Source organism: Calliopsis andreniformis, chromosome 2 (genome assembly GCF_051401765.1).
Source record: "Calliopsis andreniformis isolate RMS-2024a chromosome 2, iyCalAndr_principal, whole genome shotgun sequence".
Taxonomy (NCBI): Eukaryota; Metazoa; Arthropoda; class Insecta; order Hymenoptera; family Andrenidae; genus Calliopsis; species Calliopsis andreniformis.
Genome location: NC_135063.1, coordinates 28214 through 170127, shown reverse-complemented (window position 1 = coordinate 170127; position 141914 = coordinate 28214). Strand labels below are relative to the sequence as shown.

The following is a 141914-nucleotide window of genomic DNA, read 5'->3' as shown; positions in this document are numbered from 1 at the left end:
ACGAACTGGGGTGAATCTGTCCTTGTTCTTCCTATTATCCCTCTCTTACGAAGTGCTTTACTGTAGAGGGGGTACTGAAACAACGACGCTACGAGCAGCCCTGACGCCATTAGCTGTTTTCGTGTAGCATCGTGTAGACTGTAGCATCGCCCCAGTTCATCCCCAGCCTGTTGCCACCTTTCTGGACCACCCCCCCCCCCCCCCCCCTCCCCCCCCCTTCATAGTACGCACTCCAGTTAGGTATGTAGGTCAATGGTTGCAAGCATAGAGTAAATAACACTAGAAAGCAAATAACACAGCACAACACAGCACGAAGCGCAAGCAGCACCCAATACACAAAAAAAAACTTACGGTTATCTTCTGAGGCAGCTATTCACTTTTGAGCACGACAAACCCGAAACGAACTCGATTAGAGACGATCAGAGAATGACCGCTGAATGTAATAATTCTGCTGAGGAGAAATGTATCTTTTGTTGCTTTCGCAGCTCTTTATACCCCCGCCAGTCGGAGTTCGTGCATGCGTAATGTTTTATTTGTAATGCGTATTTATTCTAATCGTGAATGAAAACGTACGACATACGTTATACTTATATTACACTATAATTGAAACTTATAGTATATGACATAAAATAAAGTATAAAAATATCAATTTAGTATTTAACCTAATAGAATATGCTGTAATAAATAATAGAACAAATTGAACTGTTGCGAATGTCAATGAAAATTGAACGCTAAACCGCTCTGTTCGTGTTAGTAATGCGGGATATTCAAAATAGAAACATATATATATATTTAATTTGTTAAGATCTGTTGCGTGGTTATTTAGTAACTTGTTCTATTAATTTAAAACTGAATGAAACTTATTAGATCGGAAGAGAGAATGTGTTATTTAATTATACGTCTTGTCTGTTTGAGTTACAATTCTGGAATGGATTGATCTTCTTTTCAATCATTGCTAACAACTAATATTCCTTTTGTTTTTCTACTGGGCGAAATTTAAACCCAAATGTACAATCATTTAAAATACAACATTATGATTTACATTCATAGCTTATAATAATCGATTCATTTAAATCTCCCTCTAAACTATCTTCGTGATGGCGCAGCTTGAGACTTCTACCTAAGTTCACATAATTTAGAGATATAAGAACGCGACAGGTCTAATAACACAAGAATTTTCTAAAGAAATGTTTCCTGTCACTCGAAAACTAGCTTTCTCTTATTTTGCCACCCACATCGAGTGTTCTAAAACGTTATGTATTAACGTACAAATACTACGTTAAAGCTATATTTACATAATATAACGACAAAATACATCTTAACAATACTATTTCCTATTAAGGGAACTTTGAATTTCGCTCTACATTGAACTTCGATATTTCGATGTCTATAGCTACCTTCAGTCTATAAAATACAATTCATACGAACGAGAATCGTAACTGATCATAACAGTGTAGGTTCTTTCCTACGCGACGCGATTCAGGAACTTAGAGAAAATGACTTCACATGTGGTTTGCAGTGGAGTTTTCTTTATTGCGTTTGCACGTTACGCTCACTCGCACTAGACTAACGTCCGGTCAGCATGCCACAAGTACTTCGGGGCAAAATCCCCTAGCGCAATACCGGCCTTCATCACATTGGTTGGCACTGGCGCCACTGCGCCATCTGTGGGTGTAACTAGGAAGTTACCTTATGCTCCCTACAACAGCATTCGCAGATATTTCCACAGGTTTTGTACGTTATAGAGGACGGACGTGAATTTGTTTCTCGGAAGTAAAAGTGTAAAAGTAAAAGTTAAAATAAAAAAAAGGGAGATGTGGTGGAAGAAGGAGGAGGAAGAAGCATAAGGGAGACAGTGGATTGATTAGAACAGACTGTTTTAATTGGAAAAGGAAAAAGAAAGGATCTGGAGGGACGAATCCCCCTTCGAGGGGCGGAGGATTGGTAGCATGGAAAAAAAGATAATGGCGGTACATACAACGTAAAGGAAATAGAGCCAGACGTTACCGGTATGGAAATTGACTATGAAAAAATTAACATTAGGAAAATTAGTGAAAAGAATACAACGATCAAGGAATCAAGGGATAATGGGAATATAAGATGGAACAGAATGATAAAAGAGATGAATAAAGATACATGGGAAATGAGACTTAAGGATTCGAGAGAATTCGAAGCCGATATGATGAACAAAGAATCATGCGCAGAAACATTACCGGTCACAGTGAACAGAGATACGAAAAGGAAAAGCTAGGAAAAGATTAATGAGAATAACAGTAATAAAAAAATAGGGAATAAAGGGGAAACAAAGAGTGGAAAAAACACTGAAAATACGGAATATACAAGACAGATGGACCAAGGAAAAAGCGGAGACAAGGTAACAGACAATAACCTCAATAACACTGATCCGGACCAAGTGTTGAAAAACAATCATAATAATTCTGATGAATTCAATCAAAGAAATGTGAGTGGGGAATATACTACTGCGACGGTGGGTCGGCCGGCGGCGGCCCACCGTCGGTCGAGGAACACCACGGGGCATTTGATCTTTGTACACACTTTATTTACACTTGGATATATAGTCGTTTGGCCGATAGTTTCGCGTACATGTAGTTCGTTCGCGATATCGGTCTCAACTGACAGCTTGACAGCTGTCACCGTAATCGATCTCTTTCGATTCTCTCTCGATTTTCGATTTTTCTTCTTGCGAGCACCAGTTGGCCGTGGCTGTGTACCGGGTGCTCGCAACATTACTATAAACATTACTATAAACATTACTATAAACATTAGCATAAACAAAAGATCAATTAAGAAATCAAGAAAAGTGAATTTAATAACCATTTATAATTTTTTAAATAGAAATAAGACCCCTATTGAAAGTATAAAAATGATTAGTTTTTCGAAAGCCGAAGTTCTTTTAAAGAGTAGAGAAGCTGCTAACAAGATGCTTAGAAGAAATATCAGAGGTGATGACGGATTTGAGATTAGAATCCCAAAAAGGAAAAAGGAACGCCTCGGCGTAATACACGAATGGGAGGATTCTATCGAAAAACTTATGGAACAGTTAACTCCCAACCAAGGGATATTTACGCTAGAGCGGCTTAAAAAAAGGAAGCTGAAAGACGGTGTAGCGACGTGGGGAAACGGAAGAGCCATTCTCGTTAAGGTCGCTTCCCATTGCTGTAACGGGCTCGTTCGGTCATAAATTGTGCGTGCTCGGCGAATTTTGTTCGAAAAGACGTTCCCACTAGACGAGCATAGGTGCATGGTCGCTTTGGGTCTGCCGGGCTCGTTTGGTGCTTAAGCAGATCACGGTGCAGGCTCGCTGGATACTTCAGACCCTCCTGCTCGTAGAGTTGACAGTTTCAAGTGGACGGCGAACGCGCTTGCGGCCCGAACTTACAGCAATGGGAAGCGACCTTTAGGATGCAAGGTGACTCACTCCTCACCAAATTATTAATTGGTTACGGCCACGTGTGGATCAAAGTTGAGCCGTTCGTAGAAGCCGTGAAACAATGTTTTAGATGTCTGAGGTTCGGTCACATCCAAAAATACTGCAGAAGTAAAGAAAGAAGATGCTTCATCAGCACCGATGATTATCATGATAGATGCACGGAGAATCCTACATGTCTAAACTGCGAGGGCGCTCGTATGAGCGTAGGCAGAGAGTGGATCAAATATCAACTGACTTGAATCAGACACTGACACTGACTTGAATCAGAATAACTATCCCAGGCTAAATGGCAGGAAGACAAAAATAGAGTATTGGGAAAGACTTGATTACCCGCAATCAAAGGAGATACATAAATGGAAAGACGCAAGGAGAAGAAATATCGAACAAAGAGATTACATGAAATACAACAATAATAATGGGATGAGAAGAGAACAAGAGGAATCAAGGAAAGAAGTATGGAAGTGAATAGGGAAGGTGTCATAGATATGGAAGTTGATAACACTAGGAAAACAAATAGGATAAAAGTTTCGGAAAGAACAGAGGACGCTGTGATGGAGGATAATAATGCAGAATACGAGGTGGAATACTTGGATGAAAACCTCATTAAAGAGGCTGAACTACTGGAAAAGTGAACGAAAGACGGAAGAAAAGATAAACAATACGAGCATTAATTAATAAGGTATGGTTCCTCGCCAAATGAAAAGAGAGAGAACGATGAAAACAAGGTCTTTCATAAAGTTAAATGAACAATCGGCCTAATTCATAAACTTATGAATAGGAACATCTCTACCAATGACAATATTAAAATAGCGTTATGGAACGCAAGGAGCCATAGGAATAAAATAACGGAATTAAAGATGGAAATTGATGAGTACGACATTATGTGCTGTACGGAAACTTGGCTGAGCAAAAGAGACAAACTTTGTTTAAAAAATTTTAATATGATTAGAAAAGACAAAAGTAATAGTAAAAAGGGTGGAGGGTTATGTATTTTTATCAAAAAAGATATTCACTTCAAAATTATCGATCAAGTTAAATGGATTAAAGAAAAAACAGGGATATTAGCCATCAGGTTGGAATTAGAAAATAAACAGTTGGACGTGGTACTCGGTTACAAACCACCTAATGTCAGGCTATCTAGAAGGGAATGGGACATTCTTTTCAGTAATAGGAATAACAAAGGAGAGTGCATTTTTGTGGGTGATTTTAATGCTAAAAATAGGCTATGGAATTGCGATAGGACGGATAAGGAAGGAGTCGACCTAGCCGAGGTAATAGAAGGAGGCAATCCTTGAATTAAACATGAAAATACAAAGAAATATTAGAACTCGTTTTTCGACTAAAAGATATAAGTTAGACAAAATTGATTGGAAAAGGTTTCTGTGGTTGCAACTTAATGGATGTGCGAGACTTAGCGACGAACTAAAGAATGCTGATGATGTGGAAGAGAAATGTACGATCTTTAGTAAGTTCATGAAGAATTTAATAGAAGCTTCGACAACCAAAGACGGACCCAAGAAGAACGTAACATGCGACAAGGAAAGGATGCAATGACGACGAACGATGACAAGAAGAATATTAGAAGAAGAGTTCCTACAAGGCAGTATCCATGATGGGCTGAGGAATGCAACGCTGCCAAAGATAGAAGAAGAAGAACAAATATCAACTTCATAAAAAATCATAGCAAGGAAAATTGGGTCAAGATGAAAAAGGCAGAAAAGGACTTTGCAAATCTTTTGAATACAAAAAGATTCAAAGCATGGGATGGCCTGGCAGCGAGTATTGATCATAGAACCAATGGATCAACGATATGGAAATCTATTAAAATGCTGAAAAACGGTTTCAACAATAATTCCCCTACAGGTCTATTCAATTTAGACAGAATAAAGATGGAAGAAGATGTATTCATAAGACTCTTGGAACCGCCAACTACCAGTGTTGCCAATGGACACGATCTTGAGGAGGATATTAATGTATTATCAAGGAAAATTGAGGAAAGCATCCCTCAAGATTTGACATCGTGGAATCGGGAAATTAACATTGCGGAGGTTAACGAAGCGATTGGTAGCTTCAATGGTAAATCGGCACCAGGTGCGGATGGAATTTCATATGATGTCTATAAAAAATTAACAATAGAAATCAGAAGATTGCGCCGAGAAATTTTTCAGCAGGTTTGTTCGACGGGGAAGACTCCATCCTCGTGGAAGGAAACCGTGGTCATATTTCTGGACAAACCAGGAAAGAATGCGGTTAGACCCATTTCACTCACAAACGCAATGGGAAAGCTAATGGAAAAGATTATAAACAGTAGATTGAGGAAGTGGGCCGAAATATACAATGTCATGGATGAATGGCAGAATGGATTTAGAAAAAATAGATCGACCATCGATAACTTAATATTATTAACTACCACGGTTCAAAGAGAGTTCTTACGATACAGAGAAACTTTAGCCGCTTTTGTTGACGTCAAGGCTAAATATGACAATGTGAATCATTCTATCTTAATAAAAATATTGTATGGACTGGGTTGCCCGGAAAACATCACCAATTTTATCAGCAGTTGGATTCAAGACAGAAATATAAAATGCAGAACAAGCGATGGTAATTTCATAGATGGAACCCTCCGGAAGGGACTCCCTCAGGGAGCAATTCTTAGTCCATTGTTATACAATATATATACAGTATTTTTAAATAGAAGAATCGATAAAGATGAGACTAAAATGATTCAATATGCAGACGACATAGCATTATTAGCGTGCAATAATGTTAGAGAAGAGAACGCGAAAAACATTGAGGATGCTTTAGTACCCTTGTCAAATGTCTTAAAAAACATTGGCCTGAGCATGGCTAGTGACAAAACCGACTTGGTTAATTTTAGTAGAAGGTACGATCACTATTCAAGAGGTAAAATCAAGATCAATGTTAATGACAGCATCATCGAAGAGACGGACGGATGCAAATTTCTTGGAATTTATATGGACAAGCAACTTAATTTTAAAAGAGACATCGAAAATCTAAGATTAAAGGCTACAAAGAGGAATGATATGCTCAGATTCATCGGCAGAGTTAAAAAAGGAGCTAACCCCAACACCATGGTTATCCTGTATAAGGCACTAGTCAGATCCGTCTTGGAATATGGAGCACAGATATATTACACAACGCACGAAAATAATAAACAACTGGTACGAAGAGCACACAATGCAGGTATAAGAGCGGCCATGGGCTATAGAATCTCGACGCCAACGAACGTGATGAACACCGACGCCGGTGTGATGGACATGGATACGAAAATAGAAGTATTATCGTGTAGGTATGTTTTAAGAATGATGTCCAAAGACAAAAGGGAAATTATGTTAAATATTCAGTCTCTATGGGAAACGCTTACTATTTACGGAAGACCTATCAATAACGAACTGGTTAAAGTTTTTATAGAGATCAAAAACCTCAAAGAAATAATATATTTAGAGAGCTCTAATGAAATCGAGAACCTACTGTTTGACCAGGACTCGAGTGGTTTCGATTCGGATTTGTCAACCCGACTGGATAACATGATCGGTGTAGAGACGGGAAAATTAAACAGTTCGGTTAATATTAATGCAATATTGCTTATCAGAGAAATTATGATGAAAAACATGGGAAGATCTGAACGGATAATTGAAATTTACACCGACGGTTCCAAAATACCAAACAGCCAATCCAATGGGGTCGGAATTGTCGTGAAAAACAACAACACATGGGAAGCAATAGGTAGGAGCATAAGTAACAAAAGTACTATCTTCACCACAGAGGCGATTGCTATATATGAAGCGATCTCGCTGGCAAATAGAAAATTTATGAATGAAAAGATTACTATTTTTACTGACTCAGAAAGCGTTTTAAAAAATATTAAATGTTTCAATAACGATAAAATGATGGTTAAGAGAAATTACAACTGGTAGATTGTCAAAATTGTCAATTCGCTAAAAAATATGTGTAACGAAATTATATTATGTTGGATTCCAGCACATATAGGCATAGAAAGCTACGAAAGAGCTGATCGGTTAGCCAAAAGTTATACCTCTCATCCTATGGATTCATCTTGGAAGATCCCTTTCTGTGATTTGAATAGTTATCTAAGAGGCATAATGGAAAACAAATTCACAGAGAGAATGTAGGCTGAAGCTAGTTTCAAAGGAAAAAAATATTTCAACGAAGGCCAAATCAATCCGTCCAAAAGGAGTCCATGGTTCGCCAAGTTAGGGAAATTACAAAGAAGAACGATTACAATTCTCAATAGGATAAGAAATAATCATTATAATCTTACGGAATCACTACGTAGGAAAAATATGGCTGAGTCGCCGATGTGTGATTGTGGTCAGGATGTGGAGGACATTGATCACGTAGTTTAGAAGTGTCCCGAATATGACTAAAAGAGAATAGACTTAGATATCTAGGTAAAAAAGGTATTGACCCTAACACTAGTGTATACGAATTGTTACGAATTAACAGACAAGCTGCTTGCAGAATGATTGCAACTTTTATCAATAAATGTGATATTAATATGTCGGCGCGAGTGGAATCAGCACTGTTGTTGTTCCCGGTCAATGGCAGGGAACCAGGTAGCTGATACCCAAAACAAAGAAGGACAGTAACGCACCGTACACCGAAGCGAACGGGACGTAAAGAGGCATCTAGTGCGCTGGATTTACAACGATTAGTGTTTAGGATTATTTTGTGCGTTTTTCGTGTTTTCCTCCAATAGTTCTGTTTCTTTTTCTAATTCGTTATTAAACTTATTTGTTATTAATTATTAAATTTGTTGGGTCAAATTATAAAGTGTTGAGTCTGTTTTGTCTTTATAATAATGGAACCTACTCAAGGACAATGTTCCCGTGCATCAGCTCCTCGAGGTGAACTGTGAGTAGTCCCAATGCAATTTACTCCGACAAATATATAAAACTAAGGGGAATGAATGTTTAGATAACTGTAATGTTAAAAGAGGAATGTCAGAAATTAGTTGGAGTACAAAATTTGAGAAAGGAGTGTAACTATGAAGGTATATAGTCCTTTAAGAATTTAGGAATTTATATGCTCAGCCAGGTGCGTAATGCTCATGATTGCGTACTCGGTTAGGGAGTATTGCGATCGAATTGCGATAAGCTTTTACAGTGTTAAATCAAAGAGTGAGATTAGGTACATTCTATATAGGATACTTAAGGTTATTAAATGTGCAATTATTTATAGAGTCAGGAAGCGATATATATTTATATAAGATTTAACGTGTTATTTCCAAGAGGTACAAATCCTGAAAAAGTTCCTGTACGATTTCAGCCAGAACAAATGTGATTAATCAAAGATTGACCTTACAACATATGTATGGATTAGTAATAAGTATTTTTGTAATGAGATGTTATTGTTCTACTCAAAATGTAAGAGAGACGTTTCGAATGATGGTGTACAAATGGATAGTTTGAATAAGCTGAACATATAAGGGAGGGAAGTATTCGTTCATTGGGCAATATGAAAAACGAAATGTAGCGGCACTCTACCGGCAAAATATTATTACTAGAAATAGGTATAGCATAAGTCAGTAGGTTTACATTCTAGATTAAGTTTTAAGGTTTAAGGTTTAAGACACAGAGCATATATATTGTAGTTGGACAAAGAAATATATTGAGAGAACACGTGGTTACGAGTACGACGCAAAAAGTTAATATATACCTTTACATTTTATCCGCTACAAAATTGGTGCCGAAACCATATACAAAAATGGAAGAAAAGAAGGAGACACAACCGGAGACCTCGATAGAGGTGAACGCTAGCGACTTTCGCAGCGTACGGTTACCCACGCTTTGGCGTGAGGACCCAAGGTTATGGTTCGCTATGTTGGAGAAAGAATTTCAAGCCTTCGGTGTGAAATCAGATGTGGTGAAAACCGCTGCAGTACTTAGGCATCTGGATAGTAATCTGGTCAGAATAGTCGCAGATGTCGTTACGGCCCCGGAATCCGAGGATTCTTATAAAGCGATAAAGGAAGCCTTAATAAACAGGTTAGCGTCCTCGGAAGAAGCGCAACTAAGACAACTGTTTAGTGGTATAGAACTCAACGGACGAAAACCATCAGAATTACTACGCGAAATGCAATTACTCGGTGGAAAAGGCATTGGTTCAAGCGGTCTACAAACACTTTGGCTGCAACGATTGCCTTCAAGGGTTCAACAGATATTAGCGGTGATGGATGATGCACCCTTGGACAAATTGGCAGCGTTGGCAGACAAAACAATGGAAAGAGCTACGCTCTTCGAAACAGCAGCCATTACAGGAGCCACACCAGCAGAAACCCCTTTAGCGAAACAGCAGCCGTCAGTGACAGACCAAAACATCAGTTCCATCGAGGCATTGTCAAAGAAAATGGAACAATTAGAAATTTTAGTTAGGGAACTACACAGAGGACCCAGGAGCCGCAGCAGAAGACGATATTCCAGAGGTCGCAGTTCTTCAAGAGGAAGAAGCAGAGATCGTTTCTCAAGTTATAGTAGACAAAATAATGAGAATTACGACCACTGTTATTACCATAGGCGATTTAAGGAAAGGTCATTCAAATGCGTGCAACCATACACATGGACTGGACCAGACGCTAGAAATGATACGGTAAACTAAGAGGATCGTCCTTGAGCGAGGCGTCAGGAGACGATAACGGTAAGCAGAACCGCCTCATTATTACTGATAGGGAAACTCGCATACCTTTCCTCATAGATCAGGTGCAGATATATCTGTGATACCGAATAAGACTAAAAGATATACCAAAGCTACAGATTTTAAGTTATACGCTGCAAACGGAACTAGCATTAATACCTATGGTACTAGAAATATCATGATATCACTGGGTCTCAAAAGACAATTTCCGTGGCAATTCGTGGTAGCTGATGTTGGAAAAGCTATAATCGGCGCAGACTTTTTACGCCATTACAATCTATTAGTAGATTTGAACAGACGTCAGCTGATCGACCCTACCACAAGCATGTTCCGCATTGGTGCAATAATTAAAACAAAAGTTCCTACGTTATCAACGATAAATAGTACAAATAGTTATCAGGCACTCTTAAAAGAATTTGCAGATATCACAAGGCCTCAAAATCGTGGGATAAAAAAGCTGAACATATACCATCACATCGTAACAAAAGGTCCACCCATAGCGGAGAAAGCACGTCGCCTACACCCAGATAAGCTAAAGATAGCTAAAAAGGAATTCCAGTACTTATTGGAAGAAGGAATCATTGCACCCTCAACGAGCCAATGGGCAAATCCAATACACATGGTGCGCAAGAAATCAGGCGATTGGAGAATATGCGGTGATTATAGAAGACTGAACAGTGTAACCGCATCGGACAAGTACCCGTTACCCCATATACAGGACATAATCCAAAATTTTAGAGGTTGCAAAGTATTTTCCGTAATAGATTTAACTAGAGCCTATCACCAAATTCCTGTAGCCATTGAATATAGAGCCAAAACAGCCGTCATTACACCATTTGGACTCTTCGAATACACAGTAATGCCGTTCGGATTGTGTAACACAGCACAATCATTTCAAAGGGTTATGGACAACATATTAAGAAAATTGGAATTTTGTACTTGTTACATAGATGACATTATAGTAGCATCAGAAACTCAAGAAGAACACGAGAAACATCTGAAAATGTTGTTTCAGAAACTTTCAGAAAACGGACTGACTATTAACTTAAACAAATGCCAATTTGGAAAAGATTCCGTCGAATATTTAGGCTGTGCAGTAAACAGCCAGGGTATTACACCGCTGAACGAGCGAGTCAAAGTAATACTCGAGTACAAGAAACCAGGAAACATAAGAGATTGAAAAAGATTCCTTGGTATTATCAACTTTTACAGGAGATTTCTTCCTAAAGCAGGAGAAATACAAATACCACTAAATAAACTGACTCGGGGAAGTAAAAGAGACGGAAATAAACAAATTAAATGGACAGCAGCAACAGACGAAGCCTTTAAACAATGCAAACAACAGATGGCAAAAGCAGTTTTACTTCACTATCCAAAATGCAACGCGAGGCTAGCACTGAAAACGGACGCATCGGAAGTTGCAATCGGCGCTGTACTGGAATAAGAGAACGATGGTACATGGGAACCATTAGCATTTTTTTCTCGGAAGCTAGAGAAAGCACAAATCAGATACAGCACCTATGACAGAGAATTATTAGCAATATATAAAAGTTTAAAATATTTTAGACACTGGGCTGAAGGAAAAGAAATAACAATTAAAACAGACCATAAGCCCCTTATATATGCCTTCCAGCAAAAAGCAGATAAAGCTACACCAAGACAACAACGACAATTGGAATTCATCAGTCAATTTACGACCAAGATTGAACACATTCAAGGAAATGAAAACACAGTAGCTGATTCATTATCCCGAATAGAAGCAATAGGAATACCCGTGTTGGTTTCGACTGAAGAAATAGTGGAAGAACAAAAGAAAGACGAAGAGCTACAAAAGATCCTACAGGAACCTACAGAAACCAATAAGTGGAAATTATATAAAATTCTGGTTGAAGGTACAAACACACACATTTATGGAGATATATATAATAGTAAAATTAGACCATACATACCTCGAACATTGAGAAAAAAGATTTTCGAAGCAGTACACAACTTATCGCATCCTGGAGTCCGGGGAACGAAGAAAATTATCTGCAAGAGCTTTGTGTGGCCGCATATTAAAAAAGATGTCGCGGAATGGGCGCGTACCTGTATTACTTGTCAAAAAAGCAAAATTCACAGACATAATAAAAAACAGCACAAGCGTATTGAAGTTCCGCCTGGAAGATTTGAGCATCTACATATAGATATAGTGGGACCACTTACTCCATCGAAAGGATTTCGATATTGTCTAACAATCATGGACAGATGTACCCGTTGGCCCGAGGCAATTCCGATTAAGGAAATATCAGCGGACACCGTTGCAACGACGTTATACGATAGCTGGATTTCAAGATTTGGCACTCCATACACTATTACGACAGACCAAGGTACACAATTTGAGTCACAACTATTTTTATCATTAACAAAACTTTTAGGCTGCAACAGAATCCGAACGACAGCGTACCACCCGGCATCCAATGGACTAATTGAAAGATGGCATAGATCTTTAAAGACTGCTATAATCTGTCACAATTCTGAATGGACGGAGGTGCTATTAACAGTTTTGTTGGGTCTAAGAACCAGCTTCAAAGAGGATATCAAGGCGACGGCAGCTGAAATGTTGTACGGAGAACCCATTCGGTTACCCGCTGAATTCTTCACTCAAGAACTTCATCGAACAGAACCGGAATACTTCATCAGCAAATTCCGTAATTATATCCAAAGAATTCGACCATCTCCAACGGCGCATCATTCTAAAGGAAAAGTTTTTACACATAAATCATTATATACATGTACGCATGTTTTCCTGAGAGTTGATTCAACAAAGAAACCTTTGGAACCACCGTACGAGGGACCCTTTGAGGTGGTGAAAAGATTGTCTGATGACGTTTTCCAGATTAATTATAAAGGAAGACTAGTTAATGTGACTATTGAAAGACTGAAACCAGCGTTCCAAGAAAAAGTGGACAAACCAGAGACCGAACCTAGAACCTACACGAGAGAAAAGACTGTCAAATTTACGATTTAGATTTTAAAATATGTGAACTCGCAGTTTAATTTAAAAAATGTCTAAACTGCTAGGAGGGGAGTGATGTAGCGGCACTCTACCGGTGAAATATTATTACTAGAAATAGGTATAGCATAAGTCAGTAGGTTTACATTCTAGATTAAGTTTTAAGGTTTAAGGTTTAAGACACAGAGCATATATATTGTAGTTGGACAAAGAAATATATTGAGAGAACACGTGGCTACGAGTACGACGCAAAAAGTTAATATATACCTTTACATTTTATCCGCTACAGAAAAGTCATTCGAAACGCCATCTTCAGGATAACATGTAAAACAATACTGTATTTCGAGGAGAATAAACCTCTATCTATCTATCTAACAGCATTCGCAACACTGTATAATTACAGGTTCTAGCCATTTTTGGTTTCGACAGTTTCACCTCTGTAAGAATGCTCTGTGGTTTGTTGTGTGACAACGTGTGACACTAACTTTAAGGCGCGAAGTTCAAATTGAATGTAACAGAGAAGGCGTCAAAGGTGAAGTTGGAATAAGTTTATATGCTTGAAACCAGTTATAAATATTACTCGACAGAATATTTCAGAGTAAAGAATAAATCAATATCTCCTTAAAAACACTTATTTAAACATTCCAATCTCACCTTTTTCCCCCTTCTCTAAGGAATTATATCCAGCGCCAAGATGTAAAAGACTCGAAAGTAAGAAATCGATAAATGTTGACGATAGTGTTGTTGTATGACAACGTGTGACACTAACTTCAAGGCGCGAAGTTTAAATTGAATGTAATAGAGAAGGCGTCAAAGGTGAAGTTGGAATAAGTTTATATGCTTGAAACCAGTTATAAACATTACTCTACAGAATATTTCAGAGTAAAGAATAAATGAATATCTCCTTAGAAACACTTATTTAAACATTCAAATTTCACCTTTTCCCCTTCTCTAAGGAATTATATCCAGCGGCAAGATGTAAAAGACTCGAAAGCTAGTGTTGGAATCGTTTAAAATAAGAGATCCAACGGAGGTCCAGATAAGGTGAGAGTGAGGGTATTTGAAAGAAGCAGATACACAATTTTAATCTTTGTCGGCCCTTAAAAGGGCTTTATAGCGACTTTTATTGAAGCTGTGTCGGGGAGCTGGGGGCTGCTCCGGTCCTCGGCGGCTCGTGTGGTCGGCGGTAGATCGGAGGGCCCTTGCTGGTGGCGGCGACGCCGGTTTACCTCCTTTTTTCAGCGACGTTGGCGTCTGAAAAAGAGAAATAGCGGCGGAACCGCGGCGATAAACGAGAGTGTAAATCAAGCTATACCGAAGATTCCCGACTCCAGGCTTGGTTCACGAGCCTATGTGGAGGGGATAGCAATACCTTGCCTGTAGCACGAAGGTAATGCAGTGGACTGTATTATCGACTCTTCTTCTGGTGCGAAGAAGGAGTCGATGAGCGAGTGGCTGGAGAGGAGGGGGGATCTCTTCTCTTCGCCTTGCACCTTATAGAAAGGCTCGTTTCGTACGAATCCCGATAACTTGGGGATTCGCGAGCGGAGGGACACGCTATAACTAGCAAATTGCTAGTCCTGGAGGCTGAGGACGGCCAGAGGCTCCGCGACTCCGTTCACCTCACCGTGTGCTTCTATTCGTCACACGGGGGTTGCTTCTAAACGGGGTGGCAGAGCGCGAGTAACGCAGAGGTGATAGGCACGCACGTTATCTCTCTCTGTTGTAACCCGTCTCTCAGGGATCCACCAGGCAGCGGCCTTTGGTGCTCCTAGACGAAGACGAAACTCAGAGAATCAGGGCAGGCCCCGATTTCAAGAGCGCAAATCTCGCTGCGTTGTCCCCTTGGACGAACTAGGTGCTCTGTCGTACGTATTCTACGTATGAATCGAGCAGAGCAGATTCCTAGTTGTAGGTGATAACGTTTCAGCTGTTGAAAGCTAGTGAGAGTTCAAGTGTCTGGCAACCAAACTATGTACTTGAAATCTTAAGACTTGCTAGGCTGAGAAACGCTTGACGAACGGTCGCACTGACTGTTGTAAGCTTGGTTGCCGTAAGACGACTGTGGCGAGAGCCGCGCGTGTCTCCGCAAAGCGGAGAACGTGCTAAATTTTACCACTACGCGGCGCTCACTAATTATCTTTTATTTCGTTCTAATGTAGTACGATTGACTCTCTCTCTCTCCTTCAGGCTTCGATGCCCCCACTCGACATCGCGCCTGGAGTTCAAAACGTTGCTTGACAATGCTCACCTTGTTTCGAACTTCAATGTACACGATAAAAACGAGTCATACGACAATAGATCGTGTTTTTCTGCCAGGACAACGGAATATCCAACCGAAGGCGACCTTTGGTCGGTCACGTATACTAACAGATCACGAATCTCGCGAACGAGCCACGTGCTCGTTATATAACCGCTTTTTAAACAGCTAGAAATCGATAAATGCTGACGATAGTTTTAACGAATTGGAGTTTATTAATTATAATATAATTATGTAATTGGTTCCTTGTTACTAAGATACCAAAAATTAACAAACATGTATTAGATTTAGGGAGAAACCATTTTGGTACGCACTCTTCGCCCCAGTCCTTTGAACGGATAAGACGTGTTTTTTCTTGGTTCAAATATAACGGTTTAGTTTGAGTTCAAAATTGTTTCATTTCTTTACGAGCAGAGTGCCTTAGCGCTCCATGGGCACGAATTCATCCCTCGTTCCAGTCAAAATCCCTGAAGGCCACGCAACAATACAGCTCAGCACAATTTAGTACATACCAGTTGGATCACACAAATAAAAAAATTACATTTCACAGGTAAGTGATAAAAATAATTTACATTTATTGCACTTACACGTACCCTAACCTAATGAATGAAAAAGGAGTTAACTGGCAGAAAACTATTATTTATCTATTTGTAATTAATAATTAATAAAACGAAAGCTTTTTTTAATGTTCCTTATTTACTGCTCTGTGATTGTTATACAATGTATTTGTAACCTAGTATTTTTTAATTATTATTTAAATATTATTGTAGACTTCCGAAGAATGAACAACGAAGGAAGGAACGGATTAGCATTCTGAAACTTAATGAAGAACGTGTAACAAATAACACATTTTGTTCGAAACATTTTTCGAAAGAAATGTTCGATTGCACATCATTAAGTTGTGTTCGACTTAGAGAATATATATATATATATATATATATATATATATATATATATATTCGCTACCACAGTCGCTCGGACGGCAAACTCGTGCTCTCATTGGCCGGTGTTTTTCATTAATAACTCGTTAAGGAAGCCTCATCTTACATTTTCGCTAAGGAAAAAGTTGTTTCAAATAACCCCGTGAATCACCCCTTTTAAGGAACTGCGACATTTTTGTTACACCCTGTATATATTTCAAAAATCAATACAATTTAAGTTTAATTTCTAACTCTATGTCTTATGGTCCTTTTTATATCTGTCCTAAAAAACAACACAAATTACTCTAATTGTAGCAATCAATAAGGATTTGTAATCATTCAAGAAGATATTTAATATAAAATTGAAACAAAATATGATACAAGGCAATAACAGCTTCTCTTCTAGCCTTGTTTAAATTTCCCGCTGTACAAGGGCAACGTAAAATGGCCGACGGCTTCCCCCCACGTCATACCGCACTCGGCCAATCGTTTAAGTGTCCCCAGTCACTGATGTAAGATGCGAAGATTTTCGACTGCAGCGCCGTCGGCGGTAGAGTGACGAAGTTTTGATAGTTTTCATTCGGTCCATACTCTCAGTGATGCTAAAGTAAATGGCCGGAGTATTAAGAATTTTGCCCACTATGCACATACCAACTCCACGATTCGTGTGTACGTGAGCCCAGCGCTTCGGATGACTTCGGACAATTTCGAGAGTTGAAACGAGATTCAAGTCGCTGGCGAGATTGCCGTTCGAGTTTCTTTCGTCTTACCCATGCAAACGGCAATCCTGGTCGCTGGCAAGCGGCACGAGCCACCGTAATGCGATTTTGGCTTCCCGGATATTTTCACTTTCCAAGATATTCTTGTAACGAAAAAAAATTTCGAAAAAATTTTTATTGCGGAAATACACGTTTTAGGACCTTCTGATCATACTGAGACTATTAAAAAAATAGATTTTTCCAAAATCTCGAATGTTTTTTAATACAATTGCGTTTAAATAGCTCAATAGATTTTAATAAAACTTTATATTTAGATTTCATATTTTCGTCTCAAAATCTGGTTAATTTTTTAACCCAATCTGTTCATGAATAATGATAGTTTCCTCTTATAATTCTATAATTTTTCGTATTATTTAGTATAAATATTCGTTATTCGTAAAAATTAAAAAGATTCCTTAAATGAATCTCATAGTGAATTAAATACTATGTAAAAAGTTAAATAAAATTTTTCCCTATATTGATATGTAATGAGGTAAATGAAAATTCACTTTTCCCATATTCAATAATTTACGCATATGATTTTTGGATTTTGAGTACCGTGGAATTTTATTAAGTTTAAAATTACTTTTACAAATTGTACAATATGTTTTTCCATTGCATTTTTGTAATCATTTATTGTGGTCGGTTTTTGTTCTGCTACTGCTATTGTGGATGTCTGCCATATCAGGACTATTTCCTAACTAAAAAAAATTATTACAATATAATCTCATATGATATGTAATACTTGTACATACTGTTAAAATAATTGCAAACGAGCGTCATCTTTTAGTTAAGTACATTTATGCATTTCACAAAATACATATCTAACTGTAATAACTTGAATAAAAAATCTCTGAGAGAGTCATCGCATGCCCATGATGCATCACACAGCATTACTAAAAATTATAAGGTAATATGTAAAATATAAGACGTACCGTAAGCCCACCCACCACGACAAGGTAGAGACGCATAGAGAGGGAAAAAACGGTGCCACATGCTTAGTCCACAATATCACAGTAGGGAGAAAGGAAAAGCTCACACAGCATCAATAGTTGGTGCACAATTTTAAAAACATTCATTTAAAGTTCCATGTACTTGGTGAGAAATCAGAAAGAATGACTAGAAGTAATATCTTGAATTCAAAAGGAGTTCATAAGGTATGAGAAGAAATGAAATGAAATAATATTCAAAAAATTAAGGAATACAAAAATATGAGAAATAATGAACATATAGAAAGAGTATTTGTACATACATAAGATTCTGAGAAGAGTTTACGAATTTTATCTGAATAATATATTAAAGACATATTATTGAAGAAATTTTTAAGATATCTAAAGTCAAACAAAATTAAACATTATAAAGATGAAAAACTTGTCCCTAAGTGATTAAGCATACGACACCTTTGAAAAGAGACGAAAGAAGATGGGGAAATATTAAATGAATAAATATCAAGCAAGAATGAAAAAAAAGATAAGGTTTAGATAGAAAGCGAAACGATTGCAAATGTAAACCGCAAACAATTTAATTCCAAAAGTATTATTAAAAATTTTTTAATAAAAGTATTATTAAAAAAAGTTTAATATTATTAAAAGAAAAGTATGATAGTTTAGAATCTGCAATTAATCAAATATACTCCTGTATATTTATTTACCATAAACAACAAAGAAGCTCAAAAGTTCCAACATCTTCTCTCCAGACCCTCGTGTAAAGATCATTGAGCTATATACCTAACTGGAGTTCGGATCCCTGTAAGAAAAAAGAGGGAGGGAGGTCAAAGCGAGAGATCCGAACTGGGGTGGATCTGTCCTTGTTCTTCCTATTATCCCACTCCTACCAATTGCTGTACTGTAGAAGGGCTACTGAAACGACGACAATATACGTGCCTGCATGGTTAGACAGGTTAGATTGCAGTTCTTGCCTCTCCTGGACGGCCGCCCCTCCACAGTACGCACTCCAGTTACGTATACAGGGTGTCTCAGAATAAGTGTAACTCCCGAAAGGGTGATTCCTGGAGTAATTCTAAGCAACTTTTTCTTTAGCGAAAATTACCTCTGAGCCTTCGTTAACGAGTTATTAATGAAAAACATCGACCGATCAAAGAGCGCTTATAGCGGACATACGGCTGTCCGATGACAGGGCACAAGCTTCGCGTTGCGTTCATTACTTGCTGTATTCGAGTCTTGTACAAGAAACTCAAGATATCTATGTTATTGCTCAACTTCTCTTAAACTAATAGATGGAAAATTATGAAAAAAATCAGGAACACGTTGGCTATCGCGACACATATTATAGAATTTTTTCAGATTTTTAAATTAATTATCCAAGTTATAAAAAATAAGAAACGAGGAAAAAGAATTTAAAAATGCCGATTTAGTAAAGTAATACCATAGTAAAACAAAAAAAAACAATGTTTTCGTAGTTCGTACGTACGGATTGAACGTTATTTTACTGTGTATCAAAACGTTGAAAACTGTACAAGAATACTTATTTCATAATAAATGAACGAAAGTTGGACGTATTAGTTGCTGTAATTAGTAAAAAGTACGGAAACATTGATTTTTATTTTTGTAATTATGACGGACCAAGGTAAAAAAGTTTAAATAAATTAAGATTAATAATATGATTCTAGTAATACGAGTAATTACTATCGGTAAAACTCACCTATTCGGAGAGGAATTCATCTGCTGCTTGAATACTTGCTCCATTGGGTCACTGTGCCGATCCCGATCACTGGGGGATGATGCCCATGTAGCGTTCATCGCAGGTACAACACCACAAGAAGACACTTTGCATTTACAACACTTCGTGGTCACTAACACTGATCACTTCACTAAACGAGCACCTGACCTTTCAATGACCGACAACCGACTATTTTGAAACGTTCTACGGTATTCCGTAAATAAAAACAAGATGTTACACAGTTCGGCGGCGAAATTACGATCCATACTGGCGATTTTTTCCGAAGTCATTTTCCTCGTACACTCGCATCCCTCCAGCGCGACTTCTGAGGGTGTAGCTTCGTTGAAATACTCGAATTTGATTTGTTAGTTGACACCAACAAGGTTGGATCAATGTCTATCGATAAAGACCGCTCTGCCCCAGGAAAGGTTCGGCTTTGTGACTGGCACTAGTGCCACGTCACAGTATACGCAAAATCAGGTATTGGAAAAATGGGGACTGTAAATTTCAGACATTCGATTCTTTCTAAAACTCACGTAGCCCTCGTAGATTAAGGGTCAGTGTTAGAAAAAATACAAATTATGGCGGCTGCTCTACCGAAAAATCCTAGGATTTTCGTCTCATGTCGCTGCACATATACCAAGCATCCTTTACAGTTTCAGTTTCGACCAGGTCTTCCCATCGTACGCGAGAGATGGGTGAGGCGTAGGGAAAGGTTGACCATTCTAGCAATCTTAAAATACACTTATCGTTGACATGTCATAGCTTAGCCTCCCATGGACTAATATTCTCCTAGTTATACACACCTGTTTTTCTATATACCCCATCACAATCGTTTTTACCTTTTTGCTGAAAAATGTTTCTTGCATAATGTTTTACATGCGCAAAGTTGACCAATTATTCGTAGCGGAAAAAGACTTCGTCTCGTGTGCACTTTTATTTAACTACTTGGTACAAGACTCTACCGAGAATCCTGATTCGAGATTATAAAATATAGATTTCCAATAAAAATGAAAGTTGATCTTCAAATCTTTGTTCACTATTCCACGTACAAAAATATGTGCTACATAATATCCATCTTCATAACAAATAATTTTTATAAAAACGTTTCTTCCGTGAAATTATTTCTTTAGAAGATATTACTTCACCGTATTTTATTAAAGCAGGCACCTTTTATATGGTAGACAAAAATAGATGAAACGTTACGAAATTACAATCTTGTTCCTTCTGTGAGAATGCATTTTGAAAATGTGTAATTAGCTAAATTTACCTTTTTAATAAAAAAAAGTATTTTTCATTAATTTTTTTGTTATAACTTGAAAGATAATGTATTTTCAGTTTAAAACTTTCGGTTTATTTTTATCCCTTCTATGTATGATATTTAACATATTAATGTAATAATTCCATTATCTGCGCCTAATAATAGTAGTCGATTAAGTGGAAGGACTGTCATTGTAGTAAGAAGTCCTTTAAAAGTTTCAGACTTTAGTTTTGATGACGAAAATGTGGCTGCTGCTTCTATGGATGAATATACTCCTACACGATTCGCTGTTGTACCTATAACGAGCTCTTGTTCATAGCTGGACATACAGTGAACTGGTTCGGTAGACCCCCTAGAAGTCCAGAACGATTCCAATAAGTTTAAATGTTCAATATAGTCTAATGTACTGTTAATTTCTCAAATTTTGAAACCAAGAAGTTGAATTTGGGTATAAATGATAAAAAAGAAGTTTCTTCTTAGAGATTTCAAGCTTTTATACCTCTCATTGTTTCGGGGTTTTCAGTTGAATATCAAATTGAAACAAAGGGGGAAATTTGGAGGGTAATTATATAGATTAGGGGAGCCATCTCCGATTTCAATGACCTTGGAATATGTTGTCAAGGTCATCATTCTGAACAACTGTTCCCTATACATATACCCGGCTTTTAGTTTTCGAGATATTCGCCAAAATATTTTCAATATTAAAAAGTGTGATCGGAATTGGTCTGGGTTAGGTTCATTAGCGGGGAGGGGTTTGGGAAGGTCTGGGTTAGGTTCAGTTATTTTATATGTATCAGTCATTACTTGAAAAAAAGCATCCAGTCGTTCGTCAAAATGATATTCTCTTGAAATGATATTCTTTACAATCATACCTAGGAATATTGCCACGAATATCTCCCCATACTCTTTCAATATTCTGGGTATGGACACCTGTTATTGGATGAACGAAATTTTTTGAATGATTCACTACAAAATGTTGATATATATTTTTGTCAATTTGTTCATATGCTTTCCAACAATCACTATGGATTATTGTTCTAGGAGCAATCTTTTTTAAAATAAGAGACAGTAATACTTCTGCTCTACGGGACGGAATTGGTACTACAAATATCTTTTTTGTGTCACGGTCTATACCACTGAAAATCCATTGTCCCGTAATAAGTCGTCCACAATTATACTTTCGACGTCCAAAATTGGCTTCATCGATTTCTACAATAACTCCATTTCCACCAATTTGAGTTTTATTATTTATTAACCATTCATACATGAGCTAAATAATTATTAATTATTAATAGAATATGCCTTGAAAACAAAAGTAGTAAAATTGTTTAAATTAATTACCTGCCGACAAAAATTGATCCAGTCAACTGCGGTATTTAGTGAAATATTATGTTCTTTTTGAAGAAACATCTGACGAGGGGCATTCATCATTAAAACGTAACAAATTATTCGACAAGCTACATCAATGTTTAGACGTGCATTCGAAAACCAAGTTCCGTGGAGTGCACTAATTTTAAAACTACACGTTAAACGTCTCGGTTTGCGCTTTCTTGTTTGTTTATAATAATGATTTGTACAATGAAAAATTAATTCTTTTGTATCTGTTAAATAATAAGCAGGTTTGGCTTCCAAAACAAAGATACTTATTTATTAAAACAGAAAAAAATATTGTACAAGAGTGCTGTTAATTCAGCAACCTTTCCGTTCCGAGTGTTCGTGCTGGACTGCTCGCACAGAGCTCGAAAATCATACACCCTGTACGAAGGGAATGAATTAGCTTTGACCGTTTTGGGAAAAACCCAGCATGGTAACGGCAACAGACTGCAGTGACTCGGGACGCAAAGACTGACCGTTTTTTATGATGGTACGTCAGGCCAGGGCTTCGCCGAACGTACTTTAAGGCTATAACTTTTAGGGTACATTCAAAATACTCTGTGTAAATTTATCCAAAATCTAACAGTATCTAGGTGTTGAATATTTTCACATCGCGGACACTTTATTGTTTTACGAAGAACATTTTTCTTGCAATACAAATATTGTATTAGGTCATCGTTAGTATCATCGTTAGTATTAGCATCGTTAATGCTAGAAATTCGAAAAATTTCATTTTGTACTAATTAATGCACGACGTTACGTTACAACGATTTGTTCGTCTTTCCTCGAGTTCTTTTGACATCATAAGAAATATCAACAATATAGATTTCAGCGAGCAAGATAAACAGAAGCTGTCGCTAAAGAATCTAACCCAGACCTATTTCGATTACTCTTTTCAATATAGAAAACTTTCTTTGCGAATATCTCGAAAACTAAAAGAGATCTCCTTGTATATGTATAGGAAAAATATACGGAAACGTGTTTGTTGTATTGGGGAGATGCTGCCACCCCTCCCCAAACCCCTCCCCGCTAATGAACCTAACCCGATCATATTTTTTAATATTCAAAACATTTTTGCAAATATCTCGAAAACTAAAAGAGACCGCCGGGTATATGTATAGGGAAAAGTTGTTCAGAATTATGACCTTGACAACATATTCCAAGGTCATTGAGATCGGAGGTGGCTCCCCTAATCTATATATTTACCACTTGGAGTGTGAAAGATTCAATTTGGAGTTCGAAATGTTGAACTTTTCTAATATCATGCTTCGTTTTCGAGAAAATTAATTTAAATTATGATCGGGTATACGCATACGAAAGTACATACTAGACAGTACATACATACATAGATACTAGTACATACATACTAGAAGGTACATACTACATTATATAGAGGGATTCCATCTTGCCTTCAGTAAACAACCGCCTGTCTACAGATAATACTATTCCTGTAACAGTAAGTGACCAACCTGTCAATCTCGAAAAGTCACGTGACTATCCTGCTTCCTGAAGGGTATGAACACAGTATTATCGCGTCACGTAAACTCACGTTACATGCTATAGCAAATCCATAATGTCAACCAAGGTTTTTCCATTATTTTAGACCTATTTTCTTATAATATGAAACAAATTTGTTATAATACATAACTTGATTTCACGTGACATGATAGTAATGTGTTGGAACCCTAATTGAATCAGCATACCTCATAACGATACGCATAAACACGATTTTTCCCGCGTATTCCTCAAATGTCTAAAACTATACTGTAGGACACTTGTACTAGGTTAAAATTCGAAGTCAATTTTCTTAAAAACGAAGCACAATATCAAAAAATTTTATTCTACTAATTTTGGCATATTTTTTTCATGGAGAATGACCTCTCCATTTATATCGCCAGTTTTGGGACACTTTGTACAGTAGTTCTGTGAAATGCATAAGCATTTATAAAATTGTAAAGTCTATTTAAGTACTATAGAATCGAAGCGTGCCAGAATACGTTTTAATGCTAGTAATGTATAATTATAAATGTATAATTAGTAATAGCGTTAAGATTCAAACTTACTTCATATGAAATTTAAGTTTTCCATCTGATACATTCCATACAGCAATAGTTTCATCTAGCGAAGAACTAACTATAGTTGTCTCGTTTATTGCTTCCAATTGTAGTATCTGAAAAAATGTTATTTCTAAAATATTAGATTCTCTTAAGTACCGCTACTTTCTATTGTATAATTTAATTAAAAAAATTAAGAAGCCTTGGAGGAAGAGCCTAAAAAATAATGGAATAGGTAAGAAATCATGGTAAACTGTAATATTGGACAGAGCTGTGACTAAAAATATGCATTCATTACTTTACGAATAAAATAATGTTTGGGAGCATTATTTATGGAGTGACGTAATGTTAAATAACGCGAAGTGCAAAAATTAAAGAAAACAGTGTTTTTTCTTAAATATGACATACTTCACATTCGTGTCCTTTCCAAGATGCAATAATAAATCCAGTACGAGTGTCTATAATCGTTAGAAATCCTGAGGCTTGACCTAGTGCTACCCAGTAGCCGCTGGGTGCAACTGCGATGCATCTGATTAAACCTGTTGGATTCGTGGACACCTAAAACAATTATTTTCACTGTTTTCAAGTTTTTCCGTCTGCAATATACATAATCTATTTTTTATTATCTACTGTTGATAAATTATTCACATGCCTTCATTTCATTCACGTATTGAAATGTTCTACAGTCGATAACCCTGAGAGTAATATCAGTTGTTCCTACGAACAGTGTCGTCGATAGAGAAGGGCTTGTTCTTAGCGTGTTCACAGGAACAGAGCGAGAGGTTTCTGGACATCCAAGAAGAGAACCCATAAAGGGATCCCAACAATGAATTATACCATCGCAAGTAGCTACGTATCTTAAAGATTCTACGAACGCAAGAGCAAGAATGGATTTTTTATGTCCGGTGTAAGTATACTGACAGGACGAAACAGTGTTTCCATCTCCCTATTAAAAGAACAGGTAATTTTAAAATTAATATTTTGTGGAGAAGGTAAAACGTTGCTCTTAAGGTATACAGCGAGACATCTTTCAAGACTCGTGAACACTTAAATATTGAAATTCTCAGAAACCGTTACACATCTAAGCGAAGTACAAGATGGAGAATTCGCGTTTGATTTAATCTGGATACCCATTTTATGTTTCCAATGAACGTAGCTCAGCTATAATAGGAAATAGTGCTAAAGAGTTATTTGTTTTATAGATCTGTTTCCATCGGGCATGATTATACTGAATACTAAGTATTTTCTTCACTTTACTGAGTATTCAAACATTTTTCAAAGTTTAGACTGCAAGTAAGATCACTACTATATTATCAGTATGCGTGTAGAAAACTGATGAAGATTGTTCTTGTTATTGCTATCTACAATAGTAAAGAAAAAAACATTTAAGAAGTGAGACGAAACAGGAAGACACTATAATTATAGAAAAAGATTGTGGAATGTCTAGAATGTGCACAATGAAAAAATTTTCAAAATAAATAAGCATTAGCAAATAGCAACTTTATATTTTCTTTCGTCAGTCACTGTATTTCTGTAAATAACAACTGTTCATAAAATGTAAAGCAAGAAGATTTTTGTACCTTTACAAAATACTTTTGTACCTTTTGAAAATCAAATTCAAAATTTCGCAGTCGAAATTTAAGATTCAAACAAGGCTAAACTGTACTTACTTGACTTCTTAAACTCCATAATTTTACTGTCTTATCTCTTCCTCCGCTAATAAAACTGTTCTCATTATCTAGTACATACAAACATCTAATACTATTAGTATGACCAGTAAACGTTTGAAGCTTTATTTGTTTTATATTAAATGCTGTATCCTTGTCCGATCTTCCTATTTCATGTTCCCAATATGCTAACCAATTCCCTCGCAATTGTCTACCAGTATAAAAACCGGGTTCAAAAATAGATGTGCTGTTTTCTAACAATACATGATCTTCAAATTCACTTTTTTGTAATTCGGAATATTTTCCGAAGATAGAACCATCCTTATGAATTATATCTGCGTTCGCAGTTATATTATGCTTACTATTGCATGGGATGTTATATTTATTTTCTGAAAAGAAAAACAATGTATGAATGAACTAACAATAGGATGCTAATAAAATTAATCGATCCATGTATATATAGTATCCCATTTGAGTTAATACAGCGAAATATCTCGTAGGTAGACAACTAATTAAAAAAAAAGAAGCGCATTAAAGATCTATTTATTCATTGACGGGCCGGGCGCAGGGCAAACTCGAAACGGACTACAATTAAAACACCAGCCAATAGGATTTTGTCATTGTTTCTGATTGTTCCATAGTGTGTGTGTAAATTTCATATTCAATATACAAGGGTTATTTTATATATAATGCATACTACTGTTCTACTCACGTGTAAATTTATTTTCACATAAAATTTCTTTATAATCCTCCTATGTAGTCCCCAGCTACTCAAGGAATATTGTTCCACGTTCTAACGCTTCAGAAGCTTTGTTATTCTATCGATGGTACTTACAAAAATTAGAAATAAATTCAAAAAATTGCGATTTTAACTCTGATTCAAACCCATATCAATCGCAACAATTCGAATCAGAAATACTTGACCTTCAAAACACGTTACTGTCCCTCAAGTACTTAATTACAATTGACATAAACTTTGCGATTGGGTCATCCGCTATACAATGTAGTCAAATTGTGCATTATTTATGAAATATCCCTCGTAGATCGAAAATACTGACAAAATTCTATCAATTCATGCTTTAAGTATGTGCCCTTCTGAGTTCGGCCTATGCCTTACTCGTCGGTGTACAAATGGATTTTAAAGAGGCATTATTAGCGTGACTGTCTTCAAGGTCGTTCCAAGTTTTTTTTTTTATTTTTTTAAATTAAAAGCTATATTTTTTATTCCGGAATTCTATTCAACGCAAAAATGTAAAGAATTTTTTTCTAAAACATCTCTTTCTACAACCTGCATTTCTTGAGATATTAATCTTGAGATATTAAAATTATTTTATTTTTAATTGGCAAATTTTTGTTTATAACTGATAATTTTGTTTATAAATTTTTAAGATTTAAGATTTAAGATTTTGTTTATAACTGATAATACCATTTTCAAAAAATAGTATCAGTTTAATCTTTTTTGAAAATCATACCAGGTGTTCCAGCATCTTCTTATTTACTTATTTATCTATGAGATATTTTGTTATGTTAACTAAATGGGTCACCCTCTACAAATTGACTATACCAGTATCTGATGAATCCAATTTCGTTTCTTGTATATACTGCCGATATAAATTATATACATGTTCATAGTTTTGAATAATTTGTTCCATTATTTCATTATCGATAGATTTGTTCAGGAGCATGTACGTCTTATAAGCAAATTCTGTTGTGAATACTGATTTCAGTTCTTCCAGTGCCTAAAAGTAAATTAAATCTTTTAAAATTATTCTCCGATCATAAATACTGATTTCAATATTCTATCACTTCCTGTTTTCGTGTACTTTATTTTTTTGATGGTCTGACACATCCATATTCTTCATAACTGACGGAGAATAGGAATCAGCAATGTCTTTATTTGAATTTGACAGAAGTTTGCGAACATCTCTATTATCCTCGTCGGAAGTCTCTTTTCTGTATAAATAACATATATTTCTGTTACACTTACATATGTAATGTATATGTCAGAGAGGTGCGGAAATCCAAAAATGTCTCTTGATATTCTCGAGAATCTTCGATATTTTATATTCAAATTTTCTAAAAAGCTTCAATTCTTGGAAATCCAGTATATTCTAAATAGTTTTGGCAATTTCGACTCTTTTCGACTTCTTTCGAGAATTCTGAGCAAATTCCTGTTCTTAACCTGACCCACGTTCCTGCACACCTCTGACATATTACACATGTCGATTATCGTACTATATCAATCCTATAAAATTACCTGCAAAGATATTCATTTGTAATGTTATCATTTTTCAAATTTCCCTCGACATTAAATGATTTATCAAACGCTAAGAACAATCGTTGAATAAGTACAGTCAAATAATTCTTCGTAACAATGTTACCCAATCGTGAACTAAATATGAATATCGTCTCTAAATATTTCTCAGCTAATACGTTGCGCGCAGTTGTACCTGCAGGAAATGTAAATTTTATAGATGATAATATTCGAACTGTTGGATATAATATTGTTTTCACAATTGGTTCCTGTAATTAAAGTTTTCATTAAACTAGATTTTGTCAATGTTTCAGAAATCTTCATATAGAATTTTTCTACAAACAACTTTGTGGAATTTTACATTCAATACATCCATTAATGTCGCATCAGTCATACAAAAAACAATATGATTTAACAAAGTCAAACAAGAAATGAGTCCACCTTCCAAATTCTGAGTTAATTTTCTTTTGCAAAGAGCTAAGAGTTCAACCATGTGTGCAAAGTATTGCAATATTATAATTTGTTCTCCGTATAAACCTACGAATAGATTTATTAATTTTAGATGAATGCAGACTTACTAATATTGGAAAAGAGATTTTCTAATCCTTCGATATTATAAAGATATTATCGCCTGCTGATTATTGCCCTCTCCTTTTCGCATGTAACAAGATGTAGTAGCATCATTAAGTATATTACAACTAATACTTATTTTCAGTTTCAGGGGTTACATCTAAATAGATGTAAATAGAATAGTTTCTAAATAGAAGTCCCCCAGAAAACTTCCAAGCTTGACAATTTGAAAAAAAAGAAAAAGAATTATCAATGAAAATAATGCCAAATGTTTTTCCACTACATACATCTCTTAACTGTATCATTCTAAATTTTATAGAAGAATATTATTAATTGAAGAAAATATTGCAGTCGACAGATGTTCTTTTTAATGTTTAAAAAAAAACCTATTTCCGAGCCGTATGTAGCATAAATGTCAATTACTGTGACCCCTTTTATTTTCGTATATCACAAGATATAGCACTATTAAAGTGAAAATATTTGCGCTTTTTTTAATCAAATTAAGCATTTTTAGTTTCCATAGCGTGAATGACGGATGACGTAAATTTTCATCTCGATATTTTTGAGTATATTAGGGAATTGGATCACACGAAAGTGGAGTATTTGGAGTTTCAAAAATCAAAAGTAATGATTCAGATAGAATAGTGGTTTAACAAGGAAATACCCTAGTGAATCCTTAAGCAGATTTATAATATCGGAGAATTAGTAAATCTGTAGATCCTAAATAAATTTACCTGCAATGGTTGCGAGACAATCCAACACTTTTACAGCATTGCGGTCACCAACCAAAATATTCTTACGCAAACCTTGCATAAGCAAGGTAGTATCGACTACTGTTAAATTTTCTTTTCCAGTATAACACAACGCAAGCATTCTCAATAGGTTTCGAGATAGGTAGCGAGCTGTCAGCACAGGACCAAGTCGATGAGACAACCACACAATGGAACCAGCACTCATTTCTGAACTCGTGCATTCGTTTAACACAGACTTTTGGTAAATATGATCTTCAGGAAGATCCTCAGGCATTGTAGTGTCATCCGCAGAAATTTTTGCCTCCACCATAGAAGAACTTTCTTGGAACATGTGATGCGAACCTGTGACTGCATCACAAGTATTATTAAATGGCAGTGCTTCGTTGCAGGTTTTATTACTTGTTAAAGTATAATCGTGAACATTGAATTCTGTCATTGATATACTTGGAGAAGTTGCGCTTGGCAAAAAAATTGTTGGTGATTGAACTGATCGTGGCGAAAGTTTGTTCCCCTCTTCGAATAAGTCATGACTCAAATTTAAATTCAAATCTTTTTGGAAATTCGTATCGACATTGGGACAAGTCCAAGAATTGTCTTGTTCGTTCATTGTAAACACTTCTGAAACGAATGAAATCAGAATAAGAACAGGCTAGAACACATTGCAAAGTGTAAGTAAATGGTTTTAATCACCTTCGGTTTCATTATTTGTTGGATAATCACAATTCGCAGGTCCAGGCGACAAGGAAATATTGAGTTCAGAATCTGCGGAAGAATCCTCATCTAAAGGTGACAAAATTCCTTCACCTTCGTTACCAATTTCATTCAAGTTACAACTTCTGAACAGAAAAAAGGAAAAGTAATCGATATATTGATTCATAGTTTTGGAAAACAAAAGGATAGAGTAGTTAGTTACTTTAGATTTCCTGTTTTGTGATTACGAGCTGAAGATCCTTGCGCATAATCTCTGTACCTACCAACAGCTTCTACGAGAGGCGCAATAAAATTATCCAGAAATTGTCTTAAACCGAGTCTAACCATAAGTTTCAGCAAAAAATTTCTGTGATATAAACGAGTAGTTCTAAACTTTACGAGTAATCCCGAAGGAAGCATGTCAGCGTGTAGCGAATTGTCCATAAAAGAGCCATTTTCATATAACTTCATAATAGAGGAAAGAAACACGTCTGCGGTTTCTTTGGAACCTAGCGTTCTGTAATAATGAGTCCCGCTGTAGAAATATTATATAAGTATAAAAGAATAAGGAAATCGAAAGAAAGAAATTAAAAGAAGTCAAAAGAATATTTAAATGAAAAAAAAGAAATTGAAAAAAAAAATCGAAAGAAATCGAAAGAACAAAATCAAAAGAAAGACTACCAAAAATTTGTACTGATCAACTTACTTAGCAATAGGATCGAACAAGTACCATACACCCAAAACAGCGCAATAAGATTCTTCCATAATTTGCTGTATATGCGGCACAATCAATTCCAAGCTGACTTCTTTCGCAATATCAGTACGAAACAATAAATATTCTATTTCCCTAGCAATCGCTTTCACCTTGCATTCACTGATTTTACACAGGAACTTAATCTTCGTTTTAAGCAAAAAGTCTAGGTCATCTTCAGCCTTCATTACAAAATCTAGTTCACGTACTAAGCAATTATAATCCTGTAACATTTCCACGATATTGTACAAATACTTGCAGTACTTCGAAAATGGGAACAAATTCCCGAAAAGTATTGGTTGCAAAAACTGATGAGCAGACGGTGGCGGTAAACCCATTTGCGTGATAGTTGGATAGCGAAAAAGCGTGTCAGTAGTCTGGAAAGTCATTAGAAAAATCTCAAAAATTACTTGACAAAGAATATAGCCGAATAAACATGATAAAAGTGAGTAAAAAGTAAAACATGTTTAAATCAATAAGTCTTAATTTGGTGTGTGTGTGTATGTGTGTGTGTGTGTGTGCGCGCGCGCGCGCATTTGTTTGTGTGTATGCGTGTGTGTGTGTGTGGGGGGGGGGCTACACTATCATGAAAAGTATTCCTCGAAAGTTCTTTCAACCGATATGTGGTGCGTTTAACTTGGTACACTTTATTATGCTTTTATTATAGTTATTGAATTATATTCTTTTCGATTAAACAATATTTGCTTAAAATGAAACTCACTTCCATATTAATTGTGCTGTGACTTTTTGGAACAATGTTAATCTGCAGCAACAAATTTACTGCATTCCTCACACACTTCGGCAAATTATTTTCCGACATTTTCAAAGCACTTAAACACGTGTCAAGCCTCTTTGAGAACGAAACTTTTTCGTTATTCAGAGTCGCTCGAAATTTACTGGACAAAAATATCTCCACTATCAAGCAGCCAAGTATCTGCTGCTCCTTAAGACGCCCACCGGCTACAATTTGCTTGTAATTTGCATATGGTTCGTGCAGCTCAATCTCTGGCTTGTAAATCTGAGAGCTCGATTTTTTTATAAATGTGTGCATAGTTTCCACTTGTGTAATAGCTGCGATGGGATTATAATCCTTCGGAAGCGTTATCGTTTGGTTTACGGGTTTCTCTTCAGCAGAGAGTAAGGAACCTCGAGAACGACTCAATAATCGACTTAAAACCAAGGATGATGGTTTGGATGAGTTCGAAATTGATAAATCTTCTTCTTCGAACCCGGAACTGTGTTCGTCATCGTCACTTCCTCTGCTTCCAAACTGATCGTTTTCTGTATCCAATGGAAACTATTTTACTATGGATTTCATGAGCTTTGTAAATACATGGTAGATTAATATAGTATTTCTCGAAGGCTTTTTTTTTACAGGCGAGTCAGAGATATTTAAAGATGTGGTAATTTTTTAAGGAAACTAATTTTGTTTTGTATTTTAACAACTTTTTAAAGTAAATTGTTTTCACTTATAAACTGGATTTACATAGGTCCGTTCCATTCTCGTTCCGTTCCGATCCGATCCGAATTGACAATATGAAGTATCATTCCCTTGCTTTTGAATGAAGCAGTTTACACTGAATCCGTTCTGTTTCATCCCTATCAGGTTCCATCGGACCTCATTAAAAGTTAAATATTGTTGGCAATGATTCTCTGTTTTTTCACTGAAGCTCACAGAAGCCCGCTTGAAACCGGTTCAATGGAACCACCTTTCTTATAACACTGCGGGGTTCTTAGGCCGAAACCTTTTGGACGATCCACTGCGAGGGTCCTAGATATTAGTTGTAAAAATAAGGACAACAGTAGGTCATTCGGTAATCAAAATCCTAATGTATATATTTTGTATTAAATCTTCATGAACGTGTCATTAACGAATTGCTGGTGCTTCTTAAATAAAAATTATACCAAAGATGATATAATTCTGACTACTTTTAGAGATGTAAGGATCTGTATTTCTTTCCAAAAACAACTGAAACGTTCGGATCCGTCCATAACCATAAGTAATCAAGCAAATCACTGGATGGAATGAAACGAAATAAAACAGAACAGATCCTCTGTAAACAGACCTATAGCGTTCTTGAGTTACCCCCATGTTTGTAGACCCAAATATTACAGGCACAATTCCTCTACTTTCACATCTAGTGTTTTTTTTCGAGAATTCCTTCTCAAGTAATGATTTGAGAAATCACAGTATCTTTTTGAAAAATTGAATGGACTGCCGATTTTTATGCAAATATGTAGAAAATATAATATATAATATATAACAAGTATACATTTTAATATTTTAAAGGATGGCAGGATACACAAGGGTAAAGAGGGTATACTAAATTGAATCACAGAATATCTTATGAGATGGTATCCGATCTCTTTTCGTTTTGCAGTAATAATGCGTTAAAGTTAGCTTTGTTTTGAAACGAAGAATAGCTCGTGCATATAGCTGAGACAAACACATTGAAAGAGTCTATTAACCTAGAGCATTCGGTTACTTGAGCAGGTTGTGTTTGTTTCAAAAGGCCTTTAACGCGTGTTAAGACCTCAGAGATACAAGTTCTTCAAAGGAACCCCTATTATAAACTGTTTTGCTTTCTCGTTTATTGGATTATTTTGAACAGCTGACTGCTGGCAATATTTTGATCTACTTTTTAGCTTCATGTCTTACATACTTTCATTTTTACAAGCATTTTCATTTTTTAAAGCTTTATAAAAATTAAATCATAAAAGACACAACAATGTGTTTTTTTCTTCTGTTTCTCTCCCCAATATATCTACAAAATTACAAAATCTTCTGATTATTAGTTTACACCATAGAATATTAAATTATACAATATTAAAACGTATACTTGCTACACACTGTATATAATTACACTTTCTGTTTACATTTTAAATTTCGGGCCAGTTTTTGCACTAGATCCCTACACTTTGTTTTGCATAAACTTCCGCGGTCTATTGATAATTTAGTACAAGATACATACTATATTTAGAAATTGAAAAGGAAGATCGCAACCGAGGTGGAATTTTGCACCAATAAGGTGAAGGTGTAATTTTCTGTGGATGCGGCTGCGTGAAAAGTTGAACGACACCTGAATGCGTTAAACTAGTATGATTATCGACAAGTTGTAAGCAAACATTCTTTGATTTAACTGCTGCTGATCCAGACAACCTAAAAATAGAAAAACTAATTAACACTCATTGCATTTTTCTGTTTTGCTAAAAAGTAACTTTAATTAAAAATCTGTCTAAAAAACTACACTCTCTCTCTTAAAAAAATTGGCAACCCGGTTGCATTACTTTCCCGACATTAAACAGTTAGCTTACAGTCAGAAGAGTGCATTTTGTTGAATATTTTCGCACTAAACGTGTTTTTGCTAGGATTGTAGTTTAACTAAAGGAGCAATAGTGTATACAAGTATGATATAATATTATCTATAGTATCTCGTATTGCAAAAAGAAAAATCCAAGACGCTACAATTATTTATTCATAGAAATTTGTGACAAACAACACACACATGTTCAGGTAACCGCACCAAAAAGCCAAATCATTTGCAATTTTAATGGTACCAATACCCCCTATACAAGAATTAGTATACCAAATTTCACGAAATTCCGATAACCCAGTTCAGAAATATACAGTTAAATATACACGGTGTTTCTGAACAGCACGGGATAAATGTAAGCGGTGTTTGTATAGACCAAAATAAGACGAAACTAGAGAATAACAATTTCGCGTTTGACGCTTCGTTTATTACTTCTAAGTGTTTAAAAATCTAGGAGAAAGCACCAGAAATTAGCCATTTCGCCAAACGCGAAATTGTTATTCTCGAGTTTCGTCTTATTTTGGTCTATAGAAACACCGCTTACATTTATTCCGTACTATTCAGAAACACTTTGTTTGCAGCACGCACGCACCACGTGCACACGCACTAAATACTTTGACCCATTACAATACTTTCTCTCTGTTATTATATTATAACAGTCGGGAAAATAAAAATATTAAACTTTAGTTCGAAGCTAACAATTTGATCAATTACGATTTTTTCTAAATAAATATTTTGGAGCGATTAAACTGTACTTGTAACCAAAAGTTAAATCGATCCAGTGGTGTAATCTTTCGGATACGTATAAGCTTTCCAAAGTCTCTCTGTGCTTTTCGATAAAATCTTCTGGTGATGTTGCCCAGGCAGGAATCTCTAAATCTGGCAAATCTTCATGGATAGACTGCAAAGAGAAAGTTTTATGTTTTTATTTAAATATTTTGTGTATAATAGACAAAAGTGATGAATATCACTATGAGGAATGAAACTAGAATTCTAGATGACAATGTTTTAAATTACTTATAACTAACAATTTTTTTCCATTAATGTATCTGAATAAAAAAGAACAAAGTGACAAAATAGGTTCAATTACTAACCTAAAGTTTATATGTTACGTTATCAAACTAAATGATTCTAGTTTGGCTTCTCACAGCAGTGTCAACAATACCTTGAAAACTGTGGGGTCTGAGAAAAACTGTGGTATACACTCATCTGGGCTCCAGTCATGTAGCCTTTGTATGGACGCAGGATATTCTCCTGGAACCCATTTAGGTCGAACATGTTTGCAAAGAACAGATTTACTGTAACGACGTGCGAGATAAACATAATATGTGATCTCCGACAGAACATCCGATACATGATGTCCCACCTACAAATATTGCCGGTTACGTAAATATTTTATTTCACAATATTTTTAGTTTATACCCAACTATAAAATCATTTTAAAATACTTCAATTTATTTCGAACCATTGGATTCGAATAAAAGTAAACTGATAATACATAAACAATGTTGCAAATTCGAATCCTTCAAATATTACAAAATATTTACAAGGAAACATTGCGAGGCATAAATCTCCGATTTTTATGAAACTTGGCAGAATTATAGAGTAACTGAAAATATTCGTCACGTATTTTTTTATCGGCTCTAATTCATGTTAAAAGGGTGCAAACTACCCTCAAAGTTGGAGGTGAAAAACAAATTTTGTTTAATATCTCGAACACTATTGCGTGTAGCGAGATCGTGTAAAATATTTTTGAATGATAGATCTACCTATTAGAAAAACCTCTCAGAAGAATACTTTACCGAGGTTCTAGGGTAAGAGCCGTGGAGTTCATCACAGTCCTCTTACCAAAAGGCATAGCTTTCCCCACTCCGTGGCCAGATCCTTTAGGAACAATATTCTTATTCTTTGGCAATACGACGTCGGGCCACTTGCCTTCTCTAAACACTCACTCTTCTCCCAAACAGTTATACGACACCCGATAACTGGGAGGCCCAACTTAGCCATTAGCCATCGGTCGCTAACAGGACTGTTTAGTCTCCTGCACCCCATTCAACTACGTGCAGGCTAAGACTCTATCATAAATTACTTAACCCTTTCACGGCGGAACGCTCAGAAATGTATTGCGCTCCAAGCAGCCGGATCCACACTGTCGCAGCTCATATTCGTCGTCCATGTATCCATGATCGAGGCAAAATTTATGGATAATTGTATTTGATTATATAAAAAAATCTCTGCACAAGAAACGTGTGCTGCTAGCGTGTCGAAAACAAACGACTTAATGGGCATTATTGGGCAGCTACTGATAAAAGCGGACGACGCCAAAAGGCGCTGTTCGCTTGGAGAGAGCATCTATAGCTGAGCGCCAAAAGGCGCTGTTCGCCGCGAAAGGGTTAAAGGCTCATCGTCGTTCGGCCATTAAAAATACGTTGACGCTAACATACCTATGTAAACAGTTTTTGAAAATACCAATTAGTTTAAAAAGTATATTAAAAAATAGTATATTTTCGTTGTTTTCACTGACTAAACGTTAATCGATCGTTCCACAAAGTATCCGAATACTATGAACTTAAACACAAAATATGAATAAAATAGAATTTTGAATTTTTACGTTATAAACAGAATAATAATATTCCTAGATAAACTACATTTTGTGCGAAATTGGACCCTGAAATGAGTGACTTTAAGAAAAAGATATATCTTCATAATGTTTTCGTCATTATATTATGATACATATTGTTTACTGTTTATTAAATGTATAAATAATAACATTGCTGATGAATACTCGCAGTCTCACATTTGTTGCAAACAGTACGAGAGGTTTAGTGTCAGTGACCTTTGCATAGATGAAAATGTAGCAAGTAAAGATGGTTTATAAATCATTTTCCATAAATAATTATTATTTACCATGTGCAAGCAATTAGAGTTTCTCTACAAAATGTGGTTTAATCGAAGAAAATAAAGTCCGATAGCCGAATTCGAATAGGTACTTATTCATAATCTGCAAGTCCTGGGTTCAAACACTATCGATAGGTTTTTATTTGTTTTTCTTTTTCAATTTTTATTTTAAATAATTATAATTTTCATATACTCTTTCATAGATTGGGATTATCTTGTAATAGAAATAATTAACCTTGTTTAAAATATGTTTCAAGCTGTCTTGATTTGTGGAGTCAGAACCGAAAAATATCCTTCCATCCGTGTAACGACACCGGATGATTCTCCCATCAAAATTCAGGACAGCTCTACACATTTTTTAAAGAAGATTAATTTTTTTTATTACAAAACAGTCCTCATCTATAAAAAGGTGTATGAACATTAGAATTACTTAACATAAAAATTGGAAAAAAAAAGAAATATTCTGCGATTCGAACTTAGAATCTACAAGTTATGAGTCAATGCTTCCCCGTACACGACTATCGAACTTTCTTATGGGCTTCTTAAATTAAACAACACTTACTGTCGAAACTCAAATTATTTGCACGTGGTAAATAATAATTATTGATGAGAAATGATTTATAAATCATCTTTATTTGCTATATTATCATCTATACGATGACCACCCACATCTAGAGACGCGGTAGCGTCTCGACGCCAAATACATGAAGTAACACCCTGTATATCTACGCATATATGTCGACTATTTCTGTTGTGTATTTTTACTCGAAAATCGGCTATTCCTACCTTACCTGAAACTTATTTCATTAATATGTCATCATACGGGCAATATTTTCTAAAAAAATCATTTTTCTTATGTATACCGCATCTGAACTTTCCAATAAGACCAATGTTGGAATCGCTTAAAATAAGAGATCCAACGGGGGTCCGGATAAGGTGAGATGGAGGGAATACAAAAGAAACGAAGACACAAGTTTTAATCTTTGTCGGCCCTTAAAAGGGCTTTTGAGCGACGTTTATTGAAACTCTATGTTTCTGGGGGCTGGGTGTTGGCTCCGGTCCTCGTCGGTTCGGGTGGTCGTCGGTGGATCGGAGGGCCCTGGCTGGTGGTGACGCCGGTGCTCCCCTTAGCGACGTTGGCGTCTGAAAAAGAGAGATAGCGGCGGAACCGCGGCGGTAAGCAAGAGTGGAAGTCTAGCTATACCAAAGATTCCCGACTCCAGGCTGCGCTCGCGAGTCTATTTGGAGGGGATAGCAATACCTTGCCTGTAACGCAAAGGTAATGCAGTGGACTGTATTATCGACTCTTCTTCTGGTGCGAAGAAGAAGTCGATGAGCGAGTGACTAGAGAGGAGGAGGGACCTCTTCTCTTCGCCTTGCACCTTTTGAAAAGGTTCGTTTCGTACGAATCCAAGTAACTTAGGGATTCGTGAGCGGAGGGACACGCTATAACCAGCGAATTGCTGGTCCTGGAGGCTGAGGACGGCCAGAGGCTCCGCGACTCCGTTCACCTTACCGTGTGCTTCTATTCGTCACACGGGGGTTGCCTCTAAACGGGGTGGCAGAGCACGAGTAACGCAGAGGTGATAGGCACGTACGTTATCTCTCTCTGTTGTAACCCGTCTCTCAGGGATCCAACAGGCAGCGGCCTTTGTTGCTCCGAGACGAAAACGAGACTTAGAGAATCAGGGCAGGCCCCGATTCCAAGAGTGCAAATCTCGTTCAATTGTCTCCTAAGACAAACCAGGTGCTCTTTCGTACGTAGTATACGTACGAATCGAGCAGGGCTTCCTAGTTTGTCGGCGACAGAGGTTCAGCTTTTGAGAGCTAGTGAGATTTCAAGTGTCTGGTAACCAAACTACTTGAAATCCGAAGGCTGTCTAGCTGAGATGCGCTTGACTACCGGTCGCACTGACTGTGTCAAGCTTGATTGTCGTAAGACGACTGGGGCGAGAGCCGCGCGTGCTCCGCGAAGCGGAAGACGTGCCAAATTTTACCACTACGCGGCGCTCACAAATTATCTTTTATTTCGTGCTAATGTAGTACGATGTACTCTCTCTCTCCTTCAGGCTCCGATGTCCCCACTCGACATCGAGCCTGGAGTTCAAAACCGTTGCTCGACAACGCTTACTTTGTTTGAACTTCAATTTTGACGATAAAAACAAGTCATACGACAGCTGATCGTGTTTTGCTGCTAGGACAACGGATGCTCCAACCGAAGGCAACCTTCGGTCGGTCACGTATACCAACAAATTACGAATCTCGCGGACGAGCCAAATGCCCGTTATATAACCGCTTTTTAAACAACCAAATTCAATAAAATCGGTCAACCTATAACAGATATCGCAGTATCATATCAGGGATCAGTCGAAAATTGTACGATTTCTCTTCTGATTCTTCTTCTTCGCCTTTTCGTTCTCCTTCAGGCAAATTTTCGTCAACATAATACGTATACTCGTTACGCGTACACATTCAACCAAAAGGAACTAACCATGTTTCGTTCGTCGACTCTCGAGATCATTCGACACGGCTCGGCGGCCGTCATTGGAAAGAGAACCTACCAAGTGTTGAATGACATTTCGGACGCACCGGCATGGAAGTTATTTGTAGCTGAAGGTTATAATAGAATGGAGAAGCATCCTCATTCGCACTAGTTTTTGAAAATTTATGCCATGCTTGTGCGAAATGTAACAAATTGCTGCCAGAATTCTCATTTAAAACATCATTTGCTTGTTTTAATTTAAGTTTGTAATTAACTAGTTGATACATTTATCGTATGTGATTCTTCATTATATTTGTTGGCTTCATTATTAATTAATTATTAAGCTGTCGCATGATGAAACGAACATATTTTCAACAAATTATACGTATATACAGGTGTATGTGCAGTTAAATTAAATAATAGTTTGCTCAGAGAAGTTGTTTGCAGTTACCCTGATGGTCCTGCGTGTCTTTTTCGGATCTGCAATTGCCTAAATTATTATTAGTAAATCGGCTAACTTTGTAAGTGACATTTACATTTACTTATCTGTAGTAGGTTATAGAACTATACAGAAATTTCAGTTTGTAATTAACTACTTGATAAATTTATTCTTCTGTGATAGTGTTTATTACAAACTTCTCGTCTTTTATTTCAGCTTTCAAATAAAGTAAAATAAATAATAGTTTGCTCAGAGAAGTTGTTTGCAGTTTTCCTGATTGGTCCTATGTGTCTTTTTCACATCTGTTTGCAATTGCCTAAATTATTATTAGTCAATCGGCTAATAAATTTATCTTCTGTGATGTAACAGAAATTTCAAATATTAATATAATAAATATTTAAAGATAAATATTTAAAATAAAAATGTATGGTTATTACAACAAATATTAATGCCTCACTTGCCATTTTTGCAATAAATTTATAATCAAGCACATTTCTGGAAAAAACGCCTATTGAATGAATTACCACGTGTCTTTCAATGCATGATTTATTTTTTTATTATTTGGACGTACTTGGATACTATTTTAGAGTAAAGTATATGTCCCAGTTAATCATAGGTTTGTTCTTTATGTTTGCACTGGCTGAACTGAAAAAAACTTCAATCTAGATGGTCCTGATGATTTTAAATACTATTGGCACAATTTATGTAAGAATAAAACCGTAGCAATGAGTAGGGATTTCGGCGGTAGAAGTTTAATGGTGTGGGCTGCGTTTAGCTATAATTCAAAAACACCAATATACAAAATTTGTACGAGAATGAACGCAGAAAAATACATGGACCTATTAGAAGACACTTTAATTTGCTTCATCGAAGAAAATCATGACGACAACGTTATTTTTCAACAATATAACGTAGCAATACACAATGCTAAGAAGACTCAGGAGTGGTTTAGGCAAAAGAATTTGCAACTAATGAACTGGCCGTCACGCTTCCCCGATCTAAACCCAATAGAGAATTTATGGGAATCCTATCACGAGCAATATATAAAAATGGGAAGAAGTATAACAACATTAAAGAGTTAGAAAACGCAGCAAGATATGAGTGGAATCATATCCATGAAACAACGTTGCAAAAATTAGTTTGTAGTATGGAAAATAGAATATTTGAAGTGATTAAATGTAACGCTGGAAGTACTAAATACTAATATTATAAACCTACTTTTTTGTTCGAATTTTTTATTAGACTGTTCTTATAAACTGTGTGATATTTTTAATTGCTGTGGACACGGCCGCGATAGTGGCTCTTTGTTAACAACTCCAGGGCCGCGCTCTGGGCCCGTAAGGCGTTGCCCTGGGTTCTAATTGCCTTTAATATGAGCCACTCCTTCTTCTGTGACCTGTATCGTACGCCGCTCCTGCTATGCTGGGGTACGTGTTCTGCAATTAGTAAAAACAAATTTATTAGTAAAATGTTTTCCTAAAAGTATGCAACTCTTTAAAATGTGTTTTATGTATTTACTGTCTCTGATAGGAGATCCTTTCTCTGGCGGTCGTCGTGACGGCGCACAGTGGGATAAACGGCTGAAGTTTGTGCCAAAATCAAAGAACTTTTGACAGGAAAGAGATAAATTGATGATTTTTTTTTAAATTGAAGCTGAATAATTGCAAGTTAAAGGAAACATAGAGAGATCACGATACGAATATTATTTATCTTCAAAAATTTGAGTTAAACATAGAGAATTTTCATAAAATTTTGGTTTTTTTAGTATCATGTCTAAACGAGTTTAGCTTGTTTCTTTTAGTAGATAGTTAGATAGTTTCTTTTTAGAAACAATACATTGTTTCTTATAGATTTTGTCACGCTGATTTCAAATCCGTTCGCAAAATTTATCTAGCACTTCACGATTTTGAGAAAAAGTGTTTTAATTGACAAAATTTGATTAAACTTAGCTTTTCGTTGAAATAGTTTAATAACATGTTAATTTAGATATGTATGTATACTATATTTGTACACTTTAAATGTAACTTAAAGGATGAAATACTCTTAAACATCGACATTGGTGAAAAAGACAAACAATTATATTTCGTCGGCGCTTGACTCCTCGCTGTTGCTGCCAACAAAAAAAACATGACAGCACATTCCCGACAAAATAATCTCAGAAATAAAATGCTGAATACATTTAATCGTGCAATATATTTAACAGATCCAAAAATATCGCTAGAATTAATAGAAAATCGTTTAAACTTATTTAAAGAACGTCCTATATCACCTGAAATTAGAAAATCGTTGATGAGAGGTAAGATAGAAAGGATACACACTTACGTTATTTTGAACACAAATATAAGCCAGATTATTCAAAAATTTATATTTATTTTAAATTATTTCACAGCCAAATATGAACCGAAAGTGCTGTTGGCAGCAACAGCGAGGAGTCAAGCGCCGACGAAATATAATTGTCTTTTTCACCAATGTCGATGTTTAAGAGTATTTAAGTTACATTAAGTTACATCCTTTAAGTTACATTTAAAGTGTACAAATATAGTATACATACATATCTAAATTAACATGTTATTAAACTATTACAACGAAAAGCTAAATGTAATCAGATTTTGTCAATTAAAACAATTATTCTTAAAATCCTGAAGTGCTAAATAAATTTTGCGAACGGATTTGAAATCAGCGTGACAAAATCTATAAGAAACGATGTATTGCATATCAAAAAATAAACTCGTTTAGACATGATACTAAAAAAACCAAAATTTTATGAAAATTCTCTATGCTTAACTCAAATTTTTGAAGGTAAATAATATTCGTATTATGATCTCTCTATTTTTCCTTTAATCTGCAATTATTCAGCTTCAATTTATCTCTTTCTTATCAAAAGTTCTTTGATTTTGACACAAACTTCAGCCGTTTATCCCACTGTGCAGAGTCGGTCGGCGCCGGCGGCGGCGGTAACTGCGGCGGTGGCGTATTAAATATGTCCTCGTCGAACGTAATATCTATATTTGGAAAAATAAATTTAATTTGTGCATAAATTTGTATAATTTAATGTTCTGATGTCTGTCTTTTTAAGGTTAATAAAAAAAACTTACCGTCTCCCAGCAGCATTTTCTCGTTATCATCGCATTTCTACAAAAATTAGCAATTAATTAAAAATTAATTAAAAAAGATCAAGTTCAAAGGGTAGGGACACTTCTTAATTCAAAAGAAATTGTGATAAGAAAAGTATTAACTTACATTATTTGTTGCTACCATCTTAGATAAAAACGGATCACAGGTGCGAAATTGACAAAGGAACGTTATCCTTTGGATATCCTTGCACTTCACATTTCAGTAAATATCGATTTATCGAAATTCTTCATTACGTTTATTGTCATATAAAGCTAATTATACGAAGGCTTTTCACACGTTTAAATTTACAGTACGTAAATTTAAAATAACGTTTGTTTGTATTTCTACGTTAGATTTAGCTGTAAGTATGCTTCGTAAAACAAAAGATACTGAAATTCTGAATAGATCACAGGATTTCTTCAAACAATTGTTAGAATGCTCATTAAAAAAAGTATAATATAAATTGAGCAACCATATCAGTAGCTGTTCTAATAAAGTGTATACTGAAAAAGTTGGTTATTCTCATGGTTGTTACATCAACCCTAAACTATGTAAGTTCAATTTCTTAGCCTTGGATATTTTGGCACCTCACTTTCCAGATTTACGAAATTTGAAAAGAATAATATACAGAATAGTGAATATTTATAAACAATTACATTACATAATTTAGATAAAGCTTTAAACGATAGTGACCTTGAAACATTTCAAGGAATAACACTGCACGAATAACACTGCTTGAACGAAGGAGAGATTATATCTCGATATTATTTAGCATTTAAAGCTTTCGCTAAGCGGTCTATGGTCACACCACGCATCCCATGCGTTTTCTGCGAGAAACTCTGTTTTGAAAGGGAGGCTCTTCAGTTTGATATTTATAAAAGAACATGTAAGGGAAATGTAATGCAAACATTGTTAAATCATGTTGGATACAAAGGTGGTGATACAAGTTTTATTTGCCGATATTGTTACGATAAAATTCGCAAGGATTTCATACCACCAAGATATATTTTAAATAACCTTGATACACGTTCAGTTCTAGAAATAGCAGTGTTGAATGAGTTCGAACGAATTCTCATTCAAAGAGCTAGACCGTTTCAAGCGATTGTAAAAATGGGTACAGTAACGCATAAAAATATGCCACATAAACATATGTTTCCAAAAATAAAGGGAAAAATACGCTAACAATCAGCTACACGATGCAGCCGAGTCTATTACTTCTCTTTGTGATTATGAAATTCTTATTAAGAATGCAGTACAACATGAAATAACAACGGTATTAAGATGTGTAACGTGTAATTATACAAGTACTACTATCAGTACAAATTGTGTGGTACACCTTGCATTGCCCAAGATATTAAAAAAAAATTATTTGAATTTCAAGACATAATAAAACATAATTTCACAAGATGGATAAATCTGACAGATCCTTGAAATAATTGTGATAGTTCAAATTCAAACATAATGAAGAAGGACAATATAACTGCTTCGAAACAAATTGTTATTGCAAAATTACTTTTGTTCGATCACAATAGTAGCGGAACAACGAAAGTGGAAAATTTCTGCATCAAAGCAATACCTACTCCTAAACTACAAATGGGAGATCACTGTTATAAACTTAAGGCAGCTAATTTCCACTACGATAAAAGTATTGCCGATGGTCATTCCACGAGTATGGTAAGGGGTAAAGGTACAACGTAGATATCCGTTGATGATTTACGAGTAGAAAAACAAGCTTGGCCATGAAATGCTAAAAATTCATATATATTTTTCTTCGAAAACTGTTAATTGTGGTTGTTATTACAGTTAAATGTTAAATACGTTCAGCACCGAAGGCTGCTTTAGCGCCATAAGCTGCTTCGCGCACCATGTATTCTACACAAGGTACTATACATATAATATAATACATATTATAAGACAGTTCATGGTTGTTGATGATCTTTGTAAAAAGAAGTGAGATTCCCACAAAAAACTTCCAGAAAGTAAGCAAATTGTGCCAAGTACATGAAAAAGTCGGGGACGAAAAGGGGTACCATAACAAAAATAGAATAACCCACAAAAAAATAGAAAATTACAATATAAAAAGATATGTGAAATCAACATGAGCTGCAAGTACATATGATAAGAATCACGAAAAAATAGAAGATAATAATTACAATATAAAAAACGATGTGAAATCAAAATGTGTTGCAAGTACATAAATGTGCTTTCCAGCAGCGTGTAAAGGCGACAATGTATAATACAATGTAAGATTCGGTGCTTTCCAACTGCGCTTAATAAGATGACATCACTACATATACACAGCTAAAATGCTGTGTTCAATAGTGCTACGCCCAAACTCTAATGACACTCATGTAAAATGACTGTTCTGCACTCTGGGGTGAAATAAAGAAACTAAATAGCGTTTAAGCTGCAAATTGAGATTGTGCAACACTGTCCCGTACAATGTAGGATCGTGTTCGATGGCTGGGAAGCACTCAATTCTTAAAGAATAAGTAGCATATTTCCATCGCAGTATGCCAAAAATGCACTCGATACATTTCATTACTCATATCGCGCACACTTTAGTAATACGAAGATAAAATGTAACATCTAGAAATTTGCCTAGATGTCCGCGGCCTGGAAGTCAAATACTTGGCGTGGCCAGGCAAGGTCAAACTAAACACTACAAACTAATAAAAGTGTACGCAATGTGTCAAAGCTCTATTTAAACTGATGAATTAGCTGTACGCCTGTGAAAGGCAAGGTATTGATGTCGATGAATGATCTTACAATTATTTAAAAAGACAACATAATAAAAATGTACTCATATTGTAACACAATTTAAATTGATACATTATCTGATATTCTGCAAGAGGGAAGGTGTCGGTGTCAATGAATGGGCTTAGAATGATTTAAAAACACAGAATAATGAAAATGTTGTAATTATTGTCTTCTATTTTTTCGTGATTCTTATCATATGTACTTGCAGCTCATGTTGATTTCACATATCTTTTTATATTGTAATTTTCTATTCTTTTGCTGGGTATTCAATTTTTTGTGGTTGAATCTATTGTACTGTTTGCAAAGAGTGCGAGACATTACGAGGATGTACTAGCAGTGTTATTATTTACATATTTAATAAAGAATAAAGAATGTATATCATAGTATAATGATGATAGCATTATAAGGATATATGTTTTTCATAAAGCCACCCGTCTCAGGGCTCAAATTGGTGAAACGATCGATCAATATTTAATCAGCGAAAATAAGAAAAATATACTACTTGTCAAAAACAAACTAGTATTTTCAAAACTTACTACAAAACTTACATAAGTGAATTCGTCGTTCAAAAATACGCAATCGCCCCATTTACACAATTTCGCTACACGCAATAGTGTTCGACATATTAAACAAAATTTGTTTTCCATTTTCAACTTTGAGGGTGGTTTTCACTCTTTTAACATGAATTAGAGCCGATAGAAAAATACGTGACGAATATTTTCATAAAGTTTCATAACTGCAAAGTTTCATAAAAATCGGAGATTTACGCTTTGTAATGTTCCCTTGTAGATATTTCATAATATTTGAAGGAGATTCGAATTTGCAACATTATTTATGTATTGTCAGTTTACTTTCCTTGTTAGTCTAATTTTAAGTAACAGAAATAAAGAATTTCAGACTGATTTCATACCTATGAAATGCAATGTTATGATCATAACTTATCTCTAAATAACATAAACCTATTTCTAATAAAGATCTCAATAAAAATTTCCAATACGTACTTCTACAGATTGCGAATCAAATGTTAAATCCAATTGTCTGTCACCTTTATTCAGGCGAAACTTGGATTTCGTTAAATCTCTCCAATTACCGCCACATCTTGACGTAAAATCTGTGACCCAAGGCATAACGTGATGACAACTTGGATCTCCATACCTTCTACCAGCCATATTATTCAATGCAGTTAAATAATCATAATTACTAATACTGTGGTGCACCCAAAGCTCGCACAGTCTCTCAATATTAGAATTTCCTTCTAGGAATGCATCAACAGCTTTCTTATGACTGCTTTGACTTTTATTTGCTATTTCTTCTTTGTAGACTTCATTCTTGTGCTTTATGTATATATTGTCGTCTAATTTCGGTATAACCTACCAACAAAGTACACAAAACTTATAAGAATATTATTAAGCTAAATGAAGGAAAAATGTAAATGTGTTATAGAAAGGGCAAGATATTAACCTGAATAGTGAAATTGTCTAAAAGTAGTATGTCACTGAGTACAATGTCACCTAAAACTAGGCCTCGATCATGTATATCTCTGTACAACTGCAATAACTGGTATATTAGAAATAATGGTTTTCCATGCGTCATGTTCAAAGCTGCAGGACTGTACATTACGCACCTTTAATAATAAGAAATAATTGCAGTAAAAGTAAGGATTAAAAACTGTTAAGGTAAAAGTTTTTCAAGTCATTACAGGAACCGAAATAATGTTATAACTTAATGAATAGAATGGTTATACTTAACCTACTAGCTATATTTGATTAATCTTCTGATTAGACTTTATGTATTTACCATTTTAACATTTTACGATTTTACGAAAAATGGTAAAATCGCAAACTTGCAAAATTGCAAAATAATAAATCATTAAAATGGTAAGGTCATAGAATTGTAAAATGATAATTGAGTAAAATGGTAAAACGGTAAAATTGTGAAGTTGCAAAGTCGCAAAGTCGCCTTAATTGTGAACAATCTGCAACATCAGTATTTAACAATTTTTGTTACTGCAAAGCCAACAATTATATCGATTCCAGAACCGTTTTGGAACCGACATACCTAGAACCGAGAAAGCAAGAGTTGTGTAACCGATATACAGGGTGTTTCCAAACCTGTGGAATATCTGTGAAACATGTTTGGAAACATTTAGTTTCAAATTTTGACTCTCCTGGTTTTTTACATCCCCTGGCGTGCGTGCGTGCGTGCGTGCAAAAACACGTTTAGTGCGAAAATATTCACCAAAATGGAATCTTCTGACAGTAAGCTAACCGCTCAATGTCTGGAAAGTAACGCAACCGGGTTGCCAATTTTTTTAGTTATAAGTTATTTTATATTGCGTACGATGATACTTTCTTTAAAGGCCTAAGGTTGTCATGTGACTTTTCAAGATTGCTCTATCAGTATCTGTTGCTGTTACAGTTAGTGTTTGTTACAGGAATAGTACTACCATTAATGAAGTATAGATCCAACATATTTTTCTGTCCTAGGCAAACAGGTCTCCAGAGCCCCGATTTTCATATCACTCTCGACGTTATCGATTCAGTCAGAAAATTTGGCTTTTTTTCGGTAATATTTCAAACGTAAACTACTTTTAATCTTGACACTGTATCTACTGCTCATGGTCAAGGTTGCCACTCACTAACGATCGCCCTAGTTGGGCGCATATTTATTTTCAGTACCGTTTCAGTTGTCGCTATAACCCGAATGATCGACAACCAAAAGCCGATTAATAGGCTATTGGTCGATAATGTTAGAAAAGTTGAAGTCAACGAATGCTCGTGTGGGTCATGTGATTTCGTTTTTCGCGTTTCCCCCTCTTAAGGGAAATTCTGCCTTAAGACAAGGTTAAGGAGGGCCATCCTGATAAGGGTATCCCCTCGACTAGAATTTTTATCGAAATACGGCATTATTGTATGAGCAGCCGTCGTGACTAGCTCATTACGAGGAATAAATACGAACGTCTCTTCTAAGTTATAACCGCTCACAGATTCATTTACTTCACTGCTCACAACGGCTAATTCTGATTTTCTTTACAATAAAGTGTTAAGATTACTTTATAAAAATAGATTATATAACTTATCTTATTAATACATTTGAATAAATAAGTAATTGCTTGCTTCTAGAAATTGTTAACACAAGAATTATGCAAACAACTCATAATTATACTTTTTATAAAAATATTAGTAAAAATGAAAAACGGTAGAAATAATAGTTGTATTTTTTGTACAAAAATAATTATATAGTATTTTCAAGCATGACAAGTATTTAAACAATTTCCTTATACATATTTAGCAGAGCTATCTTTTCATTTAATGATTGATTTTAGATTCTATCGTTTTAAATTAATGACATTGATTGCAAAAAAAATCAGGGTCATAAAAAAAGTCCCCTTCGATTAATTTCAGGAGAACTTCCGTAAAGAAGTAACAATATCATGGTCAAGAAAGTTTAGCTTCCACTGTGTGAATAGAAATCGATCGTTGAAGAGAAAAGATGGACAACTATGAACTATTCCATTCCAAAATAAGGGAACGATACTTTTTAACATTGGCACTGATCGTACCGATCCGTCATAGAAGCGTACATACATTTGTATATGCATGGATATATTATTCAGGAAGACACAATATTCTCCCGAAGAGTTTTCTCCAGGGTAGCGACTGATGTAGAAAAGATAACGAAGGGATTACGGATGCTTTGGCAATTAAGCAAAGATTACATGTTTCATAAAAACTTGAGACCGCTCTGAGGTTATAGCCATCTATAGCTTTGGCAGCGACCAGGGCATACGAGACAGGATCTATTGCAGACGCATACACAACACACTGCGCCTTGTCTAGAGAATCTTCTACCGCGAATAATATCACATAACCTAACTCTCATTCAACGATACATAACGTATTTGAATAACCCTTGCGTTATCGAGGTAAGTGATACATAATTATAATCACGTTCAATATAACCTCACATTTATATAATCACACATAATAGAACTTCATATTACCTTATGATTTTATTAATATTTAACCAGATTAGAATAGATATCAATATTGTATTAACGTTAGGATTAGAATAAGCTTTTATTGAATAAATTATTGTTAAGAGGGATATAGCCTTGGATTTCAACTCCTTAACCACACGCCACACGAACCCCTACCTTTTCGTCCGTTAGAAAGCCGCTCTTCCATGGACAGCGTAGCATCGCTTTAGGGACGTTACACTAAACTGCGGATGTTTATGCAGGATTAATATGCAAAAAGCATTTTGTATATTTTACTGTATAAAGTATAATATTAAAAATTATCTGAGGTCATTCCCTATGCAAATTATCTTTGTAAAAAGAAGTGAGATCCTATCAAAAAACTTCAAAACAGTAAAAAAATTACACCAAGTACATGAAAAAGTCGGTACTGTGTCACAAAAAGATGTGAAATCGAAATGAACTGCAAGTACATAAAGGTGCTTTCCAGCAATATGCAAAGGCGACACTATGTAACGTAATGTAAAATTCGGTGCTTTCCAACTACGCTTAAGATGACACAACTATGCACATCTGTGTTCAAGTTGGCGTGGCCAGGCAAGGTTAAGGTATCGATGAATAAGAATCATTTAGAAATTACAAACTAATGAAAGTGTACGCAATGTATTAAAACTTTAATTAAATTGATGAGTTAGTTGCACGTCTGTGAAAGGCAAGGTATTGATGTCGATAAATGGCCTTTAGAAATATTTTAAAATGCAACATAGTGAAAATCTACTCATATTGTCAGAGTTTTAAATTCACAAATTATCTGAAAACCTGCGAGAGAAGGTATGGTACTGATGATCTGAGAATACCTTGCCTGGCCACGTCAAGTTGAATACAGCATTTTAGCTGTGCATAGTTGTGTCATCTTAAGCATAGTTGGAAAGCACCAAATATTACATTACGTTACACAGTGTTGCCTTTGCACGTTGCTGGAAAGCACCTTTATGTACTTGCAGTTCATTTCGATTTCACATCTTTTTGCGACACAGTACTGACCTTTTCATGTACTTGGCGTAATTTTTTTACTTTTTTGATGTTTCTTGGTAGGATAATAAATAGTACAAAACTATAAGAGAGATCGAAAGACCAGAATATTTGTTGTTATGCCGGACAACGCCCATCCGTAACATAGTTGCGTCAATTCAAGAACGTTCTGGATAGGCATGTGTAACAACCAGTTGTGATTTCGACTATGAAGCAATCAAGTTTTGATAGACATTTTTCCTTTTACATTTAATAAATAATAAGTGAAAATTAGATCTGAGCAGTGACAGTGATATAAACCCCTAACTCATAATCCTAACCTCAAATCCTCGCGCCAGCGACACACAACGCGCATGGGCACACACAACAGGACGCTTCCCATTACACATGCGCACAAAATCAGTATATAGGCTTTGGGATATGGGTAATTGTAGCAAGCCTATTAAACTGCTGTTACCGACTTACATGGGCAGAATTAACGACACTATCTTTCGTTGGGTATCTAACGTTGGGTAAAATAATGCTATGTATTTTCGTACCGTGCTGTGCACGCGTCGAGTGCCGGAGAGAGAACTCTTCTCCTTGCTTCCCACTCTCTTGCGTACTTCGCGCATGCGCGTGGCGTCGCCTGTAGCGAGGGGCCCACAAGTTGTGGGGGATATATCCCTTGTTACTCGAGCTGAGGACCAGGGGGCGACACATTCGCCCAGAAGGGAGAGAAACCAAAGAGTGTTACGCAAATTACGTTTGAAATAAATTTTATTACAAGTTAAACAAATTCTCTCGTTGAAAATCTTTATTTCACCCACACCCGGTAGGTAAAGTGGTATTTGACACCACAAAGTACGTCGCCAGAGCGACATCTTATGGCGTTCAGTGGAACACACATTGATGACAGGATGACGACTGGATGATGACAGTACGAGCCAATCAACAAGCAACGCTCTCTATTCGCCGGCGCAAACACTACCAAACGCATGCGCCAAAACCTCGGAACCAATTGGGAGCATGTATCCTGCAGTGACTCCTGAACGCGCAGACGCAAGACCCCCCCCCAATCGAGGACAGTCATTGAGGCCAAAAGAGGGAAGCAATCTTCCCGTATAAATAAGGCAGCGCCAACACCACAGACAGACAGATAGGGATAGAAGTAGTACGCAGCGTAGTTTTCTCCGAACTCCAACCATAACATCTAAATCTATACCAAGGCAGCTTTAACCAGCTCCTTGGTTCCTTCGATCTAGGCAGTTTTAGCCAGATTCTGGATCACTCCTAACCGAGGTAGCTTTAACCAGCTCCTGGGTTCCTCCAAATCGAGACAGCTTTAACTAGCTCCTTGATTACCGGCCGAGGCAGCTTTATATAGAACCTCGCGACAATCAGTTCATAGATTAATAAGAATCTATCTCATCAAAGACTGAAGTTTGAAGAATAGAACTAAGTACCTTAGTAGTGTAAAACATTTAGGTTAATAAATCATTTCATGTTTTATTTTAAAAGAGAAATCATAGTCTATGAAACTTAATTAAAAGCAATTTGTGTGTCGTGCGTGCGTGCGTACGTGTGTGTGTGTGTGTGTGTGTGGCCTATGGCCTTTATGCGTAATACGCCGCGAGCGATGAGCGATGAGCGATTGTGAGTCGTCATTAGGCAGTCGAACGAGATCTTCCTGACGTACAAGACCTTTTTCTCCTACAAACTGAGAAGTGGGATCAACATTCAACGCATAGCCAGTTTTTCTTTTCAAAATTTTATATTGTTCGCTGTAGTAAACAGCGTATGGTTCGCACCTGCTATTGTGCAGAAATTAATGCGTGTATCCGCGACTGTGGAACCTATTTTGCTGGTCTTGTTGACGACTCGTGAATGCGGTGATTGCGACGGTGACGTAATTCGAAATTATCGACAGTTTCCGATTATCGTCTTAAGTGCAGCGCTGTTGTTATAATTGTCTTCTGATTCGTGAAACTTTGTGTTTGCTGGATTTGTGGCAGCTTTGTGTGAACGGAAGTGATATCGTATTGTCTTTATTGTGATCGCCAGAATGCATAAGGTACCACAGGATATCTTAAACGAATTCATAGTTGCAAGTCTGAAAGAAATTTGACGACTTATTGAACAGCCCACCTTTGAAACAAAAGCCGAATTGGTAATTCGGATATTATCTGTTGGAGAGGGTGTTTGGCGAGTAGCTGTTCAAAAATTGAGGAATAGTACGCCACCGAATCAATCCACCGTTACATAATACGGGTGCATTAGTGAAAGAAACAACGTCGGATTCTGGGGAAAGTTATGCAGCTACAGGTCTGCGTATGGATTCTACGGAATTAATGGCAAGAGAACTCGATATATTGCGATAGGAAAAAACTCTCAAACGAGAATTGAATCTTGTTCGACGTGAAATGACTCTGTCGCCTGGTGTTGGAAGCAGCGCAAGTGAACGCGCTACCGATTCTAACATTAACATTCGAGCTATCAGTGATCTGCTTAGTGAATTCTATGGCGATAGTAACAATTTCGACATTCGGAAAAGACAAATCATGCTTCTACACGAAACTTATCATCTAGATGAAAACTCGACGAGAATGTTAATTAGCTTGCGGTTGAAAGGCAAGGCCTTGAACTGGTTCCAGAATTGGTTCCATTACAGAATTGTTTTCCAAAATGTCACGTATTTTTGACAATCGCCCCATTAAGCTGATGCTGAGGAAAGATTTTGAGAAGCGCACTTGGCGGAATGGTGAAACGTTTTCCGAGTACTATCACAATAAAATCGTTCTTGCAAACAAAGCGTCCATCGAGAGAGATGAACTTACTGATTGCATCATTGATGGTGTTCTGGTGTGAGCGATGAAAAGTCAGAACGGTGTTACAGCTGTGGAATGCTTGGACACGTTTCAAAATATTGTGCAGCAGTTTAAAACACCAGATAAAGAAATACCTCATGTCACAACCGAAGACCGCAAACATGACGAATGTTGTCCAGACGACTTTGCCGAGCATCCCGTACACGATACCCCTATCATATCAGGTTGTAGATAATGATAATAATGTATGCAAATATTCGCTTGTAGCGATGATTGATTCAGGATCCCCAATAAGTTTAATTAAAAGCAATTTTGTTCCTGCTCATGTTTACACTCAGGGTCCTGTAGATCAGTCTTTTTACGATAGTAATGGCACTAAATTAGAGATTTTAGGAACTTTTGCGAAAACTGTTGAAAGTAATGATATTCTCTTAAAAATTAATTTCTTTGTAGTACCGGATTCAACATTAACTTGTGCTGTTTTGCTCGGAAAAGATTTCATATCCTCTGTATCGATTAAAATATCAGTAGAAGAGAAATTTAGTTTTTCAAACACGGATTTAAAACCTGATGGCAACACAGATTTTTCAAAGCAGATCTTGAATATTTCGTATATTGATCATCCTTCGTCTGCCACTGAAATGTTGAATATTAATCCACAACTCAATACTAAAACTATTCAAGATATTGAACGATTATATGCTTTCGATTACACGATTATAGGAGAATGAGTATGTTGCCAAGAAAGACATCACAAATCCCTCAAGGAAGATTGAAATGACAATTAATTTAACGCACGATCGACCGATTAGCTTGGGCTCCGAAGACTTTCGCTTGCCGACAAAGAGAAACTAAATCAAATATTGGATAGATTATTGCAAGAGAAAATCGTTAAACCGAGTGATTTGCCATATGCTTTTCCGATAGTGCTTGTGCATAAAAAGAACGGTGAACGAAGATTGCGTGTCAATTATCGCGAGTTAAATAAGATAACAGTAAGGGGAAACTTCCCGACTCCTCTAATTGATAATCATTTGGATCTACTGCGCGACAAATAGTATTTTTCGAGCCTTGATTTGCGAAACGGTTTCCATCATGTAAAGACTGCTGATGAGTCGGTAAAGTATCTTCTTTTGTGACGCCGGTGGGCCAGTTCGAGTTTCTTAGAATGCCCTTTGGGCTGACAAATGCGCCGCGAGTATTTCGGCCGTATATTAACAACATTTTTCGTAATTTAATAACAACTAATAAAATATTGGTATATATCAACGAAATAATGACTGCAACGAAAGACATTGACGAACATTTAGAAATACTCCGCGAAGTATTCAATTTGACTCGACAACACAAATTACAATTCCGATTGAAATCTCATTTTTGTATTATGAAATATACTGGTGCACAAAATTAACGGTCCACTAAAATTTTGCGAAAAATTTTAGTTGAATTTTAATTGAATACACGATACGATCTGAAAAACGGCTAGATCACTTTTCCTTACGTACGATGCTTCTTCTAAATTCTTCCTTTGGTTCTCGCAGCGCGTGAGCGACAATATTCCTAGGTATGGTCGTAGAGAATATAATTTCAACCACTGTCTGGCAGAATTTGTATTTAAAAGAACATTCGATTTTGACGAACGACTGGATGCTTTTTTCAAGCAATGGCAGATACATATAAAATAACTTAAGATATAAAGGACTAAACAAGTAGGAACGTGTCTATTATTTTGGCCTGCCGCCCCTCCCCAAATCCCTTCCCGTAAATGAACCTAACCCAGACCAACTCCGATCACACTTTTTAATACTGAAAACATTTTGGCGAATATCTCGAAAACTAAAAGAGACTGCCGAGTATATGTATAGGGAAAAGTTGTTCAGAATGATGATCTTGACAACATATTCCAAGGTCATTGAAATCGGAGGTGGATCCCCTAATCTATATAATTACCGTTCTGGATTTCATTTTTATATTCTTTTGTATTATTATATATTAGTTTCTTTTAACTTGTTGTATATGTGCTATCGCCTTTTGTCCTCCGCGGCGATCTACCATGGTGTCCTTACCGCCACCTTGGCGCAGAGACCTACGTGTATAGCACGATACAATGTTTTGTTTCGATACATCTACATATATTAATTTTTTCTTTTCTTTCTTTTATTATCCTACGTGCCTTAGTTAATATTATATTTTTGTTCTTGCTCGTATGGATGTAATAATTTGCATATCATGTGTATATAGATGCTCTCCAATTGCGTGTTCCTTTGGTATAGTGCATATCACATCCGTTTTTCTTTAAACGATTTTAAATTTTATTTTGTTTTTATATAAACGATTATATATATTTCATAAATGCATATGCTTTCTGTTCCACACTGTCATTGATGCAAATTGATTAATATTGTTAATTTTTTTAAGAAAACCAGGAATTTATTTTTTTTCCTCTTTAGTTTTCCATATATATATTGAGTTGATTATTTTACTTTTCCAAATACAATGCTAGTATAAGCTTCCACCTCTCGGAAAAATCAGTCACGCGTAGCGAAGCCCGTATGGGACTAGATGATTTCCTAACCCATTTACCATTATCCCTCTTGGATAATTAATTAATAGAAATTTCGATATACTCGTGTATTGTGGCCGAACTTCTCTTTCAAAGCCGCTCTGTTATCGCGACCACACTACCATTTCGCACTGTCTCATCATATTCAATTCATAGACATAGAAGTGGCTCGGACTAGGCGTTTAGAACGCATAGAAGTTGTGACGTTGCGCATAGCGTCGTCCCCGTTTTGTGAAATTACACGAAGTTAGTGAAAAGAAGGACCGTACGGCCCCCTTGCGGAACACATGCCGAGAGACGCCTCTTGCAGGAAAATATCGTGAATTTGGAATCGCCCCTAATTTCGGGTGTCTCCGTGCCGAGCGCGCACAACGTTTCAGGACCGTAGAGGAAACCTGAGGGACCCTGAGGCCGTCCCCGTCCCCTGGCCGTGCAGTTTCCAGATTCGGACGTCGTATCTACAGGGTGTTAATAAAAAACTATTCAATATTTATATGGTATATAGGATACACTGTACTGAGTAAAAAAGCTGTAGTAAACATAGGTCGAAAGGTCAACCGTTTCTGAAATATAAACATTTTTGTTTGCTAGTATCATGATTGACTTACTTGCTTCTATCGCATGCGACGTTTACTTTAATGTTTACAAACCGCGTTCTGAATGTTCTTATTCAAGTGCCGACAGTAGATCTCATTGAGAATCAGTCAGTTGTGAATCGGCGATTGTAGATATTACACAGTTACAAAGTATCGTGAAAATGTCAGCGTATTATTCGAATGACGAAATGGCAGATATGCATTTTATGTATGGCCGTGCTAATGGAAGTGCTTTATCTGTACGACGTCTTTACGCGGAAAAATTTCCTAATCGAAGGGTTCCCCCTCACATGCTGTTTCAAAACCTTAACCAACGTCTTTGTGAAACAGGCTCACTTACACCTTGCCATCGAAACTCTGGCAGACCTAGATCTGTATCGACACCCAATACGGAGAATCGTATTTTAAGGATTGTAGAAGAAAATCCCGGAACCAGCGTAAGAAGAATATCCGATGCCACAGGAATCGGTACTACTCTGGTCTGGAGGACGCTTCATGAGCAGTTACTCTATCCATACCATATCCAACGGGTACAAGCCCTCACTCTACCGGACTATCAGGCAAGAACAGAATTTTCACAGTGGCTACTCACAAAATGTGCTGTGAATCCGAATTTCTTATCTTGCATTTTATTTACTGATGAAGCTGCATTTACGCGAAATGGAATTACAAATTTCCATAATAATCACGTATGGACGGAAGAGAATCCTCATGCATTTATTCAAACAAATCATCAACACCGTTTCTCGTTAAATGTTTGAATGGGCATTGTGGGAGATCGCCTTATTGGCCCTGTAATACTCCCAAATCGGCTTTCAGGTGCTGCTTATTTCAACTTCTTGGTGAATACACTACCTCAGTACTTGGATGATATGCCTTTGGCAGAAAGATTATCGATGTGGTACATGCATGATGGGGCACCTCCTCATTTTGTGCGTAATGTGAGAGACCACTTAAACATGGTGTTCGGTCAAAGGTGGATTGGACGTGGTGGACCACTTGCATGGCCTCCTCGATCCCCCGATTTAAACCCTTTGGACTTCTTTTTATGGGGATATTTAAAAAGCCTAGTGTATTCCTCGCCGATAAATGATTTAGAAGAATTATGTAACCGAATCCACCATGCTTGTCAAACAATTCGACAGAAATGTGGAATTTTCGAGAGAGTTCGCGACTCTGTAAAACGAAGATGCCAAACGTGTGTAGAAATGGAAGGTGGACACGTGGAAAATCTTCTGTAAACATCGAAAATTCAGTAGTAAGTCAATTATGATAATAACAAACAAAAATGTTTATATCTCAGAAACGGTTGACCTTTCGACCTATGTTTACTAAAGCTTTTTTACTCAGTACAATGTATCCTATATACCATATAAATATTGAATGGCTTTTTTTTAACACCCTGTATAGTGGATGGTGCAGGGGCCCTCCACCCTCGATGTTAAGGGACTTGCGGCCTCCGCGGAGAATCAGATAGCCGAAAGAAAATCCGCCCACAGCGAGCTAAGGGATGGTTCCGCGGTACTGCCCTTCTACAACGGCTCAAGTGGAAGGTGAGGGTGGAGGCGAGCCCGGAAATCGTTATCCAGGCGGCAGGAGCCATAGGAAGTCCTAGGGAAGTCTCCACGATACCGAGGAAATGCGGATCGTCGCCGGAGAGGAGCGAGGCCCCGCTCCTCGCATACACATCTGAACCATAGCGAGTACGCCGAGGGGCTGTAGCGCTTGCGCGGGGGAGGGAAGTGCCGCGAATCGGGAGGGTCGCATGCGCAAGTGCCGAGCGTCGTCATTCGTTGCCGATACGACGGACGCTGCGAACTGCGAAATTAGGGTAAGCTGCACAGGTTACCTAGCCCCAATTACCGGGCACGGAGTGCCGTTAGTGCTATGCGCGATTCGGGTTTCTTCCAGGGCGTCTGTGATATCGCGGTATCGTGTATTTTGTCAAATGTATCACTTATTCCGGTGTCCCTACGACCGACACGAAGTTTGTAACGGGCGAGTCCGCGTGTGCCGATGTTATTAAGGTCGCTTCCCATTGCTTAAGTTCGGGCCGCGAGCACGTTCGCCGTCCACTTGAAATTGTCAACTCTACGAGCAGGATGGTCTGAAGTGCCCAGCGAGTCTGCCTACCGTGATCTGCTTAATCATCAAACGAGCCTGGCGGACCCAAAGCGACCATGCACCTATACTCGCCTAGTGGGAACGTCTTTTCGAACAAAACTCGCCGAGCACGCATAATTTATGACCGAACGAGCCCGCTACAGCAATGGGAAGCAACCTTTAGGACACGTGTTTGTTTCTGTTACCGACCACCTGTTTTCTTCCGTTACCGTGCCATCTGCACGGTCCAGTATTGTGTCGAATAAACACTTGAGGAAGATACTCGACGTTTCGTCTTTGTCTTGCCGTGAAGGCGTGATTCCTCTACGCGTCCGAACCATGACCTTTCCTCTTCCACCGAGCTAGTCGAGGTTTTCCGCCGTACCTGCTCTGCAAGAGTCGCGTAGCTTTGTCGGTTTCATTATAGTTGGCACGAAAGTGCCTGGCGCCCATCTGGACATCGTCCTTTTTGTCGAGCGACTTGCAGGGCGGATACGGCGAAGTTATCATAGGCTATCCTGCCTCGAGCTCACGGCAGCTCGGCGCAGGGAAATCTCTCGTCAACCATCCTATCGAAAAATGATAACCTGATAGAGTATATTTATTTACAAAAATACATCCCATAACTAACCAGTGGGGTGGTTGTGTATGTAACGGACAGAGTTACGGACTCCGCCCGTAACACTACAAAAACAAAATAATGGAACCTTACGATCTGTGTCATAGTTTACTCGTAGAACTACCGCGATAGAAGCGCGTTACCACAGCTTCGAGCTGGAGTGTCTAGCAGTTATATAGGATGTCCCACGTAACACTTTTCACAATTTTTCAAGTATTTGCGACGATCTGATAAAAAAATAATTTAGACGAAAGTTGATCAGTTTTCGATTGGCTATACATTGTAATAAACAAAAGTTCGAAATTTTTTTTTTATTATTATTATTGGGGGTACCTTCATTGTTTTAAATGACACTTTGTATTTTTGACTTACCAGTATTGTAGCCCGTATAAAGACGAATTCAATGACCCAGTATATTATGAACTTCGGATGACCTTGACGACAAAGAAATGAAAATTCCGACAAAAAATGACAATCTGCTTGAGTGGGGGATAATAACTTGTGTTTATTATTAAGACTCGAAATTATATTCAAATTAGGAACCTTGACTAAATTAACATAAACGATTTCGTGAAAGACTTCACGAAACGATTTCATGTGAAGAACTTCGCTACGACAGTATTGTAAGAGCAACCAATGCAAACTTACTACGTAGAGTGGAATTGTGCCTACAAGAACATGGACTTCAATTCGAACATTTGATGTGACTTTTTCACGAAATCGTTTGTGTTCATTTAGTCAAGGTTCCTAATTTGAATGTAATTTCGAGTAAATGCGAGACAAAGATTTCATGTTTATTTATCGGTAATCCCGTTTATGATCGTTACAGAATATGATAGCTTCCGCTTAACATTGAGCAAGCAGACAGTTAATCCACGGATTTCTAGATGGGCGATATTATTACAGAATTATGATTATAAAATTGCATACCGTCGGGGTAAGCGCATGCCCCACATCGATGCCCTGAGTAGATGCAACAGTGTGTTAGCCTTAGAAGCAAATACATTTGAACAGACTTTACTCATTCGGTAGGATAAAGATAAAGAAATTTGCAAAATTCGAGACAAATTGGAAATAGTAGAAGATAAATTTTTCGAACTGAGAAATGGACTAGTATACCGCAAATTCAAAAACAAAAAATTATTGTTCTACGTGCCGAAAGATATGGAATCCAACGTAATACGTATCTGTCACGACGACCTAGGGCATGTCGGTATTGATAAAGTTGTTGACAACATAATGAAAGTTTATTGGTTTCCAAACTTAGGAGAAAAAATACGAAATTACATTGCTAATTGTCTCAAATGTATAGAATCGTCTCCGACCTCGGGCAAGACGGAAGGATATTTACATAATATTCCAAAAGGAAAATTGCCATTCCAAACAGTACATATATATCACTATGGTCCGTTAGAAAAATCCGGAGAAGGGTATCGATATGTATTGTCTATAATGGAGTTACAAAATTTATAAAATTGTATCCCAGTAAATCCACAAAAACTGACGAAGTGACACGCCATTTGAGAGATTATTTTTGTGTATATAGTAAGCCGAAACGTTTAATAGACGATCGAGGAACGTGTTTTACGTCTCAAACACTCGAAAAATTCCTGGAGGCAGAGTCACTACGTCACATTTTAATTGCCGTTGGAACACCTCGCGCTAGTGGACAAGTGGAGCGCTTCAATCGAATTCTTACGCCAATGTTGGCGAAATTGTGTGATTAGCCCACAATAAACCATCTTGAGACGGTAAACGACGAGATTCGTATTCTTCTCGATTCATATTCCGATGATGACAGAGACCTAATGGCTATCAGAAATTCTGCGGCAACTACTATTACAAATGCGCAACGTGTGAATGAAAACGACGCCAACACCGACACCAACGTCGACTCCGACGCCGACTCCGACGCCGACTCCGACGCCGACGCCGGAGTCGGTGCAAGCTTTAGAGGAGGCATGACGACAAAAGATACGTAGATTATAGGCGATCTTATGCTAAAGCGCTAAGTACTTTATCTATTCATTTTTTGTTTAAGAACGAAGTATACTTCTTGAATAACATGTGTCTATTTTTCATATTGTAATTCCAGGACTTTAAAAAGAAAATCCGCAAGTGGAAGTATGGGAGAAGCCGCAGTCCGGGACGCGGCAGCAACCACGGTCCAGGCCGGGGGAGAAGAGACGGGAACGGGAGAGAAAATTTAATTATAAATTATTATAATTAAAAAGTAAATATATTAAATTAATGTATTTATAGCAATGTTTCCTTTTATTTTGTATATACCCAGACCTAACCCAGACCTAAGAACATATAAATATTATAAACAATTTATATTCTTTATTTTTAGTTTATTATTGCATGTAGAATCGTTCTTTCTCGATTGTATCAGCTTGTACATAAACTTGTTTTAATTTAATTTTTCATACAAAATACACAGAGAATGTCATCGTTTGATCTTTAAACTCTTCCCTCAAAATTTCATAAAAATTTTTGAAGATCTCACCGAAGAATCTCCTTCCGAGTCGAAACGTGAAAATATCTATAATATCAAAAAGGCTGCTTGTGCCTTGTTGCGCTTGCCAGTGACTTGGACCTAAGCGTTTCAAGCTTCTTTCCGAAGCCGTCCGAAGCAGTCCGAACCGCCGAGCTCACTTTCTGTTCGAACCTTACAATGTCACTCGAAATGACTTTTCATGGGACTTCTTGTGGGACATGAACGAAACACGCAGCTCGTATAGTTGCATGTGTAGTAGTGCGTCAACTTCTCGAAACTCGCGTGCCAACTCAGGGCAGCACGGGCCTCCTGATTAGGCGCTGCCTGGTGTGTTCAAGCGGAACTAAACTTGTCAGTTTTTTACTCTGTTTTATCTCTAACCTGGCAAAAAGCACTGCCAAATCGCGCTGACGCTTTACGTCCTTATATTGGAAGGTTTTGAGCTGGAAAAGGGCTCATTCGATAGAGGAAGGTTCAATCTAGCCCGCGCTGGTCATGATTTCGCTCAGAACAATCTCTAAATTAGCTAAAAATGCTTAGATTTCATGGCTGTGAATTTGTCGATTTTTGCTTTACTTTGAACACTCATATTATTGAACATCAGCAGAATCTGATTAAATAATGACCAGCGCGGGCTAGATTGAACCTTCCTCTATCGAATGAGTCCTTTTCCATCTCAAAATCTTTCAATATAAGGACGTAAAGCGTCAGCGCGTAAACCTCTGTTTTTGCCTAATTTTGTCGGTAATGTCACCGCCCTGACATATCTGATCCTAGGCCCTTAAGGGCCTATTATTTAATCAGCTTCTGCTGATGTTCAGTAATATGAGTGTTCAAAGTAAAGCAAAAATCGACAAATTCACAGTCATGAAATCTAAGCATTTTTAGCTAATTTAGGGATTATTCTGAGCGAAATCATGACCAGAGCGGGCTAGATTGAACCTTCCTCTATCGAATGAGTCCTTTTCCATCTCAAAACCTTCCAATATAAGGACGTAAAGCGTCAGCGCGATTTTGCAGTGCTTTTTGCGAGGTTAGAGATAAAACAGAGTAAAAAAGTGACAAGTTTAGTTCCGCTTGAACAGACCAGGCGGCGCCTAATCAGGAGGCCCGTGCTGCCCTGAGTTGGCACGCGAGTTTCGAGAATATGACGTACCACTACACATGCAACTATACGAGCTGCGTGTTTCGTTCATGTCCCACAAGAAGTCGCATGAAAACTCATTCCGAGTGACATTGTAAGGTTCGAACAGAAAGTGAGCTCGGCGGTTCGGACCGCTTCGGACGGCTTCGGAAAGATTCGGAAAGAAGCTTGAAACGCTTAGGTCCAAGTCACCGGCAAGCGCAACGAGGCACGCGCAATCTTTTTGATATAGATATTTTCACGTTTCGACTCGAATGGAGTTTCTTCGGTCAGATCTCCAAAAATTTTTATGAAATTTTGAGGGATGAGTTTAAAGATCAAACGATGACATTCTCTGTGTATTTTGTATGAAAAATTAAATTAAAACTAGTTTATGTACAAGCTGATACAATCGAGAAAGAGCGATTCTACATGCAATAATAAACTAAAAATAAAGAATATAAATTGTTTATAATATTTATATGTTCTTAGGTCTGGGTTAGGTCTGGGTTAGGTCTGGATATAAACAAAATAAAAGGAGTCATTGCTAAAAATACATTAATTTAATATGTTTACTTTTTAATTATAATAATTTATAATTAAATTTTCCCCTCCGTTCCCGCCTCTTCCCCCAGGCCAGGATCGCAGTTGCTGCCGCGACCCCGACTGCGGCTTGTCCCATACTTCCGCTTGCAGATTTTCTTTTTAAAGTCCCGAAATTACAATATGAAAAATAGACACATGTTATTCACAAAGATTACTTCGTTCTTGAACAAAAAATGAATAGATAAATTACTTAGCGCTTTAGCATAAGATCGCCTATGATCTACGTATCTTTTGTCGTCATGCCTCCTCTAAAGCTAGCGCCGACGCCGACGCCGACGCCGACGCCGACGCCGACGCCGACGCCGACGCCGACGCCGACGCCGGAGTCAGTGCAAGCTTTAGAGGAGGCATGACGACAAAAGATACGTAGATCATAGGCGATCTTATGCTGAAGCGCTAAGTAATTTATCTATTCATTTTTTGTTCAAGAACGAAGTAAATTTCGTGAATAACATGTGTCTATTTTTCATATTACAGTTCTGGGATTTTAAAAAGAAAGTCCGTAAATGGAAGTATGGGAGAAGCCGCGGTCGGGGTCGCAGCGGCAACCGAGATTCTGATGATTATTATAAATATATTAAATTAATGTATTTTTAGCAACGTCTCCTCTTATTTTGTATATACCCAGAGCTAACCCTGACCTAACCCAGACCAAACCGGAAGGAGAAACGAATTGGAAATAATTCGCCACATATACAAAGAGATAACTAAAATTCGTTTACTGTTATTGTTTGTAAGTAAATTAATATGAAATCATTATGAACTTGTTTTAATTGTTTTTTAAAGGCTGGTATCAAGAACGTAGAAAGTGTAAAACTTGTAAGTATATCATCTTTTACATTCAAGTTACATAAACTCGAAAAGTAATTTTTATTAAACTGATTTAGTTTTGCAGATAAACCAGAGTTTCCACTCGAAATATTTTACGAGTGACTCGTGCCGCTCAATGCCGCTTGCGAGCGGGTCATTCCACGCGAAATCGGGCACGTTCCGGAGCAAGTTCTTGTAATTTGCTCAAATTTGAATATGTTGTAGTCTTTAACGATATTTAAACGTGCCCTAAAGGATTTTTCAAAATTTTGAAAATTGTCGATTTTACAGCTGTTTGAAGTTAAGTGCTACCTTTTTTTTAAAAAATTATAGTTATTGAACTAGTAAGCGGATGGAGATGAGCTTTACGGTGCTTATAGAGAAAACATTGAAGTTTGTAAAAAAAATTATTTCATTTAAAAAAACTTGTTTTTTAATCATCTTTTTTGCAATTATTTTAAACAAATGCAGGTTTTTAAGATGATGCGCGATTTTAAAAATCTGAAAAAAAAGGAGAATATAGTTTGATCCTTCCCCTTGATGGACAAACTTTCAAAAAGATGGACATTTTAAAATTGGCCCTGTGAAAATTGCTGAAAGTTGACGCTGCGTCAAGTCGCACTGCTGTGGCGGGCGCGTCGTCGCTGGCAGCCTACTCGTGTCCAGCGGGCGAACGTGCGTTATTATTTGGAATCAAGACGACTTCACCCAACATTACTCTACATTATCTCCGAGCATTTGCAAGGTTTAATGCAATCAATAAATATTGGTATCTCAATCTTCGTCTTATGCTTGAAAACATAAATATAATCTCTTAAATTCTAGCTTTCATTTCGAAGATTTTGGTATTAATGCAGAATGGCACTTTTTTGCAACTTCACATGGCAAAAATGAATGTGAACTTGTCAATAAGTATCATTGACAAAGAGTGAGTTACCAATATTTGCCGCCTTGATCGCAAATAATAACGCACGTTCGTCCGCTGGACACGAGTAGGCTGCCAGCGACGACGTGCCCGCCACAGCAGTGCGACTTGACGCAGCGTCAACTTTCAGCAATTTTCACAGGGCCAATTTTAAAATGTCCATCTTTTTGAAAGTTTGTCCATCAAGGGGAAGGATCAAACTATATTCTCCTTTTTTTTCAGATTTTTAAAATCGCGCATCATTTTAGAAACCTGCATTTGTTTAAAATAATTGCAAAAAAGATGATTAAAAAACAAGTTTTTTTAAATGAAATAATTTTTTTTACAAACTTCAATGTTTTCTCTATAAGCACCATAAAGCTCATCTCCATCTGCTTACTAGTTCAATAGCTATAATTTTTTAAAAAAAAGGTAGCACTTAACTTCAAACAGCTGTAAAATCGACAATTTTCAGAATTTTGAAAAATCCTTTAGGGTACGTTTAAATATCGTTAAAGAGTACAACATATTCAAATTTGAGCAAATTACAAGAACTTGCTCCGAAACGTGCCCGATTTCGCGTGGAATGACCCGAGCGACTTGGACCAAACCACAATAGCGTTTTAGAAACGCGAGAGTAAGATTTGACATTTGCCTTCTCTCTCGTCTTTCCGAAGCTATCCGAAGTGATCTGAAGGGCCGAATTCACGTACATACGGCTCGTATAGTAGTGTGTATGGTGGAGGGGGAATCATAGTGTGGCTCCATCTCGCATTCATTAGGCAGCCACATGTCTGTGGATAATTTTATTTCTGTAAAGAAAACTGTAACGGCAGATACCGACCAAGAAATCTCGTAAAGTCACGTGACTACCCTAAGCCCTTAAGGGGGTACGATCAGATATGTCAGAGCGGCGACATTACCGTCAAAATTAGGCAAAAACAGGGGTTTACGGCCTGACACTTTTCGTCCTTATATGAGAACATTTTAAACTGGGAATGGGTTCATTCGAAAGAAAACAATTCAATGCAGTGCAGTCAACTCGCGATTTAACGAAATTCTACTGATATTTAGTAATACGAGTGTTGTAAAGTAGACCAAAAATCTACCATTGACAGCTATGGAAATTTAAGCATTTTTATGTAATTTAGAGAGTGTTTTGAACGAAATCGCGAGTTGACTGTGCTGCGTTGTACTTTTTTCTTTCGAATCAACCCTTTTCCAGTTCAAAATGTTCTCATATAAGGACGAAAAGTGTCAGGCCGTAAAACCATACAACAGTATTGCTTTTGGCTGGGTTATCGATAAAACAGAGCAAAAAATGTGACAAATTTAGTTGAGCATTTGCAAACCAGGCGACGCCTAATTTGTAAAGCTGCCGATGTGGAATCGGAATCTGTGATACCCAAATTAACAATGCGAGTTACTGAAAATTTCCCCTTCCACTACACACACCACCTTAGGAGTCGCGTGTACGTGAGCTCGGCGCTTCGGGCCACTTCGGCCATATTCGAAAAGTCAAAAGAGAACGCAAGTGTAAAGTGAACCTTACTCTCTCGCTCTTTAAATACTGTCCAAGTTATCCGACAAACGACACAAACCGCGCGCGATATTTTCATTTGCCCAGACATATTTACGAAAGCCCGAGAAGACAAGAATACGGATCCCGTCTTTTGCTATCATGCAAGTTCAAATCTGTGACTTTTTTATTTCATACATAATTTTTAGTAGCTTTTTAACTTTAGAATTCCTCGCTTCATAAATTACTTCATTTATAAAATACTGTAGAAAATATAATTCATATTTTAGCCACACAGATAGCCATAAAACACAGTTGCATCGTTCTCATTTTTTTACAACCAGTCTTTTATGGAATGAAATAATAATTTGTGTCATAATAATATAAAATTAAATTTATATAAAGATTGGAATTGTATATTAAAATTACTTGTAGAATAAAAAAAAGTTGCAGGTTTGAACGGGATCCGAACTCGATCAATGGTAAAGACATAGATGACAGGTATAGGATCTGTGCATCTTGACGTTCATCATTTCATTACGGTTACGAGGTGAGATTGTGAGATCCTATACATGGCTGATGTCGCAGTCAGATTATGTATAATGAAGAAATAAATGCAGTAGATCACATGTATATTCAAAACAGTCGTGTGCGTTTGGATACACCACCAGTCATGCATAGGGAATTGAAATATCTCAATACCGTCGATTAGCTGTTGCGATTTCGAGTAACACTCGGTCATGTTCGGCTCATGTCGCATATCGCATCGCTCGCTCCTAACCTAGCGCGTTACCACTTATGTATACATACAGGGTGTCCCGCGTAACACACAAAAAAAAAAAAACACAAAATTAAAAAAGTGTTTACATGTCATTTGAATGGTATAAGGGGGAAAATTTATTGGCTATAACAAATTATCTTTTACATTATTATTTTCAAAGATATGATAATCAAGTTTAGTTTTTTAAATAGAACTATATACTTTTTTTCAAATCACTTTGTAGTGCGTTTCAAGACAAATTTAACGACATAGAAACTATGTATCTTTTTTCAAATGGTTTTCGAGATATTGGATACGAAAGTTTAGTGCTTTTCAACACAGGAAAACCTGCTCGAGTAGAGAGCACCGCAGGAAATCTCGCCTACGCGTCAAGTGCCACATGCCATACATTGTTCCTTGAAACCAATACGGGAGGGTTTGCTACAGGAACAGTAGGCCCAAATTCTGGAAATGGTTTTCCTGTGAATCTGACTATCATATCTTTGAAAATAATAATTTTTAAGATAATTTCTTCTAGCCAATAGATTTTTCCCTGTATATGTGTAGATACAGTAATGTTGCCGACGAGAGCCGTTTCGTCTACACGGACGAGAGCCGCGGTCTGTCCCCACTATCTCGTATGATGTGTGCCTCCGAGAAACCAATTCTTGGAACCATTGCGTACGAGCTCGATACCCCAGAACAAGGCGACCATAAAAAACAAAGATAGCATAAGGATTTAAATAGGAAAAATTGAAGTTTTTTATTCGCTAACAGATTTTCACGCACGTAACACCAGTCAATTCCTAGTGCTCTCCCGATGAAAATGATATTAAACACGACAGGATTCCGATTATTTATAATATACATAAAACTTGATTTTTAGAAAGAAAGGTCACGCTCATTTACGTATACAGTAATGTTACAGACGAGAGCCGTGCTCGGGTCTCGTCACGGCTCTTGTTCGTGTGGACGAAACGGCCCTCGATCGTATTATTACTGTATTTAGAATCCAACGATCCTAATCCAGACCTAACTCAAAATATACATACACACATACATATATATATATATTAATATTTCTATTTAAAATTGGTTTGAATTTCATTAGTATCTACTTATATATGTAAAATAATATATACTTCTATATTATATATATATAAAAAGGATGAATAATATCTAGCGAAATAATAAATCGAAAAACGGACAAGTAAGCTCTTTCTACAAATTAAGTTATTAAGTATCTTTATTATAAATAATCGGAATCATATCGTATGTGATATCATTTTCTTCGGAAGAGCACAAGGAATCGATTGGTGTTACTTACGTGAAAATCCGTTTGCAAATAAGAAACTTCAATTTTTCCTATTCTTAATCCCTAATGCTATACTTGTCTCTTTTGTAACGTCATTGATTTCGGGCATCCAGCTTGAGCATAGACGGTCGAGCGAGACCCTTTTTTTTGCTTCTTCGGTCGTGTACCAATTATCTTGGCGACCGAGAGTAAAGGAAGCCAAATCGACTATCAGTGACGGACGAGGGCCGCGACCAGACCCAAGCGCGGCTCTCGTCCGTAACATTACTGTATATATATACGTATACGTATGTGCATGCACACATATGCGTGATCTTCATATTAATATAAAAAGGATATTTGGGAAAAGGGTCTATCTCGAGAAGGGCATCGATGTGGGCAAACAATAAATAATATGAATGTAGTGGTATTTAAAATGTGATACTTGTAAAAGTTATACACATACAAATATCATGTGTCATTTGATAAATACCACTACATTCGCACGATTCAATGGTATATTGAATCACTGAAAATATCTCAGCAATCGGAAGCATCGCGCGTGGCACGTGCCGCTTGTAGGGATTTGAACAGTTGAATATGGCGTTTCAAGAGTGAGAAAGTAAGACTCAGACTCGCACTCTCTCTACTTTCCGCAAATGTCCGAAGTCGGTCGCGAAGTGTCGAGTTCACGTACACATAGCTCGTATAGTAGTGTGTGCAGTAGAGGGGGAAATTTTCTAAGCTGCCTTCCGAATTCGAAATCATAGAAAGGCTCCACCTTGCGTTCATCAGGCAGCCACGTGTCTGTGGGTAATACTATTTCTGTAACGAAAACTGTAATAGCAGATACCGACCTGGCAATCTCGAAAAGTCACGTGACTACCGTACCCCCTTAAGGATAGATTCTACGTAAGTTCAAAAACTACTAAAAGAAACCATGTGCACTGCATTTCCGACCTACGGTATGTCTCACGGAATCTTGGACAGTTGATTAATTGGTAACCTATTAAAGATATGAAAAAAGTTTTTATATGAAATTGAATGGCAAGAGGGGGCTGATTTATTGTCCGTAACAATTTTTTTTATCATTATTGTATACAAAATTATTGTGTAGAATTTAGCCCTGCCGTTCCTACCCCAGTCTCTTCGTATTGGTTTCAAGAGGCACGGGTTAACCCGTAGCATTTTAAGTGTGGTCGAGAGTCGAGACCTCCTACTGTGCTTCCTGGTCTCACAGATTTTCTTGTACCGAAAATCAGTAAACTTTTACGCGTAATATATTAAAAACTATTTGAAAAAAGGTGTATACATTCATGTTTGCTGAGTTCGTCTTGAAACGTACTATCTATTGATCAAACAAAAAATATATAATCCCATTTAAAAAACCAAACTTAACTTTCATATCTCTGTAAACAATAATGATAAAAAAAAATTGTTACGACCAATAAATCAGCCCCCTCTTGCCATTCAATTTCATATAAAAACTTTTTTCGTATCTTTAATAGGTTACCAAATAATCGACTGTCCAAGATTTCGTAGGACATACTGTATATGTATTATATTATATGTATAGTACAAAAATAAATTTATCAACTAGTTAATTACAAATTGAAATTAAATTCTTCGTTCACGCAGGACCATTAGGGTAACCACAAACAACTTCTCAGAGCAAACTATTATTTAATTTAACTGCACATACACCTGTATATACGTGTAATTTGTTGAAAATATGTTCGTTTCATCATGCGTACAGCTTAATAATTAAGTAGTAATAGAGTCAACAAATATAATGAAGAACCACAAATAAATGTATCAACTAAACTGCGTTTCAAATAAGAGTGTAACTGTAGACGGACCAATTTGTCACCGTTCTGCGCATATCCCTACTTATATTCTGCCGTTCCTCGGGTACTGACAGAAGTCTTTCCCCACCATCGCTCCGCGACTCCTTCCATTAGTGTGTAGGTCTGTGCTGCCAGACTGAGGACGCAAATCTTGAGAATTACCCCCTCCACTACGCACACTAACGCACCGGCCGCGTATCCGTGAGCTCGGCGCTTCGGACAGTTTCGGGCAGCTTCGGGAGGTCGAGAGAGAAGGTGGATCGTGATGCGCACTCTCTCATTCTTTGAAATGTTTAAATCCCAATCGCTAGCAAGCGGCAAGCGCCACACACCTTGCGCGAGCTTTTCGATTGCCTGGATATTTTCAGTTTCCAACTTAGAAAAGTATTCTAATGAAAAAAAATTTCGAAAATTTTTTCTGCGGAAAAACTCATTTTAAGAACCCCTGATTACGTTTTAACTAATAAAAAAAAGAGCTTTTTTTTAAAAACCGCATATGTTTATTAACCCAATTGCATTCAAACGACTGAATGAATTTCAATGAAAGAGAGATATTTTTTCGGGAGTTTCTAATTTGCAAATGTCTGTCCACATATCGTCGAAGATCATTATTGCCCAGTCATCTTTTTGGGCTTGCGTTGTACCGTTATCCAAAAGGTTCAATTCTTTTTGTAGTTCATCGGTACTAGAAACTCTGAATTGTCGAGCAACAGCAGCAACATCAGCAAAAGTGGAAACTCTGTCGCTGCTGAACAAAGCATTGACTGGTTTAAAAACAGTCAACTGTTTAAGAAAAATATCGTCATGAGGAAGGCGATTCCGAATTTCATTACTTACGGTAACGTAAAACCGTAAGCAATTTTCGCGGAAGGAGCGTACCTCAACTTCCGACATTCCATTTTGAGTTGCCTCTTCCAAAAAATCTGTGCACTCGGGACCAAGATTCACCTCATTGAGTGAAACTTGGTTGCACGGTAAAGAAAAATCGACCTGTCTAATTAAATCAGTGTGCCTCAGAAGAGCCGGCCTTAAAAATTTATTTAAAAAAAATAGGAGTAGCCTGACTGAAGAGGACTGTAACTCCTGAACCATTGTTTCGCTTCTTTGGAACGAGGCATTAAAAGAATTTAGAGTATTGAGATGAATTAATTGTAACAATTCGGTTCTAATTGACAAACGACATGGTTCAACATACTTAACTGCTAGGGTGAGCCATTTATCGTTTGTCGAATCCAAGGTTTCATCCTCGTAAACTGAAAATTTAGTATGCCGTACATTGTCAATAATGCGTTCCCTTTCGCGAACACCTAAAACATTGGCAATAACTTTGCTACATTTACTGCAACTGATTTTCATGCCTTGTAACACTTTAGGCTCCTTGCCTATGTCTTGCATGAGATGAAGAAAATCAGACGCGACCGAAAGGGGAACATTATGTTCGGCGAAAAAAACGGCATATTTTATCTCCGCTATTTTTATGTTTTCATCGAGTGTCGCTGAAGAAGAGGACGCGACAAACTCCTCGGTTTGGTTTTCTGTTGGTAACGGTTCTTCTCCGGGTGTGGTAAAACCGACACCGCCAGTATTATTACTACACATTTGCTGCATATTTTTAATATGCAGCTGTGTAAACGAGTGTCTGCGTATTTCTGAAAGCCCGCAATCGAAGACTTTGTTGCAGGCTTTGCAGAAGCATTTTGACTCGTCCGTGGAAACAGTTTGCAACCAAACCTTTAAAGAGTCGTCAGCATCAAACCAATGTTGCTGGAATCTTTTTTTGTACCCTTTAGCTGGTCCAGAATCCATCGTTAAAGCAGTTGCAATTCCTCTTTAGTTGAATATTAATATATTCAATACTTCAGGACTAATGTCCTCCGGAACCACTTACGCGCACTCGCACTATTCTATTATACAGTATGTCCCACGAAATACTGGACAGTCGATTATTTCGTAACCTATTAAAGATACCAAAAAAGTTTTTATATGAAATTGAATGGCAAGAGGGGGCTGATTTATTGGCCGTAACAATTTTTTTTTATCATTATTGTGTACAGAGATATGAAAGTTAAGTTTGGTTTTTTAAATGGGATTATATATATTTTTTTTGATCAGTAGATAGTACGTTTCAAGACGAATTCAGCAAACATTAATGTATACACCGTTTTTCAAATAGTTTTTAAGATATTACGCGTAAAAGTTTACTGATTTTCGGTGGAAGAAAATCAGCGAGACCAGGAAGCACAGTAGGGAGTCTCGACTCTCGACCACACTTAAGATGCTACTGGTTAACACGTTGCGTGCGGGGGTAAAAAAATGGTCGAAAAAGGTTTGTCCGATTGTATGCTAGCGCGCGGCAGCACCGCCGGGTCAATAATTCTCCGGGGAAACGGGCTCAACTCGATAGAGCTACCCTGTCGCGCGTCGAACGTGTTAAACGTGCCTCTTGAAACTGATACGAAGAGACTGTGCTAGGAACGGCAGGCCTAAATCTTCCACCGAAAATCAGTAAACTTTTATTCGTAATATCTTAAAAACTATTTGAAAAAAGGTGTATACATTAATGTTTGCTGAATTCGTCTTGAATCGTACTATCTATTAATCAAACAAAAAATATATAATCCCATTTAAAAAACCAAACTTAACTTTCATATCTCTGTAAACAATAATGATAAAAAAAAATTGTTACGGACAATAAATCAGCCCCCTCTTGCCATTCAATTTCATATAAAAACTTTTTTGGTATCTTTAATAGGTTACGAAATAATCGACTGTCCAGTATTTCGTGGGACATACTGTATATAAAAGCTACATACGCTGTTTACGCTCGGAGATGCACGTGTCGCGGACGCGGGCTTTAAATGACTAATTGTCAATACTAACGCTCGTAGCATATATTCCCGCTCAAATCAACGTTCTTTTGTTTTAGGCGGTTGCGTGGAAATGTAACGCTGTTGACACCGCGCGCTTTAAATGCGTTTTTACAATTTATCATTATCGATATTTTTCTTCCTATTTCAAAGTTGAAATTTCAATGAAAAAATTGATTCTTTCCTACAAAATAGCATAATTTTCATAATTTTTGCAAGATTCCAAATCTTAGCTCAATGGACTATTGTTAAAATACCATTTTATAACATCGTCGTCTATATTTTATTACTGTGTGCCTTTTTAGTAGGCAAATATTGTATTGATTAGGAGTCGTCGTTTTTGGTACAGAGATTACTGCAGCCACAGAAAATAGAGGTAAAATAGGGAAAATGTTTGTGAAAAAACTTTTTTTATTTAAATAAAGGTTCCGAAAATAAGACACAATAATAACATTTTCGATTTATTTCACTCCCTCCTTAACAAATTCCCAAAAATCATCAATTTTTTGACGCCAAGAACGTAGTAACCCCTTAGCAATGAAAGTGTCAGACTATGTATAATGTGTAGTATTTTACTTTATCGTGAAGTCATAACGTAAAATTATGGGTTAATTAAAATCTGCAGTATTGGGATTGGAAGAGTGTCGCCTAGTCGTGAGTCGCCGTTCACGTTAGCGACCGACGACGGCGACGGCGACGGCGATCGGCGATTCATTTTGCCTTCCTCTGTGCCTCTGTTCGAGCTTTCGCCTCTGGCAACGTGAAACATGGAACATTGCCTGAAAGCAACGAGTAACGCGGACCGCACCCGTACAGGAGACGCGTAGCTTGTGTGCGCATCGATAGAAGCAAAGTGGGGGACGCTGGTAGGTCATAGTGAGGGAACCGTCGAGCGACCAGCGCCCACGATTTTGGCATCACTGAATGCATAGCCTACGTTGCTGCATGCGTCTGTAGGATCGATCATGTGTTTCGGAACTCGACTCATTTGTTTTCGTACACACGGGTTCTGAGATTGCGAGACACGTGGCTAACCCTATATTTATATTTAGAATACATACAAGAAACACATTAAAAAATATTACTTAATATTTAATTTAATTCAAATGGATTAATGGAATGCTTCAAATGGAGCAACCGGGTCTATCTCAGAATTCACTTATTATAAAAAATTCGCCAGGAAAGGTAACATATTTAATTATTTATATACTGCTGAACAAAATTAAGGAAACACTAAAATTTTTCGGAAAATTTTATTCAGCAGTGTATTTTGTTACCACTAATATTCGCACAAATATTTCTGACCACCGTTAAATTTTATTTGACGGTGAAAAATAATTATTAATATATATAAGCAGCTACAAAAGAATTCACCAGAAATGAAATACTGTGAAATGTTGAAAGCGATGTCAGAGGAATCTGGTATAGGCCAAGTCACTATTTCAAAGACATTATCGGAATATAAGAAAACGGGTCGTACACCTAGTCCAAATAAAAAACGACAGAAACCGTCAATGATTGACAAAATGACTAATTTAGAAAAATGTAGCGTAAGGCAAAAAGCGCACGATTTCTGGTTTCGCCGCGAAATTCCAACATTGGGAAATCTATTAACCGCCGTAAATGCAGATCCTACACTTGCCACGTTTAACAAGTCCTGTTTATATCGCACATTAAAATCATTAAACTTCCAATATACACGAAGGAAACGAAACAGCGCTCTCATTGAAAGAAACGACATTGTACTGTGGCGGTACAAATATTTACGAAGTTTAGCTCAGTATAAAACCGAAGATCGACATATTTATTATTTAGATGAAACATGGATTAACGCCGGTGATTGCCAAAATAAGGTATGGACGGATCGGTCCATTACTTCTTGTAGAGACGCGTGTGAACGTGGATTGTCGATAGGTATACCTGAACCTACCGGGAAAGGAAAGAGATTAATTATTCTCCACATAGGTTCGGTTGACGGATTTGTACCAGGTGGTCTCATGTTTTGAGTCCAAGAAAAACACAGGAGACTATCACGACGAGATGAATGGGGAAACATTCTTTGAGTGGTTTGCAAATATCCTGCCATCACTAAAAAAGGGGTCCGTGGTGGTAATGGACAATGCACCGTACCACTCGGTAAAAATTGAGTCGCGTCCCACAATGAACTGGACAAAATCCAAAATAATTGAGTGGCTCAGTTCAAAAGGAGAAGAAATACCAGCAGATGCAGGAAAAGTTGTACTCATGGAAAGGGTACAAACTATTAAACCGCAATTCAACAAATATAAAGTTGATGAATTTGCGAAACAGCACAATAAAATTGTACTGCGTTTACCGCCCTATCACTGCGAGCTCAATCCCATAGAGCTCGCATGGGCAATGACGAAAGGTTATGTAAAATCCAAAAATATGACATACAAAATTCAAGACGTAAAAAACCTTATGATGCTTGAAGGGATAAATCGACTAACCGCAGAGACGTGGAAAAATTTTATTCGCCACACAACAAGCGTAGAGACGAAATTAGCCCAAGTTGACCTCGTGTCAGACGAAATAATAGACAGTTTGATGGAAAATCACTCGGCTAGTGAAAGTGATACTGATAGTGAATTTACATGAATTTCATGTATAATTTACTATTAAATAGATACTTTTAATTGTTAAACATTTAGCATATTTGTCATTTTAAATAAGATAATGTATAAAGCATTTATAATTAAATATATGTGCTATTTATTTCGTAATTTATTTTCAGTTCTTACATCAAATTTTTGAGGAATGTTAACAAGGTTAGGCTAAATAGGTTAAACGCTCTGAGACGTTTAAATACGCGAATAGTGGCGAGGGTAGCCGCGAGGTAACAGAATAGAAAAGGACATTTCTCTCCTTTGTTTTCTTTTGTCCGCGCCGCTATCCTCGTCGCTCGGCTGCTAGCTATCTCACGATATTCGTCTATTAATTCAATTCGTCAATGCGTCGGCCAATACAAACAGTAGGTCGGCACTATGTAATTTCCGAAGGCTGTGACTGGCAGTCGGCAGAGTAGGAGAAGACGGAAAAATGGTTACCTGATGCGCGAAACAGTTACACTCTTATTTGAAACGCAGGTTAGTTAATTGCAAACTTAAATTAAAATAAGCAAATGATAATGTTTTAAATGAGAATTCTGGTTGCAATTTGTTATATTTCGAACAAGCATGGAATAAATTTTCAGAAACTAGTGCGAATGAGGATGCTTCTCCATTCTATCATAACCTTCAACTATAAATAATCTCTATGCCGGTGCGTCCGAAATGTCATTCGACACTTAGCAGTTCTCTTTTCAATGACGGCCGCCGAGCCGTGCCGAATGATCCCGAGAGTTGACGAACGAAACACGTGTTAATTCCTTTTGGCCGAATGCGTGTGTGCGTGTAACGTGTATACGTATTATTTTGACGAAAAGGTCCTAGTCAAATAAGAAGGTCAAAAGTGCCCCAAAACCAAATTCGATTTGGGATGGGCTATTCGATAGCTTATCACAAAAAACTAGTTTGTGCAAATTTTCAAACCTCTATCTCAACCTGGGGGGTAAATAGAAATTCACGTTTTTTGGAAATTACTTGTATCCTATTGAATAAAAAATTCAACAAAAAATCAGAGATATTTCAGACACCAAGACACATGTTGTAGAACTGTTTGAGATTTTTAAATCGATAAGTGAAGCCGTCAAAAATAAAAAACGGGGAAAAATGTCAAAAAACGCGGATTTTACATTGAAGCAATCTGAAAATTACAATCATATTTTTACAGTAAATACATATTGTTGTTACTAGTATTTCACATTTTTTTCAGATTTTTCGGTTTGGTGCGTCATAGTCAAAATAATCAAAAACGATATTTTCGTCATTTCTTTCGGCGTCAGAGTAACATATATGTCAAATTTTCATACATTCTTTAAAAAACAAGTGTTTTGTTCAATGTTCAAAGCTTTTACACTCAGGAAAATAACATAACAATTACAGAAAGTAAATAAACTCATCCGATGAAAACTGCCGAGTTAGTTATGTTTCGAAGTGTCGATACTACGTTTCCAACAGCGTCAATGGCGCAGCGACAAAGCGTCTACCTGCTAAAGCGCTGCATACTTTTTAAGCACGGGTCCGGGCCCCTCTTTGGGCTCATCATTTTTTATACTCATTATTATATTTTTTTTAAATTCCTAATCATCTAATAATGATCAACATTTAGTTATTATTATTTTATTATTTATTAGTACATAATCCTTGCCTTTCGGCTTAGGATGGCTTCCAGTTTACACCCATTTACATTTTTCCTGTGTACATATCTATGTGTTAATCTATTTTCTCTTTCCTCTTCTCTTTGGTATTGTTTCGCGATATCGACCAACCTGACGCGAAATTACTAAGAAACAGTAATCATATATATAGCCGATTTGAATAAACATTCAAACCTTCTCGGCGACATTGGCTCTGAATATTAACATGACTTTCTCCTCCATGTCGTAAGCTAACCTCATGTGATGCACGAATCAAAAAGATCAGAGTCGAACCCCATCAGGGGTTCCAAGCCATCTAACGTAACCATACCCTAGGTACCACCGGTCACCATGACCACATATCTCAAAGATATGACCCATCGTAGGGTTTTCTGAGCCAAACATGGCTCGTGCCTGGGGTATTTCCGGCTCACTCTGATCAAATACTCAAAAAGCACGCTCAAACATGAGAATTGGAGTCGTCAACGTTGACGACTCATGCGTGCACCACAGCTGCTGGGTTTTCGGCTAGCCTACATGGGAAATGTCCAGCGAGCTGATTTGCTGAACAATTCAGTATATTTCCATTAGATAAACCCCAAACGTTTACTAATTGGTCACTTAGGTCAAGGCCTACCTCGCTGGAATATGCTCTGCGGCTCTTGCTGACGATTTGATATGGAAGGAGAAAGGCGAAGTTATTCAAAAAGGATACTTCAGAGTATTCGTTCAATTATTATTCGGTCATCTTTACTGAATCGACATCGTTGAAGTCGCGAGACGTCCTCAGCTTCAGTTTCAGTAAATTCTGTATAATAAGCCTTTGGAGCCTTCCAAACAAAACTACAAATCCAATTGTACAACCAGTGAATTGAAATTATATACATTTGCAACTAATAATCGTGTTGGAACAATTTAACATCCTTCTAACCCTAACCGGGAAGAAGGAATTTACGCAACTTCACGGTGGTGGTAACTCGCGTTACAATTTAAAATAACGTGAAGTTTACCGTGAAATTTGTGCTAAAAAACATTGGTCCTTCGAGCCGGATTTCAGTGCAGTGCAGTGCATTAGAAACGAAGTTAGGTGCAAATTAGTGCCATAAACTAGACTGAATATTACAGTGTGGACAATAAACACTGAATCTTAGTGGGTGATAGTACACGGATCACAGCTCATCCAGTACCAGTAGAAGTCATTTACAACTTATTTCGTCGGACATTCTACTACAAGGGTGGTCTCGATCCAACGGTTACAAGGAGAACAGAGGACTTAGATACCGTTCAAACTACAACATTATCATCCACTTGACAACGACAAGGTAGGATCGTTACTTTATATTATCCTCCTTTTCTCGTCTCATTCAAATCACAATGCCGAACACTTCCGCCAGTTCAAGTCAAGCGCAAACCGCTACACGAGGGCTGAATATCGGTACCTTGCGACGAAAACGTGGTCACATCCTCGGGCAGATTTCATCACTATCGACCTTCCTCGATTACTATGAGGATTCAGATTCACGCGATACCTTTCTATTGCAAATGCATTTAAACGGCCTGAATGAGACATGGAAGAAATTCGACGATATTCAATTCAGCATCGAAGAACTAGACGAATCTGAAGAGGCACGTCGATATGAAATCCAAAATAACTATTACGCCGCAGTAGCTAGGGCAAATCGGTTGTTACATAATGAGCAGTCAACGAGTGCCACAACATCTGGTACCAATCCTTCACCGGCATCGACTACACCGGCACCAATGGCCATTAAATTACCGGAAATGCGTTTGCCGACGTTCGACGGAACAATTGAAGGATGGTCATCATTCTACGATCTCTTCTCGTCAATGATTGACCGTAACGAAGATTTAACACCTGTACAAAAATTACAATACTTGCGATCAACCTTAACCGGCAAGGCCGCGGCTTGCATTCAGGCTTTGAGTACTACCGATGCGAATTACAGTGACGCTATCGAATTGTTACGTGAAAAATTCGATTGTCCGCGCCGTATTATTTTAGGACACTGCGACGCATTACGAGATATTCCAAAACTCACCAAGGATACACCGGAAGCATTAGGCGACTTAGTAGACACGGTGAATCAACACCTTCGCGCGTTGATAAACTTGGGTGAAAATATAGCCTCGTGGAACAGCCTTCTGCTGTCGATTATTATATCAAAAATAAATGCAAACACCGTGTGGCATTGGGAATTAACTCTGAAGGATAAGAAGAAGATACCAGCTTATACGGAGTTATTAGAATTTTTAGAAAAGCGAGCAAATTGTGCTCTCACATCGAGCACAAGAACACCTCCCTCATTCGAACGAGTAGAAGCTGGATCTTCAGGAAAGTCTCGAATTCACAAACACCGACCATCGCGAGGCCACGCGTTTTTATCAGCACGATCACATCACCCGTATGATAATCGTAGAGCAAAAGAGAGGCCACATATAGCAAAATCAAATAAACAATGTCATATTTGTAAGGGCGATCATTATATTTGGGCCTGCGAACGATTTCATGGGTTATCGGTCCAAGAGAGGATCACAGCGTTAAAAAGAGCATCACTATGTCAGAATTGTTTAAGGGATGGTCACAGTTTAATCAATTGTACAAGCAGTACCTGCCGCATCTGCCATAAGAAGCACCATACCCTACTCCATCAAGCAAATACAAATGAAGAACCAACACCTCGAAGATCCACAGATTCTTTTCATCCTAGTGAAACACCACGACAAGCAGATTGACTAGCACTGGAATCGTCAGCACGACGAGGAATTCATAAGGCATTTATTGTCGATTCACGTACGCAAGATATCCTAGTGACCGCTCAAATTTACGTTCTAAACAAATATCGCCAACCTGTTCCTTGTAGGACACTCATTGATACCTGTGCCTCAACGAATTTCATGACTGAAGCTCTTGCCAAACGACTTGGCATTTCTTTAGGAAGTTGTTCAATCCCGATAGGAGTCCTGAACACCATGACGACTATGTCCAAACACACAATAACAACAATAATACAATCAAAAACCAGCAATTATAACCGGACATTGACGTTTCTGACAATACCAGCCATATCCTCATTGATTCCGGACCAACCCATTGACCGCACGCAGATAAAAATTCCGAAAAACTTACAATTGGCAGATCCAACATTCCACATACCAGCACCGATTGACTTATTATTAGGATCAGGAGTGGCACTGTCCTTATTAAGCGTCGGACAATTAAATCTATCACCTCCCTGCGGTCCAGACTTGTTTTTGCAAAAAACGAGATTGGGGTGGATTATCGGGGGGAGTGCCCCAGTTTCCAAACCTACGCGAGACATTGCTTGTCATACGGTCACTACTATACAGGACGATTTGGCGCGATTTTGGGAGTTAGAAGACGGACCCCAGATTCAACGTCTTTCAGAAGCCGAACGGAGATGTGAGGAGCATTTCCAACGGAACGTACGAAGGAATGCCGACGGCAGATACGTAGTGGCACTTCCATTCAACGACAAATTGTCTCAACTTGGAGAATCAAAATCAAGGGCCTTAAAACGTTTCACGTCATTGGAACGGAAGCTTCAGAACGATCAAAATCAGTGCCGGGAGTATCAATCGGTGTTAAATGAATATTTGGACTTAGGACACATGTCGAAGCTGCAAGATATCGATGAGATAGGTGACGGGTACTATTTACCTCATCATGGAGTCACGAAGGTTACTAGTGACACCACGAAATTGCGGGTTGTATTTGATGGTTCCGCAGCAACAACAACAGGCATCTCACTCAACGACACTCTACACATCGGACCCAAAATTCAACAAGATTTACTACATATTCTGCTTAGATTTCGAGGTCATCGTTATGCATTGATCGGCGACATTGAGAAAATGTACCGTCAATTTATTGTCCGTCCGGAAGATCGGAAATACCAAAGGATCATTTGGCGCGACTCTAATGGAAATTTAAAAACTTATGAATTAAATACAGTCACCTTCGGATTATCCGCAGCACCATATTTGGCTATTCGCTGTCTCTCACAATTGGCCCAGGATGAAGGACATCGATTTCCCAACGCGGCTCAGATTCTGAAACGAGACTTTTACGTGGACGATCTAATTACAGGAGCATCAACCACTGGAGAAGCGTTAGCCTTGCGCGACCAGATGATCCAACTATTGAAGTCAGCGGGATTACACATACGACAGTGGGCATCAAATCATAAACCACTCTTACATGGATTACCCGAAGAACACATTAACAAGACGCTTCACCTGGGGGAGTCGTCTACTATAAAGACTTTGGGAGTTTTTTGGGAATCCACCGATGACGAAATCCGATATTCCGTGAAGGATATCAAATCAACAAGGCCCATCACCAAGCGATCCATTAGTTCAGTCATTGCTAGAATTTACGACCCATTAGGTCTCCTCGGACCGGTTATTATCCTAGCTAAGATTCTGCTACAGAAGATCTGGGCTATGAAGATCGACTGGGATGAGTCGTTGCCAATGACCATACATACTGAATGGTTGCAATATTGTACTCAGTTGCCGCTCCTAAACAATGTCACATTCAACAGAAAGACAATCATCAACGATCCTGTACATATCGAGCTACACGGTTTCTGCGATGCCAGCGAACGAGCATACGGAGCTTGTATCTACATCCGATCAAGAGATGCAAACGATCGCTACCAGGTGGAACTCTTATTGGCAAAATCCAAAGTAACTCCACTGAAGACTCAGTCAATTCCGCGACTGGAATTATGCGGAGCATTAATACTCTCTTCATTGGTCACTACAGCACAGAAAGCTTTACCGTTCAACATAAACCGTACCGTGTATTGGACTGACTCCGCAATAGTGCTACATTGGTTGCAGACATCCCCACATCTGTTGAAAACCTTTGTAGCTAACAGAGTATCCGAGATACAAAATAAAACCAACATCACTAATTGGCGACACGTTCCAACTGCAGACAACCCAGCAGACCTTATCTCCAGAGGTCAATCACCTGAAGAGTTCTTGCGACCATCGATATGGCACCATGGACCAAAATGGTTAAATAACGATGAAACACATTGGCCATCCGGAAATATGCCGTGTTTAGCCAGTCTTCCCGAACAGAAAACCATCATATGTTTAACAACAACCATTCCCGATATTGGAATTATTGAACGATTCTCCTCATGGGGGAAATTAATTAGAATCGTCGCACGCTGCTTTCGATGGAAACGAAAGAATACGGCAACAGAAGAGCTCACAGCATCGGAGTTGAAATATGCTCATGATGTTATGATCAAGCTAATACAGCGAGTTCACTTTCCCGAAGAAGTGAAGAATCTATCAACAGGAAACGGCCATACCTTAAAAGGCAGAATACAACGTCTAAATCCATTTATAGATCGCGATGGGCTTCTGCGAGTCGGAGGCCGGTTAAAAAATTCATTAATGCCATTCAATCAACGGCATCCAATCATTCTTCCAAAAACGCGAGCCACCGCACTCATTATCGAAAATGAGCACCGTGCGCAACTACATGCAGGTACTCAGGCAACCCTGTATGCTATCAGACGACGGTATTGGCCTATTGATGGCAGAAATCAGGTGTGGAAGGTTATCAAGAATTGCATCCGCTGCTGCCGGGCTCAACCGCCACCCGTGGATTATATTATGGGTGACCTACCGGTAGCTAGAGTCACAGAATCTCGGCCATTCACACACGTGGGAGTCGACTACTGCGGGCCATTCTACATTAAGGAGCGAAAACACCGAAACCGCAGTCGGGTCAAGGTATATGTGGCAGTTTTCGTTTGTCTTGCTGTAAAGGCCGTACATTTGGAGCTTGTCAGCGATTTATCCACCGAGGCATTTATTGCCGCTCTTAAACGATTCATCGCGAGAAGAGGGTTTTGTGCAAACCTGTATTCGGACAATGGTTCAAACTTCATTGGGGCAAATAATGAATTGCGTGAACTGCGTTCATTGCTACAATCAGACGATCATCAAAGAAAATTAACTACGTTCCTCGCTGATCATTGCATCAATTGGAATTTCATTCCTCCATTGACACCTCATTTTGGAGGACTTTGGGAAGCAGCAGTAAAGTCGTTTAAATATCATTTAAAACGTGTAGCAGGCGCGGAACTTTTCACATTCGAAAATTTCAATACCTTGATAATTGAAATTGAAGCCATTTTAAATTCTCGACCGCTTACCCCAATGTCCTCTGATCCGAATGACCTTCTGGTCCTCACTCCCGGTCATTTCTTAATCGGTGATTCATTAACAAGTCTGCGTGAGCATAATTTCAGAGACGTTCCAGCAAATCGTTTATCCAGCTGGCAACACATCCAGAAGGTGAAGCAGCACTTCTGGACTAGATGGCATCGAGAGTACCTGAATGAATTGACCACTCGCAGCAAATGGACCAAAGGAACTCATCCGATAAAGAAAGGCACAATCGTCCTGCTCAGGGAAGACAACGTTCCATCTCTACACTGGCCCCTTGGCAGAGTCATCGAGGTCTATCCAGGTGCTGATGGCATCGTTAGAGCTGTCACAGTTAAAACCGCCACCAGTACACTGGATCGAAGCGTAAAACGACTGGTACCAATGCCCAATCATGCAGACCAGGCTGAGCAGAACGATTAACGATATAAATTACAAACATATAACCGTACACATATTCAGACATCTATATTTACAGAATAAATAGTTGATCGGTGCCCTCTCAACGGGGGGAGGATGTTTCGCGATATCGACCAACCTGACGCGAAATTACTAAGAAACAGTAATCATATATATAGCCGATTTGAATAAACATTCAAACCTTCTCGGCGACATTGGCTCTGAATATTAACATGACTTTCTCCTCCATGTCGTAAGCTAACCTCATGTGATGCACGAATCAAAAAGATCAGAGTCGAACCCCATCAGGGGTTCCAAGCCATCTAACGTAACCATACCCTAGGTACCACCGGTCACCATGACCACATATCTCAAAGATATGACCCATCGTAGGGTTTTCTGAGCCAAACATGGCTCGTGCCTGGGGTATTTCCGGCTCACTCTGATCAAATACTCAAAAAGCACGCTCAAACATGAGAATTGGAGTCGTCAACGTTGACGACTCATGCGTGCACCACAGCTGCTGGGTTTTCGGCTAGCCTACATGGGAAATGTCCAGCGAGCTGATTTGCTGAACAATTCAGTATATTTCCATTAGATAAACCCCAAACGTTTACTAATTGGTCACTTAGGTCAAGGCCTACCTCGCTGGAATATGCTCTGCGGCTCTTGCTGACGATTTGATATGGAAGGAGAAAGGCGAAGTTATTCAAAAAGGATACTTCAGAGTATTCGTTCAATTATTATTCGGTCATCTTTACTGAATCGACATCGTTGAAGTCGCGAGACGTCCTCAGCTTCAGTTTCAGTAAATTCTGTATAATAAGCCTTTGGAGCCTTCCAAACAAAACTACAAATCCAATTGTACAACCAGTGAATTGAAATTATATACATTTGCAACTAATAATCGTGTTGGAACAATTTAACATCCTTCTAACCCTAACCGGGAAGAAGGAATTTACGCAACTTCACGGTGGTGGTAACTCGCGTTACAATTTAAAATAACGTGAAGTTTACCGTGAAATTTGTGCTAAAAAACAGGTATATGCTTAACTTATATTCTAACTTTACCTTAACTTATCCTTATTTCCTATCCCTTTCTTTGTACTTCCAAACTATTGCCTATATATATATATATATATATATATAACTCTGGACTATAAATATAATTCTAAACTAAAATAAATCTCTGTATAAATCTAAACTATAAGTCTCAACCTCGAACATTTCTTTTGTACCTCTTCAACCAAGACGGATTGGACAGAGGAAGGCATAATATATTATCATGGAAAATGTGAAGGATGGATAAGTACAAAAGAAGATATTGAGGGGACATGGGGGGAAATAGCGGGAAAGGTGAAAAGCTCGATAAAGAAAATAAAGAGGAAAATAATACGGTGGAAATTGGGAAAGAAGGATTGGCATAGTAGGGTATGGGGAGAGAGGAAGAGGGGGCTGAGGAAAACAACGAGAGCATGGAAGAAAGGAAAAATCAACAGGGAGGAGTACATAGGAAAGAGGAAGGAATTTAGAGCATGGTGTGAGGAAGAAAAGAGAAGGCATGCACTAGAGGAAGAAGAGAAAATAAAGAATATTAGAACGGAGGCAGAGGCATAGAAGTACATAAATAGATAGAGGAAGACAAGAGAAAATATAGATGAAACCATAGAAGTAGTCAGGTGGAAGAAGCATTTTATGGAGTTATTAGGAGGGAAGGAAGACAGAGTTACCCTGAATCTGGAGGGGGAAGAAGGGGAAGACACACAAGAGGAGGAAGAAAGCTATGGAAGCTAAAGAAGGCGAAAGCGCCAGGGGAGGACGGGATTGAGAACGAAGCGTGGAGATACATGCCAAAGGAGATAGGGGAAGAAGTTTGGAAGGTATTCAACAAGATATGGAGAGAGGGAGGGATAGTGGAGGAGTGGAAGAGAGGGATAATCAGCCCTATTTATAAGAAGGGAGAAAAAAGCGAAGTTAAAAATTACAGGGGGGTGACCTTAATGAGCACAGCATACAAAATTTATGCAAGCCTACTTAACGAAAAATTAAGAAATGAAGTGGAAGAGGGGTTATACGAAGGGCAATTTGGATTTAGAAAAGGAAGAGGAACAACAGATGCCGTATATACCTTGAACTGCGTAGTAAACAAGGAGTTGGGGAAAAAGGAGGGAAGATATTCGCGTTCTTTGCGGATTTAAAAGCTGCATTCGACAAGGTGGACAGAAAAGAGTTAAATAGAATGTTGAAGGATACCGGAACAAGAAAGCATTTAAGAAAGAGAATAATGGAGATATATGAAGAGACGAAGTGTGGGGTGAGAGTAGGACAAAGAAGGACGGAAGAGTTCTGGACTGAGAAAGGGGTGAGACAAGGGTGTCCGATGAGTCCCACATTATTCAATGTGTATTTGGCAGACCTGGAACAAGAAATGAGGAAAGAACAGGAGGGAGGAGTAGTGATAGGGAGGGAAAAATTGTGGACAGTTACATATGCGGACGACATCGTACTGTTAGCAACAGAAGTGGGATTGAGAGGCATGTTAAGAAGATTCAAGAAGTATGCAGAAAGGAAAGGACTAACATTAAGTAGTGAAAAATCGAAGATAATGGTGTTCGAGAGGGGAAAGGGAAGGAAAAGAGGGAGGGAATGGAAATGGGGGAACAAGAGTATAGAAGAGGTAAAAGAGATGAGATATTTAGGTTATATGATGCAGAAGAACGGGGGAACAGAGAGACATTTAGTGGAGAGGATGAAGAGAGCAACAATAGCGATGAAAATGACATGGAGTATAGGAGAAAGAATTTTCAAAGACGATTACAGAAGGAGAATGAAAATGTTTGACGCGCTAGTTGGTAGCGTTGCACTATATGGAGCAGAGATATGGGGCTGGCAGAACGAGGCAAGAGTGGATAAAGTCAAAAGAAAATACATAAAGTGGATACTAAACCTAGACAGAGGGACACCAAACTACATCGTAGTGGAAGAGAGCACAAGCATAGAGCTAAGACTGGAAGCTATTAGGAGAGCAATATGTTACGAAGAGAAGGCAAGGCAAACAGAAAAGAAATTGATAACAGAATGCATAAGAAGTCTGGACAGGGGAAGACCGAAGGAGGAAGAGAGGAGATGGGAGAAGATGAGAAGAGAAAGGCTAGAAGGAGTGGGAATGGGAAAAGAGAACCGAAATAGAGCGAGAGAAGAAGGTTCAGAAGTAGGACAAATGGCTCTGGAAAGGATATGGTGGAAGGAAAAGGAGGAGAGAGAAGAGAAAATAAAGGAATCAAAGTACAATAGCTACTACGAGTACATAAGGACGGCCGAGTTACCACAGTATTTGAAAGGGAAAAGGAAAAAGAAGGATAGGAACATAATAGCAAGATTCAGATGTGGAAACGAACTAAGAGGAAATCAACACTGGAGAGAAGAAGAGGAGAGGATGTGCAGGATATGTAAGAAGGAAGAAGAAGATGACACATATACTGTGACACATATACTGAAAGAATGCGAGGTGACAAAGAGCAACATAGAAATAGAAGAATTTCTAAGCGAGAGTGGGGCAGGTTTAGAAGTAATGAAAAGAATAGTAGAGGGAAGGGAGGAAAGGAAGAGGGAAGAAGAGAAGGAGTAGGAAGGAAGGAGGAGGAAAACCAAAGATTAGGAATGGGAAGAAGGTGGGAAAACGAAACGAGTACTAAGAAGGCAAAACAGAGAGAGATAGAGATTGGGTAGTTGAGGGAAGGTTGAAGGGGTACAAAAGAAATGTTCGAGGTTGAGACTTATAGTTTAGATTTATACAGAGATTTATTTTAGTTTAGAATTATATTTGTAGTCCAGAGTTATATATATATATATATATATATATATAGGCAATAGTTTGGAAGTACAAAGAAAGGGATAGGAAATAAGGATAAGTTAAGGTAAAGTTAGAATATAAGTTAAGCATATACCAAAGAGAAGAGGAAAGAGAAAATAGATTAACAGATAGATATGTACACAGGAAAAATGTAAATGGGTGTAAACTGGAAGCCATCCTAAGCCGAAAGGCAAGGATTATGTACTAATAAATAATAAAATAATAATAACTAAATGTTGATCATTATTAGATGATTAGGAATTTTAAAAAAATATAATAATAAGTATAAAAAATGATGAGCCCAAAGAGGGGCCCGGACCCGTGCTTAAAAAGTATGCAGCGCTTTAGCAGGTAGACGCTTTGTCGCTGCGCCATTGACGCTGTTGGAAACGTAGTATCGACACTTCGAAACATAACTAGCTCGGCAGTTTTCATCGGATGAGTTTATTTACTTTCTGTAATTGTTATGTTATTTTCCTGAGTGTAAAAGCTTTGAACATTGAACAAAACACTTGTTTTTTAAAGAATGTATGAAAATTTGACATATATGTTACTCTGACGCCGAAAGAAATGACGAAAATATCGTTTTTGATTATTTTGACTATGACGCACCAAACCGAAAAATCTGAAAAAAATGTGAAATACTAGTAACAACAATATGTATTTACTGTAAAAATATGATTGTAATTTTCAGATTGCTACAATGTAAAATCCGCGTTTTTTGACATTTTTCCCCGTTTTTTATTTTTGACGGCTTCACTTATCGATTTAAAAATCTCAAACAGTTCTACAACATGTGTCTTGGTGTCTGAAATATCTCTGATTTTTTGTTGAATTTTTTATTCAATAGGGTACAAGTAATTTCCAAAAAACGTGAATTTCTATTTACCCCCCAGGTTGAGATAGAGGGTTGAAAATTTGCACAAACTAGTTTTTTGTGATAAGCTATCGAATAGCCCATCCGAAATCGAATTTGGTTTTCGGGCACTTTTGACCTCCTTATTCGGCTAGGCCCTTTGCCTCAATAAGAAGAATCAGAAGAAAAGTCGAATAATTTCTGACAGATCCATGACATGATATGATCATATCACTGTCATACGTGGACCAATTTTATTGAATTTGGTCTCATTAGAAAGCTCAGATGCGGTTTACATGAGAAAAATGCTTTTAAATTTAGGAAATATTGTCTGCGTAATGAGATATTAATAAAATAAGTCTTAGGTAATGTTGGAATAGCTGAATCTCGAGTAAAGATACACGGCAGCGACAGTCGACATATACATATTCAGGGTGTTACTTCATGTACTTGGCATCGAGACGCTATCGCGTCTCTAGATTACTCAATTTTTTTTGTTGCCCAAATTCACTCTAAGGGATTGAAACTATCCTTCGAAAATTTAGCTGTTTTTCGATTTTATTTTATAACTCGTGAACTATGCGAGATAGGAAAAAGCTTTTGAGACTAAAGTTATTTCTTTCGATTATATCTACCAAATCGTAAAAGATTGATCAATTGTTTAAACAATTCGAAAAGAATTATAAATAATAATATTAATAACTTTTAATAAAATTAGTTTTTCACTTAATCGAAAAACTTAATCGGTGGTACAAATAATTATGAAGGAGCATAATCCATGTTTTTTTCATATATATATAATCTGTGCAGTATTGATAAACTCTGTTTCTCGAGTATCGCAGAACATCTATCAACGGCATGTATTAGAAAACAACACGTAGTTAGAAATAAGATAATTTATATAGTGGTTTCTAATTTACGGTACAAGTCAGGTCAAGGAGATTTTGTGGCTCAAAATAATACAAAAATCAAGAATAACAGGATTAGATTGTTTTTGAAGAAACTGGATTTTAAAAGTAATTGAGTACGCATGCACTTGATTGGCATTGTAAATTTCACAGTCAGTACAGACCGCTGTAGTGGTTGTTTTTGTTTACGTTACAATGTTAGTGTTATGTCTGCCGTTATCTAGCACTGGGAAGAAAGTTGAGAAAAATCAAGACGAACAATAAATATTATGAATGAAATTAATAACGCATTTCGCTACATAAACATGTTTTCTTCATACAAAATATAGTAAAGTATATATAAGTACTGGTTCAACTCGTTGTTACTGTCAGTAATATTCAATGGATTGGAAGGGTGATGATTTATTAAGAAAAAGAAATACTTCTACGCAGTCCTTGTAGAAATAATTCTTTATAGCCTATTATAACATTGTTAACAGTAAACCTGTCCGACATGCCACAATCAATTATATTTTCAGGAATTGAATGCAAGAGTGAAACATACCTACGCGTACAGCACTTAACAGATCATATTGTATTTATAAGTGATTTCAAAGCTACTAAACTATACTTACCTCAAAACGTTTATTCAATGCCTACATTATTCCATCTGTTTAGTGCGAAAATAAGAGGAACGTTTGATAATTATATTAAATACAAAAAGTTTTAATAACAATAAGCTAAATATAATAAAATCTTTCTTTTCCGTTATTTCTACCTGGTTTGTTTTTGTAGTGCGTAATGTAGTATTTCCTAATATAATTTAGAAGAATACTGCTCTTCACGCATTTATAATACAGAGTACTAAGATACAATAGTACTAAAATTTGTGCGGTTTTTGTACAATTATACAAGGGTATCCAGAATTTGTCGAGGAACAGTTCATCAATGCTACACAGGTTATATACGTGTCAAAAAACATGGTTTATGCTTCTTCATAATTATTTGTACCACCGATTAAGTTTTCACGTGAAAAACTAATTTTATTAAAAGTTATTAATATTTTGCTGTATAACTTTTTTCTAATTGTTTAAACAATTGATCAATCTTTTACGATTTGGTAGATATAATTGAAAGAAATAACTTTTGTCTCAAAGGCTTTTTCCTATCTCGTATAGTTCACGAGTTATAAAATAAAATCGAAAAATAGCCAAATTGTTGAAAGGTAGTATCAACCCCTTAGTGTGAATTTGGGCAGCAAAAGAAATTGCGTAATACATACCTACACATGCTCTACATACAGGGTGTAACAAAAATGTCGCAGTTCCTTAAAAGGGGTGATTTAGGGGGTGATTTGAAACAACTTTTTCCTTAGCGAAAATGTAAGATGAGGCTTCGTTAACGAGTTATTAACGAAAAACACCGGCCAATGAGAGCGCGAGTTTGCCGCCCGAGCGACCGCGGTAGCGTTGGGTACGCGCGCTAGATGCTACGGTTGTACTCCGAACAAGAAAGTCGTCATACATCGAAGAAAATAGCATTAGTATGAAAACTGAAAGCGACATAATAAATAATACCGAGTTCTTTTTTTGTGTATCACTTGAAGTGAATAATTACTTAAAATCGAGGAAAACTACGTGCAACGTAAAAACACGAATATGTAAATTTCTTATTCGCATAACGTATAAACGAAAAAGCAATACAACGAAAAATAAAGGAAGAAGAGGACAAACTTCACCTGTAGTTTGTAAACCTGTGTCACTGGGTCACTGTACCGATCCTGGTCATCGACCGTCGAAATGGTTTATGCTAGGGCACGCGTTTAGGTAATTTATGGCTTTATTGCTTTGGTTTCGAAGGAGACATGATCTCGGAGTGTCCGAACAAAGAAGGTCTGAGGTGCTTAAACTATGTGGGGGGTACAAGGAGCTTCTTTGGAAAAATTCTACCCTGCCATAAACCATTCCAGAGGTTGATGACCAGTATCGGTACAGTGACCCAGTGACACAGATTTACAAACTACGGATGAATTGCATTTAATTCATTAATGATTATTATTTTTTAAATCTAACGCAGACTACTTTCAACGTTTCTATCTTCAACGTTAATTCTCCAATTCTCCGTTCATTTCTTTTGTTGCATTGCTTTTTCGTTTATACGTTATGCAAATATTTTCACACTAATGCTTTTCCTTCGACGCATGTCGACTTTCTTGTTCGGAGTACAACCGTAGCGCAGCGAATATTGTTCTTTTTTCAATTTTACTATAGTGTAAATTTCACACGTATTCAATTTCTTTTCCATTTTTGATATTTTGCCATTTTTGAACAAATATACAACACGAGATAATATCACGGACTTTATTAACTATGTTCCGAGGTTGATGTTTGCAACTCGCAAGCTATTTACTACATGTACCATCATTTTGTCCCGCTTGCGAACAATAATATTTACACGTTTTGTGTTAGAATCCTGTTGAAGTATATGTTGTGGACGATATTCCATGAATTGCATATATAATATAGGAAAATTTAAATAAAATATGGGAAAATGTAAACAAAATATGGGAAAATGTAAGGTGTGCTATCTTTTTATCCCGGAATGTATGCCCTTGTTTATAAGAAAGCTCAAGCACTACGTGCGACGTACGTGTTGATGGAGCAACAGAACGACTGGAAGGGGAAGCAGATGGGTGAGAGGCCCCTACCCTGGACAGTGCTGCTGGTTAATATCGGTTTTATATTATATACTTACTCACGAAGCGAATACTCTGCAGTGTGCTCGTAAAGCATCATAAAAGCAGATGTAGTTTCAACAGCAACAAGTATTGGAAGAAGATTACAATGTACTTGAACAGGTATGCCTGGCAACACGGATACAACCTTTCCATTCTGAGTTTGCACCAAAGTACAACCGTACATTTTTTGTAATACTTCTTGCATGATTGAGGCATCGTTTACATTTGCAGTTATATTACACTGGTCTTTGTGCTCCACACACCTCCATGGATCTGTTTACCAAAGCCATAGTTTACAAAACAAGTGTAAATTACTGGACACTGACCCCCCCCCCCCCCCCCCCCCCCCCCCCCCCACATATATATAATTTTCGCATATAACGGGATAAAACACTATTAAACGCAAAAATATATACACTTTATTAATGAGATCGAGTATTTTTAATTTTAAGGGTTTCATCCACTTAGAGACCCCCAGGAAACTTACAAGTTCGAGAATTGTTTTGGAAGGAAAAAAAAAGAACTATTGGAACTGATGCCAAATGTTTTTCTGCTGAAAGATACATCTCTTAGCTATGTTATCCTAAATTATAAAGAAGGAATATTATTAATTGAAGGCGATATTGCCAACAACTGGAGACGTTCTTTTTTCCATCTAGTGTAAACGAAAGATCTGTAACTGTAAGATCTGTAAACGAAAAGCTGAATGTATATTAAAAATAAATGAAATTTAGAAGTCCTTGATGAACTCCGAACTCTAATTTTACATTTCGTTACAAAATGGCGGTTGTCTAAAGCTGAAGCACAGAATTTTGATTAAAATCATACTTCAACTTTGTCTAGCCACCATATTGTAACAAAATGCAAAATCAAAATTTTAGTTCTTTTTTTGTTTTGAACAAACACGTAAAAAACACGGTTCTCTTCCTATTGACAGCAATATCTCCTTTAATTAATAATATTTCTCCATAAAATTTAAAATAATATAGCTAAGAGATATATCTTTCAGAACAGAAGATTCGGCAACATTTCTCAAATTTGTAAATTTTCAGGTAGTCTCTAGGTGGATGCAGTCTATAAAACTGAAAGTATTTTCATACTTAAAAAATATAAATAATAGTGCTAGATCTTGTTATATACAGAAATAAAAGATGGGGAGACAGTAATCAATGCACAGTAATTGGTACTCTTACCCTAGTTTCCTTAAATGCGATTGATGTTCAATTAAAAATACATACTGTAATATTTTTTGTAGCATTCCTTCCACAGATTTCGATAGTTAGTTTCCACAATGTAATGTAATACTTCAGAAAACGTTAAATCCACTTGAGCGCTCTTGTGTAGTATGTGTCTACCTCTTGGAAGTGGAACTGCATATTTATTCTGCTTCTCATAAATCTAATGAGTGTGAAAAGAACTTTAACAACATAAAAGTATAATAATAAATGTTATATTAAAACTTAATGTAATAATAAACATACTTTTAGCAAAATTGTCAGGGTATAACTTTTAAGGAAAACATTTGTTTACATAATTAACAATAGAATATACAAAATACCACATTTAAATTGATTTATAATAAATATCTTGTACATAACTAATTAAAACATTAGAAACTCAAATCTATGATTTCCAAGGGAGATCAAAATAGCATTATTAGCTTTTTAGCTATAGAATGAATAAATCTTATTTTAGAGCAACAATAGTTAAATTGTAGCTCTTCTAAATACCTTTTATAACTCTTAAGTTCTGATTCTCAATATTAAAATCAAGTTATACTAAAGCTATTTTCTCAAAAAGATATTTTTTTAAATGGACTTCTTTTGCATACTTACCACATTCTTTACTAATGAGTGATATCTGATATAATACTTGAACTGTATCTATAATAATTAATATTCAGATGTATAAAATATTGTTCCAATAGAGAATGTAGCTTCCAAATTTTTTGATAAATGAAAAAACAGCCTGTCACAACATGGTTTGGCCACCAGAGTTACGGAATAAAATATGTATTATAAAAATTATTCATAGTCGTATTTAGAAAGGTTAATTTAAACGTTTCTTTTGATCACCACTGTAATTTTTTTCTAAGTAAATCATGATTAACTTACTTTGACGTATACTCTCGTCCAATCATAACCTAACTCTTCTAACATAGGTTCTGCTGCGATTTCATCTTCAGTTAGTCGGTCGTGATTGATAAACGAAATCGGGCCTATTGTAAACAAACTATTTAACCAATTTTTGTGAACGGTTAAACAGATTCTACCATCCGTTATTTTTATGTATTTTTCTGGTATACACAATTCCTTTTTAATTATATCCATTTTTATGATAAAAATTTAAGACCCTCTAGCCAGAGATGTAAGATGCGAAGATTTTCGACTGCAGCGCCGTCGGCGGTAGAGTGACGAAGTTTTGATAGTTTTCATTCGGTCCATACTCTCAGTGATGCTAAAGTTAATGGCCGGAGTATTAAGAATTTTGCCCACTATGCACATACCAACTCCACGATTCGTGTGTACGTGAGCCCAGCGCTTCGGATGACTTCGGACAATTTCGAGAGTTGAAACGAGATTCAAGTCGCTGGCAAGATTGCCGTTCGAGTTTCTTTCGTCTTACCCATGCAAACGGCAACTCTGGTCGCTGGCAAGCGGCACGAGCCACCGTAATGCGATTTTAGCTTCCCGGATATTTTCACTTTTCAAGATATTCTTGTAACGAAAAAAAATTTCGAAAAAATTTTTATTGCGGAAATACACGTTTTAGGACCTTCTGATCATACTGAGACTATTAAAAAAATAGATTTTTCCAAAATCTCGAATGTTTTTTAATACAATTGCGTTTAAATAGCTCAATAGATTTTAATGAAACTTTATATTTAGATTTCATATTTTCGTCTCAAAATCTGGTTAATTTTTTAACCCAATCTGTTCATGAATAATGATAGTTTCCTCTTATAATTCTATAATTTTTCGTATTATTTAGTATAAATATTCGTTATTCGTAAAAATTAAAAAGATTCCTTAAATGAATCTCATAGTGAATTAAATACTATGTAAAAAGTTAAATAAAATTTTTCCCTATATTGATATGTAATGAGGTAAATGAAAATTCACTTTTCCCATATTCAATAATTTACGCATATGATTTTTGGATTTTGAGTACCGTGGAATTTTATTAAGTTTAAAATTACTTTTACAAATTGTACAATATGTTTTTCCATTGCATTTTTGTAATCATTTATTGTGGTCGGTTTTTGTTCTGCTACTGCTATTGTGGATGTCTGCCATATCAGGACTATTTCCTAACTAAAAAAAATTATTACAATATAATCTCATATGATATGTAATACTTGTACATACTGTTAAAATAATTGCAAACGAGCGTCATCTTTTAGTTAAGTACATTTATGCATTTCACAAAATACATATCTAACTGTAATAACTTGAATAAAAAATCTCTGAGAGAGTCATCGCATGCCCATGATGCATCACACAGCATTACTAAAAATTATAAGGTAATATGTAAAATATAAGACGTACCGTAAGCCCACCTACCACGACAAGGTAGAGACGCATAGAGAGGGAAAAAACGGTGCCACATGCTTAGTCCACAATATCACAGTAGGGAGAAAGGAAAAGCTCACACAGCATCAATAGTTGGTGCACAATTTTAAAAACATTCATTTAAAGTTCCATGTACTTGGTGAGAAATCAGAAAGAATGACTAGAAGTAATATCTTGAATTCAAAAAGAGTTCATAAGGTATGAGAAGAAATGAAATGAAATAATATTCAAAAAATTAAGGAATACAAAAATATGAGAAATAATGAACATATAGAAAGAGTATTTGTACATACATAAGATTCTGAGAAGAGTTTACGAATTTTATCTGAATAATATATTAAAGACATATTATTGAAGAAATTTTTAAGATATCTAAAGTCAAACAAAATTAAACATTATAAAGATGAAAAACTTGTCCCTAAGTGATTAAGCATACGACACCTTTGAAAAGAGAAGAAAGAAGATGGGGAAATATTAAATGAATAAATATCAAGCAAGAATGAAAAAAAAGATAAGGTTTAGATAGAAAGCGAAACGATTGCAAATGTAAACCGCAAACAATTTAATTCCAAAAGTATTATTAAAAATTTGAATAAAAACGAAACTAATGGCTACGAATATAAATTATGACTTGACATTAATGCAAAATGATTTGGGCCAATTGAAATTGTAGAACTACTTTCTCCGTGGGCTTTGAAAGCTGTTTTAATTACGGCAATGGAATTTACAGAATCATGACTAAGTTTATTTCTCTTACAAGTTTTAACATCAGTGAGAATAGATAAAACTCTTTCTGCTTCTGCATTTGAGTGAGGAAGACTCCTTACAACATTCACGAGTTGTTTCAAGATTGGGAACAGAAGATTGTTATCTTTATCCCTTGCAGAATTAATTTGGACCTATATGTCATCAAAGCACAGCTGTGACAATTGTTGACATTGCACTTTGTCGAAGGTATAATACAACTTATTCCATTCTTCTTTTAATTTTAGGTGGTCAAAAGATCCTAATTTTTGTGCAACGTAAATTAAATTTTTCAAAGTATGATCTCTATTACTATCAAAAAGTGCTAATTTCGAATCAAAAACTTGCAAACTGCTTAAAAATGTATCTTTTAAAGGGAAACATATTATTATTTCGGTAATGGCTCGAATGTAAAAAGCTAAGCAAAATTGTTTAATTTCAAGGAACGTTTCCTGGGGCAAAGTATTATCATCGACATGATCCTTCAAATAATGTTCACACTCAAAACCGAGGCAGATGTTCTTCAAGTCTAATAAATTGTTACCGGAAAAAAAAATCTACGTGAAACATTGACTCGTTTATTATTGAATATTCTGGTTTTACAATATGTCCGCGCAAATTTTGAAACAAAAGTCTAGATTTAGAATATAATAAATGAACGGCTGTCCTGCGGGTTTGGAAAAACGCGTTAAAAGAATTGAAATAATTTAAAATATATTTAAGAAACAAAAGGTAAGCTTTCGTTTCTATCTTTTTTATATCACGAAGTAGATTATCAGCCGTATCGTTTTTTGGATTTTCATATACTTCCGAAATTAAAAAAAGATTTAATGAATCCCAACATTCCAGAATGCGTGCTACGCAAGCGTGCATGGCTAGCCAACGCGTATCGCACAATTTAAACATTTTTTTTGGCTTATTATTAATAAATTCTTGAAAACCAGCAAAATTCGCCGACCGTTTGGCGCTACTATTGATATAAACTGTTAAATTTCGAATAAATTTTTCAATATAACTTGGGATTTCTGAACAAGCTTTAGTAGATACTAATGCCGCGGAATGGCAAATACAATTGACTGTTATCAATGAAGGACACCTCGTTTTAAGTTTTGAACAAAATGAGAAAAAGCGCCCGATCATCACTGATGCATTGTCACATGTGAGTCTAATTACATTCTGCACAGGAATTTGCTTTTTGTGCAATGCTTTCTCAAATGCTGAAAATAAACTTTCTGCAGAACAATCTATGGCGTCTAATTTTACTAATTCTAATAATTCTGTAAAAGCTGCAGAAGTTTCCGAGTTTACATATTTAATTAAAAAAGTGAGCCATTTTACAATACAGACATCAGTGCTTTCATCAACAAATATAGAAAGTTTATTACGTCGAGCACTGTTGGATTCCGGGTGAGAAAATCAATGACCAATTGTACTTAATAATATACAATATATTTCGGACAAGGATTTCTTGTATACAACTCCGGAAACAACTACGGCTCGTAATAGAAACAACTGACTGCTCGACAAGTAAAAAAGTCTAATGCTGAAATACAGTACTTTTAGGTATGTTATATACCCTAGCTACATTGGTGGGGAAAGGATGATTGTAGCCCTTACTTACAGGGTGACTAAGTCATCTTTCTACAAGATTTCGTGTACAGGGATGACTAAGATGTTTTGGACAGTCGCGCTTATCTGTTGGTTTTGACTGATTCAGATTGTTGGTCATCCAATATCGCACTTATCTATTAGTTTTGCCGGAAAGAAATTGTTGGTCATCCAACACCTCCCCCCTTTTGTGTGAAGATAGTAATATTAAATGCGAATTATACAATAAAAATAATTTAACTAAACAATAGTGTTACAATGGTGTGGTACTTGTACGTATTCGTGTAATACGTTTGGCTTTGCTACGAAGATTATACGGTGGTGACGCTGATGATGAAGGTACTGGCTGGACATCTGGATTCCTTGATGTTCGTACTCCTTCCTGAGCATCGTACAACACAATGTTTCTAGATTGTTCTCGATATTCGGTATGGACATCAGAATCGAAAGTACAGTTGACAAAATTTTTTATCATGGGTGGTACGACGTTTCCACTGATTGGATTTCTCGTAAAACAGAAGAGTCTTCACAGAAGTTTCCAGCATCCAAAGTAATGGTAGCAATTTCCGCAAACAATAAGAATTAGTATTGCGGCAATTACACACAAAGCTATGGTATACCAATACATGTGTGTTACAATAAAAGGTTCTTTTAGTCGTTGAGTTAACAAATCATCAAACTCATCTTCTTACTGGCATATTTCAGATCATTTAAATCAATATTTGTCAGTTTAATTGGTTCTAATGCTACTGGTTTAATCTTTGTAATTTCTGAAGTAATGCAGCAGTCACTCCCGATTATACTAATCGAAGGAATGTAATGACTGAAATTTTTATTTATGTTACTTGTAGGTTCCAAAAGGTACAACATGGTGTAACCCTTGCAGTCGTTACGTAGTTGCAGTATCCCGGATTGTTGTAGGACAATATCCTCCATCTGATTCTTCCCGCCTTCACAGATGATTGTTAAAGTGATGGGTTTTTGCAAAACATAGATCCATTGGTTACTTCCTATGTATTTCCATGTTTCAATTTCCGCTCGGATGGTTCTTGTTTCACAATCGTTAGGCAGCTGGTTTATGTGAGGTGATAGTAACGAAACCTCGCAGGTGGTTTGATCCGTAGTCTTGGAGGTATGAACATTTGCGCATACGTACGATCCATTCAAATACTCATTGCAATCCAACAAGTCTGATAGGAAGGAGACATGGTTTTTGGATTGGGATATGAGTAAATATGGTTGTCTTGGTGCAATATAGGAAAAGACTGACGTATTTTGATGTTGGGTAGGAAGTGGAATTAATTGATATATATCAAAAATTGATTTTTTTACTAGTGGAAATTTTAAAACGAATACAACAAGTCCTTTATCAGAAATAGCTTGCAACGTCATTAATTTGTAAAGGTTTGGCAAACTTTTAATATTTGCTGCGGCAGGTAATTCAAGATTACCCTTGTAATTATTTAATTCTTCGCATAACTGTTTAGGAGTTACTATAAATGGTGATAAAATATTGTGATTACCTAAATTAATTGATTCTATGTATTTACTATATTCTGCAGAAATACGCATACAAAGAGATAAGAGCACTGTAACATGCTGTGTAATTACTGATTCAATAGACATTTGTGTTAAATATGCGTTAGTTGCCTTTGTAAATTTACTAATTATTTTCAAATTACTATTCAGAGTATCCTCAGTAGTTTTTAAAGATTGTAATGAGCTATTGAAATTTCTTATTGTACTTGAAATTATTTGAACTTGTGATTTTAAAAGTGTTTGTGTTTGTTTATTATCATTTACAAGCATTTTAATGCTATCAGAATAATATTGTGCATCATCTGCGTCTGGTGTTCCAATTAACCAATTTAATAAATAGGAAGCGCCATTAATTAAGCCTCGGCGTTTACGTTCGTTTGAAATTCCCAGTAACTCATGTAAAATTTCACGATTCTTACGTATGTTTCGCAATTCGTCTGCAATAAGCTTTAAAGTTCGATCACAGTGAAAACTTATATGATTATGTTCCATAGGATCTTTTAATGCTGTAGTACATAAGTTTAAGGATTTTGTGAAGAATGATTCTAAGATATTTTTCTCCTCATTTAAGTAAGTAATATTAATATGAGTCAAAATGATTAACTTTGAATTTGATATTTTTGCTATTCCTTTTTTATTATAAAATATTCCACTTGAATGGGAAAGGGGTGTATTAGTGTAAGGATTGCTAAATATTGAATTAGGAAATGGGATCAGTATCAGAATTATCAGTATCATCTGAAACATATGGTTTTAAAAGGTTAGTATGGTATTTACACTTCTTTTTGCCTATTTGAATTTCAACTGTTTTATTAGGATATACCTGAGTTATTTTGTAAGGACCCTTGAAATTAGAAGATAATTTTTTATTTTGACCTGGTTTAACGCGTTGATCATAAATTAGAACTAGTTCATTTTCCTTAAATGTGACGGGGTTATTCTTTTTGTCATAATATTCTTTGCTTTTTATTTTAGAATCGAGAATCTTATCACGAGCTATTTTAAAAGAAGTATTTAATTTATTTTGTAACGATCGTATATAGTCATCATAAGTATAATGAAATTTGGGTTCTTGAGTAATAGATGATGGTAAATAAGGTTTATTTCCGAATAAAAAAGTTCATATGGAGTGTAGTTCGTAGATTTATGTATCGAAGTATTATAACTGAATATAGCGAATTGTATATACTCATCCCAATCGGTTTGATTCGGTTTAATGTAATGCTTTAAGTAGTCTTTTAATGTTAAATGATACCTTTCGAGAGCACCATTCGTCTGACGATGATAAGGTGTAGTAGAAATATGTTTGGTTTTGAAAAGATTACTTAGATTTTTTATTAATTCTGACATGAAATCAGCTCCTTGGTCAGAGAGGAATGATTTTGGAATACCGAATTGCATGAAAATTTTAGTTAGAACTTTTGCAATTGTTTCAGCCTCATGATTTATGATAGCTTCCGCAAAGGAGAATTTGGTTAGATCATCTTGTGCCGTTAATATATATCTATTTCCCTGTTTTGTTAACGGTAATGGACCTACTACATCAATAGCTATTCTATCAAATGGTTTTTCTGCAGTTGTGGTAATTTCCATAGGTTGCTTAGTTGGCTTAAAGTTAGTTTTATTTAACTGGCAAGAATGGCAATTTTTAATGTATGTTCTTATATCTCGTTTCATGTTCGGCCAATAATAAGATTGTTTAATTTTAGAATATGTTCTATGAAATCCACTATGACCAGATAATTTACTATCATGATTTTCTTTCAATATTAATTCTACCTCTTGACGGGTTTTAGGGATAATTTTAGAATTATTAAAAATTTTTATTTCATTTTCAGGAAAAATAAATTTTAGCATTTCATTTATAATGGTTGTTTTAATATTAGGATGTTTTTCCGGAAGTACTAAAATAAATTTACTGTTTCCAATAATAGATTTTAAATTTTTCAACAATAAAAATATATTTTTATACTCAAGCTTATCGAAATGTAAATTCATAGGGAAAAGTAGATATAAGTTTTGAGTCTTGTTTACAAGTTTATACACTCCATTATAGCTAGAAGTAACGCTTGATATATCGAAATTTGATACAACATAATCTGAATGCTGATTACTCGCGTCTAGATCTTGTGACCATAACAATACTATCGGATCACTAATTTTATTTAGTAATGCAGTTTCATTTTCAAAAGTTATTATGTTCTGATTTTCGTAGTGATACTTTATGAAATCCTGATACGTTGAGTCCTGAACAGTAACATTTACAGATGTACTAGATTGTAGTGGAAGTCGCAAAAGACCGTCCGCATTAGAATTAGTACAACCAGGTTTATATTTAATTTCGTATTGGTACTCACTCAGCCTGAGTCGCCATCTAACTAATTTTGAGCTAGGATTTTTACATTTAAACAGCCATTGTAACGGTCTGTGATCACTATATATTGTAAATGTCCTTCCGTATAAGTACGGTCTAAAATGTTCTACGGAATTTATTACAGCTAATAACTCTTTTTCCGTCGTCGAGTAATTTTGCTCTGCACTATTTAAAGTACGCGAATAATATGCAATTGGTAAGTCTTTATCATTTGTGATCTGGGAAAGCACTGCTCCAATTCCAACGTTCGATGCATCACAAGTTAAAGTAAATGATTTAGTAAAATCTGGGTATTGCAATAAAGGTTTTTCCGTCAATATTCGTTTCAAAGTTTTGAATGCTTCCTCTTGTTCATTAGACCAAATAAAATTATTATCCTTTTTTAATAAAATTGTTAAGGGTTTTGCAATAGTGGAAAAGTTTGATATGAATTTCCGATAATAACCTACCATACCTAAGAACATCTTTATATGTTTTAAATTCTGTGGATGTGGCATATCGTTAATTGCTTCGACTTTCCTTGGATTAGGTTCCACTCCTTTATCAGAAATAACATGACCTAAATATTCACACGATTTCTTTAAAAACTCACATTTATTAGGTTGGAGTTTTAAATTATTTTGACGAAGTCTTGAAAATATATTCTTTAATTTCCTGTTATGATCTTCAAGGTTTGAGCCGTAAATAATAATATCATCTAAATAGACAAAACATTGACGATTATTTAACCCAATCAATATATTGTTCATCATGCGTTGAAATTGTGCAGGAGCATTTTTTAATCCGAATGGCATCCGTGTAAATTCGTAATGCCCGTTCGGCGTGTTAAACGCTGTTTTATGAGAGTCATTGGGATTCATAGGAATTTGATGATAACCGCTTGCGAGATCTAATGTAGTAAAATAATTTGCGTGCCCTAACTGATCTAAAATTTCTTCTATATTGGGTTAGGGATATGCGTCACCTATGGTTTTCTCATTCAGTTTCCTATAATCGACTACTATTCGCCATTTACGTTCACCAGAAGCGTCAATTTTTTTTGGAACTACCCAAAGAGGACTTGACCATGGACTTACTGATGGCTTAATAATACCCTGTTGCAACATTGTTTCTATCTGTTTATCAACTTCTTTCTTATGTATTTCGGGGTATCTATAACTTCTGACATGTACTGGCTGCTGATCTACAGTTTTAATTTCGTGATTACATGCCGTCGTACAAGTTAATCTATCGGTAGGCAAATGGAAGATATCGTTAAACTCTCGACAAATAGATTCTATCGCTGATCGTTCTTCAGAATTTAAATGTTTTAAACGTAAATTTTCGTCCAAATCTCGTAATCGATTATCTAAATGATTTTTTCCTTGATCTGAAACTAACGTATAAATTTTTCCTTCTTTTGGTACTGGATCGAGAGATAACTCTGGAATAGGAATTTGTTTTTTCTGATCGGAACTATTTACGATACTAATAAATGATTGGTATTGATTACGCACTTTGACAATTGCATTAGGAATAAGAAGATTATGATCTATATTTAACTGTTCCGATGAAATTATTCCTTCGCTTAAATTGTATGGGTTTTTTACTTGAATTGGAATAATCGTTTCAGTTCTAGGATTTAGAGTTACTACAGATTCAGAACTTTGTGGTGTATTATAACCTAATGGAACAGGAAATAGAATTGATTGAATAGACATAGTTAAATGCTCATAATCAATCTTACAATTAAAAAGACGAAGAAAATCACCACCTAGCAAGCCATCGAAAGGAATATTCGTGAGAGAATCTATTACATGAAATTGCACACCTATTTTCTTTTTATGAATTTCTAGTTCAATATTTGTCTGACCTAAACTTAATATTGGAGCATTAGGTGAAATTCCTTTTAGTGATACAGGATTTGGATCTATTATATTGTAATAATTCAAACTAGAGGCCTTGATTAGAGAAATAGAAGCTCCGAAATCAACTAAAAGTTTTAAAATTTTATCGTCGGAATTTGATTGATTTGATTCGAATAGTACGTATATTAATTCATTGGTACTAAAAGAGTTGAAAATCGTTATGTGAGGAATTTCTGGAATTGATGAGTGATTTGGTTGATACTGTTGGTTGTTGTACGTGAATTCAATTCGTTTGCAATTGGAGGATGGGGTGGTTGAGAAGCACTGCGAAAATTTTGTTCTTGAAAATTTACATTTCGTTCCCTGAGATTAGGCAATTTATTAGTTGAATGTTGACTTTGAATCTGACGTCTAGAATTATTATATTCTCGTTTCCTACATTCGTTTATTGTATGTCCAAGGTTTTTGCAATAGTTACATTGTTTTATAGCTTGAGGGACATTGGTTCTTTGAGCTAAATTGAAATTAGTGCTCGGATTTCGATATTGTTGAGGATTGCGAGTAATATGTTGAAAATGTATAGGTTTAGGAGTATGATGAGTAATTTGTGATTTCCTATTTTTGTAGCATTCATGAGTGGAATGATTAGTTTTATGGCAAATTTTACAACCCTGTGTTGGACTATTATATTGTAAACGTAATGCTTTTTCTTCTCCTACAGCAGCAGTAAAAGCTTGACTAATTGTTTTAAAATCTCGATACCTTAGCATTTGAGATATCTGCGGATGCGTGTGATAAACAAAACGATTAAGAGTTAACTCATTAATTAAGTCTATTCGACCTGATAATGAGTTCTCATTTGTTCCCGATGCATAAACATTTGCAAGAATTCGTGATGATAGATCTTCTAAGCGTTGGTAAAATTGCGAAACATTTTCACCTCTTTCTTGCCTGATTGAACTTAATGCTTCCATTAATTGGTCAAATGATTTTTTATCCTGATAAAGACTTAGTAAGAGTTCAGAAATTTCAGCCCATGTGGTGAGGTTACAGTGAATATCAATTTGATCTCTAGCTTTGCCAACAATTCTTTTCTTTACAAATATTAATAAAATTTGTTGTTGTGAATAAGTGGCAAGCTCAAATGCAGAATCAATTTGTTTAATAAATGAACGAATTTTACAAGGATTGCCATCAAAAGATTCTGGTAATAATTTAATTAACAATTCTAATGAAAGTTGCTCTCTTTGTAATTGTGTTGTATTCGTCTCGTTCTCAGTCATTTATTTTCTCTTTTTATAAAAATTTGGAGGAAAGGAAATTTGCTTGTCGAAAATTTGAGTATCTGAATTTGCGTACTTACAATGCGACTTGTTCCTTTCGATTAAATGATGATCCACGTCGGCACTGGGGCTTTTGCAGATTCCTCTGGTCCCAGGAGATACAACCAAATCGATGGATCTTCAGGGTTTCTGATGAGCCTTTTCTTGTTTTCCCGTAACCAATTGAAATTGGCACTTACGCTCAGTGGGGTGATGTTCCCATTAACAACTGAGTTTCGTAAAGTGACGGGATCCCACTTCTGACACCAAATTTATGTTGGATTCCGGGTGAGAAAATCAGTGACCAATTGTACTTAATAATATACAATATATTTCGGACAAGGATTTCTTGTATACAACTCCGGAAACAACTACGGCTCGTAATAGAAACAACTGACTGCTCGACAAGTAAAAAAGTCTAATGCTGAAATACAGTACTTTTAGGTATGTTATATACCCTAGCTACATTGGTGGGGAAAGGATGATTGTAGCCCTGACTTACAGGGTGACTAAGTCATCTTTCTACAAAATTTCGTGTACAGGGATGACTAAGATGTTTTGGACAGTCGCGCTTATCTGTCGTTTTTGACTGATTCAGATTGTTGGTCATCCAATATCGCACTTATCTATTAGTTTTGCCGGAAGGAGATTATTGGTCATCCAACAGCACTTTCAATAATTCTATTTACTTCTACTTTAGAAAGTACATTTGTAATAATTTTATTGCATTTTAGGCGGCTCAAGGTTAATTTATTGGCTATATATGAATCTGGAAATATAACTCTTAGAAGAGCAATTAAATAAGCACTAATGTGAAAAGGGATATTGTGCTCGACAAAAAAAGCGCACAAAGCAATTTCAGCAATCTGAATCTTCTCATGAATATTTTCGGGAATATCACCCAGCTCAAAATCATCAAAAGCAGCATTGTTATGTCCGGATAATTTAGAAACGTTCTCGGCGTGTAATTTTGTACCAAAATGATTTTTTATTTCTGATAACCCGCTATTAATCATATAATTTTTACAACACGCGGAACAAAGGAATTTAGAATTGTCGTTAGAAACGCGTTGTAGCCAAGGTTTAAAATCATCGCGTTCTAACCATTGTCGAAGAAAAGTTCTTGGAATATATTTGCATTTTGCTGGAGGAGCATTCATCATAAAAAACAGAAAAAACAGACAGAGGAAAAAGACAAATAAAAAAAGAAGAGAAAAGTATATAAAATAATGAAAAAATATACTTACCTGTTTAGTTTATTCCTTGAAGATGGACGATCACTACATTCGCGTATGTCCGTTACGATATCTCGCTAAGAAAGCCCGCGTAATTTAGTACCAACAATATACAAGCGGAGTGCTGAAGTAGAATCACATCTTGCATTGCATAGCACGAAACTACCAAAGAATATCATTCTATCTCTACAGGGTGTAACAAAAATGTCGCAGTTCCTTAAAAGGGGTGATTCAGGGGGTGATTTGAAACAACTTTTTCCTTAGCGAAAATGTAAGATGAGGCTTCGTTAACGAGTTATTAATGAAAAACACCGGCCAATGAGAGCGCGAGTTTGCCGTCCGAGCGACTGCGGTAGCGTTGGGTACGCGCTGGGTGCTATGGTTGTACTCCGAACAAGAAAGTCGGCATGCGTCGAAGGAAATAGCATTAGTATGAAAATATTTGCATAACGTATAAACGAAAAAGCAATGCAACAAAAGAAATGAACGGAGAATTGGAGAATTAACGTTGAAGATAGAAACGTTGAAAGTAGTCTGCGTTAGATTTAAAAAATAATAATCATTAATGAATTAAATGCAATTCATCTGTAGTTTGTAAATCTGTGTCACTGGGTCACTGTACCGATACTGGTCATCGACCTCTGGAATGGTTTATGGCAGGGTAGAATTTTTCCAAAGAAGCTCCTTGTACCCCCCACGTAGTTTAAGCACCTCAGACCTTCTTTGTTCGGACAGTCCGAGATCATGTCTCCTTCGAAACCAAAGCAATAAAGCCATAAATTACCTAAACGCGTGCCCTAGCATAAACCATTTCGACGGTCGATGACCAGGATCGGTACAGTGACCCAGTGACACAGGTTTACAAACTACAGGTGAAGTTTGTCCTCTTCTTCCTTTATTTTTCGTTGTATTGCTTTTTCGTTTATACGTTATGCGAATAAGAAATTTACATATTCGTGTTTTTACGTTGCACGTAGTTTTCCTCGATTTTAAGTAATTATTCACTTCAAGTGAATACACAAAAAAAGGACTCGGTATTATTTATTATGTCGCTTTCAGTTTTCATACTAATGCTATTTTCTTCGATGTATGACGACTTTCTTGTTCGGAGTACAACCGTAGCATCTAGCGCGCGTACCCAACGCTACCGCGGTCGCTCGGGCGGCAAACTCGCGCTCTCATTGGTCGGTGTTTTTCGTTAATAACTCGTTAACGAAGCCTCATCTTACATTTTCGCTAAGGAAAAAGTGTTTCAAATCACTCCCTGAATCACCCCTTTTAAGGAACTGCGACATTTTTGTTACACCCTGTATAGTGTTGCGTGGCCTTCAGGGATTTTTATTTGGACCCGGGAAGGATTCGTGCCCGTGGAGCGCTAAAGCACTCTGCTCGTAAAGAAATGAAACAAATTTAAACTCAAACTAAACTGTTGTATTTGAACCAAGGGAAAACACGTCTTATCAGTTCACAGGACTGGGACGAAGAGAGCGTACCAAAATGGTTTCTCGCTAAATTTTTATACATGTTTGTTAATTTTTGGTATCTTAGTAACAAGGAACCAATTACATAATTATATTATAATTAATAAACTCCAATTCGTTAAAACTATCGTCAGCATTTATCGATTTCTAGCTTTCGAGTCTTTTACATCTTGGCGCTGGAGATAATTCCTTAGAGAAGGGGAAAAAGGTGAGATTTGAATGTTTAAATAAGTGTTTCTAAGGAGATATTGATTTATTCTTTACTCTGAAATATTCCGTAGAGTAATGTTTATAACTGGTTTCAAGCATATAAACTTATTCCAACTTCACTTTTGACGTCTTCTCTATTACATTCAATTTGAACTTCGCGCCTTGAAGTTAGTGTCACACGTTGTCACACAACAATAGAATAGGAGATATCACAAGCTGAAATTCCTTGCTCCACCGCAGACGGCGCTACAATCGAAAATCTTCGCATCTTACATCTCTGTCCTCAGTTCCTATATTCCTAAGTCCGTGGGTTAAGTGGACTCCATGTTTGATATAAACCTATGCCGCGAAATTTGAATTGTACACTATTTGATCATTTATCACATACAGGTTCGATGAAACAAAAAATATAGCAGAGCACAAAATAGTTGATTTTTCCTTGTCTATATTAAATTAAGACACTTCTGTCTTATTATATTTTGCCATTTCAATTAATGTGTATGTGTATTACTGTTAAGTAATACTAAATACCTGTTCCGCTGTAATATTGAAAGGCAAGATTACACAGAGAATGTTTGAAAAACGTTTCAGCAATACTGTGAAACAATAATTTTTGTCGTGTTTTATGACAAGTATAACTAGTTATTAGTTTGTATCAAAATAATATCAGATGTATTATATAAACAATTTCATTAATTTATTGTTTACTCTCTACAATCTTTCTCTCTCTTTCTTACAATAGCTTTCTTGGTTTATTCGTATAATAAATAATTATTTTATCTTCGAAGCAGTAGCTAAATATTATCTTTTTTGTGTCCAAAATCCAAACTTTCGATTTCAAAGTTCTAAACAGATCCAGGCCTAGACAGTCTTCACTGTTGTAAATGTTAAAGTACTATAACCTCAAATTTATTACAAAATGTATCAATGATTACCTTATGACGTTTCGTTCTTCAAAATAATGTACCTACATATGTATATGTTAACTTACATTTTATAGGTCATAAAGGTACTTGGAGTAACATAATATCAAATTTAACGATTACAATATGACGAATATACAAGAAAAAATCGTACAAAGATTTAATACAGAACTAGGTTCTGATTTGCAAGGGTTCGAAAAAATTTACGATTTTTATCAGTACTTGACTATACAAAAGAATGACATCAAGAAATCGGTAAAAATTGACATTTCTATCAAATTTCGTAATAAGTCTAACATAGAATACATTCCTAAAATTGCTTCATTACAAAAAGAAATTAAGTAAATAAATTAACTTACTTAATATACTTAAATTTAATTAATCTACTTAAATAAGATTCTTTTCAATTTGTAGTTGTCAATGGCATCATCAGAAGCACCCTCAAAAGTAAAAGTAGTAATAGAAAATGTCGAAAAAGTAACTGTGGAATTTCAAGAAGTAGAAAAATCTTCTGTTAAGTTCAGGGACAATATTCAAAATGCAATCCTTAGCTTAGATAAAAGTTTTAATATGCAAGAAGTCATAAGCACAATAAACCATTTAGACAGATCTTTAGCATATTTAAAACTAATAAAATGCATTGAGAATATTAGGTAATTTATTTTAATGAGTAATTTATTTATGCTCAAACTTTTTTAAATATTTAAAATAGTTTTAGTAAACTTTTTTGAGATATTTTTTAGTGCTGAAGTGCAGGTATCTTTAGTTGCGGGAGATGACGAATCTACTATTTCTCTATACACAAATCTCATGGACATTAATTACCAAATGCAGAAAAAGTTGTCTGCTTGTCATCACCTTGTGAATTATGTTAAAGAAACAGTCCACTTTTGGCACAGTCTAATAAAGCAGAAATTGTCCAAGTATGTCTTTATCGTTTAGATTTGGCAATGTTTGTTATAATTTATCATAAACTATTATAGAATAATATAATATAAGAAAATTTTTTTCCAGAGAATACAATGACATACTAAAAACAATGAAATGGCCCTTCTGTGGGAATAACATAAATTCCTTGAATACATTTATGCCAGAGACGTTAACAAAATTCAAAATACTTACTGAATATTTATTGCATCTGCAATTACCGTATCCTTTTAATTCAAATCTTTCAATATTCACTCCATTGCATTAAATTTAACACAGAAATATATTTGACCTTTATTAAAAAATTTACAGAAAAGAGACACTTAAGCCAATGGTGACATCGACATTATTGACAGATTTTATGTCAGTTAGTTTACCAATTTCACTGATGGTACAGCCCCTTCGACAGAGGTTTATATACCACTTCACAGGCATTAAATTAACAAATCGACAAGACAAGCCTGAATGGTTTTTCACTCAAGTATTATCATGGATTAAAGATCATGTTCAGTGGATACAGAAAAATGTTCAACCTGTTGCAAATTCTATAGGCTTTGGTTATTTAAACATGAAGGTACTGTGTAAATAATTGCTGTTTATTGATATGACAAATAATTGTTAAGATTGAACATAGAACCTATCTAACCCATTACAAAAAATTCACTTGCCAAAACTTTAACTTTTTCGAAACGGAACAAATATTCTTGTTTCTGTTTTCGATGAAATACAAATTTTCTGTTAATAGAAAAATGTACGAAACAAGTTTCCAGTGAGTATACTTGATTTTATAACTAATTGAAAATTTGAACAGTTTCATTCATTTTGACAGGTAGAATTTATGCGAGCTTTGGTACAATTAGCAGTCGAAAAACTTCATTCTGAATTATCAGTGGCACAGTATGATGATGTTTTGTTCGCTCACTTGGTAGATGAAGCTTTAGGTTTTGAAAGAGAATTGAGGGAAACGCTGTTTTATCCTCCCACACAACCCGCTACTGTTTCTATTCTCACGCAAGCTCAGATTTTTGTTAAATGGATTAATATGGAAAAGAAGTGTAAGGATACTTGTTTATTAAGCTACAAATATAATTGTGATTAATATCTATGTATTTGAAAATTTAGATGCTACTGAAAAAGTGGATGCTATATTAAATTCGAATACTGCATGGGAGAAATTGTCGACTTCTGATTCTGACGATTTGAAAGTAACTGAATGCGCCGATGCATTTCTTGCTCTTCTTACGACAATTTCTGATAGGTACAAACATTTACCACAACCTGGTCACAGGTAAGGAATATTAATAATAATATTTTTATAATGTTCATGCTTTACATAGTCTGATTTCTGACCAGAATGAACCATAGTAGAAAAATTTGGGTAACATTATACGCTGGTGATTCATCTTGTTTACTCTTGTTAAATATATTAAAAATATCTAAAGGTTACAATTTCTGGAGTTACAACTGGAATTAATTGATGATTGGAGAATAAGATTACTACAGTTATTACACGAAAATTCTGAAGATCCATTAACGTCTCAGATACCATCTATTCTTAATACGTTACATTATGTTGCAACTGTCTTAGAGGAATGGGGCGTTACTGTCGTAAGTTTGATTTTAGACTCAATACTGTCCGTGTCTCGGTCTTAGATAGATATCTCACGAAATACCTTCGTTTCCACGATGCTTCTCGGATGCGAGCGATACTTATTTAATGAAGTTAATATTTGATTCTGCTATTTCCAGCATTTTCTACAGTTGTACTTTTTTAAGAAACAATTTGAAGCAATTGAAACTGCTACATTGAAAGGAAGTGATATGACTAACAATGTAGGTGAAGTAGAGGGTTCTGTATTCGATGAAGCTGTTGCACTGCTAAGAAGATTGGAAAAAGAATTAATAAATGAAATTAGTGACTCTGTAGCTCTAGATATCAAGGCAAGGAGTAGGCCTTACAGAACGGACAGGTAAGAGAAAAGAAAGTTTATTTTTCAAAAGAAAGTTTAGGTTCATGTGAGAGAAACTCATTTAAGGGGGTACGATCAGATATGTCAGAGCGGCGATATTACCGACAAAATTAGGCAAAAACAGGGGTTTACGGCCTGACACTTTTCGTCCTTATATGAGATGATTTTAAACTGGGAATGGGTTCATTCGAAAGAAAACAGTTCAATGCAGCGCAGTCAACTCGCGATTTAACGAAATTCTACTGATATTTAGTAATACGAGTGTTGTAAAGTAGAGCAAAAATCTACCATTGACAGGTATGGAAATTTAAGCATTTTTATGTAATTTAGAGAGTGTTTTGATCGAAATCGCGAGTTGACTGCGCTGCGTTGTACTTTTTTCTATCGAATGAACCCTTTCCCAGTTCAAAATGTTCTCATATAAGGACGAAAAGTGTCAGGCCGTAAAACCATACAACAGTATTGCTTTTGGCTGGGTTATCGATAAAACAGAGCAAAAAATGTGACAAATTTAGTTGAGCATTTGCAAACCAGGCGACGCCTAATTTGTAAGGCTGCCGATGTGGAATCGGAATCTGTGATACCCAAATTAACGATTCGAGTTACTGAAAATTTCCCCCTCCACTACACACACCACCTTAGGAGTCGCGTGTACGTGAGCTCGGCGCTTCGGGCCACTCCGGCCATATTCGAAAAGTCAAAAGAGAACGCAAGTGTAAAGTGAACCTTTCTCTCTCGCTCTTAAAATATTGTCCAAGTTGCCGACAAACGACACAAACCGCGCGCGATATTTTCATTTGTCCAGACATATTTACGAAAGCCCGAGAAGACAAGAATACGGAGCCCGTCTTTTGCTATCATGCAAGTTCAAATCTGTGACTTTTTTATTTCATACATAATTTTTAGTAGCTTTTAAACTTTAGAATTCCTCGCTTCATATATTACTTCATTTATAAAATACTGTAGAAAATATAATTCATATTTTAGCCACACAGATAGCCATAAAACACAGTTGCATCGTTCTCATTTTTTTACAACCAGTCTTTTATGGAATGAAATAATAATTTGAGTCATAATAATATAAAATTAAATTTATATAAAGATTGGAATTGTATATTAAAATTACTTGTAGAATAAAAAAAAAGTTGCAGGTTTGAACGGGATCCGAACTCGATCAATGGTAAAGACATAGATGACAGGTATAGGATCCGTGCATCTTGACGTTCATCATTTCATTACGGTTACGAGGTGAGATTGTGAGATCCTATACACGTCTGATGTACAGTTACATTGTGTATAATGAAGAAATAAATGCAGTAGATCACATGTATGTATATTCAAAACAGTCGTGTGCGTTTGGATACACCACCAGACATGCATAGGGAATTGAAATATCTCAATACCGTCGATTAGCTGTTGCGATTTCGAGTAACACTCGGTCATGTTCGGCTCGTGTCGCATATCGCATCGCTCGCTCCTAACCTAGCGCGTTACCACTTATGTATACATACAGGGTGTCCCGCGTAACACACAAAAAAAAAACACACAAAATTAAAAAAGTGTTTACATGTCATTTGCATGGTATAAGGGGGAAAATTTAGTGGCTATAACAAATTATCTTTTAGATTATTATTTTCAAAGATACGATAATCAAGTTTAGTTTTTTAAATAGAACTATATACTTTTTTTCAAATCATTTTGTAGTGCGTTTCAAGATAAATTTAACGACATAGAAATTATGTATCTGTTTTCAAATGGTTTTCGAGATATTGGATACGAAAATTTAGTGTTTTTCAGTACAGGAAAATCTGCTCGAGTAGAGAGCATCGCAGGAAATCTCGCCTACGCGTCAAGTGCCACATGCCATACATTGTTCCTTCAAACCAATACTGGAGGGTCTGCTGCAGGAACAGTAGGCCCAAATTCTGGAAATGGTTTTCCTGTGAACCTGACTATCATATCTTTGAAAATAATAATTTGAAAGATAATTTCATCTAGCCAATAGATTTTTTCCTGTATATGTGTAGATACAGTAATGTTGCCGACGAGAGCTGTTTCGTCTACACGGACGAGAGCCGCGGTCTATTCCCACTACCTCGTATGATGTGTGCCTCCGTGTAACCAATTCTTGGAACCATCGCGTACAAGCTCGATACCCCAGAACAAGGCGGCCATAAAAAACAAAGATAGCATTAAGGATTTAAACAGGAAAAATTGAAGTTTCTTATTCGCAAACAGATTTTCACGCACGTAACACCAGTAAATTCCTTGTGCTCTCCCGATGAAAATGATATTAAACACGACAGGATTCCGATTATTTATAACATACATAAAACTTGATTTATAGAAAGAAGGGTCACGTTCATTTACGTATACAGTAATGTTACAGACGAGAGCCGTGCTCGGGTCTCGTAACGGCTCTTGTCGTGTGAACGAAACGGCCCTCGATCGTATTATTACTGTATTTAGAATCCAACGATCCTAATCCAGACCTAACTCAAAATATACATACACACATACATATATATATTAATATTTCTATTTAAAATTGGTTTGAATTTCATTAGTATCTACTTATATATGTAAAATAATATATACTTCTATATTCTATATTCTATGTATATATAAAAAGGATGAATAATATCTAGCGAAATAATAAATCGGAAAACGGACAAGTAAGCTCTTTCTACAAATTAAGTTATTAAGTATCTTTATTATAAATAATCGGAATCATGTCGTATGTGATATCATTTTCTTCGGAAGAGCACAAGGAATCGATTGGTGTTACTTACGTGAAAATCCGTTTGCAAATAAGAAACTTCAATTTTTCCTATTCTTAATCCCTAATGCTATACTTGGCTTTTGTAACGTCATTGATTTCGGGCATCGAGCTTGAGCATAGACGGTCGAGCGAAACCCTTTTTTTTTGCTTCTTCGGTCGTGCATCAATTATCTTGGCGACCGAGAGTAAAGGAAGCCCAATCGACTACCAGAGAAAGGCATCGACGTGGGCAAACAATGAATAATATGAATGTAGTGGTATTTAGAATGTGACACTTGTAAAAGTTATACACATACAAATAACATATGTCGTTTGATAAATACCACTACATTCACACGATCAGTGTTATATTGTATCACAGAAAATATCTTAGCAATCGGAAACATCGCGCGTGGCTCGTGCCGCTTGCAGGGATTTGAACAGTTGAATATGGCGTTTCAAGAGTGAGAGAGTGAGACTCATATTCGCACTCTCTCTACTTTCCGCAAATGTCCGAAGTCGGTCGCGAAGCGTCGAGTTCACGTACACATAGCTCGTATAGTAGTGTGTGCAGTAGAGGGGGAAATTTTCTAAGCTACCTCCCGAATTCGAAATCATAGAAAGGCTCCATCTTGCGTTCATCAAGCAGCCACGTGTCTGTGGATAATACTATTTCTGTAACGAAAACTGTAATAGCAGATACCGACCTGGCAATTTCGAAATGTTACGTGACTACCGTACCCCCTTAATAATAGTAAACTTCGTACAAAATGTGCTGAAACTTGTTAGAGTAAATACTAAATGAACTTCTTTTAATGTGTACCCTCTACGTTCGAATCTGGATTAACGTACATTTCGGATCTTAAAACTATGTATGTTACTAATGACGAGTATATTCAAAATGAAGAAATGGTAAATTTTTTTATGATAAGATTACTGGTCGTGTGAGAAAAGTAATTACTATTTACTATTTCAACAAAAATTTTATTGAAAACATTTATAAACTTTAAAGCTGTAGAATATTTCGATATAAGAACAAATTAAACAAAAAAAAAACAAAACAAAATAGTAAAAAATTAATTTAGAAATAAATTTAGAGTAACAAGATATACTTTCCTTCCAATTTTTGAACATTGTTTTTTATTATAAAATCATACATAATTATATTATAAAATTTTATTATAAAATCATACGTTTTTATTTTTTACAGATGGTTCGCGATGCAGTCTACTAAGGAACTAGTGTCCTTGTCAGTTAGTCCGAGTGGTTATTCTATGTTTCAAGAACTGGCGACGCAGCTGAATCTTTTACACAGTACGCTTGCTTCACCATTATTCTACCAGGCTTGGAAAAATTTAGCTTTGCAACTTGATCAGGTTGGATGTTTAATTCAGTTGGAAATTAACTATACAGAAAAGAAATTTTTCGTATTTAAGAAATTACATAACACGTTTATTCATTGTAGTTCCTTTTAGAAGAAGTCGTTTTAGTGAATCATTTTAATACGGGCGGAGCTGAACAACTGCAATACGATATTTTCAGAAATTTTTTCCCACTGTTCGGTTTGTACCTTACGAAACCAGAGTCATACTTCCCACTGTGAGTAATAAACAATAAGTATACAATATGTTCTATTTGAATTAACACAGCGAAATATTTCGTAGACAAGTAAATAAAAAAGAAGCTAGATCCTATGATTTTCAGAGCATTTGCTGCCACTGTTAGAAAGTATTGTCAACGCAGTACGTGATATTAAGTGTGTCACGCATTAACAAATTGTTGGTTACTCTCTAAAAGTATAATTTGGTAGCCCAGGACAAACCATTAACATTTTTCTGATAACAGCAAACGTGTTAATGCATGAACGTTTTCAAGACTTTTTTTTTTTTTTTTTTAAATAGAAGTAATTCCTATTTGAAATATTTCTTTGTGGAACCTCTTTTTTTGTGATATTGAAAGAAACAAATGCGAAATTCGTAGAATAGAATCTCAAAACAAAATAAAAAATACAGAATCTCAATAAAAAAATAAAAGTTAAAATAGAAATGATCTTGAAAGCGCCCACTCATTGAAAAGCTAAGAACGCCACTTTAATCCCCTCTGAAAATCATGAAACACGAATTCTATACTCTACACCATTTTTTCCAATTAGTTGTCTACGAGAGATTTTGTCGTGTGAACTTAAACGAACCGCCCTGTCTAAAAATATCTAAATATTATGACGTTGTTTAAATATGTTTATAATACATTTCAGGATTAAGGAAGCATGCATTGTATTGAATATTTTGCTGGGTTCTGCAATATTACTCCTCGAAGCCCTCAACAATAACGACGATGTAACAATAAAAGAAATATTGGCGGATATTGGTGTTCACAAAATGTCACCTGAACTTGTTTTAAGAGTGATTAAAACTAGGACAGATATTTGTAACACATAGAAAATTTTTTATGGTAAAAAGTAGTTCTATGGGTAAAAAAGGAAGATTACAGATTTTTACATAAATGATACTTTGTATAGAAACAATTATCGTAATAAATTATGAATGACAGAATTTCATACACCTCAAGCTACTATTATAAATTACTATTATATCTAAAAATTTGAATAATATTTGTCTGATATCTATTTTTTGAGATGTTTAAAGAAACGACTATAAAATTATTGATTTTTCAATGATCTTTAACTCTAATTTTATCGATTTTAAAAAAAAATTGAGAAAGATAAGTATGTTTATTTTCTTCTCTAAAAGCTGTGGGAATATTTTTCATGATTTTTTAGCAACCTAAGTAACAATAAACAATATTAAAGAAGATATGTTTAAAAAAAATAGCATTGTATACTGTTAATTAAGTTGACAGAAAATTATGCAAAACTTCCCAGACTTAAAAAAAAATAAACAGTATCGTTTTTTGTGTTGTGCCACACAACGCCCATCTGTGTAACATAGTTGCGTCACCCGAGAACGCTCTAGAAAGACACGCGTTCCGCTAATTCAGCATCGACATTTTAACGTTGTTTCTAACAGAACCATGTATGGTTGTTAGCGTCAACGTATTTTTAAGAGAGAATTTGAGAAGGATGGCTAAATGATGACTGGTCTTTGACCGATTTATGATAGGGTCTTAGTTTACGTGTGATTGACTGAGGGTGCATGAGACTAAGCAGTCTCGTTGACGACCGATGGCTGATGGCTACTTTGGGCCTCTCAGCTATCGGGTGTTGTGTGACTGTTTGGAAGAAGAGAGAGTGTTTAGAGAAGGTAAGTGGCTCAACGCCGTATTGCCAAAGAATAAGAATATTGTTCCTAAAGAATCTAGCCACGGAGTGGGGAAGGCTATACCTTTTGGTAAGAGGACTGTAATGAACCCCACGGCACTTACCCCAGAACCTTGTGCAAGGAACGAGCTTTCGGATAATTTTCTTGACATGGTAATGTGCGACTTCACCAAAAAACGCTGAACAGAACTCGAGGGAGTTGGAAATCGAGGAGTTCGAAGCAAACCACGGCCGAGAACAGGTCGAAGCGACCACTGTATCCTTCTGAACTGTTCAGCACCTTTGCTCAATAAACGGAGTTTTGTTGAAATCACCCGGTGGATTCTAATCCTTTAATCGCTCACGGACCCAAAGGCATATCCCGTCCCTCGTCCTGCGAAGTCACCACGCGGGGCACAACAATTGTAATGAACAACAATAACGATAACACCGAAAATCAGAATGAAAAATGTAATAATTGGATATTTACTTTAATTCACCGTACCAATAATGGCAAACATTACACTATGCAGAAATGATGCAACGTTTTTGTATACAAGACATAGAATAATTGTATATTGCTATAAAACACTGAATTCACAACAAAAAGTTCTTTATTTATTTGAAATAAAAACATTTTTTGTTAGAAACAAGGGGCCGGGGGATTAAATTTTTATAAACAATTTGTTTTTTCAATATTTCTTTAAAGCCATCTTATAGTTATATCTTAGGTCTTGAAAAACAGTAAAACTTTTGTATGCAATATTTTTTTATAGCGCTTATACTTTGTGAGATATAAGCACCGAAATGAAAAGGGCAACTTGGATTAAAGGGGTAGTTTCTCCCTTAAAGGTGCGTATGGGCAGGTACTTTGTACAGCAAAATTCTTACGTAGGACCATAGAATAATTGTACAAAGTTTCGTTAAAATCGGCGATTAACACTCACCGAACTTCACTTGTTAGTCTATTGTTGATCATTTTTTGCATTAGTTTGCATATTGTAAACGTGAGAGCAATTGGACGGTAGTTTGTTGAAGTGTTGTGGTCTTTATTCGGCTTAGGAATTGGAATAACGATGGCCTTATTCCAATTGTTAGAAACTGTTCCAGACTACAGTATGTCGTTATATACAGGGTGTCCCAAACTAAGTGCGGGAGCCGGAAATGAGAGATTCCTGGGGTGATTCTAAACAACATTTTACTTCGCAAAAATGTCCTCCGACGCTTTGTTAACAAGTTATTAACGAAAAACCCCGACCAATCAGAGAGCACGAATAGCGAGCACTCGGCCGACCAGCGACAGGTCACAAGCTACGCGGAGCGTCTGCTACTCACCGTGCTCGAGGCTTGTACAAGAAACTCAAGACCTTTACACGTTATTGCCAAATTTCTTCTAAAGTACTGGATGAAAAATTATGAAAGAAATTAGGGACACGCTAACTATCGCGACACATATTGTGGAATTTTTTCAGATTTTTAAACTATTAGCCAAGTTGCAGAAAAAAAAGACAATGTTAGTGTAGATTTCTTATAAACTATTGGACGAAAAATTATGAAAAAAATTAGGAACACCTTAGCTATCGCGACAAATGTTGTGGAATTTTCTCAGATTTTTAAATTAATTAACAAAATTGTAAAACATAACAAACGAGAGACAAGAAGGATATTGACCAATTTTGTTAAAATTATTGATGGAAAAATTATAACAAAAAATGCAACATGTTAGCTATCGCGACACATATATAGAATTTTTTCAGATTTTTAAATTAATTATCCAAGTTGTGAAAAATAAAAAACGAGGAAAAAGAATTTAAAAATGCCGATTTAGTAAAGTAATGCCATACTAGAAAAATAAAAAGCAATGTTTTGGTAGTTCCTACGGATTGTACGTTATTTTACTGTGTATCAAAACATTGAAAACTGTACAATAATACTTATTTCATAATAAATGAACGAAAGTTGGACGTATTAGTTGCTGTAATTAGTAAAAAGTACGGAAACATTGATTTTTATTTTTGTAATTATGACGGACCAAGGTAAAAAAGTTTAAATAAATTAAGATTAATAATATGATTCTAGTAATACGAGTAATTACTATCGGTAAAACTCATCCATTCGGAGAAGAATTCACCTGCTGCCTGAACACTTGCTCCATTGGGTCACTGTACCGATCCCGATCACTGAGGGATGATGCCCAGGTAGCGCTGATCGCAGGTATCCAAAACCACAAGAAGACACCTTGCATTTACAACACTACGCGGTCACTAACACTGATCACTTCACTAAACGAGCACTTGACCTTTTAATGACCGACTATTTTGAAACGTTGGATCTAGACAGATGTCTAGTATTCCGTCATCGATAATCGATTAGCAACACATCATATCACTTGTAATCTTATAATGTAATATGAAAAATTTATGTTTAGTATTTATATTCTTACAAATCGCATAAATGAATGTTTGATTTAATATCACAGCTGATTAGTCATACATCTGTATTGAATGTATAACCATTTTATAATGCATGAAAAGAGACGTAAGCATTGTATTTATGCTGACGCAATAATTGTTAAATAATTTCTAACAAGAATGCATTTTTGCTTGAATAATTTTTAAAATGTATTTGTAATATATTATATGATTTATTTAGTTTCCCGAATTCCATGTGACTTCACGTCAGCATAATGTCAGCATAATCTGAAATAATCAGAAATTTTATACGAACAAACAGATGCAACGTGATTGTGACACATGACATTAGTTTAAACTGTGATCAGAATATATAAAAAGTAGAATAAAAGATTTGTTTCATGTGTTGTTACTTTGAAGAGTTAACAAATCATGGACATGGATGAATTCGATCTTGTTGAACACCAATTGCGAGACATGCTGTTCGTTTGAATTGTCTGGATGAATATATTGCATGGGAAGAACGTTGCAACGAATATCTTGAGTCATTGGAACAATATTGTCGAGTAAAGAAATGCCCTCGATTAGCAGTTGGTACTCAACAGTCTCTGATTGCACGAATTGCACAATTTGAAAGTTTTAAACAATTAACGCGTATTCGTTTCGTGCATGAAGGTGCAGGACATTCAAACAATGGTCTTTTGTGGCGTGAAATAGAAACTGCATTCGAAAATCATGTATTGGCAGGTGTTGAGATAAACTCAAATTATATCGATCCACGTAAATTCCTTCATGGTGCGAGGAGTATGGTGCTTTTACATGTAAGACATGCATTGATGAAACACATTGAACTTAAAGTGAATACGATATTTAATGGGGAATTTATAGCGGGCGATAAATGTGAAAGGAAAAGCTTAAATACTAAAACCTGTGAATTATTTCGCGCATCGGATCTTGAAGAGTGGTATGAGCGATATGTTGTTGAATATACCATAATATTGTTGGAAGAACTTCAGGAACGTGATAGTGGATGGGCATTGTCGCGAATACTGAATTTAATAGCCAATTTAAACAAGTATAATCCGATGCGTGTTGGATGTCATTTCAAGCTACCGCGAGAAATACTATTTAAAGTAGCAGTAAATTCTGTAAAATCTTATGACAATGCATGTTTCGCATGGGCTGTGATAGCCGCTTTGATAGCAGTGCTTACTTTTGAAGATATCAAATTTCCAATATCCATGAATGATATTAGAAAGTTTGAAACGATGAACAATATCTCCGTGAATGTATTCAGCATCAAGGAAAACATCAAAAAAACAAAAAAGGATTTGAAGCGAATCATCGTTCCATTACGTCCCAGAAGAGGGATAGACGTGTGAATTTGTTGTATGTAGAGAATGATGGCATAAGACACTTTGCATGGATAAAAAATTGTCTCGAGTTGTTGGCGCACAATTAAGCAAACATAAAAGAAAGAAGTTCATCTGTGATCGGTATGTATAAAACGTGTAAGAACAGTAAGATTTTAATTTGATGAAGAATAAAAGGATTATATATACATATATGAATACCTTTGCAGATGTTTACAGTTCTTCAACTCCCGTGAAAGGTTAGATGCCCACCTGAATGATTGTCAGAATATGAATAAATGCACCGTTCTACTACCCAGGGAGAACGATAAATGGCTCAAATTTAACAATTATTCCAGAAAGGATCGGGTTCCGTTTGTAGTTTATGCAGACCTCGAGTGTGTTTTTGAAAAAATTAAGGATAGTGTCAAAGATGAATGTATATCATATGCATATCAACATCATAGGGTATTCAGTATTGGATATTATGTGCACTGCTCATATGATGCATCATTATCATCACATCAATATCGTCGCAATATAGACTGCGTTTCTTGGTTTATCCAGGAATTAAAGAATTTAGCACAGACTGTTAAATCTATATTATCTAATAATATCTCTACGGTACACACCTAACGAAAGAACAGTAAGATGACTTTCGCAATGCGATATATTGCCATATTTGTGAGAAACCATTCGATGTCAACGAAACACGTGTGCGAGATCATTTTCATTTAACAGAGCGCTATAGACGTCCTGCACATATTGACTGTAATATAAATTACAAAAATTCATTCTGCATCCCTATAGTCTTTCACAATTTATCTGGATATGATTCGCATTTTGTCATCATGTAATTAGCTAATCCATTTGAAGGTCACATTAATTTACTACCTATAACCAAAGAGAAGTATATTTCGTTTACAAAACATGTAAAAGATGTAACGGAAGCAGAATTAGGTTGTCGAAATTATATAAAATTACGGCTTATCGATTCGTATAAATTTTTAAATACTAGTTTTAATAAATTAGCATCTTTTCTCAGCAAAGATAAGTTAAAATTTTTATACTATAATTTTCAAATATTATCCAGAGAAAAATTTGATTTATTGACACGAAAGGGTGTCTTTTTATATGAACACACTGATTGCTTTGAGAATCTAGAAGATTCGTGTTTACCATCGCGGGAATTTTTTTACAGTTCGTTGACTGATGAAATAGTATCCGAAAGCGATTACGCACACGCTGAGAACATATGGCGTTTTTTCGAGATTAAAACTTTAGATAAATACAGCGATTTGTATTTAAAATCAGATATTTTACTATTAGGAGATATGTTTGAAAATTTCCGTGAAAGTTGTGTTAGGAGTTATGGTCTAGATCCAGCACACTATTACACATTAGCCGGTTTTACATGGGATGCTATGTTTAAGCATACTAAAGTTAATTTTGAATTGCTCACAGACATCGATATGGTTTTGTTTATCGAGCGGGGTATACGTGGTGGTTTGAGTCAATGTTCCGAGAGATACGCGCAAGCTAACAATAAGTATTCTTGCGTGGTTATTTAGTGAATTGTTCTATTAATTTAAAACTGAATGAAACTTATTGGATCGGAAGAGAGAATGTGCTATTTCATTATACGTCTTGTCTGTTTGAGTTACAATTCTGGAATGGATTGATCTTCCTTTCAATCGTTGCTAACAACTAATATTCCTTTCGTTTTTCTACTGGGTGAAATTTAAACCCAAATGTACAATTATTTGAAATACAACATTATGATTTACATTCATAGCTTATAATAATCGATTCATTTAAATCTCCCTCCAAACTATCGTCGTGATGGCGCAGCTTGAGACTTCTACCTAAGTTCATATAATTTAAAGATATAAGAACGCGACAGTATGTAGGGGGTACTCTAGTGACTTTTATCTCTACGAATTGTATTGCGAAATAAATAAACCAACTGGTTGTACTTAGAGGAAAATAAATTATACTGAAACCAATTCTTTTGAATTACAAATCAATTCTATTCTTCTTTTTGAATATTGATTTCCTTAATCAATTGTTTCTATCGCCAAACGTATCTTCATTATTTAAGGGCTTAGGGTAGTCACGTGACTTTACGAGATTTCTTGGTCGGTATCTGCCGTTACAGTTTTCTTTACAGAAATAAAATTATCCACAGACATGTGGCTGCCTAATGAATGCGAGATGGAGCCACACTGTGATTCCCCCTCCATTATACACACTACTATACGAGCCGTATGTACGTGAATTCGGCCTTTCGGACCACTTCGGATAGCTTCGGAAAGACGAGAGAGAAGGCAAATGACATATCTTACTCTCGTGTTTCTAAAACGCTATTATGGTTTGGTGCAAGTCACCCGCAAGCGGCATTGAGCGGCACGAAATATTTTGAGTGTAAACTCTGATTTGATCTACAAAAGTAAATCAGTTTAATAAAACTGACTTTTCGAATTTATAGAACTTGAATGTAAAAGATGATACACTTACAACTTTTACACATTCTACGTTCTTGATACCAGCCTTTAAAAACAATTAAAACAAGTTCATGATGATTTCCTATTAATTTACTTACAAACAATAATTTTAGTTATCTCTTTGTATATGTGGCGAATTATTTCCAATTCGTTTTTCCTTCCGGTTTCGCCTGCGTTAGGTCAGGGTTAGCTCTGGGTATATACAAAATACCGCCCGCGAAATATGGCAGCGTCAGCTCCAGCGGAGCGGCGCCGACCGACAGCGGGCGGTAAGGGCGGTCCTGCCCAGCTTTGACAGCTGGCTGGACCGTAGGCATGGTGGGCTCACCTACCGTATGACCCAGGTGCTCTCCGGACATGGCTGTTTCGGGGAGTACCTGGAGAAGATTGGCGCCGAAGCGACGACCAGGTGCCACCAGTGCGGCGCGGAGCAGGACTCCGCGCAACACGCGCTGAAGAGTGTCTCGCTCAAAGACGGGCGCTCCGGAGGGAGATGGGTGGCGACCTCTCCCTCCAAGCCGTGGTAGCCGTGGGCGCCTGGCAAGCGTTCGCCTCCTTCTGCGAGGGAATTATGACCCGGAAGGAGGCGGACGAGCGCGAGCGGGAGATCGCGGACCCCGCTCGCGCAGAAAGAAGAGGGGCGCGTCGGGCAGCGGGGCGGCGGTTACGTGCTGCACCAGTCACAGGTGGGGCTGGTCCCCCCTGACCTGCTCGCGCGTCTCTCGGTCTGAGCGGAACGTTAATCCGCCTGGCAACAACAGGCGGTTCCCGCGCTCAATGCCGCGGCGGGCTCGGCTACTGTACCCGTCAGCCGCGCGCGGGACCGCCAGGGCCTGAGGTCACCGGGTTGGGGACCCATCTCCCCATCTCCCCACAGAAGAAGGCACTCCGCCGCGCTGGTAGCGGCGGAGGTAGCGCGGGGGGCTCCGGTAGTTTTTCGAAAGAGTTCCCGGAGTCCCCCCTTATACGCTGAAGATGGCCACCGTGGAGTTTTAGTGGGTGCAAGCCCCACACTACCCCGGGATTCCCCCACCCCGGGGTGTGCGTTAGGCATTTCTCCACGTTAAAAAAAAAAAAAAAAAAAAAAAAAAAAAAGACGTTGCTAAAAATACATTAATTTAATATATTTAAAGTCATTAGAATCACGGTTGCCGCCGCGACCCCGACCGCGGCTTCTTTCGTACTTCCATTTAGGGACTTTCTTTTTAAAGTCCCAGAACTGTAATATGAAGAATAGACACATGTTATTCACGAAATTTACTTCGTCCTTAAACAAAAAATGAATGGATAAATTACTTTGCGCCTTAGCATAAGATCGCTTATGATCTACGTACCTTTTGTCGTCATGCCTCCTCTAAAGCTAGCGCCGACGCCGACGCCGACACCAACGCCGACTCCGACGCTGACGCCGGAGTCGGTGCAAGCTTTAGAGGAGACATGACGACAAAAGGTACGTAGATCATAGGCGATCTTATGCTAAAGCGCTAAGTAATTTATCTATTCATTTTTTGTTCAAGAACGAAGTATACTTCTTGAATAACATGTGTCTATTTTTCATATTATAATTTCGGGACTTTAAAAAGAAAATCCGTAAGTGGAAGTACGGGAGAAGCCGCAGTCCGGGTCGCGGCAGCAACCACGGTCCTGGCTGAGGGAGAAGAGGCGGGAACGGGAGGGAACATTTAATTATAAATTATTATAATTAAAAAGTAAATATATTAAATTAATGTATTTTTAGCAATGTTTCCTTTTATTTTGTATATACCCAGACCTAACCCAGACCTAACCCAGACCTAAGAACATATAAATATTATAAACAATTTATATTCTTTATTTTTAGTTTATTATTGCATGTAGAATCGTTCTTTCTCGATTGTATCAGTTTGTACATAAACTTGTTTTAATTTAATTTTTCATACAGAATACACAGAGAATGTCATCCTTTGATCTTTAAACTCATCCCTCAAAATTTCATAAAAATTTTTGAAGATCTCATCGAAGAATCTCCTTCCGAGTCGAAGCGTGAAAATATCTATAATATCAAAAAGGCTGCTTGTGCCTTGTTGCGCTTGCCGGTGACTTGGACCTAAGCGTTTCAAGCTTCTTTTCGAATCTTTCCGAAGCCGTCCGAAGTAGTCCGAACCGCCGAGCTCACTTTCTGTTCGAACCTTACAATGTCACTCGGAATGACCTTTCAAGGGACTTCTTGTGGGACATGAACGAAACACGCAGCTCGTACAGTTGCATGTGTAGTAGTGCGTCAAATTCTCGAAACTCGCGTGCCAACTCAGGGCAGCACGGGCCTCCTGATTAGGCGCTGCCTGGTGTGTTCAAGCGGAACTAAACTTGTCAGTTTTTTACTCTGTTTTATCTCTAACCTGGCAAAAAGCACTGCCAAATCGCGCTGACGCTTTACGTCCTTATATTGGAAGGTTTTGAGCTGGAAAAGGGCTCATTCGATAGAGGATGGTTCAGTGTAGCCCGCGCTGGTCATGATTTCGCTCAGAACAGTCTCTAAATTAGCTAAAAATGCTTAGATTTCATGGCTGTGAATTTGTCGATTTTTGCTTTACTTTGAACACTCATATTACTGAACATCAGCAATAGCTGATTAAATAATGACCAGCGCGGGATAGATTGAACCTTCCTCTATCGAATGAGTCCTTTTCCATCTCAAAATCTTTCAATATAAGGACGTCAAGCGTCAGCGCGTAAACCTCTGTTTTTGCCTAATTTTGTCGGTAATGTCACCGTCCTGACATATCTGATCCTAGGCCCTTAACCTCACTATCGCTTATTGTTACTTTGTATTATCTCACCTCCTACCGACTGCGCCATATCATGTCGTGGGGTTTAGTGTTATAATAATTGTAATTGACACCATGATTTAATGACGAGATAACAGTAACTTTTATTAGCATAGTGGCACGTGTGTCTACATCAACACGACACCCGAAGCGGACGAGAGCCGACTCGTTGCACTTACGCGCACGCACGCAGTCAGTACTGCCAACCTGAAATTTACCATTCGGTACCGCCTGTAGGCTCTGGCCTACGTGACGCGATCTTAGGGGCACGGAAATTATTGTACACGTGGTCTTCAGTGGAATTCTCTTTATTTGCTCTGCTCGTTGCGCTCGCTTGAGCTAGACTGACTCTCGTCGCGTGGGGACGCGGAGAATACCTCGGGCCAAAACTCCCTAGAGTATCCCGGCTCTTCTCCCAGTTGGCAGTGGCGCCGCTACGCCCTCTGTGGGCGTAACTAGGGAGTTACCTCACGCTCCCTACACGCAGTGATGCCAAAATCGTGGGCGCTGGGCGCTCGACGGTTCCCTCACTATGAACTACCGGCGTCCCCCACTATGCTTCCATCGATGCGCACACAAGCTACGCGTCCCCTGTACGTGTGCGGTCCGCGTTACTCGTTGCTTTCAGGCAATGTTCCATGTTTCACGTTGCCAGAGGCGAAAGCTCGAGCTGAGGCACAGAGGAAGGCAAAATGAATCGCCGATCGCCGTCGCCGTCGTCGGTCGCTAACGTGAACGGCGACTCGCGACTAGGCGACACTCTTCAAATCCCAATACTGCAGATTTTAATGAATTCATAATTTTATGTTATGACTTCACGATAAAAATAAACTGAAATCAGAATTATAAGTTGAACAAATTTACCTAAAATACTACATTTCCATTAACTTACCTTTTTTTTTTCTTAATTTTATATCATTTGATGTTCAAGTTTCGAGAGAAAATCCTGGCTTACTAAAAACTTCAACTGATTCACACACGTTGCCAAAACCACTTCTGTTGCTCTACATACATACAAAGAAAAAATATACACAATTAAAATCTTGTTTGCAATAAAAATATAGAACAAAGTGTTAATGTTACTATAAACTTATCTTTTTTTTTTTAATGTTCCGGAGTCCTAATTTGAGAATGAATATTGGTGTCTCCGAGAACTATACCTTGTTTAATCGCCTATAAGAAGAGAGAAATAAATAATTGAAATCATAATCAAAATTTTAATAACATAATAACAAATATTAACGTTACAATAAACTTTTTTTAAATATTCTGTAATTTACCTAAAACTCCTTTAACTGATTCGTGCACGTTGTTCAGTCCTTTCTCCGTTGTAGCACTAGAAATAAACCGCTCATTTGTCAAATCGAAAAATACAATTTATCGATGTGACAAATGGGCGGTTCATGCATAAAAAAAACAAACACAATTAAAATTGTAATTCTGATACATTAAAACAAATTATAAATATAATTGTAATAAGTTACCTTTTTGAAATTTTTCTGATGAAAGGATAGGTGACCAATCTATGATAAGGAGGACCATGTTTCTGGGAATTGCAACTGTTTAAAAACTTCGAATTCCGTCCATCAATGGTACACACAGAAAGATGAATTATCTATTTTCGACAGCGTTTAGAGTCAACTGTTTAAAGGTCTCTAAACGCGTCAAATTTTTGTACAAATGCTGCCCTGACATGAGCTCTAGATGTCGGTCATCGACAGACATGGTGCGACTAGTCTCATGCCTAGCTTTTAAGGATGTGCGCACCACACAGATTGAATCTAGGAAATCGGCTCCTATTTTATTTCTTTCTTTTGATTTAATATCGGGCAGCATAGAAAATATTCGTTCCGCAGTTGCATTAGAGTGGGGCAGACATCTGACTGTGTTTACTAAAGATTTGAGGTACGGAAAGAGAGATATGTTTTCGGGAGTTTCTAATTTGCAAATGTCTGCCCACATGTCGTCGAAGATCATTTTTGCCCAGTCATCTTTTTGGGCTTGCGTTGTACCGTTATACAAAAAGTTCCATTCTTTTTGTAGTTCATCGGTACTAGAAACTCCGAATTGTCGAGCAACAGCAGCAACATCAGCAAAAGTGGAAACTCTGTCGCTGCTGAACAAAGCATTGACTGGTTTAAAAACAGTGAACTGTTTAAGAAAAATATCGTCATGAGGAAGACGATTCCGAATTTCGTTACTTACGGTAACGTAAAACCGTAAGCAATTTTCGCGGAAGGAGCGTACCTCAACTTCCGACATTCCATTCTGAGTTGCCTCTTCCAAAAAATCTGTGCACTCGGGACCAAGATTCACCTCATTGAGTGAAACTTGGTTGCACGGTAAAGAAAAATCGACCTGTCTAATTAAATCAGTGTGCCTTAGAAGAGCCGGCCTTAAAAATTTATTTAAAAAAAATAGGAGTAGCCTGACTGAAGAGGGCTGTAACTCCTGAACCATTGTTTCGCTTTTTTGGAACGAGGCATTAAAAGAATTTAGAATATTGAGGGTAAATTCCATAAAATAGAAATACCCTTTAATGTCATATCTGCTAAGAGAAGACAGAAATTCTGTAGCAGCTTTCGACTTTTCAGAAAATTTTTGCTCCGAGAAAAATCGGACTAAATCGTCCCAGATAAATAAAAATCTCTGAACACATTGGTGCCTTGCGAGCCAACGTGTATCAGAGAATTTGAGAACTTTTACAGGAGACTTCTCGAAGCTCTCCTGGAATTGACGAAAAATAGCAGCTCGTTTAGGGCTGCTGTTTATATAAGAAGCGACGCCTCGGAGCAATTTGTCACATTCGTCGGGAATTGTAGCATAAGCAGTACTTGCTGCCAATGCTACAGAATGGCATACACATGGCAATGTTACGGCATTTGGATGTTTTTCAAGTAACTTGGACTTGAATGAAGAATATCTATCCGGCATTACCGAAGCATTGTCACAACTAAGGGCTGCGATATTTTGTAAAGGAATTTGCATTTTCAGCAACTGATTTTCGAAAGATTTGAAAATCTTTTCTGCTGAACAATCGCTGGCATCCAGATGAATTAATTGTAACAATTCGGTTCTAATTGACAAACGACATGGTTCAACATACTTAACTGCTAGGGTGAGCCATTTATCGTTTGTCGAATCCGAGGTTTCATCCTCGTAAACTGAAAATTTAGTATGCCGTACATTGTCAATAATGCGTTCCCTTTCGCGAACGCCTAAAACATTGGCAATAACTTTGCTACATTTACTGCGACTGATTTTCATGCCTTGTAACACTTTAGGCTCCTTGCCTATGTCTTGCATGAGATGAAGAAAATCAGACGCGACCGAAAGGGGAACATTATGTTCAGCGAAAAAAGCAGCATATTTTATCTCCGCTATTTTTATTTTTTCATCGAGTATCGATGAAGAAGAGGACGCGACGAACTCCTCGGTTTGGTTTTCTGTTGGTAACGGTTCTTCTCCGGTTGTGGTAGAACCGATACCTCCAGTATTATTACTACACATTTGCTGCATATTTTTAATATGCAGCTGTGTAAACGAGTGCCTGCGTATTTCTGAAAGCCCGCAATCGAAGACTTTGTTGCAGGCTTTGCAGAAGCATTTTGACACGTCCGTGGAAATAGTTTACAACCAAACCTTTAACGAGTCGTCAGTATCAAACCAATGTTGCTGGAATCTTTTTTTGTATCTTTTAGCTGGTCCAGAATCCATCGTTGAAGCAGTTGCAATTCCTCTTTAGTTGAATGTTTAGTCCTCCGGAACCACTTACGCGCACTCGCACTATTCTAATATACAGGGTGTCCCACATAAGGTGGCGGAGCCGAAAAGGGGAGATTCCTGGGGTGATTCTAAACACCCTTTTCCTTTGCAAAAATGTTCTCTGAAGCTTTGTTAACGAGTTATTAACGAAAAACATCGACCAATCAGAGAGCACGAATAGCGAGCGCTCGGCCGACCAGCGACAGGTCACAAGCTACGCGGAGCGTCTGCTACTCACCGTGCTCGAGGCTTGTACAAGAAACTGAAGACTTTTACACGTTATTGCCAAATTCCTCCTAAAGTATTGGATGGAAAATTATGAAAAAAATTAGGGACACGCTAACTATCGCGACACATATTGTGGAATTTTTTCAGATTTTTAAATTATTAGCCAAGTTGTAGAAAAATAAAAGACAATGTTAGTGTAGATTTCTCATAAACTATTGGACAAAAAATTATGAAAAAAATTAGGAACACCTTAGCTATCGCAACAAATGTTGTGGAATTTTCTCAGATTTTTAAATTAATTAACAAAATTGTAAAACATAAAAAACGAGAGACAAGAAGGATACTGACCAATTTTGTTAAAACTATTTGTGGAAAAATTATAAAAAAAAATGCTGCAACATGTTAGCTATCGCGACAAATATTTTAGAATTTTTCCAGATTTTTAAAATAATTAACAAAGTTGTAAAACATAAAAAACGAGGAAAAAGAGTTTCAAAATGCCGATTTAATAAAGTAATGCTATAGTAAAAAAATAAAAAGCAATGTTTTTGTAGTTCCTACGGATTGTACGTTATTTTACTGTGTATTAAAACATTGAAAACTGTACAATAATACTTATTTCATAATGAATGAACGAAAATTGGAAGTATTAGTTGCTGTAATCGGTAAAAAGTACGGAAACATTGATTTTTATTTTTTAGTTATGACGGACCAAGGAAAAACATGTTTAAATAAATTGAGATTAATAATGTGACTCTAGTAATACGAGTAATTACTATCGGTAAAACTCACCCATTCGGAGAGGAATTCACCTGCTGCTTGAACACTTGCTCCATTAGGTCGTTGTGCCGATCCCGATCATTGGTGGATGATGGCCAGGTAGCGCTGATCGCAGGTATCCAAGACCACAAAAAGACACCTTGCATTTACAACACTATGCGGTCACTAACAATAATCACTTCACTAAACGAGCACTTGACCTTTTAATGACCTTTCAAACGACAATCGACTATTTTGAAACGTTCTGCGGGATTCCATAAATAAAAACAAGATGTTACACACTTCAGCGGCGAAATTACGATCGATACTAACGATTTTTTCCGAAGTCTCTTTCCTCGTGCCCTCGTATCCCTCCAGCGCGACTTCTCGGGGTGTAGCTTCGTCGAAATAGTCGAATTTGATTTGTTAGTTGACACCAACGAGGTTGGATCTTCTTCGGTTACTTTTTTTAGTGGAGGTGGTAGTCTCTTCTTCGGGTCGAAAAAGTCACAAGGAAATTCATGGGGAAAAACGAAGGCCGTAACGAGTGTCTCGCAGATGTGGCCGTTTATGATCACAGGTATTGCCCAGCAAGTTCGTAGGAGCCATCGATACCCGAGACTGGAGACTGCAAGGGTCGCGTCGCGTTTACCATGGAAGTCCTTTTAATGCATTCGGACGGATGAAATATGGAATTGCCCGTTGTTAAAACGCCAGTTGGGGAAAGCTTCTGAACGTTAAACATTTGGTCAACGGATGTCTCGGATAGACAGACAAACTCGTCGATGAGGAGAAAATACGGCAATTGTATTCTCATTCTTGCATGCATTTTATTACGGCACACACACAGTGATCATCCGATGTTTGTTTCTCTCTTCCCCAATTTTCGTAAACCTTTTCGACCTATAGGGGAGGCTTACCCATGTATTAAAGATTTGACGGATCTTTTACATACACGTAAATGCATTTAGGTACATGTAAAATCAGGACCTCCTTTATAAACCACTTGGAAATTAAATTCAATACAATGGCAATACTTTTTTTCCTTCGGAATATTTCAACGAGTATCTGTTTATTTTTTCGATTTTGTTTCATAAAAATATTTTGAAAGATAGCAGGGCAAACAATAAGAATAAATGTACGGTCACTACATGTGCAGCGTAATAAAAAGCAAGGCTCGGTCGCAAGACGCAGACATCGAAATAGTTAAAGGGATTCGAATACAATTGATGTATTTAACTCCCGATGTAGTGACGAATTAGTCTCTGCCAGACATTCGTTGACCAAATGTTTAAGGGCAAAAGAGTTTCCCCAACTCGCTTTTTAACAACGGGCAATTCCATATTTCATCCGTCCGAATGCATCGGAAGGTCTTCCATCGTAAGCGCGACGCAACCCTCGCGGCCTTCGGTCTCGGGTAGGGATGGCTCCTTCGAACTAGGCAAGGCAATACCTGTGATCATAAACGGCCACATCTGCGAGACACTCGTTACGGTCTCCTATGCTAATCCGATATGCCTTTGCTTTTCCCCATGAATTTGCTTGTGACTTTTTCGACTCGAAGGAGAGACTACCACCTCCACTAAAAAAAGTAACCGAGGAAGATCCAACCTTGTTGGTGTCAGCTAGCAAATCAAATTCGAGTATTTTGACGAATCTACACCCTGAGAAGTCGTGCTGGAGGGATGCGAGGGCACAAGGAAAGAAACTTCGGAAAAAATCGTTAGTATCGATCGTAATTTCGCCGCTGAAGTGTGTAACATCTTGTTTTTATTTACGGAATGCCGCAGAATGTTTCAAAGTAATCGGTTGTCGGTCATTAAAAGGTTAAGTGCTCGTTTAGTGAAGTGATCAGTGTTAGTGACCGCGAAGTATTGTAAATGCAAAGTGGTTTCTCGTGCTGTTGTACCTGCGATCAACGCTACGTGGGCATCATCCCTCAGTGATCGGGATTGGCACAGTGACCCAATGGAGCAAGTGTTCAGGCAGAAGGTGAATTCTTCTCCAAATGGGTGAGTTTTACCGATAGTAATTACTCATATTACTATAGTCATATTATTAATCTCAATTCATTTAAACATTTTTTGCTTTGGTTCGTCGTAATTAAAAAAATAAAAATCAATGTTTCCATAGTTTTTACCGATTACAGCAACTAATACGTCCAATTTTTGTTCATTCATTGTGAAATAAGTATTCTTGTAGAGTTTTCAATGTTTTAATACACAGTAAAATAACGTACAATCCGTAGGATCTACGAAAACATTGCTTTTTATTTTTTTTACTATGGTATTACTTTACTAAATCAGCATTTTAAAATTCTTTCTTCTCGTTTTTTATTTTTTACAACTTAGATAATTAATTTAAAAATTTGAAAAAATTCTATAATATATGTCTCAATAGTTAACGTGGTCTTAATTTTTTTCATAATTTTTCATCCAATACTTTAGGAGAAATTGAGCATTGACGTAAACATTTTGAGTTTCTTGTACAAGCCTCGAGCACGGTGAATAGCAGACGCTCCGCGTAGCTTGTGCCCTGTCGCTGGTCGGCCGAGCGCTCGCTATCCGCGCTTTCTGATTGGTCGATGTTTTTCGTTAATAACTCGTTAACAAAACTTCAGAGAACATTTTTGTAAAGGAAAAGGTTGTTTAGAATCACCTCAGGAATCTCCCCTTTTCGGCTCCGCCACCTTATGTGGGACACCCTGTATATAAAAACTACACACGCTGTTTACGTCGGGATGCACGTGTTGCGGACGCGGGCTTTAAATGACCAATGTCAATACTGACGCGCGTAGCATCTATTCCCGCTCAAATCAACGTTCTTTTGTTTTAGGCGGTTGCGTGGAAACGTAACGCTGTTCACACCGCGCGCTTTAAATGCGTTTTTACAATTTATCATTATCGATATTTTTCTTCCTATTTCAAAGTTGAAATTTCAATGAAAAAATTGATTCTTTCCTACAAAATAGCATAATTTTCATAATTTCTGCAAGATTCCAAATCTTGGCTCAATGGACTATTGTTAAAATACCATTTTATAACATCGTCGTCCATATTTTATTACTGTGTGCCTTTTTAGTAGGCAAATATTGTATTGATTAGGAGTCGTCGTTTTTGGTACAGAGATTACTGCAGCCACAGAAAATAGAGGTAAAATAGGGAAAATGTCTGCGAAAAAACTTTTTTTATTTAAATAAAGGTTCCTAAAATAAGACACAATAATAACATTTTCGATTTATTTCACTCCCTCCTTAAAAAATTCCCAAAAATCATCAATTTTTTGACGCCAAGAACGTAGTAACCCCTTAGCAATGAAAGTGTCAGACTATGTATAATGTGTAGTACTTTACTTTATCGTGAAGTCATAACGTAAAATTATGGGTTAATTAAAATCTTCAGTATTGGGATTTGAAGAGTGTCGCCTAGTCGCGAGTCGCCGTTCACGTTAGCGACCGACGACGGCGACGGCGATCGGCGATTCATTTTGCCTTCCTCTGTGCCTCAGCTCGAGCTTTCGCCTCTGGCAACGTGAAACATGGAACATTGCCTGAAAGCAACGAGTAACGCGGACCGCACACGTACAGGGGACGCGTAGCTTGTGTGCGCGTCGATGGAAGCATAGTGGGGGACGCCGGTAGGTCATAGTGAGGGAACCGTCGCGCGCCCAGCGCCCACGATTCTGGCATCACTGCCTACACGCCTTTTAGTTGACACACTAAAGATGCTTTCAACGTGCAATGACAACGTTCTAGAATACCATCTGACTGAGGGTGATAAGGCGACGATCTCGTGCGTGTACACCCAAACATTTCTGTAAGTTTCTCAAATAAATTTGCCTGCAACTGAGTTCCTTGATCTGTAGTAATGATAGTAATCTCAAATCTCAAAATTTTCCACAACGTGAAATATGCTGTAGCTACAGTCTTTGCAGAAATATCTACTATCGAAACAGCTTCTGGCCACCTTGAAAAATGATCCACCATTGTCAGATAATATTTATATCCTAGACACAGCGGCAGAGGACCAATACGGTCAAGATGCACCTGTTGAAAACGTTCATCTGGAATGGCGATTTTATCAGGTAAAGTCCTGACGTGACGTTGAATCTTTGCTTTTTGACCTCACAAACATGATCAAGTCCAAATAGTAATCTGTTTATTCATTTCGGGCCAAATGAATTTTTGTCTAATTTGTCGTCGAGTGACCCTAGCACTAGGATGTGCTAAGCCATGAACTGCGTTGAAAACTCTCCTACGTAAAGTTTTTGGTATATATAGCACAATACTTTCATTCGTAACTTCACAATATAAAGGATATTTAGAATCCTCTAATGTAAATGGTTTAAATTTTAGGCTTGGCGCATTCTTTAAGATATGTTTTAACTCTTCGTTACTGTTCTGTTCAAAAGCTAATTCACTAGTACTTATAATTACTGGTGTCTCCACTGTAGCGATACGGGATAATGCATCTGCTGCTACATCCGCATGATCTTCAATCTGAGTAACATCCGTCGAAAATTGGCCTGTCTAGGAGATGCCTTATCAAGCCTCTGCTGAAATGCAAAAATCAAGGGTTTATAATCAGTCCGAATAGTTAACTGTCGGCCTTCTACTAGTCCTCTTCAATGTTTGACGGCTTCATAGACGGCTAATAATTCTCGATCGTAAGTACTGTAATTCTTTTGGGCTCCTGAAAGTTTTTTGGACAAAAAGTCAAAGGTTGAACTTCTCTTTCTACTGTTTGTTCCAGAACTGCCCCGAAAGCTACATCTGAAGCATCGGTGGTCAAAATGAGTGGTGTTGATGCTTGTGGGTAAGCCAATCTAACTGTATCAGCCAACGCGCTCTTACATCGCTCAAAAGCTTCTCTTGTTTCAGCTGACCACGGTACTGGTCTCCGGTCGTTTTTACAACTATCGTGTAATAATTTATTGAGGCACGCTTGGTCCTGTGCTGCACCCTTAATACATCTCCTGTAGTAATTTATCAACCCCAAAAACCTTTGCAGTTCTACAAGTGTCTTCGGTAATGAAAATTCCACAATAGTATTAACCTTGTTTTCTAAAGGTTTAGTACCTTGTGCTGTGACATGAAAACCGAGATAGTTCACACCAGTTGCTTCAAAGGTGCATTTCGACACATTGATTGTGATGCCAACAGCTTGTAACTTGTCCAGTACAGCCTTTAAATGATTATAATGTTGTTTTCGTGTTTCTGAGGCTATCAAAATATTGATATAACAGTAAACGAACTCCATGTCCTGAAACAGCGAATTGATGAATCTCTGAAAAGTCTGTGCTGCGTTCTTCAAACCGAACGACATCACCACAAATTCAAAAAGGCCAAAAGGAGTTACCATTACCATATGCAGAATTTCAATGGGTCAATAATGTTGAAAATTTTGATGTATCTTCGATTGCAATTGATTCATCGGTAGGTTATATTCTTGAAGTTGATATAGAATATCCATAACATCGTTAGAATCGCTTAAAATAAGGGATCTAACTAGGTTCCGGACAAGGTGAGAATGAGGGTATTGAAAAAGAAACAAGTACACTTATTCAATTTTAAGTCGGCCCTGAAAAGGGATTAGCTTACGACGTTTATTTAAAGTTTTTGAACGTGTACGGCGGAGCGGGGGCTCCTCTGGTCCTCAGCGGCGGGCTCCTGTGGCTGGCGGTGGAGCGGGGGTCCTTGGAGGTCCGGACGACCGGTGACGCCTTGTCAGCGACGTTGGCGTCTGAAAAAAAAAGAATAGCGGTGGAACCGCGCCGGTAAGTGAGAGTATGGCTATCACGCTGTACCTATTCTTTCCGACTCCAGGCTTCGATCACGAACCTATGTGGAGGGGGGAGTAATGCCTTGCCGTAACATAAGGTACTGCAGTGGACTGTATTATCGACTCTTCTTCTCTGGCGAAGAAGATATCTCTGAGCGAGTGGCTAGAGAGGAGGGGGGGCCTCGTCTTTTTGCTTTTGCACCTTATAGGAAGACTCGCTTCATACGAATTCCGATGAATGCGGGGATTCGCGAGCGGGGGGACACGTTACAGCTAGCGATTGCTAGTCCTGGTGGCTGAGGACGGCCAGAGGCTCCATGACTCCGTTCACCTCACCGTGTGCATCTATTCGTCACACGGGGGTTGTTTCTAAACGGGGTGGCAGAGCGCGAGTAACACAGAGGTGATAGGCACATAGGTTAACTCTCTCTGCTGTAGCCCGTCTCTCAGGGATCAACCAGGACGCGGCCTTTGTTGCTCCTTGACGAAGACGAAAGTCAGAGAATCAGGGCAGACCCCGATTCCAAGAGCGCAAATCTCGCTGAATTGTAACCTTTTGACGAACTAGGTGCTCTGTCGTACGTACAATACGTATTAAATCGAGCAGAGCAACTCCCTAGTCGCAGGAGACAGAGGTTCAGTTATAAAGCAAGTAGGATTTCAAGTGTCTGGTGACCAAACTACTTAAAATCGTCAAACTGGCTGAGCTGATGATTACTTGACGACCTGTCGAAAGGACTGGCGCAAAACTCACTGCCGAAAGACGACTGTTGCGAGAGCCGCGTGTGTCTCCGCAAAATGCGAAACACGCTAATTTTGCCGCTACGCCGCGCTCGCCAATTATCTTTTGTATCGTTCTAATGTGATACGATTTACTCTCTCTCTCTCCTTCAGACTCCGATGTCCCCACTCGACATCGAGCCTGGAGTTCAAAACCGTTGTTCGACAATGCTCGCCTTGTTTGAACTTCAATTTTAACGATAAAAACGAGTCATACGACAATTGACCGTGTTTTGCTATTAGGACAACGGAATCTCCAACCGAAGACGACCTTCGATCGGTCACGTATACCAATAAACCACGAATCTCCCGGACAAGCCAAATGCCCGTTATATAACCGCTTTTTAAACAATGATCATGTTGATCTACCGTTTTGTCCGACATGTGCCAAACCCCCTGGTTAAACAGGAGAAGTTACTGGCAACATTATACGATAAGGAGCGTTACGTTCTTCATTATCGCAACTTACAACAGTGAACACATCATGGTCTTCACATTACAAAGATACACCGCATTCTGCAATTTAATCAATCTCCATGACTTCGCGATTATATAGACCTCAATACTCAATTTCGAACACATGCAACAAACGATTTTGAAAAAAATTTGAATAAATTAATGAGCAGTGCAGTATTTGGTGTGACGTTGCGCATAGCGCCGTCTCCGGTTATTGAAGTCAGTAACAATTGGTGAGAAGAAGGACCGTACGGCCCCCTTGCGAACACCTGCCGAAAGACGTCTCCTGGGGGAAAATGTCGCGTATAGAGAATCGTCGCTAATTTCGGGTGCCTCCGTGCTGAGCGCGCACGACGTTTCAGGGCCGTAGAAGATACCTGAAGGACCCTGAGGCCGTCCCCGTTCCCTGGCCGTGCAGTTTCCGGATTCCGGCGCCGTATCGACACCGGATAGTACAAGGGTCCTCCACCCTCGGAGTTGAGGGACTTGCCGCCTTCGCAGTGGACCAGAGAGCTGAGGAAGATCTACCCACCAGTAGAAGGATAGTCCCGCGGCGCCGCCCTTCTCGAGAGGCTCAAGCGGAAGTCGAGGGTGGAGGCGAGCCCGGAGATTGTTGCCTAGGCGGCCGGAGCCATAGGAAGTCCTGGGGAAGTCTCTACATTGGCGGACAAATGCGGATCGTCACCGGAGAGGAGCGGGGCCTCGCTCCTCGCATATGCGCCTGGGCCAGAGCGAGTACGCGTAGGGGCTGTAACGCTGGTGCGGGGGAGGGACGTGCCGCGAATCGGGGGGGTCGCATGTGCGCGTGCCGAGTGTCTTCATTCGTTGCTGAAACGATCGACAGAACTGAGCGAAATTAGGGTAAGCTGCTTAAAGTACTTTGGTTCCAAAAATTTATCAGGCACGAAGTGCCGTTAGTGCGGGGCGCGACTGAGGGTTTCCTCCAGGGCGTCTTTGATATCGCGGTAGAGTGTCAATTATCGATTTGTATCGCTATTCCTGTCATTGCGATAGACAACTTTGTAACGGGTGAGTCCGCGTGTGCCGAAGCTTTAGCACATGTGTTTGTTCCGCACCGACCACCTGTGGTCTTCCTTCACCGTGCCGTCTGCACGGTGCCTAGATTATAATAAACACCTGTGGAAGACAAACTGCGTTTCGTTTCTGCCTTGCCGTGAAGGCTCGATTCTCCTGCGTTTCCGGACCACGACCCTTCCTCTTCCGCCGAGCTAGCCGAGGATTGCCGCCGTACCTGCTCTGCAAGTGTCGCATAGTGTCGTTCGATTTCGTTATAATTGGCATGAAAGTGCCTGGCGCCCATCCGGACAATCTGTCCCTTTGTAGAGCGATTTGGAGGGCGGATACGGCGAAATTATCAGGCCGTCCTGCCTCGAGTTCACGGTAGTTTGACGCAGGAAGATCTCTCGGATAACATCTCGAAGAATTAAAAATACTTGATATTGGTAAAATAATGGAAAATGTTCGAAATCATGTTGATGTAAAACTTCTGACAAAATGGGATGGAAGATTTGGTGTAGAAGCTACGATCTCAAAACCTAACATTCATTGCAGACGCATTCTTTCGGAAAATTTAATTGCAATTGAGTTGCGTAAACTCAAAATTAAATTCAACAAACCAATCTACGTTGGTATGGCCATTCTAGACATATCAAAAGCATGTTTGTATGAATTCCACTACGATTATATGTATCCGTTACACCATCGAAATTGTAAAATTATGTATACCGACACAGATAGTTTAATTTATCACATTCAATCTGAAGATTTTTATAAGATGATGAAACGCGATATCCATAGATTCGACACCAGCGATTATCCAATAGACAATGTATATGGTATACCGCTTGTTAATAAGAAAGTGTCTGGTTTGATGAAAGATCAAAATTAATCAAAATTAAATTACCGAACCATAAAATAGTGGTTCAATAATGACTGAATTCATTGGACTTTGAGCAAAGATTTATGCTTTGAAAGTGTTTGGTAAACAAGATGTGAAAGAATTGAAAGGTGT

General features: G+C 37.1%; 4 protein-coding genes, 2 long non-coding RNA genes and 1 pseudogene across 13 annotated transcripts; 4 read left to right on the top strand and 3 right to left on the bottom strand.

Moving 5' to 3' along the window:
• Positions 1 to 20747: 20747 nt before the first annotated feature.
• Positions 20748 to 95601, bottom strand: Wdr81 (WD repeat domain 81). Of its 7 annotated transcripts, XM_076392811.1 has the most exons (23): positions 95386 to 95601; positions 94510 to 94669; positions 93289 to 93544; positions 47577 to 47739; positions 47117 to 47485; positions 35588 to 35788; positions 35178 to 35323; positions 34081 to 34268; positions 31830 to 32389; positions 31064 to 31485; positions 30581 to 30874; positions 30358 to 30503; positions 30112 to 30285; positions 29650 to 30015; positions 28689 to 28882; positions 28349 to 28614; positions 27915 to 28044; positions 27656 to 27830; positions 26095 to 26480; positions 25077 to 25370; positions 24833 to 24982; positions 24434 to 24540; positions 20750 to 21348 (listed from the first exon to the last, which is right to left on the bottom strand). In XM_076392811.1, the coding sequence occupies exons 1-23, from the start codon at positions 95599 to 95601 to the stop codon at positions 21117 to 21119; spliced, it is 5595 nt and encodes a 1864-aa protein (XP_076248926.1). In that variant the 3' UTR covers positions 20750 to 21116. The 7 variants fall into 7 exon arrangements, with proteins under 7 accessions (XP_076248924.1, XP_076248923.1, XP_076248922.1 ...); XM_076392809.1 differs by having other exon boundaries at positions 20748 to 21348; positions 29650 to 30282; XM_076392808.1 differs by having other exon boundaries at positions 20748 to 21348; positions 29650 to 30285; positions 30358 to 30500.
• Positions 39772 to 40561, top strand: LOC143188503 (uncharacterized). Its single transcript, XR_013003534.1, has 3 exons — positions 39772 to 39936; positions 40198 to 40323; positions 40458 to 40561. It is a non-coding gene; the product is annotated as an uncharacterized LOC143188503 (long non-coding RNA).
• LOC143188505 (uncharacterized) lies at positions 41448 to 42217 on the bottom strand. Its single transcript, XM_076392817.1, has 7 exons — positions 42144 to 42217; positions 42078 to 42102; positions 42021 to 42035; positions 41934 to 41951; positions 41760 to 41847; positions 41519 to 41677; positions 41448 to 41455 (listed from the first exon to the last, which is right to left on the bottom strand). Exons 1-7 carry the CDS (start codon positions 42215 to 42217, stop codon positions 41448 to 41450), a joined length of 387 nt encoding a protein of 128 aa, XP_076248932.1.
• LOC143188504 (uncharacterized) lies at positions 76958 to 93321 on the top strand. The gene is made up of 2 exons (XR_013003535.1): positions 76958 to 77151; positions 93157 to 93321. It is a non-coding gene; the product is annotated as an uncharacterized LOC143188504 (long non-coding RNA).
• Positions 95602 to 97454: 1853 nt separating the features above from the next.
• LOC143187402 (uncharacterized) lies at positions 97455 to 99316 on the bottom strand. Its single transcript, XM_076391637.1, has 5 exons — positions 99233 to 99316; positions 99047 to 99168; positions 98191 to 98980; positions 97788 to 98144; positions 97455 to 97742 (listed from the first exon to the last, which is right to left on the bottom strand). The coding sequence occupies exons 1-5, from the start codon at positions 99314 to 99316 to the stop codon at positions 97455 to 97457; spliced, it is 1641 nt and encodes a 546-aa protein (XP_076247752.1).
• Positions 99317 to 110202: 10886 nt separating this feature from the next.
• On the top strand, positions 110203 to 118370 carry Rint1 (RAD50 interactor 1). 2 transcript variants are annotated; one of them, XM_076392814.1, is made up of 12 exons: positions 110203 to 110381; positions 110541 to 110779; positions 110870 to 111049; positions 111141 to 111275; positions 111366 to 111627; positions 111883 to 112108; positions 112176 to 112341; positions 112496 to 112661; positions 112803 to 113023; positions 116995 to 117160; positions 117250 to 117383; positions 118039 to 118370. In XM_076392814.1, the coding sequence occupies exons 1-12, from the start codon at positions 110253 to 110255 to the stop codon at positions 118220 to 118222; spliced, it is 2208 nt and encodes a 735-aa protein (XP_076248929.1). In that variant the 5' UTR covers positions 110203 to 110252; the 3' UTR covers positions 118223 to 118370. The 2 variants fall into 2 exon arrangements, with proteins under 2 accessions (XP_076248929.1, XP_076248930.1); XM_076392815.1 differs by having other exon boundaries at positions 110377 to 110467.
• Positions 118371 to 141353: 22983 nt separating this feature from the next.
• LOC143188247 (uncharacterized) overlaps positions 141354 to 141914 on the top strand; it is a 2151-nt pseudogene continuing 1590 nt past the window's right edge.

Excerpts from the sequence above, each read along its gene's own strand:
- LOC143188505 (XM_076392817.1), bottom strand. The coding sequence starts at position 42,217 with ATGTTATTAAACTATTTCAACGAAAAGCTAAGTTTAATCAAATTTTGT. Across the intron at positions 42,103-42,143 it reads AAACACTTTTTCTCAAAATC|CGTGACAAAATCTATAAGAA; the intron begins GTGAAGTGCTAG and ends ATTTGAAATCAG. Across the intron at positions 41,678-41,759 it reads AGGATCTCCTATCAGAGACA|AACACGTACCCCAGCATAGC; the intron begins GTAAATACATAA and ends TACTAATTGCAG.
- Wdr81 (XM_076392807.1), bottom strand. The coding sequence starts at position 95,601 with ATGGATATAATTAAAAAGGAATTGTGTATACCAGAAAAATACATAAAA. Across the intron at positions 28,045-28,348 it reads ACAAATGAATATCTTTGCAG|AAAAGAGACTTCCGACGAGG; the intron begins GTAATTTTATAG and ends TTATTTATACAG. Across the intron at positions 24,541-24,832 it reads GGAAAGGACACGAATGTGAA|ATACTACAATTGGAAGCAAT; the intron begins GTATGTCATATT and ends ACATTTTTTCAG.
- LOC143187402 (XM_076391637.1), bottom strand. The coding sequence starts at position 99,316 with ATGACCAACAATCTGAATCAGTCAAAACCAACAGATAAGCGCGACTGT. Across the intron at positions 98,145-98,190 it reads AAAATTTGCGCGGACATATT|ATTTTTTTTTCCGGTAACAA; the intron begins GTAAAACCAGAA and ends TGTTTCACGTAG. Across the intron at positions 97,743-97,787 it reads TGTATTATACCTTCGACAAA|GTCCAAATTAATTCTGCAAG; the intron begins GTGCAATGTCAA and ends GATGACATATAG.
- Rint1 (XM_076392814.1), top strand. The coding sequence starts at position 110,253 with ATGACGAATATACAAGAAAAAATCGTACAAAGATTTAATACAGAACTA. Across the intron at positions 111,276-111,365 it reads TTATTGCATCTGCAATTACC|AAAAGAGACACTTAAGCCAA; the intron begins GTATCCTTTTAA and ends AAAAATTTACAG. Across the intron at positions 112,342-112,495 it reads TTACCACAACCTGGTCACAG|GTTACAATTTCTGGAGTTAC; the intron begins GTAAGGAATATT and ends AAATATCTAAAG.